The sequence below is a fragment of the Marmota flaviventris genome, chromosome 6 (assembly GCF_047511675.1).
Source record: "Marmota flaviventris isolate mMarFla1 chromosome 6, mMarFla1.hap1, whole genome shotgun sequence".
Lineage (NCBI taxonomy): Eukaryota > Metazoa > Chordata > Mammalia > Rodentia > Sciuridae > Marmota > Marmota flaviventris.
The window spans coordinates 19,937,123-20,081,301 of record NC_092503.1 but is presented as its reverse complement, the minus strand read 5'-3'; the positions used below and the strand labels follow the sequence as shown (position 1 = coordinate 20,081,301).

General features: G+C 35.2%; 2 protein-coding genes across 6 annotated transcripts in view; both read right to left on the bottom strand.

Annotated features, from left to right (window-relative positions):
- Fbxo30 (F-box protein 30) overlaps positions 1–5,058 on the bottom strand; it is a 15,320-nt gene extending 10,262 nt beyond the window's left edge. Inside the window, exon 1 of one of the 4 annotated variants that reach the window (XM_071612941.1) lies at positions 5,005–5,058. The gene's annotated coding sequence lies outside the window, so the exon portion shown is untranslated. The other 3 variants (XM_071612940.1, XM_027938536.2, XM_027938535.2) reach the window with 3 other exon arrangements.
- Positions 5,059–56,190: 51,132 nt separating this feature from the next.
- Positions 56,191–143,796, bottom strand: Shprh (SNF2 histone linker PHD RING helicase). Of its 2 annotated transcripts, XM_071612939.1 has the most exons (31): positions 143,619–143,796; positions 140,304–140,498; positions 133,630–134,300; positions 132,332–132,461; positions 130,081–130,303; positions 127,670–127,744; positions 126,564–126,714; positions 125,784–125,892; positions 124,913–125,169; positions 123,483–124,142; positions 121,978–122,229; positions 121,096–121,174; positions 115,912–116,075; positions 115,543–115,799; positions 114,202–114,323; positions 107,680–107,768; positions 105,710–105,802; positions 99,301–99,408; positions 98,204–98,346; positions 97,247–97,420; positions 96,891–96,953; positions 95,667–95,892; positions 93,783–93,926; positions 92,104–92,205; positions 89,701–89,772; positions 86,826–87,014; positions 69,379–69,471; positions 68,639–68,725; positions 67,685–67,863; positions 63,344–63,424; positions 56,191–62,234 (listed from the first exon to the last, which is right to left on the bottom strand). In XM_071612939.1, the coding sequence occupies exons 3-31, from the start codon at positions 134,266–134,268 to the stop codon at positions 62,138–62,140; spliced, it is 5,058 nt and encodes a 1,685-aa protein (XP_071469040.1). In that variant the 5' UTR covers positions 134,269–134,300; positions 140,304–140,498; positions 143,619–143,796; the 3' UTR covers positions 56,191–62,137. The 2 variants fall into 2 exon arrangements, with proteins under 2 accessions (XP_071469040.1, XP_071469038.1); XM_071612937.1 differs by lacking the exons at positions 127,670–127,744; positions 130,081–130,303; positions 132,332–132,461; ... (1 more) ...; positions 140,304–140,498; positions 143,619–143,796 and having other exon boundaries at positions 125,784–125,989; positions 126,564–126,650.
- Between the last annotated feature and the right edge of the window lie 383 nt (positions 143,797–144,179).

Below are 144,179 nucleotides of genomic sequence, written 5' to 3'. Positions count from 1 at the left end.
TCCTCTCTGAATAAGAATATAAACAATAAAAATAATGGAAAAAGAAAGAATCCATAGCTACAAGTCCATAATGCTTATTATGTATTGAAATAGACTTAGAAGAAAAAGAGAACACTATTTATTTTACTTTATCCTTCTTTGCATATATTAAGTCTCTAAATCCTCATAATGACCCAGAGAAAACAGGTTCAGAAGTGACTTGCCCAAGGACATTGACCTGGTTAAGTGGCAGAGACGGCAGCACTTAAATCTGTATCTGATCAATATACAAGGGCAATAAGACATGTTTCCTTATTAAAGTTTAAGAAAATAAGGCAGCTCTTCAGTAACTAGTTTCAATTTTAAGATGTTATTTGCGGAACGGAGATTACACAACTTTACTTGTGGTTTATTCCAACACTTAATCACCCTGTGGTCAAGAAAGTCTTTTTGGTCCTTTCTAATTATAAAAGCATATTACTTTGCTTTGAATGTATGTGTTTAAAATTATTTTTAAACTAATTTACATTGGTAAGGTTCAACATAAACATATGAAACATTATTAACTTAATAATTCTCAAAATAACTTTACAAAGGAGCAATCACATTAAATTTCATTTTACAATTAAATATATTAAGAATAAGAAAATATAACAGTCATGCTGGGGAGCATTCTGGGGCGAGAGCCCTCAGCTTCAAAATTTAAAGCTTTCCCAGATCCATCTTCTTTTTAATCAGGATTGCTGGCCATCAAATTAAAAACATCTTCATAAAATATTACACAACTACTCATAAATCCTGTGAAACAGGTTTAAAATCATCAATCCCTGATTTCTCAGTGGAACAGTGACAGAGCAGGTCCAATTGGAAAACATGTTGCTCAAATTAAAGGATTCAAGTTCAACATGAGTTTAATTTGAAACAATGTTTTTTTGAAAAATCTATTTCCAATCAGGATTTTTACCTGCCAAATCACATCTTTACTAATTTACACTTAAATATGAGTTAGTGGAAAGTTTTACTAGACTAAAAACTACTTGTAAACAATGAAATGCAACTATTTGTAAACAATAAAATGCTTTACAATATTTTTATTTATTTATTTATTTATTTTGTCTAACAGACATTCCTTGCCAACTCATACTCTGTGGCTGACAAGCAATCCTTAAAAATAGTTTTAAGACATGGCATTTTCCCATACAATAAAATGAGAGCTGGTCATTTAAAGCATAGAGATAGTGCCCCCCAATATTTTTTCAAATTCATCCAAATGCATATGGAAATAAGTAAATGAAAAATTGTAAACCTGCATGATTTTAAATTATGCTAATGTACTCAAAACAGATGACTACCTCAGGGCTGTTCTTATTGTCTGCTCATCTCCTAAACAGACACAGATACACAGGCTTCCCCTCCCCACATCATGCTAACTCAACTCTTTGGTCTCTGCTTTAATATTACCTTTCTATGTACCCCAAAGCAAGGTAGGATCCCTTACTATGTGTGTTCATTATACAGCTGCACTTTCCCTGATAATACTAATGACAACTCAAAGGAAATCATTATTCTGTTTACTATCTCTCTCCACAAGAAAACTATAAGGCCTTTGAAAGTCAGGACCATCTCTGTCTAATTCATTCTTGTTTTCTCTGCATTCAAAACTCTGCCTTGATTACAGATTTATGTAAACACGGGTATGAAAAATTATAATAAAAGAAAATAGTAAAATGGGGTTCCAAAACAAAGAAAAGGAAATATCTACCTCCCAGTTGTTCTATTATTTTAATTCCCTAATCAGCCTAGCAGGCTAGTTATTGGGACAATAAAAAGGCACCAGGTTCGAAAATAAAAATAAGTAAATGTCTGCATATGCTCAGATGCCATAGTAAGGTACAAGGTGAGGAAAAACTCAAAATAGGAAGAACATCAGCCTACTGTTTAATATTACAATTAACATGGTATTAGATAAAATAAAAATCTACTTAAACAATAACATGCTGTTCCAATGTAGGGCTGATGTGGAAACAGATGTGTTCCATTAATCAACCATTATTACAAGAAAGTTCATAATTGAAATTTCAAATTTAGCAATCAGTTCATCTTTGCATAGTCAGAGGTATTAATGTACAATAAGTACAAATACTTGCTGAATGACTTGCTTATCAGGTACACTCACAGTTTTAAAGATCAAAGTAAATCTACACCTTTGCAGGACATGGTATTCACTGTTTTAAAAAGCAGGCAGGGTGGGGGTTGTAGCTCAGTGGTAGTGTTTTTGCCCTGTTTTGCAGGGTCCTAGGTTCAATTCCTAGCACTGAAATTAATTAATTAAGTAATTTAAAAAGGGGGAAGTGGAGGTGGCTAACCAAGATAAGAAATATACTGTAGTTCAATTCTCACCTCAAAGCACATGCTCCCATTCCAAATTGGCTTACAGGTTACAAGGTATATTCTTTTATTAAACTTTGATCCTGGCTTTTTAAAATTTTTCTTCAAGTGTTTATCCTTCCAAATATGATATAATCAAAACATACGTCTTCCATTTCTAAATATGGTCATGGTCATGAACAGCTCATTCCAAAGTGAAAGTTCTAACTACTTACAATGTTCTCCACTAAATAAACAAATGAAATTATAATAGACTTACATCAGAAATTGAAATAATATTAGTAACTATTTAATACTCAGACGAGAGCCTAATTGAGTTGATACTTAGATAAAAATAATCCACCCAAATGCGAAAACTCAGTTTATTAAGATGGGTATCATGGTACAGGGAATGGGCTTACAAGGAATCTTAGTTTTTTGACCTTGAGGCAACTAATCTGCTCTGAAAATAATCTAGAACTCTGTGAAGTTTGGTTACAATTACATGTGTGTCCAACAGGATATAAACATGTAGGTCTCAGAAACAGATGCAATCCACTTTACAAAATAGCCACATTTAAATAAAGTTTTATGTATAATTATTTTTATGTGGTCGTTTAAACTTACAAAACTTACTAAATGCAGTTTGTGAGGAAGTACTATACTCCTGCAGGTCTGGAGTTAACATTACTCAGTGTTTAAAAAAAAAAAAAAAAAGATTTTTTTTGGTAAAAGACTTTTTTAATTGAGGTGTGCTTGTCTGTATCTAACATCCACCTACAGCTACCTACAATACAGAAGCAACTAGTCCAAAGTGAATCTCATCTATTTTATCTCAATGAACTTGAATTAAATATTTTATATAGGCTGACTCAAGACTTTATCATCAAAGTGTTGTACAACTACAATGCCATTCTACAGTAAAATGCTCAGCAAGTACTAACTCCTTTTATCAACATAAGCAGCCTGGGAAACTCATTTAAAGACTATCCAAAATGATATGGAATACCATAGTTTATCCTATGTGAAAAATTATATCTTAGAAACATGTTTTATCAAATAGTAAACACATGCCTATTTTAGTGACCTTAAGTTACTAAAGGCAGAATCTCAAAATGTTAACAATTATTTATATAGTATTGCTTTTTAATGCTATTTTATTTGGGCACAGCATTAGGGGGAAAAATAAAAAGTCCTCCAATGCTAAACCTATATAGAGAAGCAATGGCTTGAAATTAATACCCAGAACGATTAAGATACATAGGCAAACTTCAGTTTTCTTATTCACAAAATTCCACCCACTTCTACTAGAATCACACACACACACACACACACACACACACACACACAAATGGTTTATTTGACCACATTAAAGCCTCAGGTAAAAAAAAAAAAAAAAACTGGCAATTTAAGAAATTAGCAAAACAGCATGTTATCACCAATTAAATTTCTACAGTGAGAAACAGTGACTAAGCATAAATAAGAGTGATGCAGCGAAAACTGTACACTGAAATTTACCCCTTAAAAAAATCCTAAAAGTCTATTTTATGCTACTCTTCCTTTTGCCAAGTCGACAACTTCACTACTTTGGAAACCCTTACAGGAGGAGCAAAGGCAAAACATGTTAATATAATTTACTGGGTCTCTAAAGAGTACAACACAGTACTGAGATTTAGAAAGTTTTAAGTTTTTTATTAAGAGTTTTAAGTTAACCTACACTGATATCAGAATGCCCATAAATAACTTCATCTTGGATCACAGTCAATAAAGTAACCATGGAATAAAAGGTCAATTACTTCCCAAGCATCTTGACTTAACAACAGCGCTCAGAAAGAAAAACAAGAGAAAGGGAGAGAGGAATGGAGTACTGGAGCCGTGGTAAACACGGACAGCTCGGTCACGTTAAGGGACATTCACAGACTACTTAGAATCCACCACGCGTTCCGCGTCCCCCTTCCAAGCAAAGTACTTCCAAGGAGCAGGACACGGCACAAATAACCCCGCAGGTCTGGAAAACCAAGAAGTTCCCCTTTAATAAGGACCGACGCTAAGGCAGATCCTCCCGCTTCCAAGAATGGAAAAGTTACCAACTTCTTTCATCCCGCGGAGACAGTTGATGATGCCTCCCAGTCTCACTTAACCCGTTTGTCCCCAAAGAACACAAGTTTCTAGGAGACAAAAGGAAAGCTGCTGGGTTTTCGAGGTCCTCGGACTTCGCTAAGTTACACCCCCCGCTCGCCCTTCCTCTGCACGCAGACACCAACAGAGGTGCCCGGGGTCGGCGCCCGGGGCTCGGGTCGCCATTTGCCGACCGCCTCAACGGCCGGCCACGCAGGCGGCCCGGCGCGGACAGCGGCGCGGCGGACGCCCTCCGGGCCGACCCAGGACCCGCGCGGGCGGGCCACCGCCGCGTTACTGCCCCGCGGCGCGCCCGCGCGTCCACCCCGCCGCCGGCCTCGCTCGGCCCCGCCGCCGCCCCCGTCCCGCTCAGCGCGGGCCGCGCCGGCCACCCGCGGGCCTCCGACACTCACCGGCGCGCGCGGCCGAACCGCGGCCCAGACCCAGGCTGCCGTGGCCGCCGTGCCCGGCTGCTCCGCACTGTCCCGGCGCTGCCTGGAGCCCCACACCCCCGTCTGGCCCGCCTCCTCTGCGCCTCACCCCGCAGCCGGGCCGCCGCCTTTTCTCTTCTCCGGGCCTGCTCCAGCGGCAGCCGCCCTCCTCCCGCGCCCCGCCCCGCTCCGCCCCGCCCACCAGCCCCAGCCGGGCGGGGACGCGCACGCAGGGCCCAGCGGGAACGCGCACGCCGCCCTCTGACTCCGCCGCGGCGACGTGGCGCAGAGTGGGAGAGTCAGCTTGGAGAAGCGCTGCCCTGGAGCGTCTAGCCCGTGGGTTCCCGGCGCGCCTGTGTAGCTCCGGGTAGTACTACCAAGTCCTGTTCAATTTTAGAATCTTACGTTCTTGGAAGGACTCCTAGACCCCTATTTCACTGTTGAGAAAACAGGCCCACGTACAGTGACTCGTTCTCCTCGCTAGACGTAGGAATTGCAGCTCAGCTCCCCAGGAGCACAGCGTGGTGCTCTTCCCATCAGCTCAGATACGCAGGAAATGGGTCGGCACTCGCCAGGGCCCTTCTCGCTGGCTTACCTAACGTGTCCAAGCCTTGGGATTTAGTGTCACTTTTGTGCTGTGACTCGTTTTCCCCTGCAGGGTTCTGGCTGGATTCAGGCAGCAGAGTCATTCTGGAGCCCTAATGGGGAATACACAAATGTCTGCGTCCGTGAGGGAGTGAGACTTTCTCCTGCCAACTAATTTAACTGGGGAGAGAGCTTTTAAATGAGATAGGAATAGGGAATAAAAGGAGAGATACAGAATCTCAAAGGAAGTGCCCGAAATGCAGGAAAGCCCCAGGAACCATTGAAATGTAAGAAAGTTGCAACTCCCAGGAAGGAACCCTAGTCTGCAAAAGTAACTCAGGGCAATGCACAAGCTCAACGAAAACTGGGGTTGAAATTGGGTAGCTCCACCCTGGCTCCACCTTTAGATTAGCCCCTAGCAACTAAATATTAACACCCCACACCAACCAGTAGCTGTCTCTCCCTCTGTAGCTAGCCAGCATGCTCCTTTGAATGCATATTGCCTTGCTCTATCCTAAAGACATCTCTCTCTCCTGAGATTGCCCCCATTCTCCTTGACTATGTATCTCCTTTAATAAAGAAATCTTGGTCTATGCCTTTGGCTTGTGCTCAAATTATTTTCCATCAAGTATGCCAAGAACCCCACTGATCCTGAGTCAAATTTCGTTGTCGTCGTGCCCTCCCTCCTCCACCCCCCAGTCTCTGAGAACTCCTTAAACAATTCTTTGTAGTCATCTCTTCTCTTGTGACAATACCACTTGTGAAAGATACGTTACAAATGACTGAAGATTAATGAAATACCACATGTCTGTATCAAAGAATAGAGGTCCAAACCTCAGTCTAAGACCAAGGGCCAGAAGAGACAGTGATTCAGAGTGCTGTCTGATGGGAGTCCCTCAACCAACATCCATCCTGTGGACTCCTGTCCGCTCCTACCTCAAGAGAACTACAATAAAGAAATCGTAGTTGTAACTTGGCAGTATGAGTGGGGGCAGGGAAGGGAGAACACTGCTTTGTCATTTTTTTGTGGCTACATTTTTTTTTACCCCAAACTGATGTTCCTTGGAAAAGACAGTTCACACATAATTTGCAATCCTGCAGAAAAATGACTGACTCTCAGACTTTTGGATTTAAAAGGCCTGAAAATTAAAAACCAGTAATAACAAAAAAGACACCATCAAGGATCCCTATAAAACAGACCCCCTTACAACTAAGCAATGAATAGTTTCAGAAAAATAAGACAGCCAAGCTGGCTCTCAGTCACATGAGATTAACAGCCACACTAGAAAATTTGTAGTTAAAAAGTGAACTACTCTTCAAGGCTGTGGGAATAAGATAACATCCAGGTGATGGGAGGCTGGGAAAATCACTTCTGCCTTCTGCGATTATGTGGTCACAGTGATGCCAACTCTGAAAGTAATATTAGAGAATTTCCCAGATGATAAGGGCAACTCCAGGGGGTGAGGGCTTTAATAGTCACTAAAGTAACCCACAGTTACCTTTGCCTTATTAGCATAGTAAAACACACACCTGTAGGTGGAGGCTTGAGATGATAATGAGACAAGAATCATGATAAGGAAGAGGAAGGAAAAGACTGAAGTCCCATCTCTACATGTGGAGACACCAAGAGACCACATTCCTGCCTTCCCCCTAGATGCCATGAAAGCTATTCCCTTCTGTACTTTGCTTTAGTCTATCTGGGATCTCTGTTCCCGTGTGCTGTCTGCCTTCTACCTCTGGCATAAGCCCCCCACTCTTTGCTTTGCTAGAGCTAGCCTGGGGGTCACTTTCCCCAAAGTGCTGTCTCCCCTTCTGGCTCAAACAGAAGTCTTTAATAAAGCCTTACCCGTGTTTAAATTCTTTCTCATTTCACTGTTCCTTTCTATAACTCTGGATCCATGAACCCAAGGTCAGTAACAAGTTGAGTTAGCAACTTAGATTAATCACAAAGTAAAAGTTAGTTCTTTGAATAAATTTAGATTTTTTTAAAAAAATCAGTCTTGGGGGAGCATTTTATTTTATTATTTATTTATTTAGGGTCTGATATGTCTTCAGACAGGCCCTGGTCCTTCGTCCATAGTTTGAGAGCTATTGTCCAGAGAGCTAGATGGTAAAGCTGTGGAAGCAGGCAAGTGACTGGTGGGAGAAGACTGTGGTTCTGCTGTTGTTTTGCCCAATTCTCTATTCAACTGCCCTGATTGAGTCACATACCCTTCCTTTCCTTCACTCACCCTCCTATAAATAAAGGGGACAGAGTATATGGTGTCTAAGTCCCTTTCCATTTTATTTAAAATCCCAAGATTCTGTAATTGAAATTTGGAACTTTCCCCTTTACTAAGTCATCTCTCGGACATGATGTCACCCTCTCCCACCTCAGGCTGAGTCATTCAGGCTGGAAAAACCACAATCTTCTTTGCCCTTCCACCTTAATACTTTTCTATGTCCAGGAATTTTTTTTTAATCTCTTCTTTCTTCTTGTCTTTCACATTCATCCCTAGTTTCTATCCTAGGTAAAGTTGAATTTCTGCTGTTTTCTAACCAGTCCTTCTTCCTCTAGTTTTCCTACCTCAAACCTACTATCAACATAGTTATTAAGACACCCATTTCATCTTGGCATTTCTCCATTTAGACATCTGTAATAGCTATCTAGTGCCCATTGTTTACAATTTCAAATCCGGTCCTCAACTGTTCAAAGTGAATCTTTCATCTTATCCTGATTAATGTCCTTCTTTTTCCTATCAAACACTATGCATAGGCCACCTGAGCTCATAATAAAAGACCTGAAGTCCCTCCCTCTTAACTATTCAGCTCTCATCATCCTATGTCTTCCACAAAAGGCTTTTGTAGCATACACTGTTTTCAGCACTTCACAACAAAGGGTACCTGTTTCAAAAATCGATGTCAGTACCTACATGATCTCCTAACCCATAGAAGCAGATCATTACATAGTAGTTGCTTAGTGTATGTTTGGGGGAAAAAAATGTTTACCTTCCTCGTGTCTCCATTTGTATGTGTTATTCTGTATCCCAACTTCATAGAGAACCTTCTAAGGAGTGCCTCTTCAATAGAAGTTATTTAAAACTAAGTGGTGGCCAATGAGAATGCCAGGAATCACAAGTTTATTCAAACATGCATCCTTTCTTATATGCATGGATTTGGACATAGATTTCTTGAGAAAAGCTATCATCTGTGTGGCTTAGCCACCTAGAGAAGTGACAGGGGCTTTGGCAATACAAACAGGGGGAAAAAAAAGGAAATGTCAGAACTAGGTTTAACCTACTGACTCCCTTGAAGAGGAAGGCTTTTCAGGCTTCTCAAGCCACACGCTGCAGGTAGTCTCACAAGCTTCTGCAGGTGTATATCCTAGTGGCTATTTCTAGAGGTTATTTTCAAGTTGGACAAGGTATCAGAACCATAAACATAAAAATAACACCACAAGTGGAAAGCCCAGACACAAGACTAGACTGTATGAGCAGTTGTCAGAGAAAATAAATTTATTTGATAAAGAAAGTGAATTCAGCCACCAGATAAACTGCTCTTCCCTTTGTTCAATGTCAGGGCAAATAGAATCTATCTTCAAGAAGATTTTCTTTCCAGATTAGACCAGGCTGTACTTAGGTAGTCCAGGGGCCAAGCAACAGCTATGCCAGGCTTGAAGTTTAAGTCATATGCTAATTAAGGAAAGCATCATTGGCCAGGGACAAGTGTGAGCTGCTGGGGGCTGAATTGCAGCTGTGAAATCATGAGACAATTGGAATTACCAGCTGGGGCTGTGGTGGGAAATACCATTCCTCTTTTATGTCATACTCCAACAGAATTACAAAAGAGAAAGAACCAGTCTGAATCACCTAATAGCCAGAATCTAGAATCTAATAGCTACAATTATATTTCCTACAAAAGTTCATTGGAAGTACGAAGAATATGACAAATAACATATAATTACATGGTAATTGAGAAGGAGCCTCCCAATGATGTCTTCAACCCCAAATCTATGTTGCAGTTTTATATATATGACAAAGGAATTTGAACCAAGGCAGCCTGGAATGTTGGAAAAGTAGAAAACCCAGGTTTTATCCCTGAACACCACAGACTTGCTAAAGGATATTGTTGAAATTATCTATCATGTGAACTTTAGTGTTCCAAAATTTGAGTTATTATAATTAGACTTATTAACAAATTGCCCAGCATTCAGAATACACATTCATTTTACAAACGAAGAAACAACTGGATAATTCTATTCCCCCAAAAGGCTGTGCCATCAAGGTATGGCATTTACATTTCTGATAGCTACTACTAGTTACTACCAGTTTATGGATGAGCAGATAGGCTTCTTTCAGGTGGGGATAATAAAATTATCCTCTTAATCAGCTGTCTACAACTACATATGTAATTTTTTAAGCTAGTAGAAATTTTGGGGTGGAGTAACATTTAATTTCTCTGTGTAAATTTTCTCATTGTGCAAAGAAATTTAACATATGTTGAATATGTAGGCGAGACCACTTTTAATTTGCCCCGTAAATGGGCTTACTATTTAGTTCTCAGCCCTACTGGACTCTCATTGGTTGTGGTAACAAAGTTAAATGCCTTAGCCAACCCCATGTTGCAAGGGAGCTGTTGGCATCTGACAAGCACATTGTTGCTAAGCTGTTACTTCTTTCTAGTCACCAGCTGTTGCCACATGAAAATAGAGGGAATAGTAGCACCATATTTTTGATTATTTTTTCTTAAAGCTCCTGGAAATCCAGATAATTACTGAAAAGCCATATGTTGTTTTTAAAAATTATAAAACCCTGTGTGGGAAAAGAAATCAACCAATCAAAACACACACACACACACACACACACACACAGCCTGAAATCTTCAGCATCCCTTGTTTTAGTGACTCATCCAAAAGATGGTAAACTAGAAAAGTTCATACTTATTTCTAGGGGTTCTCAAACCATTTGAGTCTCACTTTCTTCTGGAAGTAGAGTTCCTGTGCTGAAATACTGGCTTAGTGGTTGATTAGCTCACCCTCTCTGTGTGGGGCAGAAGGACTCTAAGAGGGCCCTAACCACCCATTTCTCCTGGGATGAATGCATCTGTGTAATGGTCTCTGGTAGAAAGTGGACAAGAGCTGTAACTTGCTTCTAACCAATAGAAATGTCAAGGGTGTTGGTTATCACTGCCATAATTTCAAAAGAGTGTGACTTTTGTCTTGCTAGCAATTCTCCCCCTTGCTAGCCTTATTATGAAACAAGCTGCCATGTTGGGAAGGCATGTGTGGCATGGAACTAAGAGCATCTCCTGGGCATCAGCCAGCCATCTGGGAATCAAAACCCTCAATTCACTGTCCCCAGAGAACTGAATGCTGCCAACAATTCTTTGTATAAGTCTGGAAGCCCATTCCTTCCCGATTGAGCTTCCAGATGAGACCATAGTCCTGGATAACACCTTGAATTGCAGCCTCTGGAGACCATAAACTAGAGACCTCCACTAAGCTATGCCTTGCTCTACCACAAACAACATATTAAGTGTTCATGTTTTAAACCAATCAATTTGTGGTCATTTGTTGCATAGCAATAGATAACTAATACACTATGTCTTATTTTTCTTCATCTCTGAATAGAAAAGACCCTTCAGCTTGTGCTCTTTTAAGGTGAAATCAAGATAATACCTGTAAGGTGCTTAGAACAGTATCTGGCACATATGAGACTCCATAGTGCCAGGTGTCTGTTTCTCAGCCATACAGTGAGGTGCAGTCAGATATCTGAGCAAGGAAGGACGGTAGACAAGCAACAAGAAGGATATTCTAGTGCTGTGTCAAGACCAAGTGACAAACTGTGATATCATTTTGGGCAGAGAGCAGTTCTTTTCCATTCCTGCACTACCATGGGGCGAATTTGCTGCAAAAGCTGACAGAGCTGCAGAGCACCTTCAGTAGCTGGGGAGCCCTCTCCTCCTCAGGGGCAGTGCATGGCTTCCTTGATGGACTGAGAGACCGGGAAGAAATCATAGCACAAGATCATCAATAGGCTTATTTCTTTAAAACAAATTTGACATAGTTTATGGGAAAACCCACAAACAACTGAGTCAGTCTGTAACAGTGAGCCTCAGAGGGATAGTGAGATCTCCTGTTATGATTGGCAGCTGAAGCCCAGGTTGACCCCTGTAATACAAGCCTGGTAACCCAACAGACCAAGAGACAGTGTCTATTGTCTATCTACTTTGTTCCTGAGACAATAAAGGAAAGAGGATCCATAGTGACATTGGTCCAGAAATGCCACAGTCCAGCTGCAGCAAAATAACCGGGAGGTGACGAGCAACTTGTGTACATTGATACAGCAGGAGTGGGAGCCGTTTATTGTAGGACAGGAGGGGTATATATACATTCCACACAGCTTATCTTAATTAACATAAACTAGATACAGCAGTCAACCAATAAGGAATCTCCACACTTAATGGCTCGCTGGTGTTACTTCACAAACCACTCCCTCTGCCAAAATGTCAGGCGCCATCCTGACTTGTTTACAGACCCTAACATTTCCCCCTTTTGTTTAATTTAAATAACGACCATAGTGGTTTTTACACAAACACCATAAATAATCTGCTACAAGCAGAAGGGGAGGATACAAAATGCCACAATACCAAGCCAATTGATGGCTCCATGAAAGAAGCCCTTGGAAAAATTATACCAGCAATGACACCGTTAGCAAAGATACCGAGTTACAATTTGTTGTAGATTACAGTTTGTTGTCTCAGTCCAGGTAAACCAGTGTCTCAATAGATTAACTCACAGTCCAGGTAAATCACAGTCCAGGTAAGTTCTGCAGGCAGCTAGCTTAAATCACAGTCCAGGTAAGTTCTGCAGGCAGCTAGCTTGATCCGAAGTCTCGTCCGGTTCTCAGCAACACTGGAAATTCTTCCACCCTCGTCCTCACCGGCACTGGGACAAGGCAGGAACTCCGGATGGCTAAAGAAAATCCTGTAGCATTCCAGCAGGCGCTAAGAAAACAACCTTCTGAACAATTTAGTACATTATCTCAAGGTTTTTTACATTTGAAATAGGCCTTAATGGTGCTCATTACTCATTAGCTTCCAGGTGTGGGAGAACCATTGTAGTTACTGGCCTTGGAAATAATCAAACTTCAGGGACACGGCCCGGCTCGTCTTCCACCTGCAGCGTCCCAGGCAGCCCAGATGGCCCTGGGAGAGTCCGGGGAGTGTTCCGGACTCAAACTGCCACTGGGCACAGGGAGCAAGAGGCTGCGAGACTGTGCCTCTGGGTCAGGTCTGGGTTTGGGCTCTCGCAGTGGTGTCCTGCTCCCCAGGTGGGGTGCGGGGAAGATGTGGAAAGTCCTTGCTGTGCCATGACCGGCTTGCGCACGTGGCAGCCGCAGCATGGATTCACGCACCCTCTGGTAACGAAAAGTATTCAGTAATAGCCTTTTGCTGCAACTTTTTTCCTGATAATCCTTCCTCCTCTGAACTTTCTTCTTTCTGACTAGAGTTCCTGGGCTTCCATCAACACATGCCCTAACTATTCTTGGTTCCACTGGGGTGCCTTCTTCCCTTATCAATTTACCTAACACCCCTTCCATATTTTCATCACAAAGACAATACAATACACTGAGACAAAACAAGACACAAACATACTGTATCTATCCTCTCCATTTTTTCAAAATGGTCATTTTTCCTCTCGCCCTATCTGTCTAGGGACGAGCAGATTTTCTCCCGTCCTATCTATGGACGGGCAGCTTTTTTTTTTTTCGTCACTTACCCCCGAGTGTCCCGGGGCTCCTGGTACGGGCCACCATCTGCCACAGTCCAGCTGGCTGGGCAAACTAATCGGGGGTGATGAGCAACTTGTGTACATTGATACAGCAGGAGTGGGAGCCGTTTATTGTAGGACAGGAGGGGTATATATACATTCCACACAGCTTATCTTAATTAACATAAACTAGATACAGCAGTCAACCAATAAGGAATCTCCACACTTAATGGCTCACTGGCGTTACTTCACAAACCACTCCCTCTGCCAAAATGTCAGGCGCCATCCTGACTTGTTTACAGACCCTAACACAGAAACTCATCTGCCTATAGCTCCTGTGGTACATTTCTGGAATCAGGGGCAAACATATTCTCAGGATCCATGGATTATTTTCCATACCACTGAAATAACGAAGGTGACAAGCTAATTTGTCTTTCTAAACCAGAATATTGTCTAAATGAATAAATTAACCAGCATTACATTCATTGCTTTTTATTTATACAAATGATTCTGAATGCATTCAGAGTAGAGGTGATGGGCTGGACAAAAGAAATATGTGCAAGCAAAGCAATAATTATGGGTAGATATTAATGATCACTCACTATAGGTCAAGATATTGCAGTAAAAAAGATCATCACAGAAGACCAGAAAGTAAAAATATAGATGTGGAGGAGTTTTCCCATTAAAAAATAAAATTAGATGTCTTCCAGAGTGTGGAGGAAAGATTGGTAAGACCTAGAGCCTTTGTAGTTTGCTCCTTTAGTATGCAAAAGGGAGAGGGTGAGCAAGATTTCCATTCTGATCAGTCTATAAGCTGAAGCTAGTGTCTGGCCAATGGCCCCCTCATTCTTCTCTGGACTGACTTTCCCCTGAAAGTCAAAACAAAGAGAAAAACAAAGTCGGGAGGCAGATATTCATCTCCTTGTCCTTTTCCTGAGGTTGGGAAGTCTGGTGTCTGCCCACTGGTGTGGAAGTCAAATCTTCTTGGTGGGCTACAGAGTCATCCATTTGTTCCTTTGGTAGTTATGAGGTCTTCTGGAATCACTCACTAAAAGACAGATGACACTGGATAGGGCATTATTGTAGAAGGATCTGGACAGTTGGTGGCAGATAAAGATCTGACGCATGGGAATGGGAAGTTCCAGGGCCTCAGGATGCTGAAAGTTGAAAAGGAAGATGGAGGCCCCCAAAGTCTAGTTCTGAATGTTTAATTCCTGTTTGTTGTAAATACAGACTTGGTTGAGAATCTGTTCTCCACCTGACAATCCTGAGTCTATATTTGTTTTTTTTTCTTTTTAATTTTATAACTTGTACATTAAGATATGATATAATCAAACCTACATGACCACTCTCAACTTACTTTCACACCCTGGGGCAACTATTTCTCTGTGTAGAAATTTCATTGAGTTTCTGGGCTCAAAAGAAGAACTGAAGCATTTGCCTTTAGTAGACTTTTCTGCAAGTGCTGATTTCGACTTCCCAGGGATTTTATGCTCCTGAGGCATATGGCTTTCATATTACCTCATTTTGCAAAGAAGAAGGGCAATAAAATCCATTTCAGAGACAGGATCATCATCTAGGACCTCTCACTCCCACATAATATGATTTGCCAATGAGATATTGAAAACAAACATGCTCAAACCAAAACCAGATTAGCCCTAAATTGGGTTGCAGTTCGCTTATCAGATATTTAATTTCATTTCCAACCTGAAATGGAAAGAGTTAAAGCAAGCCCACATGAGTCACTCATTAAAGCTTATTCACTACAACCTAAATGCCCTGTCATCTTCCTTGGATGCTTAATCTGTCCTGAGCCACTCTTAGACATCCAGAGTTGAGTGAGGTGGTCCCACCCTAATTCTGCCCGCCCATTTCTCAGTATATCTTATAAAGAGGAATATAAACAACATGTGCTTCTATTTCTCCCCTTCCTTAGTGAGGTCACACAACTATGTTCCTTGGAAAACAGAATGAACGGATGCCTTCATGGAAGGATAGCTTCAATCTCTTCCCACGGTTGGTTAAATGCTTGTAATGTCTGTAAAAGAACATAAGCATTTGTGAAATGGGGAAAGAAGACTTCTGAAAGAAACAAAAGACACATAAAATGTAGCAGGGCTGGCCTGAGTGCAGAGTACATTCAATTATTTCAAATTGGTTTTAGCACCAGTTACTATTTCTGATCTAATTGCTATGGAAGAAAATGGTTCAGAGGACCCTGATTGACATAATATGAGATGATCAAAGATGTCTGAGAAGGTATGAGTCTTTGGATCAGGGATGAGGTGGGCAGTAAAGGAACCAGCTTGGGAGAGACCAAGAAAGTCCTCTTGATTAAAGTCTTAGGGCCCTGAGGCTTAAGCAAGGCTGGGAATAGCCACAACTTCCTGTCTCTGCCCCACATTTTTTTGTTGTGGTTTTTATTGTTGTTGTTGTTTATAGTAGAAGCAGGTACCCTGAAGCAGAAAGGCTGTAACTGGACCGCATACCACATTAGGAACAATTTTCCTACTTTTCACTTTCTGCTCATTTCTGCCCTTGAGGTCCTGGCTTAGACATCATGTTTTGCTTGCTTTGCTCTTTTCTTGAACAGAGGCAAATTCTTCCCCACCTCTCAAAGTCATGTAAATCCATTTTAATAAGTACAGATGAAACAAGCTAATTTAAGGGGTCCTTACATTGGTAGAACACATTTAAAATTATTTCATACTTTTTTGTAACCAATTACTGAAACTTCACTATCATTCTCCCCAGTTACTCCCTACTTAGTATTTAGAGAAACAGAAACAAAGTGAGATAGCCAAGGTCTCCCACAGAACTAGAATAGAGCTGGAATCTCCTAATTCTACATTTGCCCTCTTTCAGGAAGACCTGCGTTTTAACAAAATCAGCTGGACCTCAGAGATTATTAACCCCATCATTTTATAAACACAGACACCACATGCCTCTCTGAGGTCACGGTGTTAATCATTGGCAGCAACAGAACAGCTGGGACCAGGCAGACTGCTAGGCATCCATTCCACTTTGATGCAGCAGCACCAACCATACATTAAAAAGGGAAAAGTGTTGTGTGGCCAAGGTCACCTTCTTCAGAGAGTATAAACTGTTTTCCTTCTGGAATTGCATAGCTCATAATCCACAAATATCTGTACAGCTTACTTTTGCATTGTTGTTACAGTTAATATGGAAGCTGTTATATGATCAAGCTTCCCTGCAAGTTAGGAAAATCCTACCTTCCCAGGGTGGCAGTGAAATCATTTACAACCTTCTCTCTGTGTGTGGAGAGGAGAGGAAAGTGCATAGATAAAGAGGACTTTTGGTGATGAAAAGGTTAGGAAGTAGGTCCTGGACCCAACCTATGGGCATCTAGGATGTATGGGCCAAGAACACAGAGTTCATTTGGAATCAGAGAGGCACCTCTAATGACAGTGGGGACAAGGAGATCCTAGAAGGCAAAACAAACAAGCAAGGCCCTTTCTTCATATGTTTACCATGGTGCTCAGAGGGGTGGATTAGAAAGATAGATTCTAAGGGTGCATTGAAAGACATTTCCAAAGTCATCTCTGTGCTGATAGCATTTTTCTGTATTTATGACTTAGGGAGCAAAGACTTTACTTCATTTTATACACAAGTCCACTTAAGTAACAAACCATGCTACAATAGGATTCTGCCAAAAACCATAAGAAACATCACTTACTGTTTTCTTTTTTTAAACAATTTTTTTAAACACAATGCCTTTATTTTTATGTGGTGCTGAGGATCGAACCCGGGGTCCCGCCTGTGCTAGGTGAGCACTCTACTGCTGAGCCACAACCCCAGCCCTTACTTACTGTTTTCTAGCAGAGGAAGAAAAGTTTTCTAGATAGTATTTGGAAAAAAAAAAGTCATTTAAACTTTTAAAATAATCTTACCTCTCCTACAGGAGTCAGTCAGTCCAAGTTGTCTACTGATGTTGTTTTGGCAATTTTCTCTGATCAATACTCATTAATACTTGATCAATATTGATGATCAACATTAGATTGAAGAATGTGCTGTTGAAGAGACAAAAACTCAGGAATTTACAGTGATTCAGAAATACGGGGTGCTTTAAACAAAGAAACAGAAAACCCCAAAAAACAATGCAGTTGGAGTCAGTGCCTGAAATACAACCACTTTAAGAATGCACTGTCACAGGGGACGGCGGGCCAAGACTTCCTGTCCTGTGGACTCAAGAGCCATGATCTGCTTTGACCTCCGTCAACCTGTTTGCTTCTGGCTGTGTGACCCGTGCTCCCGTCCCAGCTCTTTTTGGCTTGGCTCCTGCCCTGGCCTGAGCCAGCCTGGCCCTGGTCCACTGTGTTAGCCCTGACCCTCTGCCTCCCAGCACTGGCTCGGAGGCTCAGCCTCTTATTTTTCCTGTCTTGGGCATGCAGAACAAAGACATGCTAAAAGACAGAAGACCCAATTTACTTAGAGAATGATTATTTTTTTAAAATTCATAAAAGTGATGACTGTAAGAGAAAGTTGCAGCATACAGTTATTAAGTACTCTGTATTAAGATCTTACATATGGGCCTATTATCTTCCTCTCTGAATATATTTGTATTTTCAAGAATCTGAAGCAAGACTACATGACACAAAACTCATGCAATAGCTATTGTTGTACTAAACACAAAAGGGGACTATCTAAAACCAGAAGGCAGTGAACATTAATGACAGACTGCAGGAAACGATAGAAATGAACAGAGATGTACTGTTTGTACCAAAGTTTCTACCAAACTTCAATGTTTCAGGCTAGTATAAGACTTGTTGGTGAAGATGTGCCAATAAGGGCTCAGGAACTCAGGAACCTGATGCCATAGTTTCAGGCTGGGACCAGCGTACTGGTGGAGCAAGTGTCTTCAAGTATGAGCTGACACCAGCCACGATGAATTTCCAGCCAAGATGTCAGAGGTTGGGCCTTGAATCCTCCTAGAGCTGAAAAAACAGGTTTTATACAGTTCATTTCCATATTTGCCTTGGCTCCTCTGATGCAGATTATTATTTTCTGTATATTTTCCTTTTTCATAGAATTAAGGAGTTCCATTTTTATAAAATTATTGCATATTTTAAAAAAAGTTTCATTAAAGAAAATTTCAATTCACACTTAAGAGTAGAGACTAGCATGCTAACCCTTCCCGTGTGAGGTTCTTGCAACCTTTCATCCGTGCCCCTTGGTCTAACCACCTATACTTCGTACACACCAACTCTATCATTTTCTTATGTAGCTCTAAAAGGTATAAATACCTGTAAATAGATTCATAATATTACTATCACAATTTTCCTTAAAATAATAACTCATTATCATAAAACATCAAGCCAGTGTTCATATACTCCCAATTGTCTTATAATTTTTTTTGAAAGCTTTTTTTAAAAAAAAAAAAAAATCAGAAACAAGGGCTGGAGTTGTGGCTCAGTGGCAGAGGGCTTGCCTTGTATGTGTGAAGCACTGGGTTTGATCCTCTGCACCATACATGAATAAATAAAATAAAGGTATTGTGTTTATCTACAACAAAAAAAATCAGAAACAAAACAAAATTGCCACATTGTAGATGGTCGATATGTGTCCTAAATTTCTGTTTTTGAAATGGAGCTATAATTTACGAAGAGCACAATCCATTCTTTTGAGTTCAAGGTTTCAAACAACACAGTCTTATAATCACTATCACAACCAAGATATAGAATATGTCTATCATAATCACCCCCAAAAATCTATCTTTGTGCCCTTTCATTGTGTACCCCTCTCCCCAGCCTCAGGCTCTGACAACTACTAAACTGGTTTGGGGGTTTTGTCCTTATTGGTTTGTCTTGTCCCAAATGTCATGTGAGTGAAATCTACCCTACAGCCAGTTGAGTCTGGTTTCTTTCATTTAGCAAAATGCCTATGAGATTAATCCATGTTGATATGTGTATTAGCATCTTGTCTATTCTTCTTTTTCTTTCTCTCTCCTTTATTTTCCTTTATCTTTGTTACTGGGGATTGAACCTAGGGTGCTTTACCACTGAGCTACTTCTCCTCTTTTTCCTTTTTTATTTTGAGACACGGTCTTGCTTACTTGCCCAGGCTAGCCTTGAACTTGCAATCCTCTCACCTCAGCCTCCTGAGTTGCAGGGATTACAGGCATATACCATGGCACCCAGCAATTTCTCCATTTTTTATTGCTGAGTAGTATTCCATTGTGTGGATATACCACAGTTTCACTTATCATCTACCTTTTTAAAGATTTTTTGGATGGTTTTATGTTTAGGTCAATTACGTATAATTGACTTTCTAAAACTTTATGTAGAGATTTTTGAATGCACATATGCATATGTGCTTTTAATTACAGAAATATATGACAATATGATTTCTGAGTCATAAGGGGAGTGCGTGATTAGCTTCATAAGAAATAGCTACAGTGACATTTTACAAAGTTCCATTTTATATTCTCACCAGCAAAATATGAGTTTCACCGTTCTGCACCACCAGTATTTGATATTGTCAGTTTTTCCCCCTTTTAGCTCTAAACATTGTAATGGATATGGAATAGATCTCTTGGTGGTTTTAATTCAAATTTCTATACAGAGTAATGATGTCGGACATCCTTTCATTTACTCATTTGCTGTTCATGGTGACGCGTTTGCTCTATTTGCTTGCCCACTTTTAAAAAAGATCAGTTTGTTTTCTCAATATGGAGTTTTGAGAGCTTTTTATGTATTATTACTAAAGTCCTTTATTAAATGTGCTTTGAAAATATATATTTCCAGTCTATAGCTGGTCTTTTCATTTTCTTAACAATGATTGTGGAGGAGTAAAAGTTTTTACTTTTGAAGAAGCCTGGGTTCTCCCTTTCTTTCTTTCTTTCTTCCTTTTTTTTTTTTTTTTTTAATTTCTAAAAATGTGTTTGTTGAAGGAAGCAAGTTGGATGCCACACATTCCAGTTGGTTGATGTGGCTCCAAAGTTTCTACAAACCTCCAGGCTCCTCCTCTTCAAACTCTCTCTTTTATTTCCTTTGAAGTCTGTTCATTAAAGAACCCAGGTTATTTGTCTAATATGCTTTCCCTTAGCCCAGAGCTCACTCATTGCCCATCACACCCACAGTTCCTTCAACTTGGGAGTTAGATCTAGAGGCTTGGTAAAAATTAAGTTCAGTTTTTTAGCAAGAATACTCCACAGATATAGTTGAGCCAGGAGGCACATAATGTCTCATGATCTGACTTTGGGAGATATTAGCAGCCATTGAGGTCAGGGCTATTAATTCTTTAAATCAAGCAGCAGAAGCTATAGTCTAATATTGTTCATTCTTGAAAATTTTAATTTTCAATTATTATAATTTAGGAAAAAACGATATTTTCATAACACCTTATAGTTTATCAAACACTCTCAATATACTATTTGAATAACTGTTGCAATAACTTTCTTGATAGATTACCTTATCTCATTTTTCACATGAGATCACTGGAGTTCTAAGACAGTAAGTGATTTGTTTCAAATCACATGAAGGCAGGAAGCAAGGGAGTCTTATGAGTCTGGACCCTGGTCCTTTAAATTGGGAAATAGTGCTTCCTTATCAATTATGTTTTACTTTGGTTGGATCATTTAAAAAATTTCATTGAGCACCTCTGTTAACAGACACTAAAAATTAGTGAAACTGATGTTGTTACTCTCTATACAGAGTTTGCAGGATAGTGGGAGAGATGGACATTAAGTAAATAATAACTAAAATACATAATCATCACCTCTTATGATAAATGCTTTCATAGGTTGTTTTTTTATTTTTTAAGATGTTAATGAACCTTTATTTTATTCATTTATTTATATGCAGAGCTGAGAATCGAACCCAGTGCCTCACACATGCTAGGCAAGTGCTCTACCACTGAGCAACAACCCCAACCCCTCATAGATTGTTTTATAACATTTTATGAAATAGTCTTAAATTGTTATTTAGTCTAATTCTCCATCTCACCACCACCATTTCAAGGGACTCAGATTACAACAAAAATAAATATATTCCTTGTCCTTTGAAATTGGAGGGAAATATTTCCCCCAACACATTGAAATGGTAGGGAAGTGTTTTCCCCAACACATATATAATCTCTACTCAACACTGAGAAAAAAGCAGGAACTCATGAAATATTTATTCATTGTTTAATTAATTATTAACTAGATACATTCATACTTAATCTCTGCAGAATTTTAAAACTGACCAAATCAGGAAAATAACAAATATCCCAGAAACCAAGAAGATATTCAAAGAACAGTTAAAATATGAAATTCTCAGAAACAAAACATTTTTCCCCCACAGAAGGTACCAAACAAACCATTTAAAACCTAAATTCTTTTACACACAGTACTTTTGAATATCACTTTCTAATATCTTGGTCTACCATACTTGAGCCTACAAATTGAAATATGATAATAGGATTGGAATAAGCACATACCCAAAGCAGGAAGTGTCTAGAGGAACAGGTAGGGAAAATTCAAATAGAAAAACTAAAACAAGCAAAAACCCAACGTCTAACTTGTGACTACATATTTCTATCAGTCCTGAGAGCCAGACTGTAAATAGATGTTTATAATAATATGCTTCAGAATGTTAAAAAAAAAAGTGGTATCATCATTAAATTCTGTTTAGGAAAATATGAAATAAGTATATTTATTAAAATTTTTATCTAAAATGGTTAAAACAAAACAAGAAATACAATGCAACCAATTTCGAGCTAAAAAGAATAACCCTTAGTTATCTACCTTACTAGGTGTTTTAGTATATTTAATTTCCAAGTGTTTCTGGATAGTCAGGTTTTCACTGGAAATTTGTATTTGAATCATCCCTAACTGAACAAAGAACACTTTGCACAACTCTGAGTAATTGATTTTTGTTGACACATCCCTGTGAAGTCAAAATCAGCTTTATGAACAGGGCTAGGTGGTGCACACCTATAATCCCAGTGGCTCTGGAGGCTGAGTCAGAAGGATCACAAGTTCAAACCTAGCCTCAGCAACTTAGTGAGGCCCCAAGCCTCTCTACTGAGAGAGGACCTATCTCAAAATAAAATATAAAAAGAGCTGGGGATGTGGCTCTTTGGCTCAGCACCCCTGGGTTTAATTGCTGGTACTCCCCCCCCCCCAAAAAAAAATCACCTTTATGAACTCATTTTTCTTTAGCAAGGACTCTAATGTGGTCTATTTACCAGAAGAAAACCCTTCACCTTCCTATTGAAGAGTCATGTGCTCAGTGTAGTCCATTTGACAGACATTTAGTGAGGGACTACTATGTGCCAGACGACTGTTCCTTTCTGAGGAGCAGACGAGCATTAGATAGAATTGGTTCACAACTGTGTTCTCTTTCACATGGTTGAGCAATGACAAAATCCAAAAAGGGTAGAAACAAGTTCAGAATTCTGGCATCATTCTGATTCTGTCTTCTTTTGATTTAATAAGGGTGCATGAGCCAAGCCTAATGCTTTATTTTTTTCTCTTTTAATATTTTTACCAATTTTTACATGTCAGTAGAGTATATTCTGAAATATTATACATATATAGAATAAGTGTAACTTGTTCCAATTAGGATACCATTATTGTGGTTATACATCATGTGGATTTGCATTGGTTGTGTATTTACATATGAAGATATGAAATTTATGTCCAAATAATCCTACTGTCTTTCCTATTACTATCTACCCCTCCCTTCCCTTCATTCCTCTTTGTCTAGTCCAATGAACTTCTAATTTTCCCCTCCCTTTTTGTGAATCAGCATCCACATATCAGAAAGAACATTCTGCTTTTGTTTTTTGGGGACTGGATTATTTCACTTAGCATGATATTTTCCAGTTCCATCCATTTACTAGAAAATGCCACAATTTAATTATTCTTTATGTCTGAGTAATATTCCATTGTGTATATATACCACATTTTCATTATACATTCATCTCTTGTAACGCACATAGGCTGGTTCCATAGCTTGGCTAAGGTGAACTGAGTGCTATAAACATTGAAGTAAATCAAATGATTTCAACATAGATACCAGACTTTCAAAGTGGGATTCAGAGACTTTATCATAAAATTACTGCCGACATAAGAGTGGATAAGAAATGATAAATTAATTTCCATTCCTAAATGGAATTAGCAAATCAGCACAGTGGATGTGTTACTTAGATACATGCTCTGTTACTGCAGCAAATAATAAGGCATGCATTCATACAGGAATGACAGAGTGGTTCCATAGGCCAGCTCAACCCATTAACTAGTGAGAGTAAAATAACAATAATGATGACAGTAATAATCCCTGATTAATATCAATGATACTCAAACTCATTTTGTTGTCCAGACATTGCTCTTCAGCCTCACTTTGATGGATGAATTAGTTAACTCTAACAACAAACACATGGAGTTATTTCTCTGGGATAGCTCTTTTGTGGTTACCTGACCCAGCAGCACCATCTGGATATACAGGCTGATCAAAAAGGAACTACATGCCGGGTGTAGTAGAGCACACCTGGCATCCCAGCAACTGGGGAGGCTGAGAGAGAGGATCGAGAGTTCAAAGCCAGACTCAGCAATGAGAGGTACTTAGCAACTCAGTACAAAATAGGGCTGGGGAAGTGACTCAGTTGTTGAGTACCCCTGAGTTCAATCCCTAGAACCCAAAGGGGAAAAAAAAGGAATACATATTCCACAACTACCATCAGTTTCTGGCAAGTAATTTTAAAGGTATACATGAAAATAAATCATAATATGGAAACTTTAATAGAAGATTGGTTATTGCTATAGTTTGGATGTGAGGCTTGGCTCATGTACCCTTATTAAACTAAAAAGCTCACATCTGAGGCAATGCAAGAACATTCAGAGGTGAATTGATTGGGTTATGAGAGTCTTAACTCAATTAGTGAATTAATTCCCTGAGAGGGATTAGCTGAGTGGTAACTGAAGGGGAGGGTGTGGCTGGAGGAGGTGGGGTTTTTATTTTGTGTGTTGAGCTTAAAGCTCTCCTCCATAACACATCCCCCCCTCTCTCATTTTTGGTCACTCACTATCAACCTTTACACAATTGTTAACAATCAGTGTATCATGTCACCTTGATCATTGACCTGATACACATTTGGCAAACAGTTCCTCTTGATGGCTATACCTGAAAGGAGTTGAAGACTGGATGTCCTCCGGTGTTTTGTAGGAATGCTATTATGTTGAGACAGACCTTCAGACACACTGCTTAATAATGTTTTGTCAACCAAAATTATTGCCAACTCATCCTACATTGAAATTAGGGGCATTTTAAAAATTTACTCTATTTAAGGAGGATCTTGATTCTGCCTATGGAAATCCCCTAACTTACCTCCATGAAGAAGCAAGATGGCTTCAGGAGAATATCTTCAAAGTTGTTTACTTTTCACAACGTCTCAGTTCTAACCCTAGCTCTTCCCTGAAGGGACCACGTAATTGTTTCCTTAATCAGCAACAGACAAATTGCTAGCTACCTGCCAATGAGTACATTCTTGAATTCTTTGTTGCTTAAGTAGTTATTAAAAGCTCAATTAAGGGAAATAATATCCATGCATGACTTCAGAAAAAAATATGCACATTTTATCCATTCTTTTATATTTTCTTGTGGTGTCTATCATGTAGAAGTTACCCTCCCCCATTTTTTTAATTTAATAAGTAAATGAGACTTTTTACTAGATTAAATCTCTTAAAAGCTAAAACATGTACATTTAGAATATATTGTTTTGGACCCCACCAAGTTGTTCCAGAACTGTGTTTGGTGTGATGGTCTGGGTGGTCCTGGTGTTTTTCTTCCTGTGGGACTCATGTTTCTATATTTCACTTTCTTTATGAAGTACCTCAACATTTCTTTTCTGATGTTAGTTTATAAGGAATAGCCTTGTTTATATGGAAAAATTGATTTCCTTTAATAATCTCAAAATCTCTTTTGCAATCAGATATTAATAAATAAAAATTTTGATCCATCAATTAAATAAAATATCTCTTGGATAGAATTTGACAGATGGTAATTTCTGCTTTTGAAGTCACTGAGCTGAGATAATATTGTGGAAGGTATTTATTGTTTGTTCTACCAATCACCTCCTGCCTTGTTCTGAAGAAAGCAACTCATTTTTCTGGAAACTGCTCCTTCATCTTCTACAATCTTGCTCCCAGATAGCATGGAGTGCTCAGGGATGGGTAGCCAAGCCATGCTGTCCTAATTAGAGGTGTTCCTTGAGTAGTTTGTTTGTTGATTGGAAAGGGTATAGTGTACATGAGGCAGTCTTGTCCTGTGATGGAACTGAGTTGTGAAATGCAGGAACTGTCAGCGATCATATTTCTGCCACACAGAGAAAGTCTGGCTCAGTGTGAGAAAAAGTTGGCACAGAGCAAAGAGACAGCAAGCATGGGGGTGGGGAGGGGGGGTAGTGGCGGGGAGCAAGTGAGAGAGAAAGACAGATTTGGCATCATTAGGGTTCTTGTTACTGTAGTCTCTTGAGATCCAACTTAATGTTTGTCTTTCACATGGATTGGATGTTCACCTCTTCTTTAGATTTTACAAGATAACAAATTCTTTTCCTTTTAGGTTCATTGAATGTCTTCCACCTTCAAAAGAGTCCTAACGGAGGCATTTTGCTGTTAAATAACACTTACTGTGTAGAACCCAGAGCCTCACCTGGCTTCCTTAGGAAAGCTCTGGCCTCAATCCTCATTGGCTCCACAGTCTATCTCTGTGCAAAGAAAGGATTTACTCATCAACTTGGAAAGTCTGTATCTGACTCTAGTTTTTATTGAAAAGAAAATCAGCTTTGCCTCTTACAGATCCAGCATATAAAACATTAGAATTTTCTTTTGTTAAAATACCAGTATTGCAGGCTAAGAAGTGAATTTGGGGATCTCAAACTCAAATTGTTTGATCTCCTCTTTGTGTCAAAAGTTGGGCTCAGATAATGGTAACTGGAGTTGTGGAACATGGTGACTGGCATTTTCCACATTGCTCTTTGTTCCTATATCAGTCAAATCAATAGAAAGCCTCCTGTCTGGGTGGCTAGAGGCGAAAGAATGTGATTTTAGGCCAGGCATCCCCAGATTCAATTCTTAGCTTTATCTTGACCAAGTTCTTCAATCTTTCATGATTCCCCGTAGATAGTTGGAATATGAACAATAATATTTATCTACCTTATAACATAGTTATAAGATAGAGAAAATATCTGTCAAGCCCCAAGACAATGTCAATATCAGCATATACACATTTTATGTCCCAAACCCCCAAATCCAAAATCCATACTGCTCCCAAATCCGAAATTTTGTGAGAGCAGACACCACGCCACAAGTAGAAAATTCTGCGTCTGACCTCACATGATGGTTTGCAGTCAAAACACAGGCATAATAAAAACATGTGAAAAATCACCTTCAGGCTATGTGTATAAGGTGTAGACAAAACACAGAGGAGTTTCATAGTTAAATTTGTTCCCATCTTATTACATATGTGCAAATATTCCAAAATCTGAAAAGAAATTATAAATCCAAACACATGTGGACCCAAGCATTTCAGATCAGGGATACTCAACCTGTATTAAGTGGGAGCTATTATCCCTAAATGGTTTCATATGGAAAGATCTTTTCAAAGCTGTAACAATTTGCCTTTAGCTTTTATTCAGAATCCATACCCCAAACACAACCCAATCCTCACAAGCTATATGTATCTGTATCCTTTGTACAACTATTCATTACCTAATCACTTTTAGAGAAATATTGTTACAATTTATCCCTCTTTGGACTTTGTCCTAGAAGAAGAACAAAGACATTTCTGAATTGCTAGTTTTCTTTTTTATCTGTTAAGTTTATATGAATTTATCCTGTTCACATGCTCCTTTATCTTCCTTCCCTCTCTCCTTCATTCCTTCCTTCCTTTCTTTTTTCTTTGACTATCAGTAGGAATAGAACTCCATTTAATGCTTAGGCTGAGGCTACAGCTCAGTGATCGGGTACTTGCTCTGGGTTCACTTCCCACCACAACAAACAAACAAATAAACAAAACCCACTAAACTTAATGCTGTTGAGTAAACCTAGGTTAAACTATCTACTCACTACCTACTTACTATGTTATTATTTCAAAGGTTACAGGGTAATATTGTATGTATGACTTTTATTCACATAAGCATTCCCAAATTATTTGTGGAAGCAAGCAGTGTGTAGGAATAATACATGCAATAAGGGCATTCATTACTATTTTATAGCTGTTGAATGGAGAATGGCTGAGCCAGGAGCACGAGGATGGTACCTGGTGTGATTGACAGTTGTTGGACAATGTGCTCCACTACCAGAAGATCACCCTTCAGTGATTCCATGTTGGTAGCCTCCTGGTCTCACTTCTGGTCAGGCTTGTGAGAGGCTGCCTTCTTTTTCAGACTCGATAGTTGATGAAGCCCAGGAGGAAGAGGAACCATGAAGTCTAATTTTCTTCAACTTGATTCAAGGTATCTAGTGCTGAGGGCAACACCAGATGTCGGGGAGGCTAAATCTATTGGACACGTAGGAGGTATCTGGAGACCTTACATTTTCCCTATTGACTGGGACTGTCATTAACTCCTCTATGAAGGAGTCTGGACCCTCTTTTGTGTCTTTGTCCCTTTATTTTCATGTCACCCACACTTCTTGTTTACCTACCAGTCTGAGTCTATTTGTAATGCTATAGCAAAACCACACACTGGGAAATTATTTTCAAAAACAGAAATTTGGGGCTGGGGTTGTGGCTCAGTGGTAACGCACTTGCCTAGCATGTGTGAGGCACTGGGTTCAATTCTAAGCATCATATATAAATAAATAAATAAAATAAAGGTCTATCAATAACTTAAAAAAACATAAAACAAACAAAAAAATCTTTCTCAGTTCTAAAGGCTAGGAAGTTCAAGGTCAAGGCACTGACAGGATTGGTGTGTGTTGAGGGATGCTTTTTGCTTCCAAGATGGGGTCTTGTTGCCTCATCCTCTGGATGGGATGGAAGTTGTATCTTTATGTGGTGGAAGGAATGGAAGGGACAAATATGAGTGAACTCCCTTGGTAAGACCTTTTACAAGGGCAGCTAATCTGGCTGATGAAGACTTACTCACCTCCTGAAGGCCACACCTCTTAAAAATGTGTACTGAGGATTACATTTCAACACAAATTTCAGAGGGGGCAAAACACTGAATCAAAGCACAACATCTTATTGTGTCTTACCCCACTCAGAATCTCCAGCATATTCTACAAACTAGTGCATAGTTTTAAAAATATGTTGAAGGAATAAAAGAATGACAGTAATCTTTATTGAGAACATTTTTTAATTACAGTCTACTTCTTATATTGCATTGATCCAAAACAGAGGTAAAAAATATGGAAATAATTATTTGACCCCAGGAATAAAATAGAAATAGAAATTATTCATCACAATGGTATTTTGTTTCTCATTTCCAGAAATCCGATTTATTTCTTTGGTTAAAAACATTTTATTGTGGGGTGAAATTTTGCATTTAAAAGGGAGCTCACGTATACAGGAATTACATTAACTTTGTAATGTCCTGGTAAACCTGGAAGTACCTCTGGTAGAAATATAGAAGCTGGGAAGTTTTTCCAGAACATTAGGTTTCAAGTTGCTACTTAAAATATTCTGTGTCCTTGTCAGACTATAGGCCACACCAAGAGTTTCTATTTGGGGTTCAGCTACTCCAGCCCCTAGAGAACCCTTTCAGACAGTTGCTGTCTGGTCACCATCCCACTCCCAGACCGCCCTTCAGGTTGCATACAGTAACGCCATTGAGCAGTAGTGAACTGTCCTTGTATAAAAATAGAAAGTACATTCTAGAGGTAGGACATATTTTCATATCCTTTCAAGTAAGGTCAAAAAAAATGTTTTACCTTTCCAGACTCCAAAAACTTTGCTGACAATTTTCCAAGATAAATAAACCAAGCACCCTCTTATTTAGGTCAGAAACTGCAAGTCTGAATTAGTCAATAGAATCTTCACCTGTGGGTTTTTTTTTGTTGTTGTTGTTTTTTTTATCTACAGCTCATCATGATCTAATATCTTAGTTGCAGAAAGTGAGGGCATGATTATTTATGTAGAAGTGCTATCCTCCAAAACATATGTCAAGCAACCTGAGTGAAAATGGAAGTGAGTTAATTTCTGTATTTTTTTTTTATTTATTTAAGGAGAGAACTTGGTTCTGTTTTACTAATTTCAAATTTACATCTGTTGGTGTTTTGTTTGACTTACCTTATAGAATATATTGACTTCAAATACTTCCTAGCTTCTCACTATTGTTAAATGGGTTTTGAAGGTGTAAACAAAAAGAAGTTCAAACAAGATATTACACTGGCAAGAGTTACTGTGATGTTAACATTATGTCACCTTGGCTAAGTCATGCTACCCATATATTTGGCCAAATGCTAGTCTAGTGTTTCTGAGAAGGTTTTTTTTTTTTTTTTATTTTTTCAGATGAGACTGATTTAAATCAGTAGACTTGAGTAAAGCAGACAGAGGGAATTCTGCCAGCGGGTGGACCTAAGACCCAAACTGCAATGTCAGCTCTTCCTGGGTCTCTAGCTGTTAGCCTGATCTACAGCTTGTATACTTATCAAGCCTTCACAGTCATCTAAGCCAATGTCTTATAATAATTCTGTATCTGTGTCTCTGTCATTACACACACACACACACACACACACACACACACACCATGTTGCTTCTGTCTTCTCCTGAGAACTGTTAATTAATACATCGGGCTTTAATCCTCCTTGGTCAGTGGAATTTGCATAGCCTCAGGGAGTGATGTGCCAGTTAACCTCTTCATTTTATGGATCTGCTATAGTAATGTGCTACGGTGTGTTAAACACTCAGGGAAGTACCTGTTGTCTTAGTCCATTTGTTGCTATGGCAAAATACCACAGGCTAGGTAATCTGTAAGTAATAGAAATTTATTTCTCACAGTTCTGGAGGCTGAGGAAGTCCAAGATCAAGGTGCTAGAGGATTCAGTGTCTGTTGGGGGCTGCTCACTACTTGAAGATGGTACCTCTTGCTATATCCTCACATGCAGAAAGGGGAACACTGTCCACACATGACTGAAGAGGTGAAAGGTTGTAAAGGCTCTAGCGTCCTCCCTATAGTCCTTTTCGTATCAGCATCAATCCATTCATGAGCGGGGTGACCCTGTTGGCCTAATCGACTCCTCAAAGCCCCACTTCCTAAGACCATCACTCAGGGGTTTAAGTTAATAATTTTGAAGGAGCACATACGTTAAACCATAACTTCCAGGAATAATTTCCAGTTTATTTATCCCAAAACTAAGGTATCCTTGTTACGGCTAGGCAATTGCATATTCACTAGCCAGTGTACATTTAAAAGTTTAACAAATGCATCTCTCCTCACTGACTTTTTTGTTTTTGAAGTTCCTATGGTTTGGGTTGTGGCTATTAGCACCTCCATTGCAATTTAGAAAATAGAAGAGATCCACCCATTTAGTTGTTGTTCAATCAGGAACCTGTTTCCTAAGACTCTCACCTACGTACAGGCGCCTACTCCTGGAAGTGGAGAAATGGAGGGAAAGCTGGTCTTGGACAGTTGGTCTAATGATGGGCAGCTTCTACTCTCAACTGACACAACCTGAGTGTTTTAACTTCCCCACCCACCACCACAGGAGGCAGCAAAACTGGCAGGACCAGAGTCAGGCAACTTGTTTTCTCTCACCTCTTCCCTACCCACTCTCTGCTCATCATTTCTTAAAGGAAGTTCTAAGACATGTCATTTGTCCATTGTAACGGGTCTAAGGAAATGGCTATGCAAGTTAATTGGAAAGTCAGATCAATTAAATGAGACCATGGATCAGCAATCATTTAACACAGGAGTTCAGGCTTTTTATAGCAATTCCACTAATCTTTCTTATCAATGAACTTCTGTGTATGTCACTGTATGTAACCATATCCAAATTCTTCAACAGTATCTGAGGAGATACAGGGTATTTGTAAGATGACACAATATTTCATGGTCCATACCAGGACTCCTTGGGGAGGAAAAAGAAGCACTATCACTGGTTACTTCAAGTAAACTAGCAAGTACAAACTACAGTATTAGGCTCTTACTTCTCCTTTCTCCTTCCATCCTCAGTGGCTCTGTGGGTAGGAGGGTATTGTGGTTCTTTACATCCAAGCATCCTATTGTCTTTCAGTAAAATCAAAGACAAAAATGTAACTATCAAAGCCTAAATACATAAAACACCCTCCCGAGGAAGCGCTGGTGTGTGCAGGATGTGCTTCTGATCCAGAAACCAGTCTTTAGGCAGCTCAGGTGGAGAGAAATAACACTTCAACGTAATTAGGACTGCGGAGTCGGGCTGGGGGGTGGCAACTCTACAACATCCAGCCCAGCAACTCACTTTCTGTGAGGAGAGAACCCGCGGTACAGCCCAATTAAGCCCAAATCACCAAATTGTGTTAAAAAGAAAATATCCTTTAATTGAATAAGAAATAGATGCTATACTACACTTCTAGAAGGGATGCCTGGGGAACGAGGTGGCAGGAGGATGCCAGGAAATCAGCTCTCAATGACAGACATTCACACTCCAACATACTGTGAGATTCTGTCTTACCCAGGAGAGAAAGAAGAGAGATTGTTTCCTTTTTTAGTCTTTGCTCTCTTTCACAACCATGACGACTAAGGGATTGTTTAACTTGTGAAATGCCTATTATACAATCTGCTCAGGAAGGCATTTTGTTTATGGTCTGATACTGTGCCAGCTTTCATGAATTCCTTTTCTTTTCTTTTCTTTTTTTAAGGCCTGTCTCCTTCTACACCATCCCTGTTTTTTTCTGACCTCTGCTCAGAAAGTAGGCTGAAAGGACAATCGATTAGACTAAGTGTCTACTTGCAATAAAGATTTTTATTCCCTAAATTAGGTAGAAAGAAAAGTTTGTTGACATTTTGATAAAACTATCTGATGTGCAGCAAGTTTTGAATGATACTAGGAATTTTCCACAATAAACTTGAGACTTTTGGGTCATGTAGTGTAAATTTCAGGAACAGGGATCTGCCTTTTAATTAAGTTAGTTCCCTAAATGTCATTCTTTTCTTGTTTGATTTATTGTCTTTGCTAGCTGTGTCAGTCATCTAACTTCCATTAAGATGCATTCTGAGAAAATTTTATTTTTTCTACAGGTAATAGTTTCACTCATAGTCATTTGAACTTAGAATGACTACGTCCATTATAATGTATTTTAATTCTTATGGTTATTGGAAAAACATTTTGTGATTTAAAAGCCTCTTTGTTGATAGAGAGACAATCTTTTCCTTCTAATAGCGTTATAACATTCTTCAAACATGTGTTCAGTGAAGACTGCTTTCTAAAAACGCTTATGTATTTTGGGGATCAACAGAGTTTTTTACTCCTAATTTGATTTACCTATAGAGAAGATATCTTCAACTGATTATTTACTTATTTTTACTCATTCTACAAGGTTTCCTTCTGGAGAACCACCCCATTGCCTATTCCCAGGGTAACCAAGTCCAGGGTGGTGAGTGTGTAGATAAGGCAGGTCTCTTACTCCCCTGCACAGAGTAATCAAAGATGAGCAGTAGCTTATGCCAGGATGTTGAATATCAATCTAATTTTCAGGAAGAGTGGAATCTGCAGCCATAAGGGTAATGGAGCGTATAGCATCCAGGCACTATCTTTGCCAGGACTTAGCCTAAGAATAAAGAATAAACAAAGGCAGGCACATCCAGAGATGGAAACGAGAACCATAACATTGCATGGTCTCCTCCATCTATTCATACTCGACTCATGATGGGCCATCCAGTTACTTCAGTTCCTGTTTATGTGGTTTTGGTTAAAATGATTTAAGATGGGTTTCTAGCCTAACTTTGAGAAAGTTTTAATGTGCCCATTATCTTTGATTAAAATGCACCATCACAGTCATATTTATTCTAAGATAGAATATGGTTCCATCTATTTTTGCATCCCTATCTACAAACTTTTTCTAGATGGGAAGCTTACCAGTTTGCGGATAGCAGAAGTGTCATATGGAACCATGCTGTGGAGGACAGATGATCATAGGAAATTTCAACATGGCTAAATATATAGGTTTTTTTTTCTCTAGATTTTATAAAGGTCATTATTTCCAATAGTGTTTATCTTTTCCAACTCAAAGGCACCTAGAAGGAATTGCAAAGACATAAAACCATTGATTTTTACCTGATGAAAAATCAGGAATACTCTCATCACCATATGACTTTCAGTTTCTTGGATATTATTTCATCCAGCTGCAAAAAAGATCCTTGGACAAATGAGCAATAAATTTAAAGACCCAGTCAGAGTTTAAGGGTTGATTTAATATTACTTAAAAGGCTCTTGTATACAAATTTAGCTTAGCATATGTTACACAAAGTGACTGGTCACTCATACGGAGAGAACAGCCGGGTCACCATCTTACACAACTGTTGTTCAAACTTTGCTCCTAATGTTGCCAAGTTTTTGTACAATTTATACCCCAGGGAAATTTTGGTTTGTCATTATTACTCAGTTAACTTACCCATGAAGTCTGTCAATAATAACTTGAATTCTCTGGATCTACTACCATTAAAAATAGAAGCAAGAATCCCGGATCCTAATTCTGTCAAATGAGTCACTTTTTATTTCTGTCAATGACCCCCCTAGGGAACCAGTGTAAAGCTTAAATCCTATAAGAGCCACAGATGAATTTCCTAATGGGTGATGCAGAAGGGTGTGGAGACCTGTGGCTTAGGAGCAGCTTGGGAGTTGCAGAACAAGAGGCAAGAGAACATCTGCTACTGGCATTCCTCCCCAACCACCTACCACTCCTTTAGTCCCAAGGAGACAACCTTTTGAACAGAAGACAGAACACAATTATTAACATCTGAAAGCAAATCCCTTTACTCTAAGCCTTTGTTACCTTTTTACAAAAGTGACAATATGATATCTAAGCATGTTGGTTATGAGATAAAATGAAGATTCAGTATAAATGTAGAAAGCACTTGGAAAATAAATCTCAGTGCATATGGTCTCTCCCTCACTATCTGGTCCCACTTGCTCCTCCAGTCTTACCTTTCTCCATTATCTTCTCCCATTCTCTCAACTCTACACTTAACCCTAAATATTATCTGATCCTTCTTGTCTCTGGAACTTCTTCAAAGTCTGTTTCTTTTGACCCAGTGTTCTCCCCTTGCCTCCAACTTCCTCCAAAATCTTGCTAATTTCCACCTATTGTACAGATTCCAGGGCATGTCCTGCTGTCTTATCTCCTTAAATGGAATCCAGGTATTTATTCTATTACAGCACATTATATATATATGTATATGTGTGAGTGTGTGTATGTGTGTGTGTGTGTATGTATGTATATCCCCCCTCCCCCACCTATTGAGTGGCTATTGAACTCAGGGGTGCTCTACCACTGAGCTACACCTTCAGCCTTCAAAAAAAATTTGTTTTTAATTTTTTTTTTTTTTGAAATTTTGGTCTTACTAGGCTGCCCAGTCTAGCCTCAAATTTGTGATCTTCCTGCTTCAGCCTCCTGAGTTGCTAGGATTATAGGCATGCACCATCTTGCCCAGCTGTATATTTTTTATATATATATATATATATATATATATATATATATATATATATATACACACACACATACATACATTTGTTATTGTCACTTTTCTTATTCTTTCTCTTTACTAGTATGGTTTTACACATGTTGTCAAACTTGGCATTACGAGGATACTGCAGTATTTTTCAGGTTGGATTATTCCAGGTTTACAATTTGACTGAAATGGAATGTTTTCCCTCAAATATAATAGTTTGTATCTTCAATAGTTCACATCTTCAACCCTTTCTTGTACAGTGATCTAAAACCAGATTTAGCTAGAAAATGAAAAATACAACTAGGAAGACGCAGTATTATCTGTGATAATGATGTTTCTTTCACACTAAAAAGAGAACACTATTTTATGTGGCTTTGGAAACTGAAAAGTTCCACCTTATGTTTTTAAAATAATGGTTCAGAAGATAAAAATTCTATTTAAGCTGAATGCACTAAATTTATTTGACCAGCATGTTCATAAAAGTATTGTGGGAAAAAATTTAAGAATCTTCATAGTAAAAACTTTGTTGTGATCCTCAAATCTTTGATGACCCTTTTGGTGGAAGCCCAGCAGCTGATATGTTAAAAGGCAGACTAAAGACTGAGATGCATCCTCAAATTCCATTTTTTGTTCAGTCTCTTGCTTCTGTGAACTGAAGCATTTAACTACACTTGCAGGTTTTGACAGGTTTTGATTTTTGCATTTTTGTTTGCTGTTGAATGTTAGTTTTCTCTAATCAATCTTCTATAAGAAGATGGAGGAAAAAACTTGTTGCGTTTCTCTTTATGCTCCAATTTTACACCCTGGAAATATTTACTGTCATCTCTGGCTTTTGCTGCATGAGTAAGGTAGCTTTGCTAATTCAGGAAAGAACTTTAGATATTCTCAGGGTGTGTCCTCCCACAACAGAGGTGGGAAAACTGAGGCTCAGAGAGATGAAGAACTCATTCAAGATGCAGAGGCAAGCTAACCACCTAGGTGTCCTGGGAGCTTTCTCCAGACCCTTACTTTGGCTCTTGGTCATTTACCACTTGATCTGGTCAGCTAGTGAAACACTATGTCCTCTGTGTCTGTCTTTGAGTTACCTGAGTCTAATTTGTCATTAACAAAGCTTATAACCTGAGTATTTATAGCTATTTAGGGGTGGTAAAGATAAATGTGATTGACATGTGTTATTGAAAAGGAATTTGGAGTTAATCTGTGTGCAGTATAAGTAATTTTTTCCAGTTTTTCCATTAAATGCTAAGAAATAGCTTTAAAGTAGTGAAGTAGGTGTTGCTGGTGGCTTAAAAACAATCTCTAAAGGTCCTTTGAAAAGAGGAGTTCCATAGAAGACCAACTTTCCTAGCAAAAATTAGATGAAAACTAGTACACAAAATATGTTTCTTTTGCTATTTCAACCTAGTGGTATACGGAGAAGCCATGGAGGTAAGTCCTGGGCTTACATGGCCTGATTCCTGTTTCTAAATTTGGCTGTAATTTTCAGTTCAGTTTCCCCAAGAGGAAGGCACCAAAATGTAGTTAGAAGTGCAAGACTTTTTCAGGAGTGATGTCTGTGAAAGACAAAGGCGAATGGAAGAGAGCAGGAACAGAGAAGGAAAGGCTCATACTGTGATGCAGGTCTGACTCGTGTGAAAGGAAAGTAGGAAGGAAGGAGGACTGGGTAGGAGCTGCCTCAGAGAGCTCTTAATAATGTTGGGATGATCTTGGCCAATCCAAAAGGGAGCTTAGGCATAAAGACTGTTAAAAGAGGGTCCTGTAATAGGGCGAGATGCCCAGGCCCCCGTAGGTGATGGTAGGCATTCGCTGGGAGATGTCCATGCTCCTGAAAGCACTAGAGCTGGAGGCTCTCAGCTACATTCTACTGCGGCTGAATGGCAAGTTCTTTATATTTGAGCAGCTCACACCAACTTTCCTATTAGTAGAGATATGGCAAGTTTTATGTTTAAATTCCTTCAAAAGTGTCCTTTGAGATGTCTTTTGTAGTCTGCATTATCTTTACAAATTATGGGGACACTCCAGGCGTGCTGAAGAGCATCACAGTAAAGACTGCTGGGTGCCTTGACTCAATTTAGACATGGAAGTCATATCCTGTGTGTTATGATTTTCTACTGAAAAGCTGTCAATGGGAAATTTTATGCTTTATGCAGGATGATAAAATGCATTTTTTTTTTTGATACTGGGGATTCAACCCAGAGGTGCTTTGCCATTGAGCCACAACCCCAAGTCCTTTTTCTTTTTTATTTTGGGTCTTGCCAAATTTCCCAGACAGACCTCAAACTTGAGATATACTCTTGCCTCAGTTTCCTGAGTAGTTGGGATTTCAGGAATGTGCCACTATGCTGGGAAAAAGAGCATTTATTCTTATTACTCAACTGAAGGAAGAATGTCAAAAACATCATCTTATGGATACCTAGGACAAAACTGAGATAGTTACCAAAAAATGGCTGAAGTATAATGAGGGACATTCATCCTCATCTGCAGTTCTGTGAAATCGTTTTGGATTCTGGCCTTCTAGACCCAGTTTCTTCTTTTTGCTACTCTCAATCCATCTCAGTGCACTACTTGATAAATATTCTGCTTACATCACAGAGGTCATTTATACCTACTGCATTAGTCAGGTTTCACCAAAGAACACACACACACACACACAAACTCTCTCTCTCTTTCTCACACACACACACACACACAAACTCTCTCTCTTTCTCTCTCTCTCTCTCTCACACACACACACACACACACACACACAAATAATTTGTACAATAAGAATACAGTTATGGAGGCTGCGAATCCCATGATCTTTAAGCTAGAGATCCAGGAAAGTCAGTGATACAATTCCAGCTCCACTCCAAAGACCTGGGAACTACTGGAGCCAGTGGTATAAATCTCAGGCCATGTGCAGGAAGACTGATGTCCCATCTCAAGCAAGCAGGCATGAAGCAAAGGGATACGTTTCTCCTTCCTCTGCATCTTTGTTCTATACAGACAGTCCCTCAAAGGATTGAAGGATGCCAACCTGTACTGGGGAGGGCCATCTAGTTTACTCAATCTCCTGATTCAAATTCCAGATGCACCCAGAAGTAATTTCAATCTGGCCACCCATGGCACAGAGTGGACATATAAAATTAACCCTCACAACTGAGAACACAAGAGAAATCAATTCTGTCCTGAGGATCCAGGGAGAGAAAGAAAGGGAAGATGACATTCTGAAAAGCAAGGAGGCATTTTCAAGGAAAGACAGGAGGGGACTTTCAGCAGCAAGTCCTGGGCAGCATGGAAGTCCAGGACACATTGAGGAAATAACCTTTGTCTAATGGGATAGAGAACATGTGCGTGTAATTGTATGTAGGTACATGTGTGCACACACATGCACACGTGTCTTGTCTGTAGGTTGGGGTGAGGAAGAGAGCAGATGGAATGAAAGCACAGAGTAGCTGGAAAAGCTTTCTTTTGGTTCTAATCAATTCAATTATCTTACAAAAGTTATTTCTTGCTGTTTCTTGTTATGACAAATGGACAGTTCATGATAGATGTGCTCTGCTCAACATAGTAGCTAGCCTCTAGCCATTTTTGGCTATTTTAGACTTAAATTAACTAAAATTAAAGTAATTCAAATTTTTTATTCCTCAGTCAAAAGTTGAATATCTACCACACAGATATAACCATTTAGGTTGTCACAGGTGATTCTGCTGGACAACACTGAATGGACCTCTGCAGTTCAGATTACTGCAGTATCACTTCTGCCCTCACAGAGCCCAAAAAACTTTGATAAAGGAACTTCATGAGAAAATACTGGGCTCTCTCTGGGTTGTAGGAGCACTGCTGCAAAAATAGTTCAGAGATTTGCACTGCATTTTCTAAATAAAATCAAACTCCTGTATGTAGTCCCTGGCTTTCATTTTGAACAGAAATTTAAAGGCTAATTGAGACATGTAGCCATATCACTATAATATGCTGATTTTAAGTCCTTTGTGTACAGTCAAATGGTGTTTTAAGGCCACAAATTCTTATCATGAGAGTTGAGGGTATAGCTCAACGGTAGGGTGCTTGATAAGCATGTGTAATGCCCTGGATTTGATACCCAGCACTTAAATAAACAAAAATGTGTGTGTGTGTGTGTGTGTGTGTATACAATTTCAATTCTTCCCAGTTCTTTTGTATATATTCAACACATTCCCAATCAAAAGTCTTGGAAAACTTTTCTTGTTGTTGAAATTGACAAATTGATCCTAAAATTCATATGGAAATACAAAGCGTCTAGAATAGCCCAAACAATTTAAAACAAAAGAATAAAGGTGGAGGACAAACACTGCAAGAAATGACACATTCCTATAAATCTGTAATTATCTTCATGGTGTTATGTTGGTAAAAAGACTGATAAGTAGATCAGTGAAACAGAGTTTAGAAATATACATATACGCCCAGCTGATTTATTTTTTTACAAAGATGGAAAGACAATGGCCAAAGTCTTTTAACAAGTGCTGTTGGAAAAACTAGATAGTCATATGCAAAATGAAATATTGATCCATATCTTGAAGCATTTGTCAAAATTAACTCAAAATGGATCACAGACCTAAATTCAAGCCTAGAACTTGTAGGAAAAAACATTAGAGAAAATCTTTGTAACTTAACTGCTAGTAAGATTTCTTAGGTATAACACCAAACAAGCAAGATTCATAAGAGAAAAAATGATAAATTTATCTTTACCAAAATTCAAAGCTGCTGTCCTCAAACAACACTGCTAAAATAATGAAAACATGTCAACAGACCAGGAGAAAATATTTGCAAAGCAAATGCCTGATAAAGGACACAGACTCAAACTACTTGTCGCTTGAGCTCAAAAATCCATAATAAGAAATCAGTCAACCAGTCCAATTAAAAAGTAGGCACAATATTTGAGCAAATATTTCCCAATATCATTAATCATGGGGCAGAAAATCAAAATCACAGTGAGATATCACTATATCCTTAGTAGAATGCCTAAAATTAAAAAGACTGAGCAACTTAAGAGTTGGCAAGGATGTGGAAGGACTAGAGCACTCATAAACTGCTTGGGGATGTAAAATGGTACGTCCTTTAGAAAACAATTTGCCAATTTCCTTACAAGGTAAACATGCCTGTCATTTAATTCAGTTACTCTCCTCCTATGTATTAACTTAAGAGAAATGAAAGCTTATATATAAAGAAAGACTTGTACATGGGTGCTCACAGACATTTTATTTTCAACAGTCAAAAGCTAACAAGAACATAAACATCAATATTTGAATGAATAAACACATATGGCATATCCAAAATGGAAAGCTACTCAGCAATAAAAATAAATACTTGATGACATTGTTTCTACGGGAAAATCAGAATAAAATTTTAAATTTCAACCTAATATGCTTTTTTTTCTAGATGGTTCTCTACTATGAATGTAGCATCAACTCATACATTGAACTGTACATTATCATATTCAGAATAACTTATCCATGTAGACAGAGTAGAGATATTAATACAAATTTAGGAAAAAATTACCTATTTTTCCAAAAGGTAATGTTGCAGTGGCTTCAATTTTAAATAATGAAAGAAATATGAGGTACAAAAACAAACAAACAAAAAAGACAAGCAAGAGTCACAGAAGCAGGACTTCAGTTAGAATAAGGACATGATGGTGAGAATTTACAGAATTTGCTTTTAACTGATGTTTCTAATTCCAACCCTATAGAAAAGTTGTGAAGGTGAAGTTGATGGCAATGGCCAAGCAACTTTTCTCCTTGTGGATATTATAATGGTACAGCATAGTTTGGAATGGCAAGAAGAGTAGGAACTGCTTTGGATCATTAACTGAATTCTATTTGTTCTTTCAGAGTGATAAATGAGTATATATTAGAGGCACATTAACAGTATCTAAGGTAGGTTTTTGTTTAACCATTATTAATCACTAACATTGGTTAAATTATCCTTCTATAATCTAAACCTAAACTGTATTTGGATATAACTGCCTAGACCGATAAAATTATTTATTTTGGAAACTGGCATTTAAAATTAGTGAATTAAAAGTGCCCTTCTCAATGTACTCATTGTACTCAACGGTGAAAAGCTTTTCCAGATCTGGAACAAGGCAGGGAAGCCCACACTCACCACTTCTATTCAACATAGTGCTGAAGTCCAGGCCAGAGATTAGGCAAGACAAAGAAATAAAAGTCATCATCCGAAGTGGGAGGGAAGAAATAAACCATATTTGTTTATAAGTGACACAATCTTACATTTAGAAAACCCTAAAGACTCAACACATACACATGCAAAACCACTAAAATCAGTAAGTGAACTTATTAAATTTTCAGGACACTAAATCAACACACAAAAAGTAAGTTGCATTTATTATAAACACAAACAACAACCTATTTGTTATGGTATGAATATAAAGGGTCCCCTGAAAGCTCATATGTGAGACAACACAGGAATGTTCATAGATGAAATGATCAGATTATGACAGCTATGACCTAATCAGTAGATTAATACACTTGTTGGATTCCTAATTTGAATGGATTACTGGGTAGTAACTACAGGCGGGGAGAGCATGAAGTAGGTCACTGGGGGCTGTGCCCTTGGGGATTATGTATCTTATCCCTGGCTCCTGTTTCTCTCTGCTTTTTGGCAGCCGTGTGATAAGCAGCTTTCCTCTTCCATGCCCTAATGCCATGATGCCATCTGCCTATCCTGGGCCCCAGAGCAATGGCGTCACCCAACCATGGACTGAACTTCTGAAACCAAGAGTTCAAGGTAAACTTTTCCTTTTTTAAGTTGTTCTTCTCAGGTATTTTGGTGATGAAAAGCTGATTAACACACTGTTCAAAAGGTAAACTAAGAAAAATCCAATCATAATGGCATGAAGAAGAATAAAGTGCTTAAGAATAAACTCAACCAAGGAGATGAAAGGCTTGTACACTGAAAACTATAAAACACTGATTGAAGAAATTTAAGACACAAATAAATAAAAGGACACCCCATGTTCATGAATTGAAAGAATCAAATTGTTAAAATGTTCATACTTACCAAAGGGACTTACAGATTTACTGCAATTCCCATCAAAATCCTAATAATATTTTTACAGAAATAGAAAAAAATTCCCAAATTACTAGAAACTACAAAAGATTTCAAATAGTTAAAGTGATGATTATTAGCAAGAAAAACAATGCTAGAGGTTATCACACTTCCCAATTTCAAAGTTTTTTGAAAAGCTACCATAATCAGAAGAATATGGTATTGGCATAAAAACAGATATATAGAGTGAAGGAACAGAATAGAAAGTTCAAAAATAAACCCACATACATATGATTCAGAGTTTTGACAAAGGTGAGAAAAACTTACAATAAGAATGAGATAGCCTCTTCAATAAATGGTGCTTGAAAACAGATTATCTAAATGCAAAAGAATAAAACTAGACTCTTCTACCACATACAAAATCCATCTCAAAATATATTAAACACTTAAATATAAACTCCGACAGTAAAAGTACTAGGAGAAAATAAAATAGAAAAGCTTCATGACACTGATCTAGACAATAATTTCTTAGCTATGACACCAAAACACAGGCCAATGACAGACCAAAATGAAAACAAAACAGAAACAACAAAAACAACAGATAAGGCTGGGATTGCAGCTCAGTGGTAGAGCGCTTGCCTAGCACATGTGAGGCACTGGGTTTGATTCTCAGCACCACATAAAAATAAATAAAGGTCCATTAACAACTAAAAAAAAAAATTAAAAAACCCAACAGATAAGTGGGATTACACACAATTTAAAAATCTTCTTCATAGCAAAAAAAAAAAAAAAAAAAAAAAAAAAAAAAAAAAAAACAATTAGAATGAAAAAGGAACTTATGAAATGGAAAAAAATATTTTAGACCATATATCTGATAAGCAGCTAATATCCAAAATACACAAGGAACACTTAAAACTACATAGCAACACACACACACACACACACAGAGACATCTAGTTAAAAAATGGGCAAAAAACCTCAAATAATATTTCTCCAAAGAAGACATAAAAATGGTGCTGAGGTATATGAAAAGGTGTGAACCATTCTTAGTCATTAAGAAAATATGTGTCAAAATTACAATGAGCTATCCCTTCATGTCTATTAGGATGATGATTAGAAAAAATGCAAAGGATAACAAGTGCTGAAGAGGATATGGAGAAAAGGGATCCTATGCACTGTTGAGGGAATATAAATTGGCATAGCCACTATGTAAAACCCATAGTTTCCTTAAAAAAAAAAAAAGCCCTAAAAACAGAATTACCACTTTGTCCAGAAATTTCACTTCTGTTATATACCCAAAGGCAATGAAATCAGTATCTTGAAGAGATACCTGCTTCCCCATGTTCACTACAACATTATTCTCAATAATCAAGATGTGAAAACAATCTATCAATGGATAAATGGATAAAGTAAATGTGGTTTTTATGTGTGTTTCCAAATCTACCCAAAGGAATATTGTTTGGGAATAAAAATGAAGGAAGCTGGAGGCCAAGTGAAATAAGCCAGACAGAAAGAAAAATACTGCATGATCTCACTTATGTTTTAAGTGCTGAGGTGCTAAGGATCGAACCCAGTGCCTCACACATGCCAGGCAAGGGCTCTACCACTGAGCCACAACTCCAGTACCTATGTGCAATTCTTTATGAAGCACTTTATTCTTACATTTTGTTGGCAAATGAGATCTTCTCTTCTACTCTCCTAGTTGTGTGACTCTAACTTAAGACAAATCTTTTAAAGGGCTATCATCTATAATCTAATCCCATTTCTTTCCTCTCTTCATTTGATTGAAACCTTAATTTGGAAGTCTTTGTATTTATTCCTTGTGGACATTTGTTATTGAATAAATTCTAAATTCTTTATTTGTACCAAACATCTTTAAACTCAAAAGAATTCTGAAAAATGAATGGAGGATTTTTAAAAAGCAAAAACAACAGCAAAAACAAGCCTTTTGTAAAGAGGCTGTATTTAGTAATGTGGTACAAAAATGAGAGTGTTTATTTTTTTTAAAGCTTATGAACAAAATATAGCTCATGAGCAAGATTTGAAAAGGTTTTAGAGAATAAAGACAAGTTAAAAAAAAAAAAGAGTGCATTCTTCCAAAGTGAAAAGCCCAAGGGAACCAAGGCTTGATGATGTCCTAGATTTCTGAGAGGTCTACACTGAAACAATTATTTGTTTCTTTTTGAGTTGTCACATTTTTTAGGTCATTAATGGTAGGCAAATTTGTCAATGCAGCTTTTTATTATTAATGTCCATTTTTAAATCCTAGTAAAATAAAAATTAAAACACATACATACATACATACAAGGTGAGATCATGGTACCTTTCTAGTTCTAGTATGGAATATTCAGAACCACAAGTTGCCACATTTTTGTAAACTGCTATAATCTTATTCTGCCCTGTTTTCTTCCCCATGGCTGTGGCCATTTCAGCCTTGGCTTAAACCTCTGTTGAAGTTCATATCCTGGTACTGCTGTGGACTGAACAGTGTACCTTCAAAATCATATACTGAATTATTTGGAGATGGGGTCTTTTGGGAAATAATTAGGTTTAGATGAGCATGAAGATAGTGTTCTCACAATGGGATTAGTATCCTTATAAGAAAAGACCCCAGAGGATACAGTGAGAAAGAAAGAAGGTGGTGGTCCAAGCCAGGAACAAGCTGTCACTAGATCTAACCACGATGGCGCTCTGATCTTGGACTTCTAGCTTCCAGAACTGTACGAAAATAAATTCCTGTTGCTGAAGCCCCTCAATCTATAGTATTTTGTTGTTGCAGCCAGAGCTAGGACTGGTGCCTTTGACCTCATTTATGTGACTCCTATAGAGATTTAGAAGCAGTTGGTCACTTTTCAACCTAATTCATGCTGCTACTGCAACCGCAGTGAAAAGCCAGATGTGGCTGAGCAAGTTCTGAGGTTGGCTCCCTTTCAGGAGTTGGGCCTCAACATGGAGAGGCCTGGGCCCACATACATCTTGGCTTACTGGCTGCCTCAGTGAGCATTTCAAGATGAGGCAGGGTTTACTGTGAACATCAATTTACTTTTTATGCCTTTGTTTTGATTTTCTTAACTCTATGTGACTTAAGATGACAAAATACTGTTCTCAGAAACTGGGACATTGAATGTTACCACATTCAGAGTGGGACGAACTCTGAATTTGATATCAGTCATAGATTCACAGCAGCCCCTATTTGGAAATCTAGGCTTATCTACCCTCCCTCCAGTTATCTGATTCCCTGAGTGCTATTTTACAACTCTCCCTCATATCTACCGGACTGTCCAGGTCACATTCTGTCCTCTTTGGTGTAAGTGCTGTTGACTTCTCTCCTCCTCACACCTTCCCGCACTTGGAGGCAGTTTTGACTTAATTTGTCATTAATTTCAACATTCCTTTACAGAGTATAACTTTGTGCTTTTTGACCTCTTTTTTGAAGCAGTTATAACCTCTGTCTGGTCCCCTCATTGAATGAGTCAAATAATCTTTATCATGTGGTTTTTATATTTGTATGAAAGTTACATTTTTATCTTTTTCTGAAAACTATCTTTTAACACACAACTTCCTCACTTGAAAATGGGGATAATAACGTACATTTTTCTCTCTTTAAATTTTTGGGATTAAATGAGTTATAATTAACCACTTTAATCCTGAAGGGATAAAAATGTCTTTTTTTTTTTATAAATTTTTTATTGTTGGTTGTTCAAAACATTACAAATTTCTTGACATATCATATTCCACACTTTGATTCAAGTGGGTTATGAACTCCCACCTTCACCCCATACACAGATTGCAGAATCACATCAGTTACACATCCATTGATTTACATATTGCCATACTAGTGTCTGTTGTGCTCTGCTGCCTTTCCCATCCTCCACCCTCCCCCCTCCCCACCTCTCCCCTCCCCTCCCCTCCTCTCTCTCTACCCCCTCCACTGAATAACCCTGAGGGTCTCCTTCCATTTCCATGCAATTTCCCTTCTCTCTCCCTTTCCCTCCCACCTCTCATCCCTGTTAAATGTTAATCTTCTTCTCATGCTCTTCATCCCTACTCTGTTCTTAGTTACTCTCCTTATATCAAAGAAGACATTTGGCATTTGTTTTTTAGGGATTGGCTAGCTTCACTTAGCATAATCTGCTCTAATGCCATCCATTTCCCTGCAAATTCTGATTTTGTCATTTTTTAATGCAGAGTAATACTCCATTGTGTATAAATGCCACATTTTTTTTATCCATTCGTCTATTGAAGGGCATCTAGATTGGTTCCACAGTCTTGCTATTGTGAATTGTGCTGCTATGAACATCGATGTAGCAGTGTCCCTGTAGCATGCTCTTTTTAGGTCTTTAGGGAATAGACCAAGAAGGGGAATAGCTGGGTCAAATGGTGGCTCCATTCCCAGCTTTCCAAGAAATCTCCATACTGCTTTCCAAATTGGCTGCACCAATTTGCAGTCCCACCAGCAATGTACAAGTGTACCCTTTTCCCCACATCCTCGCCAGCACTTGTTGTTGTTTGACTTCATAATGGCTGCCAATCTCACTGGAGTGAGATGGTATCTTAGGGTGGTTTTGATTTGCATTTCTCTGACAGCTAGAGATGGTGAGCATTTTTTCATGTACTTGTTGATTGACTGTATGTCCTCCTCTGAGAAGTGTCTGTTCAGGTCCTTGGCCCATTTGTTGATTGGGTTGTTTGTTCTCTTATTGTCTAATTTTTTGAGTGCTTTGTATACTCTGGATATTAGGGCTCTATCTGAAGTGTGAGGAGTAAAGATTTGTTCCCAGGGTGTAGGCTCCCTATTTACCTCTCTTATTGTTTCTTTTGCTGAGAAAAAACTTTTTAGTTTGAGTAAGTCCCATTTGTTGATTCTAGTTATTAACTTTTGTGCTATGGGTGTCCTATTGAGGAATTTGGAGCCCGACCCCACCGAATGTAGATCGTAGCCAACTTTTTCTTCTATCAGACGGCGTGTCTCTGATTTGATATCAAGCTCCTTGATCCATTTTGAATTCACTTTTGTGCATGGCGAGAGAAAGGGATTCAGTTTCATTTTGTTGCATATGGATTTCCAGTTTTCCCAGCACCATTTGTTGAAGATGCTATCCTTCCTCCATTGCATGCTTTTAGCCCCTTTATCAAATATAAGATAGTTGTAGTTTTGTGGATTGGTTTCTGTGTCCTCTATTCTGTACCATTGGTCCATCCGCCTGTTTTGGTACCAGTACCATGCTGTTTTTGTTACTATTGCTCTGTAGTATAGTTTGAAGTCTGGTATCGCTATACTGCCTGATTCACACTTCCTGCTTAGCATTGTTTTTGCTATTCTGGGTCTTTTATTTTTCCATATGAATTTCATGATTGCTTTCTCTATTTCTACAAGAAATGCCGTTGGGATTTTGATTGGCATTGCATTAAACCTATAGAGAACTTTTGGTAATATCGCCATTTTGATGATGTTAGTTCTGCCTATCCATGAACAGGGAATATTTTTCCATCTTCTAAGATCTTCTTCTATTTCTCTCTTTAGGGTTCTGTAGTTTTCATTGTATAAGTCTTTCACCTCTTTTGTTAGGTTGATTCCCAAGTATTTTATTTTTTTGGAAGATATTGTGAATGGAGTGGTTGTCCTCATTTCCATTTCAGAGGATTTGTCGCTGATATACAGGAATGCCTTTGATTTATGCGTGTTGATTTTATATCCTGCCACTTTGCTGAATTCATTTATTAGCTCTAATAGTTTCTTTGTAGAGCCTTTTGCGTCTGCTAGGTATAGAATCATATCATCTGCAAATAGTGATAATTTAAGTTCTTCTTTTCCTATTTTTATGCCTTTAATTTCTTTTGTCTAATTGCTCTGGCCAGTGTTTCGAGAACTATGTTGAACAGAAGTGGAGAGAGAGGGCATCCCTGTCTTGTTCCAGATTTTAGAGGGAATGCCTTCAGTTTTTCTCCATTCAGAATGATGCTAGCCTGAGGCTTAGCATAGATTGCTTTTACAATATTGAGGTATGTTCCTGTTATCCCTAGTTTTTCTAGAGTTTTGAACATAAAGGGATGCTGTACTTTGTCGAATGCTTTTTCCGCATCTATCGAGATGATCATATGGTTCTTATTTTTAAGTCTATTGATGTGGTGAATAACATTTATTGATTTCCATATATTGAACCAGCCTTGCATCCCAGGGATGAATCCTACTTGATCATGGTGCACAATTTTTTTGATATGTTTTTGTATCTGATTCGCCAGAATTTTATTGAGGATTTTTGCATCTAGGTTCATTAGAGATATTGGTCTGTAGTTTTCTTTCTTTGAAGTGTCTTTGTCTGGTTTAGGTATCAGGGTGATGTTGGCCTCATAGAATGAATTTGGAAGTTCTCCCTCTTTTTCTATTTCCTGAAGTAGCTTGAAAAGTATTGGTATTAGTTCTTCTTTAAAGGTTTTGTAAAACTCTGCTGTATAGCCATCCGGTAAATATTTATGCCCCAAACAATGGTGCAGCTATGTTCGTCAAACAAACTCTTCTCAAGTTCAAGAGTCTAATAGACCACCATACAATAATCATGGGAGACTTCAACACACCTCTCTCGCCACTGGACAGATCTTCCAAACAAAAGTTGAATAAGGAAACTATAGAACTCAATAACACAATTAATAACCTAGATTTAATTGACATATATAGAATATACCACCCAACATCAAGCAGTTACACTTTTTTCTCAGCAGCACATGGATCCTTCTCAAAAATAGATCATATATTATGTCACAGGGCAACTCTTAGACAATATAAAGGAGTAGAGATAATACCATGCATCTTATCTGATCATAATGGAATGAAACTGAAAATCAACGATAAAAGAAGGAAGGAAAAAGCATACATCACTTGGAGAATGAACAATAGGTTACTGAATGATCAATGGGTTATAGAAGACATCAAGGAGGAAATTAAAAAATTCTTAGAGATAAATGAAAACACAGACACAACATATCGGAATCTATGGGACACATTGAAAGCAGTTCTAAGAGGAAAATTCATTGCTTGGAGTTCATTCCTTAAAAAAAGAAAAAAACCAACAAATAAATGATCTCATACTTCATCTCAAAATCCTTGAAAAAGAAGAGCAAAACAACAGCAAAAGAAGTAGAAGGCAAGAAATAATTAAAATCAGAGCTGAAGTTAATGAAATCGAAACAAAAGAAACAATTGAAAAAATTGACAAAACTAAAAGTTGGTTCTTTGAAAAAATAAACAAAATCGACAGACCCTTAGCCATGCTAGCGAAGAGAAGAAGAGAGAGAACTCAAATTACTAGCATACGGGATGAAAAAGGCAATATCACAACAGACACTTCAGAAATACAGAAGATAATCAAAAACTATTTGGAATCCTTATACTCCAATAAATTAGAAGATAGTGAAGGCATAGATAAATTTCTTAAGTCATATGATCTGCCCAGATTGAGTCAGGAGGATATAGACAACCTAAACAGACCAATATCAATTGAGGAAATAGAAGAAACCATAAAAAGACTACCAAAAATATGTCTTATCTACTTTTGCTAATACACTGGAAGGAAAATCTGCATATCAGAGTGCTTATTATAAGGTACTAGATTAATAGGAGCCAACCCTATTACTATTAAACATTATTGGCAGCTCAGGAACCAGCAATCTCTGATCTCATTTTGAAAATGGACAGAGGGTTCACCTTAGGTAGCATTTGAGGAGCCAAAGGTGCAGAAGTCACTCTCTGGGCAAATGGGGACATGAACTCTCAACAGTGGTTTTCAATTCCACTGAGGAGGCCTTTTTAGAAGAAAAAGGTTAAAGGAGACTCCAAAAGTTACCTCTTCCTTTTGCCCCCAGGGATTCAGAGGTCAAAAGTGCTTTCTCCACACAAACATTAACTTGACTAATACACAATGACTCACACTTGTCCTGGCCTTTGTCTATGCTGACTAAAGTGGGAGGGCTTTTGTTGAATGTTCTTTCTTATTAGGAAGCTTTGATAATGTCACAGTCAGGCTAAGATAAGGTTATTAGTGTTAAGGTAGTATTCACAAAGACAGTCAAGGGAAATAAGCAGCCCCTCCTGGTATGTATTATGAAATTAAAGTAGAACACATGTGTGGACTTCTAATATTTGTACTTCAGAATATAAAAAACCCTAAAGTAAAGAATCAAAGGGAGATAGCCTAGCTCTCTTAGAATTGTCTCACCCTGGAGTTTCTTGTTCAGCAAATTCGATCTGATATTGAAGGAGGTACAGCCTTGGCCTTGGCAGTCAACACAGTCAACCTGACAACACAGAAAAACAAACCAAAACAAAAAACTAAAAGCAAACTTGTTCTACAACAATCATTCTTTGTGTGTGTGTGTGTGTGTGTGGTGAAAGGGATCCAACCCAGGACCTCACACATGCTAGTCAAATGCTCTGCCACTCAGGTATAACACCAGCCCAAAACAATGACTCTTACAGCTGACTTCTTGACATATCATTTTTTTTTTTGAAAAACAAACATACACAATGAATTATTATTTTCAGAGTAAATTTAAATATCTTGAATCATAATAATGTTTTGTAATAATGGCTCTCATTTCATGAGACTATCCTTTTTATTAATAAAAATTGTGGTCATGTTCTAAAATGTTGCTTTTTAATAACAAGACTTTCCAAACATGATTCACTCAATATATATTTGTTAAAGACATACTATCTGCCAAGTAATATTCTAAATGTTGGGAACAGAATATAAAACCCCTCCAAAACAAAAAAACACAAAAAAACTACACAGAAAAATACTGTTTTAGTCAGTTTTTTCACTGCTGTGACCAAAGAGAAATAGTTTATCTTGGGACTCACAGTTTCAGAGATCTGAGTCCACAGATAGCCAATTCCATTCTTGGGTGCTGAGGTGGGGCAGAACTAAATGGTAGAAGGGTGTGGAGGAGGGAAGCAACTGGGAACAGGGCATCAGGAAGTAGAGGGAGTGAGCTCTGCTCAACCAAAATAAACCCCTAAAATATGTCCCCCAAAACCCCCTCTCCTCCAGCCACACTATATGCTTACTGTTAACACCCAGTTAATCTCCACCAGGGGATTAATGTGCTGATTAGATTAAGGTTCTCATAACCTAAATCATTTCATCTCTAAACTTTCTTGCATTGTCTCACACATGAGTTTTGGGGGGACAGCTCATATCTCAACCATAACAAATACTACATTTTAGGAAGATAAGGCAGACAGTAAACAATTACATGTCCAAAATTAAGAAGAGTTCAAATCAGATGAGTTTTACGGTACCTGCACCTACACCTGGCAGAAGACCACAGCCTCCTGAAAGTCACTACCAAATTTCTGAACCACAAAAATTATGAGTTATACATAAATGATTATTGTTTTTTAAGGTCACTAAATTGGGGATAATTTATTATTTGGCTTTAGGTAACCTGTTGCTTATAATAATAGCTCAATTTAAATATATTCTTTGTACCTCTTGCATGATAGTATTGTGCTTTCAATTGATTGCACGATTATTTTATATTAAATGTTGTGATGCAATTATAACATAGAAATTGTCCTTAGGGAGTACTTTGAAAGTGATCATTGTTATACAGTCACTCTTAAGAGTCTGGCATTTCTGAAGAGCTACAGAGATCATGAAATGATCAGATTCTTTTAAAGGAATGTGATCTCCTATCCCAAGTTTTCTAGGTTACTTTATTATTTGAAAAGTCTTTCTGGTAATATTAATACCTAAAAGATGCTTGTCTTGACAGATATTAAAAAAAAGAGGATAATTTTCTTTGCCTTGCTTTCCTTATTTACTATAGATTATTAACTCTTATTTTTCAGACAAGGTTTTACTAAGTTGCTGATGCTGGCTTTGAATATAGATTATTAACTTTTAACCAATCAGACTAATGATCAATAGATTTATATAGAAACCATAAATGTGCCTGTTATCTGCTTCCCAAGCCATTAACTGATTTGAGACGTTTGTAAAAAATTATAGTGTATATAACTGGCCGAACATTAACAGTTTTGAACCTTTTTGAGATTGCCAAGGTGTCACCTGTTAAAAGACAATAGCTTCTGCCATCTCACAAGAAGGAGATATACTGCTATTTTAGTGCAGAATGTCTACATAGAAAAAATAAAATCACCCTTTGTTTATACATTATAAATTATTGGTTTCCATTCATAGCAGAAACTCTAGGGGCTAGGCCCAGCAATCTATTTTAGCAAGGCCCCTAGGCAACGTTGGGGGCTATTGTTTGTAAACCAGAGACATGGGACATTCCTATCCAGGGGATAAGACTCCTCAGAAGACGATTCCTTGCTAGGTCTGCTTCAAATGTGTGTTTGGGGAGGGGGGAGGCGAGTAAGATGTTATTGGCATTTGTATTTTCTTTCATCTTGATTACCTTCTTACTTTCTCTTTAGGAGGCAGGATCTATGAAAAATAAAATTTAGTAGCTTTAGGGTTGAAGAGATTTAAATAAGGACTTGAAATGAGACTGTCTGATAGGGGGAACACTTTTAGAAAAGTTCTTGAACAGGAATCAGGGAAAGATGTATTGTAAAAAGTCCTCACAGAATCTCAGAATTTTACCATTGAGAAAGACTGAAAGAAACTATCATATGTGCTTTTCAGATGAATTTAAGTGATATGCTATTATGTAACATAACCAGCGATCACAAACTGGAGTTAAATTAGTAAAGATTTAAATACTGCCATAATAAATATTTATTGAACTACGTTGAATTATTCACTGTGCAAAAAATCAGTGCTATTGCCTAGAGGATTGAAAATATTTATCTCTTAGGAGAAGTTGTATAAGCTAAACAATTTTAACATACAGCCCCATACAAAACGGAAAAAATAAAAATTAAAGTACATGGAAAAAACACTGAGGTAGCTATTAATTTTACCTGGGGTTGGGAAGAAGGAGTGACTTGTAGAGGGCTATAAAGAATGAAACAGAATTTGAGCTTGGCTTTGAAGTGTATGAAAATACACATATTTATAAATACCTTATGTTTCAGAGCAGTTTTAGCTACCTAGCAGAACTGAGTGGAAGACTCAAAAGAGTTTTTGTGCACCCCCTACTGCTGTTCTGTAGGTATCCCATGCCAGCATGCCACATTTGTGGAAATCAACAAACTTACACACTGACATGTCATTATCACCTGAAGTTCATAGTTCACGTTAATTAAGATTTACCCTGGGTATTTTACTTTATATGGGTTTGGATAATTCTTTTTTGGTAGATGGACAGAATACTTGTATTTATTTATTTTTATGTGATGCTGCTGAGGATGGAACCCAGTGCTTTCCATGTGCTAGGCAAGTGCTCTGCCACTGAGCTACAGCCCCAACTCCCTGCATTTGGATATATAAACACAGATCCATGTCACCAATGTCAATGTCTTGATTATTCTAGCTTCATAGTAACTTTTGAAGACATTTAGAACTTGAGAGTCAGTTTGTTGATGTTTATAATATAATTTGCTGAGATTGCACCGAGTCCATAGAACAAGTTGGGAAGAACTGATACCTTGATGATAGTGAAGCTTCCAATCATGAACATGAGATCTCTCTTCCTTTTATTGGTTCATCTTTGATTTCTTTCATCAGAGTTTTGTAATTTACCTCATAAAGATCTTATAAACATTTTATTTTTATACCTAAATGTTACATTTTTGTGTGCCTGTAAATGGTATTGCATTTATTTAAAATACTACTGGATCATTGTTGACATATAGGAAATAAATTGAATTTGATATATTAGTCTTGCATACTGAAACCTTGCTATATTTACTTTTTAGTTCAGTAGTTTTTGCTGTTGATTCCTTTGGAGTTTTATATACATGATGTTCATGATATATTCAAATAATGACATATTTATTTATCCCTTCTTGTCTTATTCTGTTTCCTGTTGCTTTAACAAAATACCTGAGACAAAGTAATCTATGTTAGAAAGAACAGAAATTTGGTTCCTTAGGGCAAAGAGGATGAAGAATTTGAAGATTTTGGAACAGAGAAATAATGGAATTTTAGTGCCCAGAATGGTTAGAGATAATCTAATCTACTCCTGTGAGTACCCTCTCCCCACTTGTGACAAATGTTTGCACTCAAATGTTAGCTTTGGACAGTCCAGAGTATGGAAAATAAAGGCTTTGGTTAGGCCATCCCACTCATTCTCTCAAGTGAAAGAGCAAGTTTGTTGAGGGCTTTTGATCTAACTTAACTCTTTATTTCACATGTGGGAAGGCTGTCACCTGTTCAAGAAGACCCAGCTTGTTAATGAGAAGATCAGATCAAGAAAGAGCCCAGATTTGAGGAAAACACTCTACCAACTGAGCTGTATCCCCAGATGGATTTACTCCAAACTTAGGTACTGGTAGACATAGTCAAAGGAGTGTTAGAATAAGGGCCCAACTTTGGGACTGGAAAGAGTTAAGGAATACAAATGAAAAATAAGTGGTCATTTATAAAAGTTATAGCTGAAGGTTTGATGAGTATACATCAAAGCCTTTATTAGAAGCAACTAGCTCCAGTAACTGGATTTCACAGGTATCTAAAAACTATCTCACAATCTACCTTATAGAAAAATGTAATGATAAGCTTTTAATATTAAGCATTTTTGAGCAACAATTTCTACAGGAAATCTTCAGAACATTACTAATTATCAGTCCATTTATAACATAGTCTTTTCAACATGTATCTATTGAGCTCCTACTCTGTACCAGGTGCTCAGCTAGAGCAGTAAAACAAAATTCTAGCTCTCATGGGATTTCTTAGTGGGGATGATTGAGAAAATTTATAAATTGAATATGTCAGATGGTATTAGGAACTTGGAGAAAAATAAATTAGTAAGTGGAATAGAATGACAGTGAAAGGAGCTAAGGGTTCTACGTGTAGGGTGTTTTAGGAGGGCTTACTGATAAACCGATGTTGGAGCAGAGGCCCAAAGGATGTTAGGTGGCAGAATGAACATAAATAAATATGGGGAAATAAGTTATGGGGAGAGGGAACAGTCATTTCAAAGACCCCAGGAGTACATTTGACACGTTGTAGGTAATAAGCACTTTATATGGGATGTGGAAGACATGATTATAGGTAGGTAATGGAGGTCTTTATCGCATAGGGCCTTCTAGCCTTGAGGTTTCTGTTGAGTGAGATGAATAATCACAAGAGGATTGTGAACAGAAGTGGAGCATTATCTGCCATCTATCTTAAAAGGATCACTCTGTGGCTGTACTGGCAGACTATATTGGCTGTCGCAATAACCAGTTAATAGTGATGATGTCAGGGACACATGGTAGGTGTGAAGATGAGGAAAACTGACTAGAATACAGATGTATTTTGAAGGCAAACTTGACTTGCTGATGGCTATATGTGAGGATGAGTGAAGAAAACAGTATGGGATGACTCCAGTTTTGGCTTGAGCAAGGGAAGGATGTCATGACATGACTGAGCTATAGAATATAGTAGGTTTATTCTTACACTATTAACAAAAGTCCAACAAACAAGTTCAGTTTATTTTTTAAAAGTTCTGGGAGAAAATGGAGCTTTACTGCTCATGACTTTATGATCTTTCAATCAGTCTCTGGCAGCCAATATCATAGACTTGAAATCTGGTGAGGCTTCTTGGTAAAACCTCCCATTCCTGCTAGTAGGACAGACTGGCATGTCCACGCTTCCCTGCAGTACAGTTGCAAAGGATGGGAAGCAATGTCAGCTTTAGAGTTTCAATAATACTTAATAAAGGATGGAGGAAGAAAGGAAAGAAGGGAAGAAATGAAAGAACAGAAGGAGGGAGGGAAATGGGAAAAAGAAAAGTCAGAAACAATTCAATCCAGCCTCTAGAAGGTAGAGAATGAGGACCACTTATGGTATTCTTGAGATAGGTGAAGAATGTCATAAAGTGGTATTGTATTAATGTTACAACAGATCAAAATATGGGCACATGCCATGTACACCATAGTTTCATATTGCAGAAAACTCACATTTAAAACCTTTGATGCACACTGCACCAAAACTTAACTCCATCCTTAATGCTAAGTGGAAGAGTTGACAGACAGGAAGGACAATGGTGAGTTCCATCATGTTGACTGACATCCTTAATGATAAAGACATTGAGTGTATATGAAAACTTTTAATGAGGGATGGTGCCACCTGTAATCCCAGCTACTTGGGAGGCTGAGGTGGGAGCGCTGCTTGAACTCAGAAGTTTGTAAATTGCTTGGGCAAAACAGTGAGACCCCATCTCAAAAAACCAAACCAAACCAACAAGCAAAGAAAAAGAAAGAAAGAAAGCCGTCAATAAACAGCAAAATGTTTTCCCTCTCATACTTTATTGAGGTACAACTGACATATAAAAATAGTATATATTTTACTCAGCCATAAATAAGGACTTCAAAACATTTGCCAGTAAATGGATGGATTTGGAGACTATCATACTAAGTGATATAAGCCAGACCCCAAAAGCCAAAGGTCAAATATTTTTGTTGATATGTGAAAGCTAACCTCCGATAATGGGGGCGAGGGGAAGAACAGAATTTCAGTAGATTAGTCAAAGGGAAATGAAGGGAAGGGAGGGGGGATAGGAATAAGAAAGACAGTGAAGTGAGTCTGACATAACTTTTCTATGTACACATATGAATAAACCATAGTGAATCCCACCATTGTGTATATCCATAACTATGGGGTTTTAATTAGAATAAGATATATTCCATGCTTGTATAATTATATTCAAATGAATTCTACTGTCATGAATAACTAAAAAGAACCAATAAAATAGTACATATTTAAGATATACAATGTAATGTTTTGATGTATGCATATATTCTGAAGTAATCACAATCAAGCTCATTAACACATTCATCACTTCACAGTTTCAATTTTAGCAAAATTTTAATAGGTGGCAAATCTGATTATAAAATTTCATTTTATTCATTTAAAAATGCAATGAACTGTTCAAGGGCAAGTGATTCCTGTGGCTCCAAGATGGAATTTCAGCATTATGTTAAAAATTTAGAACAAAAAATGAGAATCTTCCAAATAAACTCATCAAGGAATATTGTCATCTAAAGTTATTACATGATAAATCGTTTTTCAGATGACATTCTGAATACTTCAAGTGAACAGAATTTGTATAAGTGAAGGAGAAATTAAACATGGATTTTTTCTTATTGTATACGGTCTGCTATTACCATGAAAAAACTATTAATTTTCCTTAAGTTGATGGTTCTCCATCTTGTCCCCACAGAGAAAATTTGGGAATGTTTTTATTTGTCACAACTTGGGGTGGGATACACTGTGATCTAGTGGGAACAGGCCATGGATATTGCTCAGCATTTCACAATACATAGGACAGTCTCCACAAGAAAAAAATATCTGGTCCAAAATGTCAACATGCTGTGGTTGAGAATTCTCGACTATGTCAGAGCCTATAGTTCATTCCACAGCTCAAGCCACAACTGTATTTTTTTAATGGAAATTTTAAGCACAACTATTTAATTTAATAAGAAAGACTGGCACTACAGAGTTATATTTCTGGGATGGGGAGAATACCCTACTTGAGGTTACATGTTTTATAGTCAGCCATTACTAGAAACTGGCAAGTGTGTCAGATGAAGGCTTTGCCTAAGAATAGAGAGGGTTAATGAGAGAGTTAAAACCTAACAGCTTCGTTTCATGTTTAAGAACTTCATCTATGCACTGGTCATTTCAGTTCTACTGCAAGCTCTTCAGTTGCATGTCAATTACTGCTACCAAGTCCAGATGCTACATTTTAACCTCGTTGCCAGAAATTAATAAGATTCACAGACCCTGAGTACAATATTGTCTACAATATGTGCCTCATATTTTGAAGACCATCTGTTTCATATTTGTCTAAGAGGCTCTGCCAAAGAATTTGCATGCTTCAAGACTTTTTAAGTAAAAGTTCTTATATTAAAAAACATTTGAGGAATACCTATATTGAGATATAATATACACACCATAAAATGAAGCCATTTAAAGTGCGCATGTCAATGATTTTTAGTATACTCAAAGTGTGTAACTATCATTACAATTTAAGGTTGGAAAATTTTCATTACCCCATAAGAAGCCCCATATCCATTAGCAGTCATCACAGCTCCTCTAACATACTTTCTATTGCTAAAGATTTTATTATCCTAGTCTTTTCATATAAATGGAAACATAAACGTATTTTGTGGCTGGTGTTTTTAGCTAGCATGCTTTCAAGGTTCATCTGGTGGTAACATGTATCAGTACTTCATTTCATGTTCAAATAAATTTCATTAGAAATATATATCACATTTAAATAAATATATACTATTTTTATGTGTCAGTTGTATACCATTTGATGAACAGTTGGTTGTTTTTCACTTACATATTATTAACATTGCTACTATAAATATTTATGTACAAGTTCTTATGTGGATGCATGTTTTCATTTCTCTCAAGTATCATGAGCTGAACTGTGCTCCCAGACCCCCAATTCATGTGCTAAAATTCCAACCCCTAGTATCTCAGAATGTAATTATATTTAGAAAGAAGGCTCCTAAAGAAAGTGATTAAGTTAAAATGACATTGCTAGCATGGGGCCATAATCCAGTATGACTGGTGTCCTTATAAAAGAGACAGCAGGGGTATGTATGCACCGAGAGATTGTGTGAGAACACACAGAAGACACCGACTACCTCCCTGTTATTAGGTAATCAGCTACTGATAATAAAATCAAAGGATGAGAATCAAATAGTTTTTCTTACACCTACTTTGTCTGACACACAGCAGGAAGAAAATGAGCAGAAAAATAATGGAAGGCAGAAGACTAAACATAGATATTTGCTGAAAATATTAATTTTACCAATGTTTAAAAGTTCTAAAAACAGAGTATTTATTATTCCTCATGTTACTTCCAGAAACATCAGAAATTTCATGAGAATAAACCATCTATTATTAAGCATAAAATGGATGCTCCAAGTATTTTTTTGACTGAAAAGAATTAGAATACATGTATTATTTAATAGTACATGTAATAAATTATTTAATATAATTTATTTCACATCTTTCCTTCACAATTTTTGGACCATGAATGAAAATTATAAGACTAATTAAAAATATAAAACATTTCAGAAAGCATACATACTCTATAGAGCAAAGCCTGGTTTTAAGTGATATAATCAAAAGAGAAAAATATCATTTTATGGTTAGAAAACAAAACAAAATGTCATCAAGTTATGAAAATTTGAATAATTTCTAAACTGGTCTTAAAAGCAATTTTAAGAGTCCAAATAGATGGGTTGTAGAGGAAGACTATTAAGATAAGGTGGTAGGGATGGATCACTTGATAGGAGGACAGAGTTAACTGATTTTAATAACAACAGTTTTCCATATAAAGGATCATTATACAGATAATGGAGATTATTTACATTGTATTTATATTTTGCAAGAAAAGAAGCATTCATTGCAATATGAAGGATTTAGTTTCAATATAACAAAGAAGGTTTCAACAAACAAAATCAGTCAAGTCAAGGGCAGTAAACAATGAAATAAGACTAAAGTTATGTCTGGGACCACTGCCTTTAGAGTTACATGTGCTCCTGAAAGGCTGCCTGAAAGCAGAGTGAGGCTAGAGACTGCAACTTTGGTTCCTGCTAAGCTCTTGTGCTATGTTCTGTGATACTATTTGTTTTATTACTCAGAGGCAACACCACATACTTTGGTCATTTAGCAAGGTGATTTCTGCATTTATAAAAAGATTATCCTGTAGTTTAATACAGAGAACTCAAGCACACTAAGTCATGGGAGGGTTAGTGAGAGCGGCATATGAAAAAGACATTATTTCTTTTTTTGCCCTCTTGAAAACATAGTTTGAGTTGATGCTTAATCCTGCATGGCTAAATTAAATTTCTAAACGTTTTGATAATAGTTGATTTTATAACCAATTACTATTATTTGTAAAATATTAGTAGCTACATGTTGACTTATGACGAAGATATTCAGTTTGTTGTATTAATGAATTGAAAGGGACTGTTATCTAAAACTAAATGCATAACCTTTTTTTTTGCTAAGAGTTATATACAATGAGAAAAGTTGAAGCTGTTATAAACATAGTAAAGCTATCTGGGTTTGAAGAAACAGGCTAAGGAACTAGGTCTATATAGTTTACACTGTATAACAATAGATTTCTTTTGGTCTTAGTAAACTCATCTGGAATCATTCTGAAGAACACACAAACACATTTAAAGATTTGGGCTATACTATGGTTTGGGGTATCCAGTTTTTTTTCTCAGTGGTTCCTTAGTACAACAGTGATATTTCAGAGAATATAAAATCATAGAGGAAGGCAACTTAAAAATTCTTTGCTGTAGCCAAGATGTGGGGACATGTATTTGTTTTGAATAAGTGGAAGAACTGTCACAATTATTTTGAAAAAAAAAATGTATATAATACATGGGATTCTGTAGTAGCAGTAATTTTATCATCTTTTGTTGAGAAAAAACAAAGAAAATCCATATGTTCTATGATTTAGAAATTAAGTGATTCTAGTTTCAATTTCCACTAAAATATTTATTTAATTAAAGATATTTTACAGAAATAAATAAGAGTAGTATTTTCTAATACAGATAAGTGTGTGTGTGTAAATATATATATATATTTTCTTTTTTTACAAAATTGAAGCATATCAAATAGTTTTCCCTAAAACACCAGGAAACAAAAAGAAATGCTGAAATAGTCTCACTATTAAATTATAGCCAGGGGCCTTCTGAACCTCAGTATGATATATGATTTCGTGGAAGAACATTAGATTTGGAGTCAGGGAGCCTGGCCTCCACCGTTTATTTGCTATGTGTCATAGGCAAGTTTCTCAATTTCTGAATCTTAGTTCTCTATCTTTAAAACAGGAGTATTAATAACATCCATTTCACAGGACTGCTAGGAAAATTAAACACACGAGCATAAAGAAAAGCTCTTTATTATGTACAAAGAGCTACAAAGTAATAATTCTGTTCAATTTCATATAAAAGAACCAATGCATATCTCTCTTCAACTGAAGAATAAGCACCAAAAATGTGTGTTTTCTTCAGCTGCATTATGTCACCCTATAAACCTAGAGTAAGAAAATGCACCTTAGCTAAGCACCAAAGCCTCCTGGATGAATAAGATCCTGGGGATATTTCTATTACAGTTTTCTGGGCAGGTAAGTAGGAGCTAATGAGTCCTGAGGGTCGTTTAAAACTCGGAAGGCTTGAAGAAAACAAATAAGTACATTTATATTATGTCTAATAGCTACAACATGCTATTCCTTAATTTAGTGATTTCAAAGTCCATTAATTCTTCATAAAAGAAGAAATGCTTAGTTTTTATCACTTGCAATTATTTGTTAATGTGAAAATGGATTCTCTTATTCAAAAGATCAAATACTAGTCCTTAAGGAAGAATGACTAAAATGAAATAACAAAGTCTATCATAAATTTAGGTATCAGTGCTAAAATGGCTAGTTACACAAGAACACAGGAAAGGAGAACAATCTAAGACATCAGTATAACAATGATTAAAAAAAAAACCCTGCGATATTTCTATATAAAGAACAAAAATTATAAAAAGTGCAATATTTATAGATATATCAATCTTAAGACATATAAAAACTTAATGAAAAGCTTACAGTGTTTTGATTTTAGTAGCAAGATGCAGTGAAAACAAATAATTGCCTAAGATTAACTTACTGTTAGGGGTTGTATTACTGTAAAGTTATCATGGTGTTATAATTTAAAGTTATTCAAATAACTAGGAGTTCTTATAGTTAAGCATTTACTTAAAATATTACTGACACGATATTGGTGAATCACGTGCTTAAGATATTAAAGGCCTTTCAAAAAGGAGATATATGTTGGTTGAATATATCAGGTTATATAAAACTAGACTAGTTTACTTCTCTCTTATTCCAACTCTTTTTACAATTAATCATATCAAAAAGTACACATTACCTCTCTTAATTCTCATGCCTCATCAGATACAGATATAGTCTTTGGAACAAAAATAAATGTTTTATCAGGAGTGTAAAATTAAGAATCTTTATAGACCATTTGAAAACAGTATATTGCAAAGGGCTCAGTAAGTACTTGGCCAATGTAAAATCAAAAAAGGAAACAAATTCATTCAAATAGGAACAGTGTTTACTGACATCTACTGGACTGTTTAAACTTATAACTTTGCTCTACAGCTGTAAAAGTTCATTAATACATTAGTCTGTGGAATGAATCAGATGTAGTTCATTCAAGCTCTTCCGTTTCTTTGGTGAACAGGTCTGCCAGATCAGCCACAGTCAAGACAGAGGCCTCGGAATGCTTTCCTGATGAGTTCGTGTGACTGCAGTTTTCCAAGTGGGCACAACCAGGAGGAAATCCCAAAGAATCAGTGATTACATTTATAGTAACAAAAGACCAAACATATATTTGTTTCTAAATTGTTAGAATTTGGCCATAAGAAACTTCTAGAAGAAAGTAGGAGATGAGATTTATTATTATAATGTGTCAAAAATTAATAAAGACTTGTATATATTATTTTTAGGTTTTGACATAAAGTATTTTTTTTCTCTAAACAATTAATAAGAAAGAAGGTCCTCTGAGAGCAGCTGCTATAGCTTTAACCTTACAAATTACATTCTTATCATCTAAAGCTAATTTGTTTAAAGAAAATTTCAACAGTTCTTCCAACTACTATTTTATTTAGGCAGCTTATATGGAAATCACTGAATTCTGTCACACATGGAATACATGGAAACAACAAAAACCATTTGTGTTTTAGGTATAAAACCTTTAGGGTAGCTAGTCTCCTCCCTTTTCAAACACCACTGATTGAAGAATTTTTCTGGTTCAAGCAGTTTATTTGCTATGCAAAGTACCTTTAGGGAAACAATCCCTTCTAAAAAGTAATACTTCTTCTTGGGTGTGTTTCAATCCTACCTACTTCACAGGAATTAAAAAGGTATTGGTTTGTTTTAGAATGGCTTAAAAGAAAAATTATGGTATAAATATTAGGAAGTTTAATGCTTTCAAAACATTATCAGTAGCCAAGTTTTTGAATTCAGATATTCCTATCTGCATGTGATCAACAAGTGTGAGATAGTATCTTACAAGTATCTGTGTAAGTATCTGTGTAAAACAAATTTAGTTTTACACAGATCAGATTAAGTCTTGCTTAAACAAGGCATAATGATTATTTCATTTAAAAAGTAATCCAATGTGGCAAACAAAAGTCACATGGTTTAAATATTTTTAGAAATGACAACCTATTAATAAAATGAACCAAATACAAAATGTCCAAAAGAATTGATTGGGGAATACTGAAGGTAAACTGTTATTTCTTGCTCTAAAAATAATATGTTTATATCTTTTATTGTCATCTAAGTGAAGACATTCCAAACACATACTCAATAAACAGGAAAATTTCCCCCATCTACTTAAATTGTTACTTACCTTCTTTCAGCAGTTTTCAGCATTGCCTGCATTCTTTCTTCTATTGTTGCTTTAATTAAGAATCTGTGTACAATAGTAGGTCTAGAAGGTACATAACAATCGTAAGTTTAAAAACATCTTAAAAATAATCAGTAGAAACTGACTTTATATATCACATGCTATATTCGCTGGTCAATCAGTTGGTGCCCACTTGTGGCAGGTACTCATCAATGTGCTGGGTATGTGTGGGTGGGTAGGGAGCAGTTCAGCAATGAATATACCAACTATTGATCTCCATGACTTAATGTTCTAATGAAGGAAGATGGAAAAACACTTGAAGAAATCAGATAGCTTGATGTACATATAATACCATGAAAAAATATGAGAGATGGGAATGAGGCCAGTAAGCAAAGGAGGAACAGGAAGAGAATAGAAGAAATGACGTATACATGCTTAGTCCTAGGGAAGAGAATGTTTGGAAAAATCTTAAAATACTCAAGGGGCCAAGAGAAGCCTAGCATGGCCGAAATATATTATAAATGGGGGGCAGAGGTGGAAATGAGGTTGAAGAAGCAGGTAAGAGGCCAGAGCATACTGGGTCTCGCAGATATTACCAGGAACTAGATTTTATTGTGTGTATGATGGGAAGTGCTCAGAGGGTTTAATGTATGCTTTGATTTACATTAGACTGTACTTTAGAAATCCCTTTGGCTGCTATGGAGGCAGAGAAGCCAGTTAAGAAGTTCTGTAGTCTTTCAGATAGGATGGATGGTAAGAGAGGGTGGCTGTACTATGGTTTTATCAGTGGAGATAGTAAATAGTCAGTAGACTTAGAATATCCTTTGATAAAGTTGACAAGACTTAAATCATAATTTGCATGAAATATGAAGAGAGAAATACATAAGAGACCTAGAGTTTTTTGTCCAAATAAGTGGATTATAGTACCACGTTACAAGAAGAGGAAGGCTGGTGGATGGGAGTGCATTTTGTTTTGTCATTGTTAATCTTGAGAGACCTATTAGACAGGGATCCTAGGGGAGGTATAGAGTACATAGGGACATGTACTGAGAACTAAATATATAAAGTTGAACCACAAGCTAAAAGGGGCATTTCTGGGTTGAAGACTATAAGTTTAAAAGTCATTCATCTACAAATAAATGCTACCGAAAGCCCCAGGACTAGAAGAATTCATCTCAGAGCAAGAAGGAGGTTGTCAATAATGTTATGAGCCTCATTTCAGTAATAGTAGGGACAAAAAGTTAAATAGGGTTAAAAAAAAAAAAAAAGGAGATTAAAGAGGTAGAGGTAGAATGTAGAGGACAGTTTTTTATTTTTTAAAAGATGAATAATATTATGACATATTTAGATGGTGATACATTACAAGAAAAAAATCCTTAAAAATATGAAAAGGAATGGGATCCAGAATGAGGGCCTGGCTTTTGGAAGAAAAGGGACACTTCTTCCCTATAATTAAAGGACAGGCATACCCTGCACCTTCCTGTCTATTGTTAGAGATGACTATCCATGCTTCTATGTAAGACCCTTGTCCAGCCTTCAGTGTTTGCTCCTGTTATCCTCTTGTCTACTTACGGACATTGATCCAACATTCTTTTCTATCTCTTGCTTGCCTAGTTTTTCTATCCCTAGTAAAAGTATTCTATTATTCCTCTCATTCAAAAGGAAAAGAAAAAAAATCCCTTGTTTTCATTCTCTTCCTTTTCTCTGCTCTTTACTGTAGCAAAACTCTTCAAAATCATAGTCCTACAAGATACATAGAAGCAGCATTGTTGTGGTGAAAGCATGATCTGTGGGAGAAGCATGATCTGAGGCAGAAGTGCTGTGCCTACATCTGCCACCATTTTTTCCAAGCTATGTGACCATGGGCAAGATATACAAGTGCTTGTCAAATTAAAATAACACAAAAATCCCATTCTTCTTTATAGGCAGTCACCTATACTACCACACTGAAACTTTTGATCTCCATCTTGCTAAAACTAATGATCAAACCCCAATGACAAGATTCCTTATCTTACTTGACATTTTGAAAACCTATGAGAGTTGATCTTGTTCTTTTCCTAGGTTTGATTTTTACCTGTTGTCTTTGCTGGTCCCTTTCCTTCTACTAGAGCCTTTTAACTTTGGTTTACCAAAGTTCGTGGTCCTCTTCTCTATATTCACTCCCTAGGTACTTCTAATCAGTCTCATGTCTTAAAAATACCACTATATACTGTTGATTTCCAAATATGTATCTCTAGTCCAGACCTGTCTTTCAAATTCTGGACCTGTATATCCAAGAATAGAATAGAAATCTCCACTTGGATGTTTAATAAAAATCACAAACTTAAATCTAAAGTAGACTTCTCTTCTTCCCCTATCAAACCTGCTCTACCCCAATAGTCTTCCCAATCTTAGCAGAAGGCTTTTCATCCTTCTGATTGTCTAGGCCAAAGTCCATGGTGTTACACTTGACTTTCTCACATCCCACCTACAGCATGTCCACAAATACCATCAGTTCTACTTTCAAAATATAACCAAAGCCTGACCACATGCACTGCTGCCACCATGGTCAGGACACCTTTGACTGTCACCAGGATTACTGCAATGATCTCCACTGCTTTCCCTACTTCTCCCCTGGTCTGAATACAGCACTTGGAATTTCTTTCAAATCTTAAGTTAGATCATGTCACTCTTCTGTTCAAAGCCATCCAATAGCTCTCTATCTAACAAAGGGTAAAAGTAAGGTCCTTATAGTGGCCTCCTGGGCCCAATATTCTCCCCATAAGCCTTCTAACTTCACCTCCTACTTCTCTCTGCCTGGCTACTTCAGCAACTTTGACTCCTTGATCTTGGCCCCAAGCATATAAGGCACACTCCTGACACAGTCTTCACAGAGTGTGCTTTCTGCCTGAAAATTCTTCCTAAATATATCTGCATAATGAACTTTCTCATTTCTTTTAAGTCTTTACTCAAATGCTATCTTCTAATGAAGCACTTAATCTTCCTTACCCTGCTCTACTTTTCTTGGTCCTAACACAGTATATCGTTTACTTATTATGCTTATTGTTTACCAGTTGTCTCTCAACCAACTCCTAACCCCTTTACAGCTAGAATATAAGTTTCATTAGGGCATCTCAAGTGTTAGAACAGTGCTTGGCAAATAGAAAGTGCTCAATAAAAATCTAATAAATAGCTGGGTTTGATGGTGTATGCTTGCAATCCCAGGGACTTGGAAGTTTGTATCTTCATGGTAAAGTGCCCTGAGTTTAAGTTCACTACCAAAAAATAAAAAATTTAAAGTCTATTGAATGAAGTATGTGGGGATTGATGTAGGTAGATTGTTCTAGCTGATGACGGACTTCTAATCTGACTAAGATCATCATCAGCACAGAGGAGGAAGTTATAGAAGACTGAAGACAGACTCCTCAGGAGTCTGATGTAACATTAGTTACTCTGTATATACTTATTATTCAATGAGTTCTTGGTAAGGCTATGTATTTTTTTAAACATTCAATACATGTAATATCCAGAAGTTTATCTAGGAGGCCTTATCAAACATAAACATTCATTCTGATATTTGAGAAGAGGTAATACATACCAACCACATGATATTTCCTATTAGATTTGTTTTGGGTCTGAAACTAAATGTAATTATCTTTGAGTTGAACCAGGGTGATGTCTTTTCTTAGGGTAAGAATTTAAAAAGGAGCCATCTGTTTTCAGTCATGCAGGCTAATTTAGACAATCAAAGATCAATCCATCTCAAAGTCAAGATGGATACCTTCAACACTGCAGCTGTTATTATGTATTCCTAATAAGCTTTTTAAATGAAATGACCAGGTTTCTGTTGGAGGGATGAAAGAAATCTAGAATTCAGGGGTTGCTGCTTGAAGGAAGAATGGTTGGAAATTTCATATCCTTTGGTCACACAGTAATGCTTAATAATCTAATAAGTAAATACAGGCTGAGCAATCCTAATCTAAAAATCCAAAACTTCTTACACAGACATGGTACTTTAAGTGTAAATTTCTACACCTGACCTCAGTGATGGATTGTAGTTAAAACCCAGGCATACTATACATAGCATATAAAATTACCTTTATACTATGTATATGAGGTGAAATATAAATGAATTTCATGTTTAGACTTAGGTCCTATCCCTAAGAAATCTCATTATGTATATGCAAATATTCCTAAATCTTAAAAAAATCTGAAATACTTGTGGTATCATACATTTTCAAATAAGGGATACTCAACCTGTGATTAAAAATAATTAGGCTATAATGAACATAAATGAAGAATTTAAATGCCGCTTTGGTATCTGAGACTTGAGGCAAAGTGATTAAAACTAATTTTAGTTCTTACTTTGTCTGTCCAATTCGGTGCACCCTCCCTATGGCCTGAAGCTCATGGGCAGGGTTCAATATGGGCTCCACCAAAAGAACATGAGTTGCTTCAATGATAGTTAATCCATTAGAACCTGTATGCAGGGGCAGCAGCAAAATATTGATTTGGGGATCACGTTTAAATGCTGAAAGGTTCTCCTAAAAAAGAAAGGTACATTTTAATTGTAGCTGGATCAGGTAAAATAAGAGCACTATGTTATAGCTCAGTTAAAAATGCTAATGGTATCCATTAGGTCACTGTGACACTTAAGAACTAAGAAATTTAAATGTAAAATCACCAATTTTAGGAAATAGAAACTTGTTGCTTATCTACTTATAAGGAAAAGCATCATGTAACCTTTCTTGTTCTTTACAAAATATAGTGGAATCACAAGATAAAGAATGTAATGTATGTAAATTAAACTGTATGAGTTTATAGGAAAAAGAGAGAAGGAAAGTAAAAACTATGCTAGAGTGAATGTGAAACAGAGGCATGAATCTAATAAATTTTCATTTGGTTTTGTGTATGTGTGTATCTCGAGGTATGTCATTGTGCTAAGTGTGATATCAGGACAATGTTAACCATATGTAGTTTTGCCTGATATAGAATCTGCAAAAATTAATTCCAGGGCATAAGGCCCCATTCAAAAGGCATATCATAGGCAATCTTTTCCCATATTAAAGAAAGGACTTCAAGTAAGAAGATCTATACAGAGATCCTTTGAGGAGTATAACTGAAAATAGACAGTGAAGAGACATAAAATACCTTTATTTTCTCTACTTTGCTTTAAAATTCTAATTCATAATTAATCAAACCTCAAATCTGCTTATGAAACTTATATGACATATGACAAAAAAATGTTAGTAATTTAATAGCAGTTTTAGTTTACAACTGAATGTACTTTTAAAAAGCAGGAGTAACATCTTGACATACCTGAAATGTTTTCACGCGACTGATTTGTGCAAATTCCATGTTGTTGTCAGTGAGAGCTTTTGAAATAATATCTAATACATCTTGCCACTGAAACACATGAAACGTATGAAAATTGGTATTTACACGGAGCTTTCAAAGAGGATCTGAGAGAGGATTAAAGCACAGTAACTTTTATACCTCAAAGTGATCAAAAACAAAACCTTCAAGTGCACTATCATTAATATTATTTAGCTCTATCATGAAATTAAATTATATATATGTTATATATATATGTACAAACACACTTTTTTGTATAAAATGCTGGCTGAAAGGATAAAAACACAAGGGTCTTTAAAAATTAATTAAGATAATAACAGAAAATAAATATGGAATGTTTAATGGATGTAATTACTTATCTCCTCAAAATGAAAATTTCCCAAAAATAAAAACTAGAACTTTACAGTCTGTAGATTACTTTAATTTGCTTTTTCTTAATTTGTGAAATAAGATTTTCAAGATTATGGGTTTCAATTTTTAAAATGTTCAAATAAGAAAATGTTATTATAAGAATGGCACTGTAAAGAAGCATCAGATTTCTCTAGAAACAATTCTACCTTAAGGATATGGGAAAAAAAGTCTAACAATAAAACTAAATCTTAACGAAATTATATTAGACATTACACATTAGTTCTCAGATATAAATGGATCAGAAACAGAAAACCAGTCTGAGTTAATATTGAGGGTGAAAATGTTGATTATACCGTGGAGAAAACAAGTGCTTTAGCTCCTGGGTCTCTAAGCTGTATTTTCATCAGAGTTCTGACCACAGCTTCCACTTTTGTAGAATGGCTGCCCTTTGAATAAAAATAGGAAAACACATCACAATCAAATAAAATCTAGTTAAGAATAGAAAGGAAAATCATAAAAAAATACTGTTTATTTGCAAAACAATGTATGAATCAAAACCAAAACAGGTACATATGTTTACTATTTTTTATTTTGTGTTTGCTGGAAATTTTCTTTAGTTTCAAATTGTAGAAGTCATGGAATTTACATCCAGAGAGAACTGAATATAAAGGCACAGCAGAGAGTCATGCAGTGATATGACACCAAAGATATTTTAGTAAGATTTTTAGTTAGGCAATTTGGTTTTAGAATTATAAAATTCTGCCACATTAGATAAACAATTTATATTAAAAATGTCCTTCACTTAAGTCTCTTATTCCAGATATTATGGATTAGAAATGTTATAAATATAAGAAATCAAAATACTAATGCTAGCTAGCAAACAGGGAAGAAGCCAACAAAGGAAGAATATTTTCTTGCATGAACAAGCATAAAAAGAGAGGTACAAATTATGTTTACTTAAACTGAAGCAAATTCATACAAAGTTAACCATGTAAAAGTGCTTTTTTGCATCTTTCATAATCATTCTACCATAAAAAGATGAAAGTGAGAAAAAATGATTAAAAGTAGATAAATAAGAATAGGATGAAACTACAAGTGTTTCTATAGTTCTGAGAAAGTTTTCCTCCTAGAGTTTGACAAAGATTAAAGGCATGGGGTTTCAAATTAGGCAAATCTAAGTTTCAACCCACAAGTTATATGGGTTCTAACCTTCCTAAACCTTCTTTTCCTTACCTGACAAACAAGGATGATAATTTTATCTATTTCCAAAACTGGTTTGACAATTCCATGAAAAAACACACACAGTTTTCAGCCTAACACCTGGCAAAGAGTAAACACTCAATAATTTTTATCTTTTTGAGATCATAATACGAGGACTATGACCTAGAATATACTATAGGGGGGCAGATGTAACCCAAAAGAAGCAAACATATTTCCATAGCAACATTAGCCCTCTCCTAAATACCTTCAATTTTTTTTTTTTTTTTTTTTTTGAGTACAGGGGATTGAACCCAGGGGCACTTGGCTACTGAGTCACATCCCTAGCCCTATTTTGTATTTTATTTAGAGACAGGATCTCACTGAGTTGCTTAGTGCCTCACTTTTGCTGAGGTTGGCTTTGAATTCATGATCCTCCTGCCTCAACCTCCTGAGCTGCTGAGATTACAGTTGAGTGCCATTGAACCAGGCCTCAATGTTTTCGCATGGAAAAATACTTAAAGGCCAATAAATAAATAAATAAATGTATGTATATATATGTGTGTGTGTATATATATATACACACACACACACATGTTGAAAAAATTTGTGTGTGTGTGTGTGTGTGTATGTTTAAAGTTCTAAAGTTCTACTAATTTTAAGTTGGCAAGATCGAATCATGGAAAACGTTTTAAAATCCTCATGCTAAAATCACAATTTTACATTTATTTCTCTAGATATACATCGAATAATTTTTTATAAGCAACATTCCAAACTGGTGTGTTAAATCCTTGTAGGATTTATGGAAGTTTACTGGGTTCAGTGGTAGCTCTCAGTAATCCCTTCCAAGTGCAATAGTTCTCAATCACTTGGGCCCAGGCTAGTTACTTCTCACTATAAAAGAATGATAAGAAAGCTTAGAAATTAAAAGTTCTGCTTGGCAGAGAGCTACACAAGAAGTGAAATGAACTTATACTCTCTTCTTTCCAAATGGACAAAAAGTGGTCACTGAAAGAGAGAACAATAAAGAAAGAAGCTGTGGCCTGTATGTATCTATGACTCTTGGTTTGATTATGCACACCCTGTACAACTTTTGAAAACAAAGCCGGCAAAATGCACAGTCTTTATGCTAGGCCAATGTGTTCCGTTAACTCCTCTCAAGGTGAAAGATTTCATATTTTAGACTACTTGACATTTACATTATAAATTATCATAAAAATGTTGGTTCAAATTTTAAGATGTTACATTAAAAAAATCACTGCCTATTTTTTTAAATATGAACTCATAATTTGTTGTTAAATGAAAATGCTGTTGACAACACAGAAACAATATGGGACACATACCATAGTAACAAAACTGAATAGCAGTTAAGATAAAAACCTGATTTCTGTCTGTTTTGCTAAATATATTACAAGCACTTTTTGAATCATTTTTTATAAGTTACAATAAAGCAATATGTATTTATTGGGCAAATAAGCAAACAGAAATTTACAGGATAAAATATTTTTTTATGTGTAACTTTCTCTAAACACTATTACGGATCTGACAATTATCTTTCTAGATTCTATGCATTTAAAATGCACTACACTCTATAATATTTTTAAATATATTTTGCAACATGGTCCTTTTATTTAACATTGTATCTAGCAACTGTGTTATACAGGACCCATATATTTACCTTACTTTGACAGCTGCATAATATTCCAGTGTACAAAATTTATAAATATTTGCTCACTGACACATAATTACATTGATTATATTGTGCTTTGCTATTACAAACAACACTTTAGTGGCTATGCTTTTATTTACAGCTTTAGGTGCATGTATGAAAATTCTTGTAGGAAAACGAAATTGCTGGTCAAAAGATAAAGAACTTTTTAGATATTTGGATTCTAAAAGATTCCCTATCAATCTGCCCTCTGAAAATAGTAAAACTTTTTATTTTTTTTTTAATTGGTACCAGGACTGAACACAGGACCCTCAACCAGTGAGCCACATTGGCAGCCCTTTTTAATATTTTTTATTTTGAGACAGGGTCTAAGTTGCTTAGTGCCTCACTTTTGCTGAGACTGGCTTTGAACTTGCAATCCTTTTGCCTCGGTCTCCGGAGCTGCTAGGCTTACAGATGTGCACTACCATGCCTAGCTGAAAATACTACAATTTTAAGCTATCAATAGTTCAATGTGCTTGCTTCTTCCAATACTTATTAAAGTTTAATTTTTTTGCCAATCTGATAGGTGAAATGAGGAAGCAAATTTGTATTTAGTCTGCATTTCCCTGAGAGTAAGTATGAATATCATCTGCTGGGCAGTTAGAATTCCTTCTCTATAAATTGTATATTCATATACTTTAACTAATTTTAAAAATTGCATTATCTTTTGCTACTGATATTCAGATCTTCTTCATATAATGTAGATGTTAAACTTAGACTGTACATGTTTTCCTACTACTTAATTCACCCACAGTTCACATTTATCTGTGTTAAAAGCAATGATATAAGTAAAAGTGTTAAACTGATACATTATTCAAGCTATGGTAACTCACAAAATGCTCGATGAATGACATCTGAATTTAACACTATTATTCCTTAAGTATTTTATTGACTTTTTTTTTTTTTTGGCTAGACTTCCAAATTAGTCTTTTTTTTTGCGGGGGGGGGGGGGGGGTACTGGTGTGCTTAACCACTGAGCTACTTCCCCAGCCCTTTTTATTATTTTTTAAATTTTGAGATAGGGTCTCACCAAGTTGCTTAGGGCCTTGATAAGTTACTGAGACTGGCTCTAAACTTTCAATCCTCCTACCTCAGTTTCCCAAGCCACTGGGATTACAGGTGTATGCCACTGCACCTAGCTGAATTATTCTTTCATAAGGGAAAGGAGAGGGATTTTATTTGGAGAAGAATAGCATTTTTCTCAATTAATTGTTTTACCATGGTTCTACATAATATATAATTTATTATTCATATCTCAAAGTATGAAAAAAAATCAAATGGCATTTACTTTTATATCACTCAGAGCTTAACCTGGAACTTTGTAAACAGTATACAATCAGTTCATTTAATGCAAAAACCCCTAATATTTATATTTAGATTTTTAAATTCCAAATATGTTAAGTAAAACACATTTAAAAACAAAATAAAAGGGGATCAGAATACAATTTGAAACTTCTAACATATTTTTCATTTTTTAAACAATATGCAAATCAAACCTTGCAATTAGTCTCAATAGATTAGGTAGACAATAAACTGTACCTCAAAACTATATAGGCAATTTATGACAAACTCACAGTTAACATCACATTCAATGGTGAAAAATTGAAAGCTTTTTTTCTAAGATCAAATCTTGCTTTCCCACTCATAAAAGCTGACAAGAGCAGCCATGAAAGAAAACCATTTGACTTAACACAAAGCAGGCTCTATGGAGGTTTTTGTTAGATATTTTTATTAAAACCACTGGAACTAGTATTAAAAGAGGCCAACAATTGGAGAGGTAGTAACCATCTCACTCACATTTATCAATGCTGACTTTTTTTCACCTATCAGCAGCTATAGTAGAGGTCAACAAAGTCAGCAAACTTGTGGCTTTTATTTCTAATCTTTAGAATCATAAATCCTTATCCATAACCAATATTGAAAGGACAATGTTTGGTCTACAAGCAGAGTCAATGAAAGTGGACAAACAGGGAAGACTTTTTTCTATATTCATACCCATTCCCACATCACACAAGTCCCGTCTTCAAAATTTCAAGTAAGTTAGTTTGATTATTCAAATAGTCAATTCATTCAATAAAAACATTAAAAGGATCATTCACTATGATCAGATGGGATTTATCCCTGGTATCCAATGATGATTCAACACAACACAAATCAATAAATATGATATACCATATTAACAGAATAAAGAATTAAAAGCATATGATCACCTCAAGAGATGCAGGAAAAGCATGTGACAAAACTTAATGTCCTTTTATGACAAAACTCAACAAATTAGGTAGACAATAAACTGTACCTCAACACTATACAGGTCATATATGACAAACCTATAGATAACATCATATTCAATGGTGAAAAATTGAAAGCTTTTTTTCTAAGATCAAGAACAAGACAAGGATTCCCATTCTTATAATTTCTTTAAACATAATACTAGAAGTCGTAGGAAGGGCAATTGGGTTAGTGCTATGGTTTAGATATGAGGTGTCCCCCGAAAGCTCATGTGTTAGAAAATGCAAGAAAATTCAAATTGAATAACATAAAATGATTGCATTATAAGAGCTTTAACCTAATTGGTGCATTAATCTGCTGATAGGGATTAACTGGGTAGTAACTGTAGGCAGCTAAGGTGTGGCTAGAGAAGGTGGGTCATTGCGGGCAACCCTCTGGGATATATATTATGTTCCTAGTGAGTGAGGCTCTTTCTCTGCTTCCTGATTGCCACGTCCTATTTGCTTTCCTCCACCCTGCCCTTCTGCCCTGATATTCTGCCTCATCTTGGGCATAGAGCAGTGTACATAGCTGGCTGTCTATGGACTGGAATCTCAGGAACTGTGAGCACCAAATAAAAATTTCCTCCTCTAAAATTGTTCTCATCAGGTCTTTTGGTGACAGTGGTGAAAAAGCTGACTAAAACAGTGACAGTGAGGTAAGAGAAAGAAATAAATGACATCTTAATAGGAAAGGATGAAGTGAAACTATCTAACTATCTTTGCTAATAAAGCAATTTTACCCATAGAAAACGCTAAAGACTGTACTATAAAAACTGACAAATGAATTCAGTAATGTTGCAGGATATAAAAACAACACAAAAATCAGTAGTGTTTCTATATGTAAACAATAAACTATCTGAAGAAAATCTCATTTATAATTTCACAAAAATTAAAATATATAGGGATAAATTTTTATCAAGGAGGTGAAAATCTGTACATTGAAAACTAAAACAATGATGAAACCACAAAAGATCTGAACAGCCAACACAATTATGGGTAAAAAGAACAAAGCTAGAGGTATCACATTCCCTCATTTTAAAACACATTACAAAGCTAGAGTAATCAAAACAGTAAGGTATTGACATTAAAAATAGCCACAATGACCAATGGAATAGGAAAACCTAGAAATAACCCCCACCCCCAAACACACACAGTCAGTTGATCTTTAACAAGGACAATCCGTTCACTTACAGTTCTGGGAAAACTCATTATTCACATGCAAAAAAATGGGCCTTTATCTCACCCCATTCTCAAGAATCAACTCAGAATGGATTAAACAACTTAAATGTAAGATCTGAAACTGCAAAGCTACTAGAAAAAAAAATTGCAGGGAAAAGCTTTATTAACACTGATCATAGCAAAGTCGTTTTGATATGATCTGAAAAGCACAGGCAACAAAACAAACATAGATCAATGGGAATTCATTACATGAAAAAGATTCTGCACAATAAAGAAAATAAATTAACAGGGTAATGAGACAATCTGTGAAACAGGAGAAAATGTTTGCTAACCATATACCTGATAAGGGGTTAATATCCAAAATATATAAGGAACTCAAATTACTAAATAACAAGAAAGAATACAATTTAAAAGAACCAAGAAACTGAAAAGACATTTTTAAAAAGAAGACATACAAATGGGTAGCAGATTATGAAAAGGGCTCACTAACACTAACCATCAGGGAAATGGAAGTTAAAATCATAATGAGTATCACCTCAAGGATGGCTATCATCAATAAACAACAGAAAACTAGTGGGGTTGAGAATGTAGAGAAAAAAGGCCCTTGTACAACATTGGTGAGATTGTAAATTAGTATAGCCATTAACAAAAAATGAGATGAATGTCCCTAAAAAAAGATTAATAACAGAACTACTAAGTGATCTAGAAATTCCACTTCTGGGTATATATCCAAAGGAAATGAAATCAGTATGTCAACGAGATACTGTACTCCTATGTTCACTGCAGTGTTAGTCACAATGTTGCAGGATTATTCAGAATAGCCAAGAAATGGAATCAATTTAAATGTTTATCAACTGGTAGAAAGAAAAATGTGATATCTACACAGAATGGAATACTACTTAGCCTTAATAAAGAAGGAAATTCTGTCATGCGCATCAACGTGGATGAACCAGGGAGAGTGGGAATCATTGGAAAAATGTTAAGTAAAGGATATAAGGATTTTAAGCAGAATGAATCTGTTCTGGAGATAATATTACACAACATGGTGAATAAAGTAAGTAAAAATGTATTATTGAAAACTGCTAAGAGGATAGATTTTAAGTGTTCTCCCTACAAAACAAAAGTATGAGAGGTGATATTATATGATAAGCTTAACTTAATCATTCTACAATGTCTACATATATGAAAACATCATTGTATACCATAAGGTTTTCACTTGTCAGTTAAAAAAAGAACTACATCATACAGTACATATGATGAAAAAATAACTTTCTTATCTGCAAATACATGCAGTCTACTGCTTGTTATAGAATATGAGGAAAACCCAAAAAGGATTATATTGCTGCTTTGACCTGAAAGCATTTAAATGGATGCTTTATTAAATGTCTTAATGAATAATATACACATTCTACTACTCTTTTTAATATTTCCATCTCAAATATGTAAATGAACTTGGACTCAAATCTTCCAGTTTCAGAGATTATTAAATGTGGTCACTGCTATGGATTATTTGTTTTGTTAAAAAATGTTAAAATAGGAAAAAGTAGATGGGTTATATGTAGATAAGCTGGATAGAAAAAGAGATTAGGATGAATAAACATGCAAGGTGTTAAGAGAGTTTGATATTATCAAGACAGGTAAATTAGTAGCTTCAGTCCAACTGAGCTTATTTTTTAGAAATAGCAGTAAACATACAGGTGCAAAGTTAGTCTGGAATGATATGTATTAGGAGTAGTGAGCATGGGAATAAAAATCCCATGAAACTGCCAGATCAGTTTTAAACATACTAGGTGGATAAAGCTGCATTTAATTATAAGTACCTCTGTCCTCTTCTGAAGCTCTTGTTCCTTTCCTCATTCTGCCCCTTTTTCATCAATCTCTTCAGTTTTCCCAGGTATATACGAAACAACCTAAATTTGTTCAACTCTTGGTTCTTTTTCATGTTTCTGAAACATTAATGGCCAAGGCCCAGCTCTGGAAAGAAGATATAACATCTGTTTCCAGCCTTTAGTTGACTGTCATTTTTCTCTCTGGTGCATTAAGGTCAACTACAGAACTGGATAACAAAGCACGACCACTCAGCTCAAGCCTGTTGTTTCTACTGTTTTCCCAACCAAGAGAAAAAGCCAGCACCCAAAACATTAATTCAACAATGAAGAAGTGAACTGCAGTCTTTAACTTTCTGGAAAATAAAGTACAAAGTTAAAAACTCTAGACTTTGAGGTAGCAAGTTAAGGCACTTAAAATATGGGTGATACTATTACCACTAAAGGTCAATAAACAATATTTCTTATGAAGTTCAGACTAGAAGTCATCTAGTAGCATAGATAAAGGTCCAGAAATGCTGTGAAACTTCCTAGCTATTCTAGGAACTAACTTAATTTTATTACAGAGTTAAATCTGATTGGAAAAGTGTGCTGGGTAATCAGTTATAGGATCCAGCTGCAAAATTCTGAGAATTAAATGGTATAAGAAAATGGAAAGAAAACTCAGTTTTATTTCTTTGCCTTGTATTTAGTAGAGTTAAATAATTTTAGTAATAAAGCAATCAAAAACAGTATGCAATTTAGAATTTGATCATTTTCTCCCCTTCAGGATAAGACTATTTACCAGTGGAATATTAGAGTAAGCGGTGCCTTTCATTTCCTGAAGTCTTAATACTGGAAGAAAGGGAGGAAACAATACTATTAAAAATATTTCAGTACAGTGTAGAAAGATACACTATTGTTGGCTTCATTCTATTTCCTTCACATCCATGTCCTATCTGCTGAGATCCATTACTTAAGGGAAGAAAACAAAAGAGGACAGATAGATCTCCCTGCTGCAGCATTAACAGTTACTTGCATTTAACTTATATAACAAATAAACTGTGCTCTGTGACAGGAAGGCTTTGTATTTTTCTTTAATGACTTTACAATAAAAGTGAGTATTTACGGCACAATTTAAAACAAGCCATGCCAATCCATAACCCTGAATCAGGAAGTTGTTGCCAATATATTTCTTTGTCTATCACCAGTATAGTCCTCCTTCTTCCTATGTCACCTTCTATTTTTTTCTATTTACCTAATCTGTTCACATCTTTCTGTCACTCCTTTTTCTGTGCAGTGTGTCTGTGGATTCCCATGGTCTTGCTAAGTTCTATTTGAAGAGTTAAGGACTAAGGTGGCTGCTGAATACTGAAGAACATTAAGAAAAGTCAACATAATGGAGATGACGAATGTACTTAGTCCTATTTTTTTATCAAACAGAAGAACATTTATGTTTAGAGACTATGTCAACAGTCAAGCCATATCTTTGGAGCTTTTATATATATTATATATCCATAGATTTATATTTCCTATATATGAAATAAACACACTAAAACATGAAACACTTCTAGTGAAGTCTTACAGTAGGGGGGCTGTCAGTCACTTAGTACCGTAAAGTGAAAGCCAAATGAATTCATTTTCAGAAGTGTTAAGAACTTGAAAATTTGTCCTTCACATGCTCATTATGGTAAATTTCTTGATGCAGTATAGCATAATGAAAAAGGGAATTATAGAAAATTTCATGGGTAATAGTGTCAAATAAAGTCAACAGAGAAATGAAGGAAGCTAGTTAGAAAAATAATTAGAAGTTACAATGAGATTCTTTTTTGAAAGGCAAAGTTTAAATAATGTAAAATTTGTATTACATTATTTTCTGCATGATTTCTTTCATTTTACTTGGTTCTATTATAAGTAGTATTTATACAGTAATATTGTACACACTGTTTACCATTTCTTTCCAAATGGAAAACACATGTGTAGTTAAAGTGTGACTATTTATATGCATTATAATGTAAAAGTGATACTATAAAAATTAAGATGTAGTGAAGAGAAGGATTGAAGAAGAAACATATATACTAATTTCTTCATATTTTAAAGTGAAAAGTCCACAGATTATACCTAAAGCTAGTACTTCAAGAAAAAATTTACATAAATCACTAAAAGTGATATAAATGGTCCCTAGAATTCAAAACAGAAACTGTTCACAGTGGTAAGGTAAAAAAGGGAGAATGGAGAGCATTATCTTCCATAGTGTGACATTCTGTAATATTCTGAAGTAATTTATTTTTTCTTTTTGGTGAAATTATTTCTACTAAAAAATAAATAACAACCTTTTCTTCTACTTTTATTTCTAACAGTTAAATAAGGATTTTAGGGAGATGAAAGGAAGGACTGTAATTCTGGGACTTTTAACTTAAACTTCAAGGATACCAACAGGATATTATCACAAGTGTACTAGTCCTGCAAATCATGTCGTCACTCAGTGCTGTACCTGTAATGCCTCTTACTGCCCTAGGGTCAAGTGCATGCCTAATCTATACAACCTGCCACAGATGAGGAGTTTCAGCTTTGTCAGAGGTGGGGCAATCACATCTGAAACAGAGCACAGATAATGACCTTCCAGTTACTAGTTGGAATAACTTTTACACTATTTTAATTATTTTTATTACAAAAATCAAAGGTCTGGAGACTAGAGACTTCGAAGATTTCACGAAAGTGAGAAACATCACTTTAACGAAGACAGATTCACACAATTTCCCTTCCCTACCTCCCCAGTAAAGAGAATGACATTCTCTAATAGGTAATATGAGCACCATAGGATTGTACTGGTGAAAGGTAATAGATTTTTCTTTTGTTTTCCTTAGTGGTTTTAAATTTGCAAATAACTTGGATGTTACTATTATTGTTCAGAATAGAGTGTTCCTATTTTGATTATTTTCCGACTTTCATTCTGGACTTTTCTTTTTGAAATAAAGCTAACTCCTTCAAAGTACCTGTATATTCCATAGTAGTTTTAGCTAAGTAAGACCAGTCAACATTATTTTATTTCTGTCTTCATCTGTTCATGGTAAACACTCATGCTGTAGTGGCATATGCAACTTAGGGCAGTTATGAGGTTTGTCTGATTGGTTCCACAGAATAGGAATACTTTTCAAGCACATGCCTGGGGCAATTGCTGGGTTCTGCATCCATTGTCCAGTCACATCTTACTTGAAAGAAACAAAATGGAAACTCCACCTAGGCCGAGAGAAATCTTACACAAGTGCAGTGCACTCAGTAACAAAAATAGTATCATTTTAAACATTTTGCAAAATTGTTTTGAACTCAGAGTTAGCAAATAAAAATTTAATTTGGATTCAAATGCTCTTATGGATTTACATGTAAATACTGTTGAATTGTTTATCCATTCAGCATCTATCCAAATACTTACTGGTGCCCATTATACGCCAGGAATTGTTTTGTACTTAGGATATAGCAGTGAATAAAACAAAGTCCCCAATGTTTCCACATTATAAAGAAGCTTACACTATACAATTAAATTTTTCCCAAAAGTACTTTATAATTTATGTCTTCAAAGTCTTTACTGTATGTTTAAATTACTGCAAGCTATGACCAATTTCCACAGAAGACTTACCAACAGTTCAGTATTTCAAGTGGTTAAGTTGGCCAGTATATAGAAATTGTTTTCTTGTAAACATATTTAGTCATGTTGTACTCTAACAGAAACACACAATTGCATTCTGAATTTACCAGTTAATGTTTATGTATAGATTATTTAGATTTAAATAAATTATTTAGGAATTACATTTACTTAATTATTTTATATCTAAACTCAGTAAGATTTCATAATTGTTTTTTCTACCCAGATGTTTAATTATATTTCAAGAAATATGAGATACATGTCATGAGTTAACTGAAAAAGCATCAATTTAAAAAAAAAAGGGGGGGAATAGGATTCTACACATAGTGGAATACTATACACAGTATTGCTAAGCTTTCCTGGGAGTTTGAATGTAGATACAATATTTTCTCTACAAACAGACTTTAAGATATCTCTTTTTCAACAGATTTCTTATTAAAAGCAGATTCCTGGATCATATCCTACACGTAATGAGTCAAAATTTATCAATGTGGGGCCTGAAAAAACTATTTTCAAGAGCAAGCTGGTTGATTATCATACTCTAATGTTTAAGAAGATAAAGTAATTGTGCATGTGTGAGGTGCATGTGTGTTGGGGGGAAAGCTGTGTATTGTTGTGGCTATATCTATTTTCTCCTGGATGAAACTTCTTATGCCGTAAGAATCATATCCATTATGGAGTCAGGTTTTTCACTGGCAAAATTATTTGTATGAAACCTAGCCAAACACAGGACACAGAGAACATGCCACGTGGGGTATATGTTCTGCCAAGAGACCTACTTCAGCATCCAAAATGCCTGGCAGTTGTCAGAACTTGCAAGGGGAATTTTGTTTACTTTGTGAAATGCCCAGTAGGTTCCAAAGGTCACTTAGGAATATTGTTATACTAACGGTTAGGAAAGACAGTTTCTTTAAGTTAAATGTATTCACCAAAGGGACATTTTTGATCTCAATATTTATTTCTGGTCAATCAATAAAATTCCTTACATTGTGAAATCTCTAATTTCCAAAAATACCATTAGGAAAAAAAGGAGAATACTACTTAATATTATTTTTTAAAAATATTTTTTTTTTAGTTGTCAATGGACCTTTATTTTATTTTATTTATCTATATGTGGTGCTGAGAATTGAACCCAGTGCCTCACACATGCTAGGCAAGCGCTCTACCACTGAGCTATGACCCTAGCCCTAATACTGTTTATAGTTCCAAATATCTTTTACCTGATGTCATCTATATGATTATGCACTGTATGTGATATCATATTGTTTGTTATGTCCAAGAATCTTGACAGGAATACTTATTGTAAAATAAACATTTCAAATAAAACAGAATTTTCAATGAAATAAAAAAATTACTTCTTAGTTTATTGAATTACAGGAATATGGTAATTAACAATAGTATAAAGGAAAAATACCCTTATTTAGGTTTAGGAAGAGTCTGAACCAATAGTTCTAAAATGTGAAAATACTGCCTTAATTATTTATATAGATTCGTGTTTATTTTACATACATAATCACTTCTTCCTCAACTTTAAGTTAAGAGTGATGACCATTTAATGAAGAAGTTTCAGAAAATCAGAAGAGTGAGGCGAAGTCTGAAAATACAATAAACAGATGCTTCAAGGAGAAAGTGACAGACAGTAGGGCAGAAATGTGACAGAAGTCAGAGGAGGTGACAGCAGATGGCAAAAGTGGCAGACATGAATGGTGATAGAACAGGCAACAAGCAGCAAACACAAATGTGGTGAGAAGCAATGTGAAAAAGTGGAGGAGGGATAAAACTTGTTTGCATAATGGTACAACATTCAGTGATGCATTAATAAAAAGGAAATGCAAGTACATATCCATCTATGACAAGAGGGAAATTATTAAATCTAGTATAAACTCTAAATCTTCTATTTTTTTTTTAGTAAGATGCTTCTATTAATTCATGTATTCACTAATACCCAGAAAAGACAGGAAGAAGTGAGAGCACAAGAAGTAGATTTCAACACTCATATCCCTGTCCCAACAGGACAACAAATATAACTATCCTGATCTCTTCTGGGTGTCTAGGAAACCTGCCACAAGTGAACAGGTGTTTGGGTTTGATGGGCTCAGTGACTCAGTTCAGAGGCTGTGATGTTTACTGGTAGATATAGAAATTACTTCCTCAAATTCAGTGAATCCTGACACAGCAGTTCTGCTTCATGCTAGTTCCCTGAACTGTGATGAAAGCTTTCACCATCTAAAGGTGAACTGCTGCTTCTTAGCCATGAAAGCCATCTGAGGCCCTTGGGATGCCTGCAGCCAGCTGAAGAGACAGAAAAGACAGATAGAGCTGAGACAGACTATCTTTAGGGGAAGGAAAGAAAAGAAAACTATAGGAGTGGGAAGAAAGTGGTAGGGGGGACTGGGCAGGAGAGTAGTTCTATGTATGGTGAATGGGACAAACGCACCACCAAAGGCCCAAGGGCTGATCTGTGGATTCTTCGCTCTGAAACTCTTTGTCATGTGCCTTAAAAATACACACTTATTTAGGTGGTTCACAGAGAACAGGACTAGATGATCCTGAAGTCATAATCCTCTCATTTAAATATAAAACTTGCCCATGCAGTTTTTCCCTTATTGTTCTCCAGTTCCCCCTGCTTATTTACCTCTTTTACACCCTGTTCTGTTTCCATCCCTGAACCTTTTGTTGGTGCCCCATGGAACCTGTGCTTTAAGATCAACAAACTTTCTCATCTTTGATGCCATTTACTACTGAACACTACCTTTCATTCGCTGAAGAACTCTGGTGCCTAGCTTATAATCTTCAGCTCTCTGAACTCTAGATATTATATACTATATACTTGGGTTGTAACCCATCCAACATCCAAGACTCACCACTTTATTTTCTAGCTCCCCGCCCCCTTTTCCCTTTACCTCACTTGGGTCACTTACTTCCACTATCACATTCATGGTACTTAATACCTGTTCTCTCTGAAATGACTAATTCAACTCTCCCCTCCTCAGATAAGGACTCCTACCCTAGTAGTTTTTTTACTCAACAGCTTAACCTATGGCTGTTACCTGACTTCAATGAGATCTCTGCCTTCTCTCTTATATATCAACACACTCCCTATCTTTTTTTCTTTTTCTGGGGTACCAGGGATAGAACCCAGGGGCATTCAACCACTGAGCCACATCCCCAACCCTATTTTATTTATTTAAAGATAAAATCTCACTGAGTTGCTTAGTGTTTCACTTTTGCTGAGGCTGGCTTTGAACTTGCAGTTCTCCTGCCTCAGCCTCCTAACCCACTGGAATTACAGGTATGTGCCACGGTGCCTGGTCACTCCCTATCTTTTCACAAAACTTATACTACACATTATTCTTTTTCTATCTTCAGCCTTCTTCTTTTTTTTTTTTTAAACTGAAGATTAAACATGCTGAAAAATATTTAACAAAACAAAAGAAATATCTTTGCTTACAATTCTTACAGCTAAATGTATAAAATAGTGGGCATTTTCTCTTTCCATTTATTTACCTCCTGTTCACTCGTCAATCTCTCTCCATCTGCCCCTCACCATATTGAGTTCTTTTAGAAATCACCAATGACCTCCACTAGCTTTTAAAATCCATATTATAAGCAGATGATCCATTTTCATTACCATTGGACACAGGTGATGTCTTTACTGAAGCAGTGTGTTCCTGAGGTCTCTGTAAACAGCACACACACTGGGATTGCCTGTGTCTCTATTTCTTGCTCAGGCTTTTTTTCAGATTTTCATCTCTTTATTCATATTTTATTTATTTGTTTTTGGTATTAGGTATTGAACCCAGGGATGCTTCCCCACTGAGCCACATTCCTAGACCTTTTTGAGATAAGAAGTATCTTGCTAAATTGCTTAGAGCCTCACTAAATTGCTGAGACTGGCCTTGAACTTGCAATCCTCTAGCCTCAGCCTCCCAAGCCTCTGGGATTAGAGGTATGTGCCACCATGTCCCATTCAAACTTCAGCTTCAACATTAGAAACCTCAAATATAATGTGTCTAAATACCTTATCAGAAACTATAACTTTAGTCACCTATTTTTCACATGAGCAATTTTTCACATGAGCAAATTTCTTTCTTTACCAATGCCTACAACATTCTATTTTACTAACTAACTTTAAATATCTCTTGAATATACTTATTTTTCTCTATGTCCACTACCATCAACCCATTGAAATCACCAATATGACTACTGTGACCTCATAAACTGGTGTCCCCCAATTTTTCCTACTCTATTCTTTTCTATTCCTGATAGTCTATTTTCCATATTCAGCAAGAAGGATCCTTTAAAAATCTAAATCCAATCATTATACTTTCTTGCTTGTAACATTTAATGGCTTTATATGGAAATCAAATTCTCAAACCTTCAAATGACCTTTCAATGCCTCGCCCTGCTTGGGCCATTCAAATTTTCATTCTTGTTTTCTGCAAGTTTATTTTAGAGTCATTCTTTCCTCAGGTCTTTTCATATATATCTTGTGTGTGTGTGTGTGTGTGTGTGTGTGCACACACATGCACACTTTTTTTTTTCTATTTGGGAGTCTCCTTCCCCATAAGATCACTCCCTACCTCTTCCAATGTTAGCTAATCCATTTATACTGTATCATTTATCATTTATTATTTGCTTAAGTTATTCCCCCAGAAAAGCCAGATTTGCTTTTCTTTTTTAGTGTTTATCATAAGTGTAATACATGAATAATCTGTTTTAATGTCAGTGCTTCTTGCCCCAACTCAAACCTTCCCCCATACTGCCAAACTGTTAAATCCATGAGAGCAGCAACACCATCTGTTTTATTCATGCATCTAATACTGCATCTGTGAGGTCCAGCACACTGCTTGGCATGCAATATGTATCTAATAAATATGTGTAGAAGGAATAAATAAATGAAGGAATAAAAATTTTATTCCAACCCTGGGATTCTGTTTATTCTAACACAGTAAAGAGCATTGTTAATGATAGTTTCAGGTTTTACACAAATAGAAGTAGGGAAAAAATAACAACAAAAACAACAAAAAAGAAACCCCAGCAATTCAAAATTGTTTAATTCAAATGTAGTTTTCTTAGGAGGGAGCACTCTTAAGAACTGGCTAACTCCTGGCAGTAAAGTTCAATTTGTAATTAACTATTCACAAAACACATCCTCAAAAATCAGTGAGAAGAGAGTATCAAGAACCTTGAAGGAGAAGGAATTAATGAACAAAATTTAACTTCTTGCTAGAGTTAGTTCCGGCATTCTCTAAACTAATCCTTGAGGCTCATATTCCTCGGTTTATTTACAAATTGATTTGCCCTTTGTCCAAGTTAGAAAAAACTGAAAAAGTATACTTTACAAAAACAAGGAACAAAAATGTCTAGTAAAGGTTTTTCATTAAATAAGCATTCTACAAAGAAAGTTCAATTACAGATTCTGTTTGAATCTCAAATTAGTAATTTATAAAAAAATATTCTGAATGAAGAATGAGAAAAAATTAGGAAAATAAAGTCAAATTTTGGTTGTACTCTGAAATATCCATCCATGATGTTTAAAAACATACTATATCTTTCCCATAGCAACAATTACCATCAATAACAAATCTATTTTTTCCTTCAATGTGGTTGAGCACATGCTTTTTTTCCCCTGGTATCCACAGTTAAACAAAAGAATGAAGAAAAAAACCTTCTTTGAATAAACTTCAAATCTAACCAGAGTTCTATCTCATATGTAGTGAATAGAAATAGTGTAGATAAAATAGGGAACTGGAATTCTTGTCTGCCATAGTGGGTGTGACGACTACTGCTAACCATGTTTTAATAAGTATTGTTGTGTTCCTTCCACAACAAAAATGTAGGTGGCAAAGCTGAAGTTTTAGGCAGTAGATTTATGGACAAGAGTGGTTTCTACATATCCACCACACTCTGATTCTAATGCTCACCTTGATCAGATACTGATTCATATTCTATTGCTCTAACTATGCTTCCACATGCTCTTGACCTACGTTACCTTCACAGGGATGTCCTCTTCTTGGCTTGCTTGCTCAGAGGTAAAGACATAGGAAATTTCTTTGTGAGATGTGTTCTGGCGGCAGATGGCACATTTAATGGAGCTTCTGTGAGACCCCACACTGTATTGTTCAATAATAATAGAAATGCATTCATTACAGAAACAGTGTCCACAAGTTAGTACTGCCCACTAAAACAGAAAACACACAAAAAAGCCTTTGTAAGATGCTATTAAAGATGTTTTCATTCTATAAATACAACAAATGAAGTGACTCATGATTTCGCTTTGTAAATATTCTACAATATTAACATTCTATAAATATAAAATTCAAGTTGTACTTTTAAATTAATTATTTTTTTGTCACAAGGAAGTAAGCTTTCAGTGTTTAGTTCTACTGACCCTAGTCAATTACCATTATTTTGTAATAAACTGGTACTCGTTTCAGATTTAGAAAAAATGCAAATTATTCTTACCAATCTAACAGCAGATATTACAGCAGAACAATATTAATTAGGAGACAATGTACTTAATATATCCTTTTCAATTGATTAATAAGATTTATAGTTTTGTATATTAAAGAATTTATATAGAAAATGAGATTAACATCTCAGATTAATTTTGAAAGTGGTTCTGGATACATTAAAAAAAAGATCCAAACAAAAAAAAAATATTTTTCAGAAATTCCTTGTCCAATTTAAAGAAAAGAAAAATAATACTCTCTGAATCTCTGGAGAATGCCATAAAGTATATGTACCTCTTTGGTAATAGTGGTGTAGAAGAGAATAGTGGTGTAGGTGTCAACTCCAGAAGCTACAGTATTTTATGCAATTTATTTAACATCTTTTTTCACCAAGTAAAAACAAAAACAACAAAAATGGGGTTCATGAGTACAAGGCTCCTTAGTTGTTTTTTTCTAAGATATAGATATGTATGAATCTGCATAGAAAGAAAATACGTGGCTAGGTTCCCACAACATACTTTGTAGAAGGTCTAAGAAGCTTCTTGGAAAAGAGTCACACCAAGGAAAGAAAAAATTGAGGGAGATAAGCCTGGTTTTTAAAACAATAATAGAAAAGGAAAGGGATTATTTTGTGTTTGGTTGGCTGATACTGTTCTCATTGCTCTTCAGCTGTACCTCTGCTCTCAAGGGGTTGTGTCAGACTCCTCAGGAGGCTGGGACAAAATTAAGGAGCTATCTCACTACCACTTCTGCTTGATACACAGCAGCACTATCCAGTACCTTATGTATCTGTAGTGCCACTGGCAAGAAAGGATGCTTGAGAGAACTTTTGTGACTCTGAGAGCTCAGAATAAATAAATAACAGAGCAATCAAAGAGACACCCACATTAGGAGTCATGAGACTGACTGAAGTGTCTGAAACATAAGAACAGATGAATGGCAATACTTCCTGAATCAGCAGATACAGATGAGCTATCTCGGATAGATTCTAATTGAATAGACCTAAATTACAGAGGGAGGAGAACTGGGAAACTAAGAGGAAAGGATATAGTTCCCACAGATTGTGGATATGAACAGAGTTCGAAATGTAACAGTTTTGCAATCCAATATGTTCTTCTAGGTGTAGGAGGCCTGACTTTCACAGGAAGTGAATGGAATAATGAATATGAAAGAATTTAAAAAGTGAAAATGTTAAAGATTAAAAAGGAAATAATTTTTTGTAGATAATACAATTGCATGAATATCATCAAACACTAAAAACAAAAAAGACTGCTCTATGTTATGTTCCCTGTCATTCCCTGTTTCTTTCTTGGGTGTTGGGGATTGAACCTAGGGCCTTGCACATGCTAGGCATATCCTCTACCACTACCCTGTACCCCATCCCTATATTCCCCCCATCTTTTTTTTGGTACTGGGGATGGAACTGAGGGTACTTTACCACTGAGCTACATTCCCAAACTTTTTATTATTTATCTTGACACAAGGTACCGCTACATTGCTGAAACTGGCCTTGAACTTGCAATCCTCCTGCCTCTGCCCCCAAAGTTGCTGGGATTATAGAAGTGTGTCACTTTGCTCAGCCTCTTTCACTTTTACTCATAGTATTTTTATCACTGATTTTTGTCAGAAGTCATCAATATCTGTATAGTATTACGAGTTTCCAATGTTATACCTATCCTATTAAGATTTATAATTAAAGTTTCCTTTGAGAGTTTAGCTTCTACTTAAATCTTGAAAACTAAAAGGTCCTTTCTTCCTGATTATTCCTGCTTAGAACATGGAATTTATATATTTAATTTCAGTTCCAAAGTTCCATAAAGGGGAGGACAGTGGAGGATACTTTTATTTGTTAAAGGTAACAGGCTTATGTTTAAAATGTTGAAAAGTAATGAACTTTCTGATATTGTATACAGTGATTTATCCTACTTAGGATAAAAATTTGAGCCTCCTAGAGAATAATTATATGGTGCCATCACGTGTATACATATTTGTATGTAACAGTCACAAAGAAGTGTACTTAATTACTATGGGTGCTTTCTAAAAAGCACATCTAAATTCCTGTAGAAGTGATGTTATTTGCACTTTAAAGCCTGGATTATAAGATACTAACAATATTAAGTAACAGCTATGTTACTAAACCTCGGTACTACCTTCATAAGTAAATTTATCTGCAATGCATTATATTTCTGTACAATTACGAAATAACTATAGTCATCCAGCAAAATTAAATGACTTGGAAACAATTTCGTGTTTGGCAATATGTTCAAAATCATGAAACTTTAATACCCTAACCTTAAAGAGATGGGTAATACTTGTCTTTCACACAGTAATCATGAAAGAAAGACTGATTGACTGATTGTATATAGAAACCATTGAAAATCATAATCATTTTTATAAATGTATGTGACATTTCACCTGTTTTCCCAGCTGTCGAGCACAGATTGGACAAGGTTCTGGATTAACACCTCCTGATGTTTTGTCTTGAGACTATGCAAGAGAAGAATCCAAAAATACATTAGTGACATTTTTAGACTTAAAACCTACCTGATAGATGCTTTTCAATTCATTTCTGGAAGTAAATGCTGGCAAATGCAATTAAAATAATCTAATGATTGAGATTATCTAATAATTTATATATTACCTAACACCATCATTCCTAGGATTTACCAAAAGAATTTATTTAAGGTATGAACAAAAAAAGAAACAATTTTTTATTACAGTTGAAGAAATGTTACTATATTTGTGATTATGGTAGAACATAAAGGCAAAATATGATGTAACTAAATTTTCAAAACTTTAGTTTTAGATTTTGTTATAAATAAATATGAATTATTTAAAAATATATAATTTAGATTTTTGAAATAAATCCTCTTTAAAAATTATGAAGAAAATGTGCACTTGTAATGCATATCCACTTGGCATAGGATCAGAGACATGGGAAGAAGCAGTACATAGTTATGTATGTAACATAACCCCTTACTAATACTACATGTTTCTCAGCATCCTTTTTCTAGTTGCCTTAACCCATTATGTTCTGGCAGCCCATATATAGGACACTTATATGTTGTGAAAAACAGAAATATTAATGATGTGAGATCTCTATGCTTGGAAATTATATCAAAATATAATAGCTTTTCAAAAATTTCTTAAAATTATTATAAAAATTGAAAAAATTTCAAAAAGTTACAAAATGGACAAATTATAAAACTGAGAAAAACATAAAAGAAAAGTAAATTAGAAAGATCACCAGTTTTCATATGTGGTTTCAAAAACCACATAGTTAAATGTTTATAATAATTATCCTTTGGCTTACAAGTAGTGAAGCAATAACAACAACAAAAAGCTAAATTGTGTAGATTCAGTACCTCTAAGGATTCAAAATAACTCCACTAAATAAAATGAGAGTATACATGCATTTATCAAAGGTGAAGAGCTGAATAATTACCTGATAATTATTGATCTCTGTGTCACATAACATGTAACAAATCACCTGAGAATGCAGAGGCTTAAAATAAACATGTAATTCTTATGACTCCACAGGCCACCTGGGTACTTTGGGGATGTGGTAGCTTGGCTTGTGCTGAATAGTCCTGGATGGCCTCATCCTCATTTCTGGCAGCTGGTGGATTAGCTGCCTGGGGGAACGCAGAACTGTGGGCTCAGCTCCTCAAGGAAGTTAACCTGGGCTTCTTCACATGGTCTCCGTGTTGCAAAGAGCAAGAAGATTGGGGAACCCTGATGTGCATGGAATTTTTAAGTCTCTGCTTATGTCACAGGTCAAAAGTAAGATGACTAATCTAGAGTCAATATGGGAAGGGATTGCTTAAGGGCATATATAATGTAGAACATTTTACTGTAGCAATTTGTAAGCCATCTACCATAACTCATGTCACTTCTTTTCTAATATATTTGAAGAAAGAGTTGGCATAATTTTGTGTAAGGAGCTGGACTGTAAATATTTTTGGCTTTGTAGGCCATATGGTCTGTATTGCAATTGCTCAACACTGCTACTACAGTGTGAAATACAGCCATAGACAATGGGCAAAACTGTGGCTGTGTTCCAGTAAAACTTTACTTATAAAAATAAGTACTGGTTTGGATTTGGCGTATGTGTGGTAGTTTGCAGATCTCTGATTTAAAGTTGTAAGTTTCCCTTTTATTTATCAATTAAAATAAAAAAAACAAATAATTAAAAATTTTCCTCTAAGAACACCTTAGGTGCATATTGTCACATATTTTCACCTTCAATTAGTTCAGAATAATTTTTAATTTCCATTGAACTTTTTTAAGCCATGAGTTATGACCTATCAAGTCATCAATGTTTGATATAATACTTGGACTACAATTCATAAAATGCTATGACATACATCAAATAATTGAACTTTACCAGTATTACCATGTCTTATGATATTAGCTTTTTAAACTTATTTCATAGTTTCAAATAAACTAAAAATATATATTAAGTATCAATGAATGGATATAAATGTTATATGATAAAATTTTCATTGAGAGGTTATGTTGTAACACTTCTATTCAAGGCTTTGAACCATAGTCTCTGTACATTGCTTTTCACCACATAGTGTATTTCAAATCCCCTGTGTTAATTATAATTCCCATAGATATAATCTTCTTTGATGATCTGTGAAGCTACTGCCAAGATAGCTAGTGTTTCAACTCATAAGTAACATAAACAAAAGACCAATTTTAGAAAAGCTGTACTATTAATTAACAGGACTAATATTTTAAATGGAAAGAGTCACTAAAATAATTTATAATAATATAGTATGAGGAAAAAGTAGAATCTTTTAAAAACAATACCTTCTCCAAATTAGTTAGGTAAAGAAGCTGACCAAGTTTTTTCTGAAGTTGTGATGTAGCAACGGCTTTATCATTTAGTAGTTTAATGCGATTTTGTTCTACCTGAAAACAAATAACAGAAAAGCTGCTTTGTTCTCTCTCAAAAAGTTAATTAAACTATTAAACATGATGTACAAATCTTCTCAATAATATAAACATATCCTGTTTTAGAAAACCCATTTATGTATTTAAACTCAAATATACAAAAAGTATACTAGATAATGTATTTTGAAAGGACTTCATTTTTGCTACATAAAACAAAATTACTGGGACTGGGGTTGTGGCTCAGCAGTAGAGTGTGTACCTAGCACGTGTGAGGCCCTGGATTTTCCTCAGCACCACATAAAATAAAGGTATTGTGTCCAACCACAACTAAAAAATAAATATTAAAAAACAAACAAACAAATCACAAAATTACTGACAAGATACTGAAGTTAGATGGAAACCAACCCAAATTTTATTTAGGTGTATTTTTTAAGTAATATGTTCATGGAATGAAAAAAAATTAAATGATAAATTGCTTTACATGGAGGGATATGCAGGGAAAAATCTCCTACTCCTGCCTCCAAATAAAATATAATAGACAGAAAGGAGAATTCAAATAACAGGGAATTTGTTTCTAAACAAAATCTTACTGAGAATTCATATTTAAAGGAGAGATTATTATAATGATTATTTTAAAGGTTTACTAAGTTAGAATCTCCAAGTTTTATAGAAACACATACAAGGGATAAAAATAAATTATATAGAAAAGAATATTTTTAATGGGAAATAGAAAAGACTAGTGGAGTTATGAGAATCCTGAGATATAAGGAGGGACTTATTAGAGAATAAGTTGTAAATATCCATCTATTATTAGTAAAAGAAAGCACTGCAAAAGAAAGTTTTAAGTTATTGTTGAGTTTTATGATTTGTATATAAGGTAATCCACCAAAGCTCCTGTATTAAGGAAGGAATATTCAGAGGTGAAGTAATTAGATTATGAGAGCTATAACCTAATTAGTCTATGCTAGTTTGAAGGTGCTAACTGGGGGCATATGATGAGAGGGTTCACATTCCCGGCAGCCCCTTCCTCTCTCTGCTTCTGGGCTGCCATGAACAAAAAGTAGTGAGTGCTCTTCCACCACACCTTCTGTCATAATGTTCTGCCTCCATTGAGCCCAGAGCAATGCAATGGAGTCAGCCCATCATGGACTAACCTCTGAAAATGTGAGCAAAAATAAACTTTATTTTTTGAAGTTGTTTTTGTCAGGTATTTTGGCCACAACAAAGTCAGGAGGACTAAAACACTAAGGAAGATTTTTCTAGTTCTAATAAAACTGAGGTAGTATAAAACATAGAAAAAGTGAGCAAGAATACCCACAGGATATGGCACAGAGCAAGTGCTCAAAAAGAGATGAATGCACAACTTTGAGAGAAATAAAATGCCCCAAAATAGTGACTATTAAACATGTATCAAATGTAAAATTGCTAATGTTTGATCAGTTTGACCTACAAAGCAACTTCATATTGAATAAACTGAATACAGATTAAATATATACACAGAGATCACTGCTCTGATTTATATCTCTTCTGTGGGTCTTAAGACTATTATGACATCAATTTGTTGTACCCTTTTCTGGGATTTACTCGCTCTTTACCTCATGTGGTTCAATGATATGATGAACTGGTGGGTTTGGTTTTGGCTCCCTAGGATCTCGAACTCTTAGTCTTTCTGTAGCCATTGCAAGTTCATCAACAGCGGATACACGATTCCTTAGAGTCATCCAATATTCATGAAGCAACTGAAAGAAAAAAAAAGACGAAGATAGTGCTAAATCATATAATAAGATTGGTTAAAAATATCAAGATGTGCCTTGAGTAGAAAGCCCTCAATGAGACCTTAAGACATCATCATTGTTTCCTTAAGTGTCTAAGGATCAAGAAATTCTTTTAGTTATCTAGAATAAGAAAGGATGACTGAATAATCTCTGTGACACTGTTTCTTCAAATTCTTAGGAACAGAATATTCAGATTTCTTGGTAAGACCAAAGGTCTTTATAGATCAAAGTTAGACTGATAAAATCTACCTTTTTTTAAATTAAAAAATATTTTCATTATATTCACATATTCAAAATAATATCTATATATGGTAATAAGAAAAATAAATATACAATTGAGTACCTCCCATTCAATTTAACAAAAAAAAAAAAATAATACAAGTTCCTTGGAAAGCCTTAAATGTATCACTTTTCCCTTATATATTCCTCCTTCAATACCAAACAATGGAATAATCACTCTTCATTAAGAAGATTATTATTCCTGACTTTCCACTAAAATAATACTATAAATATGTATTCCTGAAATCTGGTTATATACATTTCTCAAATTAATAGAAATGACATCAATCAGTATAAAAATTTTGACATGCTTTTTTAGTAACATTTTGAGGTAAGATCCTGTTTGATGTGTTTAGCAGTAGTTCATCCATTTACTTTTTTGTGAAACGGTTTATTCTACAAACTTATGAAGGAAATTGTGATGCACAAAGATCTGGAGATATGCATGATAATCAGTCCTCTAGACACAGAACATGAGGCCAAACTGGGCCCAAAGGAAGAGTACAGCAAGTTGTCAGACACTGAATAATTATGTCTTCTTCCATAGCTTACCATAATTAGCCATTAATGTGCTTTGCATTTATAGTAATAATGTGTGAGGAAAATTATTAAACTGATAATTGTTAAAAAAAAACAAACACAATCATTCCCCAACTTTTCAAATGCATGAACAGATATTTCAAACAACATTCTTCTCTTTCTGTATAAAACTTTTCATTCTGCTTTAAAAATCAAGAACTTTAGATTAAATAAATAGATAACATGGAAATATAACATTATAAATAAACGAAACACTTTTCCTTTCCTTACTTAGATCACCTGCAAAGTAAGATAATGAGTAACAAATTCAATATAAAGAATAATTCAAAATTAATGAACTCTAGAATATCAAGTATGGAGTTTTAATATAATGAAATTATTAAAATATGTACACAAAAGACATATTTATACTCTATCCATTAGAATGGTTTCCAACCTTGTAGCTTGAAACACATCTACTATGTTTCCTAATATTCAAGGTTGATGCTGCTGCTAGTTATTCAGAGCAAAGCAAAAACAAAACAAAATGAAACAAAACAAAAACCATAAATCCCACTACTCTAGTTTCATAGAGTAGCAGAAGAAGATCAAGCCAGAAATAGAATGAAATACTTTTACAGCTAAATAAAAGGTTTCATACAAGTTTTAGTTTAATAATCTAGTAAGAAGAATTTAAGAGTTATTAATTATTTTATATTATAATAATTATATCTTAGGGAAAGAGAAATTATGATTAACCTTCAGTCTCTAAAGCAAATTCAGAAAAACTGAGGAGAAGGAAAAAGAAAAGTAGCACATACTATTATTGTAGAGAAGAATTTTTAAGTTGGGAGCAAGTTTTAGGGTCTAGTTTAAAAGTTATAGGTATAGTTTTAAATACTGTACCTTATATTCCTTCTTCCATGCTTCAAAGAGATCCATTGAAGTACTTCCTTCATCAATGAATTCAACATCAAATCTATGTGATTTTGCAAAGGATAGTATTGCTTTCATAGAACGTTCTGTCTCACTTATTGCCCAAAGACCTCTGGTGGTGGTAGGTACTCGATCATCCACAAGTCCTTCTTCATCTTCTATCATCTCCTCAAATATTGCAGTCTGACCTTTGACTCTGAAAATATATATAACAAAAACAACAGCAACTATTGTCAATGGGTTGTAAGCATTATAGATCAGTAAAATTGGCAGAACGAATAGGGAAGCAAGGTCTGTAATTTTTCTATAACTCTCAATATCATATCTACAAGATCATGCTTGAATGTCTCTGGAAAAATAACAGCAACTCTAAAAATCCTGGAAGAATCAAGTTTGTCCAATGTTTCTTGAGAATAACCTAGAATAATAAAAAATGTCTCTAAATTCCAGGCTATAAGCTTCCCTCTGAGAATTAAAACATAAACTGACCTACCACTAATGACACAGAAAAAGAAGACACAAAACAAACCAATATGATCTAAAAATATATTGTCAATCACTTTTTTTTTGGGGGGGGGCAATCAGAACTTATCCTTTCCTTAATTTTCCTGTTTAAAAAGGATAGATGGTTAAATTTGCTAATGCCAGGGTTAGATGTACTAAGGAGCTTAATCCCCAATACAAGAATAAAGGCTCTGCTGAAGAAAGGGTATTAATAATGAAAGTTAACATTTTAATAAGATACTTCCTAACGTATAAAAATGTACTAAGCACTTTGCTAAACAGTTATGTTCATTATATTTAATATTCATAAAATGCAATGAAGGAAGAGTTGTGGGTATTTTCATTTCATGAATGAGTATACTGAGGCCTAGAGAAATAATTTACTCATAATAGTGGGCAGGAATTTGAGTTCAAATTCATTATACTCCACAGTCTGGAATCTTACCACCCCCCTCATCTGCCCCTCTATTACATTGCTACATGACATGAATACTAAGAAGTAACACCTACCTAGGTAAAACTGAGCATCAGCATGCTCAAAGGATCAAATGCTAAAGGTTTACTACATTGATTAAATAAAAGAAAAAAATATAAGAAAAGTCATAGTAGAAATATAGCCTTATAACCAAATACTAAATCTCATAAAATGTTTCAATTTTCTGATGGGTAATAATCAAACAGAAAACTTACGTGTTAGAAAACAGCTTCGATTCATACTCTGTGAACAATTCATCAGCCTTACAAAAGACACAACTGAAAAACAGATTATCAGAAAAATATTCAAAAACATAATAGGCGATCAGATAATTTCTAAAAGAAGCTTGGTATTTGTACTTCAATTTTTCTTTATAATCATTTTGTGCTATTTTAGAAAAAAATTACACGGCTTTTAGTGTATAGTCCTTATTTTTCCTAATAACACATCTCCTTCTACTTTTGTCTGAATTAAAATGAACAATCTGTATTTTTATGATTCATTATTGTCTTAATAAACTCTAGCTTCATGGAACAATGTCATTTACTGTATGATTTCTTTAATTACTTACCAGTTCAGAGGAAGTCTGGTTGGTCGGAGGTGGCAGATTGTTGCAGACTCAATGACATTTCGAGATGGAGGTTTCTCCAGGTTTTTTACAGCTTCTCTTACAAGTTTCTGGAATTTATTCAGCTCTTCCATTTGGGTTGTAAGTAAGAACTGAAGACCTCTGCAGTCATGGAATCTGATTCCCATCACCAGCACCACATCAAACACAAAAAAAGAATGAAAGGTCAATTTTCTTAAATTCAGAAAACAGTTGCCAGCAAAGTATTAAGAAAATTGTGTGTAACATTTATCCATCACACTTGGTTGAGATTTCTGTAGGAATATACTTAATGGTATCTACTAATACTCAAGATATAAGAATGTTAGGTTGTCTATATAAAAGGTGCCAGAAAGGTTCTGCCCACACAAACACTTTTCCCACATTAGAGGGACACATTTTTTGGATTAAAACCACTGAAGGTATTTTTGATAAAGAGCAACTTTCGAAAGAATCATTAGACTAATAGGCCAACTTATCTCTGAAGACCTTAAAGAATAGTACATGTTGACAGGAAGAAAGGGAGGAACAAGTCATTCCACAATATAAAACCGGGGCCACCATGGCACTTAATGCACCGTGAATCACACAGGGAAATCATGACATCAAGGATGAAATTTTCCAAAACAAAATTCTATTTCAGAATTTTGCTTGAATCTGGCTTTGGGTATATCCAAAGAAAATATTTTAAGAAAATTTTTAAAACACTATAAAAAGAGAGCATTTAAAAATGACTAAGATATGGGAAAAAAAGGTCTCTATTTTAGACATAACTAATTTTTGTTTAAAATGTACTCCTAACAAAATGTAAAACCAGATGCTATAACCACAATATGTTCTGATATTTAAATGCATCTCCTAACACCAAATGATCTGAACAGCTGGGGTGATTACTCATATAATTTTATACCATTTTCTTACTTTTCTGACATAGAAAGTTTTCCAGTTTGTTGTTTGTAGTTGCTGTTTATTTCATTTCGTACTCGCTGAGCAAGTTCCTCGTCAATAGAAAATTCTATTGCTCTGTGGATTACATTCAGCCACCAAGGAGAATTAGAATGAATCTGTAAAAATCATAATATTGATCAATTAATTTTTAAAAAAATATTCATTATGTTTCCATCCCTGGAAAGGCTGATGTGAAAAATTCAAAGGAAGCAATAATAAATGCTATTTTCAAAGGAATTACAAAAGGGGAGACAAATATGCATAATCTATACACATTGGGTAAATGCCTCTTTTGAATATAGAAAAATAACAACTGTTCCTTGACTACCCTGGATGAATGAGAATTTATACAATATACTTGTATAACAAAACTGAGTTAAAAAAAAATACTTTACCAAAATGAAAATCAAATATGTATTCTATATAAATGAAAAGGTCAGGGGTCTCTTTCTTAGCATAACAAAGAAAACCTTCATTCTACTCTTTGACCAATTGAACTAGATTCTGCTGAATAAATAATCTACAATGACTGTAGCTAACAAAATTATATGCCTGAATATCAAATAATTAATAGGAAAAATAAAATGTGGAATAACTGATTAAAGAATTGATAAGTAAAAATATATCTGTGTAGTCTTCTCTTCTGACTTTGCTACTGATTTTATAATAGTGAAACTTTAGAAAGGACAAATGGCACATAGTGAGAAAAATATCTGTGATCCTAATACTCTAACATCTTAAAAGATTTTGAAAATACACATCTAAGATCAAAATGGGGTTATAGAATTCCTTACTTTCCCTAAAAGATAACTTCTTAGATACCAAGGTAAGAGAAAACCCACTAGAGATTAAAAGAAACAAAACAGAACCTCAAAATAATCGATTTATCTATGTATCAGTTCATTCAACAAAGACATACTAACTATAAAATAAGGTATATGGAACAGTCATTGTACAAAGTGCTAGGAGTTCCAAAGTGAATAAGAAAGTTTCTCCCTAAACAAAACATAAACCCAAATGATATCTGGAGACAAACACAAGCAAGAAACACTGCATTTTTGTAAGTGTACTTTTCTTTGGAGCTCTCTTATGGTCTGCTGCACAGGTTGTAAAGCTTGTTGGGCTTCAGCAACTTCTGTATTACACTTGCTCATATAATGCTCTCGTAGCTGTTTGGCCTGTGTTAAAAAAGAAAATAGATAAAAACTAGGTCTCAAAAAAATAATAACTTACTATGGTGAATTTAAGAAATCCCAAAAGACTTTTCCCTCAAAAAAAATTTTTTTTAATTAGAAAAAAAGGAGAGGGTATTAATATTTCAAAGTATGAGGCAAAGGACACCTTTCAGAATTATTTATCTGTTTTAATATTAAAGTTTCTTAGCTTCTACAGTTTAAAAATAAAACTTGAAAATATACAGTAGCAAAGGTATTATGGAACTGAACTGTGTTACTCTCACATTCAAATGTTGAAGGACTAACTCTCAATGTGGTTGCATTTGGAGGAAGGCAAGGAAGGTTAAATAAGGCCATAAGGCTGGGACCCTAATTCATTATGACCAGTGGTGCGCCTATGTCAAAAGAGAGATATACGAAGGATTTATAAGCAAGAAGAAAAGGTCATGCAAGGATGTAGTGAGAAGGGAGCCTCCTGAAAGCCAAAGAAAGGAGCATCAGGAAAAAAGAAACCCGCCAATATCTTGTTTTTTAACTTCCAATCTTCAGAACTAAGAAAAATAAAATTATGCTGTTCAAGTTTTCCAATATGTGGTATTCTGTAATGGAAGTCTCAGCAGACTAACACACAAGGGATTAAAACTTCTTACCTTTTCAAGAGAATAATTCATAAGTAATCAACATATTTTGTTCTTATAAATAGAAAAGTTCTATTCTTATAAACTCAACATGAGAAAACTTGTGAAAATTTTTCATTTTCTTGTATTCAAATACTATCAAAGGATAGTATAAGGGGTAGTGGTAGGAAAACTGAAAAGATGACTAAATTGAAATCCTAATGCTTCACTCAGTAAAGGGTTGAGCCACATGAAATTACCAATACTTGACCATTTTTAAAACAAAATGGCAATTTCATATGGCTCAACTGAATAATCTTTTCGGATTAGCCATTTCACTTCTCTAGTTTCAGTTACTTCATTTGCACAACAGGTGCTAAAGCAGATGAATTTCTAAAATCTTGTCCAGCTTTGAAATACTATGGCTTCATATTCAATAAGAGTAAGACAGAGTAATAATGTAGCTTCCTTAGAAATACAGTTAAAGTAAGAATGCTCCTCCTTATGCATTTTTTCCTTTCCCTGTCAAAACCCTTTGATTAATTTTTATTATAATTCCTTGGCTATAATTATTTGGCCATTAGAGCTGCCTACTAACAGAATGGGCTTTCTCCCTGTAATAGCTTCCTGTCACTGAAGGCATTTAGATGAAGAGTGACTAATTATGTGCAAGGATTAGATGTTTGTGCTGCAAATGATATTTCATTTGAAAATTTTCAACACTTAGACTACCATCAAACATTAAAACAGAATAGTCAAAAATATAGCAAAGGAAACAATGTGAAGACACACTCTATAGATTGGGAGAAAATATGTGCTAAATGTACAACTGATAGGGTGTTAATATCCAAAATATGAGAAAGGCAAACAACTCAACAGCAAGAAGAAAAAAAAATTTAAAAATAGGGCTGGGGATGTGGCTCAAGCAGTAGCGCGCTCGCCTGGCATGCGTGTGGCCTGGGTTCGATCCTCTGTCCACCAAAAACTAAAAAATAAATATTAAAATTCTCTCTCTCTCTCTCTCTAAAAAAAAAATAGCTACGAACCTTCTCAAAAAAAGACAAACAAATGGCTAACAGGTCTATGAAAATGGTGTTTAATTTTACTAATCACCTGGGAAATACAAATTAAAAACATTTAATGAGATATTATCTCATTTCTGTTAGGATGGCTATTATCAATAAGTTAAGAGAATAAATATTACTGAGGATATGCAGAAAAGGGAACCCTTGCACACTGTTGGGAGGAATAAAAATTAGTATAGCCATAACAGAAAACAGGAAGAAGATTCCTAAAAAAATTAAAAACAGAACTCCATGTGACCTAGAAATTCTACTTTTGGGTATGCATTCAAAGGAGAAGAAATGAGTAGGTCAAAGAGATGTGCACTTTCATGTTCACAGTAAGCATTATTCAGAACATTTAAGACATGGAATCAATTAAATGTCTATTTACCAATGAATGGATGAAGAAAATATGATGCATATATATACACCCAATGGAATATTATTCAGAACTTCAAAAAGAGGGAATTCCTGTTATTTACAACACAGATGAACCTGGAGGACATGATATTAAAGAACCTGGCTTATTAAATGAAATAAGCCAGACACAGAAAGTGCCATGATATCACATGTGGAATCTAAAAAATCAAATTCACAGAAGAGAGAATAGGATGGTGTTTGCTGGGACTGGAGACAAAAGTCAAAAGTCTCTGGAAGAATTAGCATAATAAGCTATTAATGATCTACCATGGAATAATCTATAATATCACTGCTTTGAATGAAAGGCAACAGTTGTTGCGGTGGAACTTCAGAGAAAACACCATTGAAAATTTTGAGTTTAATTACTACCTTAAATAAAATATAAAGCAGATTGATTCCTAAGTGTTTTTTTAAGGCTATTGTGAATGGGGTAGTTTTCCTAATTTCTCTTTCAGTGGATTCATCGCTGAGGCATAGGAACATGTTTGATTTTATATCATGCTACTTTGCTAAATTCATTTACTACTTCTAGAAGTTTTCTGGTGGAACTTTTTGGATCTTCTAAATATAGAATCATGTCATTGGCAAACAGTGATAGTTTGAGTTCTTCTTTACCTATTTGCATCCCTTTAATTTCTTTCTTTTGTCTAATTGCTTTGGTTACAATTTCAAGGATGATGGTGAATAAAAGTGGTAAAAGAGGGCATCCTTGTCTTGTTCATTTTTAGAGGGAATGTTTTCAATTTTTCTCCATTTAGAATGCTGTTGGTCTTGGGTTTAGCATATATAGCTTTTACGATGTTGAGGTACATTCCTATTATCCCTAGTTTTTCTAGTGTTTTGAACATGAAGGGGTGCTGTATTTTGGCAGATGCTTTTTCTGCATCTATTGAGAGATTATATGATTCTTAAGTCTATTGATATGATGAATTATGTTTATTGATTTCTGTATATTGGACCAATCTTGTATCCCTGGGATGAACCCCACTTTATTATGGTGCACTATCTTTTTAATATGTTTTTATATGTGATTTGCCAGAATTTTATTGAGAATTTTTGCATCTATATTCATCAGGGGTACTGGTCTGAAGTTTTCTTTCATTGATGTGTCTTTGTCTGGTTTTGGTATCAGGGTGATATTAGCCTCAGAATGAGTTTGAAGGATTCCCTCCTTTTCTATATCATGGAATACTTTGAGGAGTACTGGTGTTAATTTTTTTTTGAAGGTCTTTAGAACTCCGCTGAGAATCTGTCTGGTCCTGAGCTTTTCTTGATTAGTAGGTTTTGATGGCGTTTTCTATTTCATTACTTGATAGTGATCTGTTTAAATCATGTATGATCTCTTCATTCAGTTTGGGTACACCATATGTCTCTAGAAATTTGTCAATGTCTTTGATGTTTTCTACATTATTGGAGAATTAATTTTTAAGATAGTTTTTAATTATCTTCTTATTTCAGACATGTCTGTGTGATATTTCCTTTTTTATCAAGTATTTTAGTAATTTGAGTTTTCTCTCTTTTTCTCTTTGTTAGCCTGGCTATCGGTTTATCTATTTTATTTATTTTTTTCAAAGAACTAATTTTTTAAAAATATTTTTTTTAGTTGTAGATGGACTCAATACCTTTATTTTATTTACTTATTTATTTTATGTGGTGCCGAGAATCAAAGCCAGTGCCTCACACGTGCTGGGCAAGCACTCTACCACTGAGCCCCAGCCTTTGCCCAAGAACCATTTTTTTGTTTTGTCAATTTTTTCCATTTCAGCTCTGATTTTAATTATTTCCTACCTTCTGCTTTTGATGTTGATTTGTTGTTCTTTTTCTAGGGCTTTGAGATGTAATGTTAGGTCATTTACTTGTTGACTTTTTATTATTTTAATAAATGAGCTCAATGCATAAACTTTTCTTTTAGTACTGGCTTCATAGTGTCACAGAGGTTTTTATATATTCTATTGGTATTTTCATTTACCTAAGATTTTTAAATTTCATCCTTGATTTCTTCTACTATCCATTCATCATTCAATAGTGTATTATTTAGTCCCCGTTTGTTAGAATAGCTTCTATTTTTTATTTTACCATTGATTTCTAACAACTTAACAAAAAAGATGAATGACCTCTACAATGAAAACTACAGAACACTACAGAAAAAAAAAAAAATAGAAGAAGATCTTAGAAGACAGAAAGATCTCCCATGCTCTTGGATAGGCAGAATCAACACTGTTAAAGTAGCCATGCCATACTACCAAAATGATATACGGATTCAATGCAATTCCTATTAAAATCACAATAACATTCTTCATAGAAATAGAAAAAGCAATCATGAAATTCATTTGGAAAAATAAGGGGCCCAGAATAGCCAAAGCAATCCTCAGTAAGAAAAGTGAAGCAGAAGGCATCACAATACCAGAGCCTAAACTATATTACAGAGCTACAGTAGCAAAAACAGCATGGTATTGGCATCAAAACAGACACATAAACCAATGGTTAGGGTTAGGGTTTGTCTTCTGTTTTATAACAGAAGACAAAGAGACAAACTCACACAAATACAATTACCTCATACTAGACAAAGGTACCACAAACATTCACTGAAGAAAAGATAGCCTATAAAACAAATGGTGCTAGGAAAAATGGAAAGCGATATGTAACAAAATGAAATTAAACTTAAATTTCCCACTCTAAATGAAACTCAACTCAAAGTGGATCAAAGACAGAGGCACTAGAAGAGAGACCCTACATCTAACAGGAGAAAAACTAGGCCCAAATCTTCATCATGTTGGCTTAGGATCTGACTTCCTTAACAAGAACCCTAAAGCACAAGTAGAAAAATTAAGAATCAATAAATGGGATGGATTCAAACTAAAAAGTGTCTTCTCAGAAAAAGAAACAATAATGTGAAGAGAGAGCCGACAGAATGGGAGAAAATCTTTACCACATGCACCTCAGATAAAGCATTAATCTCTAGGATATATAAAGAATCAAAAAACTTAACACCAAAAAACCAAATAACCCAATCAATAATGGGTTAAGGAACTGAACAGACACTTCATAGAAGAAATGAACAAATATCGATGAAAAAATGTTCAACATCTCTAGCAATTAGAGAAATGCAAATCAAAACTACACTAAGATTTTACTTCACTCCAGTCAGAATGGCAATCATTAAGATACAGGCAACCATAAGGATGTGGGGAAAAATGTACACTCATACATTGCTGATGGGACTGCAAATTGATGCAACTACACTCTGCAAAGCAGTATGGAGATTCCTCAGAAAACCTGGAATGGAACCACCATTTGACCCAGTTATCCAACTTCTTGGTTTATACCCAAAGAACTTAGAATTAGCATACTATAGTGATGTGGCTATGTCAAGTGTTTACAGCAGCTCAGTTCACAATAGCTAAACTATGGAACCAACCTAGATGCCCTTCAATAGATGAATGAATAAAGAAAACGTGATATTCATATATATTTGTGTGTGTGTGTATGAATGAAATCATAGCATTTGCCAGTAAATGGATGGTGTTGGAGAATATCATACTAAGTGAAATGAGCCAATCAGAAAAAACCATATGCAGATACTAATTCACAATACAGGAGTGGGGATGGTAGGGAAGAATAGAGTTACTTTAGATTAGGTAGAGGGGAGTGAAGGGAGGGAAGGGTATATGAGAATAGGAAGGTTAGTAGAATGAAACAGACACTATTACCTTACATGTGCATGACCACTGTGATTTTACAACATGAACAGTCAGAAAAATGAGAAATTATACCAGATTTATGTATGATATATCAAAGTCCATACATGCATTCTACTGTCATTTATAACTAATTAAAATAAATTAAAAAATTACAAGTAAAAATAAAAAATGATAATATACAAAGTAGAGAAAGAACAAAATTTTTTATATATACTATACTGTACATGTCATGAGATCAAGTGTTCTTTATTTTTTGTCAATGCTCTTTCTATGACAAGCTTGTAAGAAAGTTACCTTGTTACATAATCTGCAAGCAGATAAAGCAGAGAAGAAAAATAATTTGAAATATTGCCATTCTCTGCCACATGCAATCACTGTCATAAAATTTGTAACACTGAAGCAAAGGAAAAATGATTTCATTTATTTAAATGTTGCATGTCCTAGGAGTATCAACCAGATAGAGCAGAAAGTTTGAAGGAAAAAAACTCAGAATACTAATTACCTCTTCCTCAAGCCTTCCATCTCGCAAGGTAGGAGGTATTCCTGGGTGCTTAGCTACCAACAATTCCATCAAGTTATGGGTAGCATGAAGTCTCTATAACACACAACAACACATAATGCAGTGGACCTACTATTTATATGGTAAACAGGTACTAATACCACATTAAGATCACATCATCTACTTTCCTTCTAAAAACAATCTGAGTACAATTTTTTTTCTGAGAAATATAATATCAGTTTTAAATAATAATGTCATTAATTTTATTTAATTAAAAAAAGTCTCAGCTGGGTGAGGTGGCGTATGCCTGAAGCTGAGGCAAGAGGATCACAAGTTCAAAGCCAGCCTCAGCAACTTAGTGAGGCCCTAAGCAATTCAGTGAGACCCTGTCTCTAAATAAAATTTAAAAAAGGGCTGTGGATGTGGCTCAGTGGTTAAACTCCCCCCACCCCTGGATTTAATTCCAGGTACCAGAAAAAAAAAAAAAGTTTCATGCAGTATAGCTATACATGTAGTAGACTATGTATTGCAGGTATTTTTTTTTTCCTATTATACATGCATTTGTCTATACAGGGAAGTGTAAAATGTTCAGGAGAATAAAAAAGTCAACTGTACTAACTTGGTTCCTTTTCTCCTGAAAAATCATTCTGAATGAGTCTTGCAATTATAGTATGATAAAAATAAGGATAATGAGACACATAAGAAAACAGGGTTGTGACCTGGACATTTTGAGCTTAAGGGCTAAGAAGGAGAAGAGCTGGAAGTGAAGATGTTACAAAGAAGAAAACTATATTATATGTTATACACTTCCCATGATTATATGGAGTCTAGGGCTAATTAGACAAAGGCTCTGAGAAGAAATAAAAGTGAAGGCAGCTTCAAGCCGCTAAGTTCTCATTTCACTTGGGATGATAGCTAAAGGAAAACTGATTTGGTGCTGGTAATTGGAGACTTTAAAAAGGTTCATTCTGTCTGGCTCAGATTATAGGTGATGGTACAAATTTTTGTTGACTTCTTGCTCACTCTTTTATTTTATTTTTAAATTTTTTTTGTATATATATTTTTTAGTTGTCAATGGATCTTTATTTTATTTATTGATTCGTGGTGCTGAGAATCGAGCCCAGTGACTCACATATGCTAGGCAAGTGCTCTGCCACTGAGCCACAATCCCAGCCCTACTTTTATTTTCTTTATTCAAGAGGAGAATATGTTTATATTTTCTCCTTCTCCCAAGAGGTAAACACACATGCTCAAGGCCCAGGTCCTGCTTTCTGTAATCTTATCCATGTGGAATATAAGAAGACTTTAATTTTTTCTTTCCCCCCTATACTCCACACATTTCTCCAAATGCCTCTCAGTGCATGGAATGTGAACATGTAAGTCCCAAGGTCTTTATTCTGTATGACAAAGAAGTCAATATGCCTAGGACTCAAGCCCAAATTTGTCATGATTAATAAAAGAGGTTTTTATTTCCCAGTTAACTAGATAAACTTGTCTAAGATTTACTGGACAGAACCAATAAAGAGAAATAAATATAATAATTGAAATATCCAAATCCCCCTAAAAGGCCTCAAAAAATTAAAAGATTACTGGATAAGTTTTTATTATTGTCAGTTCCACTGATGAGTGTAACTCCTTTTCTTTCTTTTTTATTCACAAGAGCCTGTGAATAAATATGTTGATGCTGATATGTGAAAATGATAAATCTGACCTACTCAGATTTATAATTTGAGCTATTTTTCTGATAGAAATTATAGATTTTTCTAGTCAGATTTCAGTCAAAAATTGGCCCAAGCAGATGGCATAGTAGTGATTCTCAAGCTTTCATATAAACAGAAATCACCTTGGTGCTCATTAAATGAAATGAATTGTGAGCTTCACCTATAATGATTATGACTAAAACATTCAGAAACTTATTCTGTATAATAAATAAATACATAGAATATATGTTTGAAACCTTTAATTTTACTCACTTGGAGTGAATCTGTTTTGAGTTTTCCTTTGTGTTCCTCGGACGAACGCAACACTTCTCTGTATAGTTCTGCTGCCAAGGCATACTCACCTAAAGAATTAAAATGTATTTAAAACAACAAAGTCACATATTTAATTCCCAGTGTCATCTGGTTATCTATCATCTAAAAACATCTATTTTAAAATATATAGTTTAATAATTATAATTTTGTGTGTGTGTTCTGGGGATTGAACCCAGAACCTTGAGCATGCTAGGCAAGTGCTTTCCCACTAAGCCACATAACGGTCCTATAACACATTTTTTTAACTAAAGGAAACTGGCATGAATGATAGTCCCAGTATTAAAAAAGAAAGAAAAACAAATGTATTCACAATGTTTTTAAAAATTATACTGATAAAAAAACTCTGGATTAACATTTAATTTAGACAAATAATATTCTTCTTCTTGAAGTTAGGGATGCCAATTAAAAGTCAATATTATTTGAAATTGAGGACAAATTTCTAGTAACAATGCCTTTTTATAAACAAACATATCAAATACTATGATCAATCCACACATAATTTTCAGGAAAAACTATCCTCCTCTCGATACTGTTGTTCTCAGTATTAGGTCAAAATAATCTGCAATTAAACTTAAAAATCTTTCCAATTCTGGTCACTTAAGTCTGACATATATGTTAGCTTTCTTTTGTTTATAATCAGCAGCTCATTCAAATAATGAAATTCAAAAAGTATCTATAGAAGGATAGGACGGCAAAATATAGTCCATGGTTATATTTAACCTTCTGCATTTTTATAGGATCTATTAGGTAAGAATAATTTTTACACTTAAATTTTTAAAAAATATTTTACGGTGAGGGGATCAAACCTTGTGCATGCTAGGCAGTTACTCTACCACTAAGCTACATCCCAGACTGATCTTCACAGTTTTAAGCAGTTAAAAAAAAAATCAAATTGTTAATATTTTGTGATGCATGAAAATTAAGTGCAATTAAATTTCAGGGTCCATGAATAAAGTTTTATTGAAACCCCACTATACTCACTCACGTACTGTCCAAGGCTGCTTTTGCACTATAATAGTAAAGCTGAGTTCTCAAAGCCTACAATATTCAAAGTCTGGCTCTTTACAGAAAAACTGTTGACATTAAAAGGAAAGATAAAATATTTCTGGTAGCTTGAATAAAAAAATATAACTTATTTGCTGCTTGGGGGAACATTTAGAACTGGTGAATTAAATACAATTAAAATTAAAATCTAAGTGGCAAAATGATAAAATAGAAAAAAAGGTAGAATCTCTCCACCTGTTTCAGTTGTTTGCCAAGAATGTTTTTTCTCCTGATTATGACATATACTAGCATTTTTTGCCTAAAACTTTGAACTATTTTTATGTATATCATATATTTAGGATGTCTTCGTAGCCACAAGCTTTTCTTTTTTTTTTCTTAGGCTTTTTAAAAAAGATTTTTTGTTTTTGTTCTTTTTAGTTACATATGACAATAGACAGTATTTTGACATATTACATATACATGGAGTATAACTTCCCATTCTGTGGTTGTACATGATGTGGAGTTACACTGGTCATGTATTCATATATGAACATAGGCTAGCCACAAGCTTCCTATAGAGATATATATACACTTCAATGATTTTTTATGTGATTCTTTTTTTGTTGTTGTTAAAGCTGATAAATGTTTTAATTGTCGTAAAATATACATTATATTAATATAAAGTTTATCATTTTAACAAGTTTTAAGTGAATAATTCAGTGTTATTATTTACATACACAGTGCTAAGCAAAACATTTGCTTTTAAGCTGTTGCTTTATATCTAGTTCTTGCAGTTAAACTTAACATAAAGCTTTCCAAAACATTATTTTCATAGTACTGCAGAGTCTACCAATTTCTATTCCCTTCAATGAGCAAGACTACTTTTATAATAGTAAAGTCATATAGTGTAGGAGTAATCATTCTTTCAGTGAGGTTTTAATTTTAATTTTTTATTTTTTAAGAGTCAATGGGTATACAGATTCAATTAGTATTGATAATATCATTTATGGTATTCTTCCTTCATAATTCTTTCTTCATAATTATACTTTTTAAAGAAGGTATAGTGACTAGATTATAATATAATCTGCTAAATTTGAACTATTCACTATAATACCTTTTGTTTGTTTATTAAAATGATATACTTTCTTTACGAAGAACATACATGTCATACTCAATATATTATACAAATTTAAGTTGATTTTGAAAATATTCATAGCCACATGATGGCACTAACATTTCTTAGTAAACACACTAGAAGATTTCAAACTGGTCAAGTTCATTTTCTCCAAAAAATATTTGTAGAAAGCACATTATGGGAATAATATCTGATGTTAAATACAATAGTCAATGAGAACCTAAGAAAATGCATTATATATTATTATGTATGACTGCATATAATACATGCAAATCTTTCTAGAATTTGAAATTAATTTTACATTTTTTTCACATTTTAAAAAGTGAAATCTTCGCTGACGTCTCTATATTAGAAAAGTCTAAATCATGTCAGTTAAATATTTAATGCTCTTTTAAAAAAGGATATTGTTTACAACATACTATTAAGTAACACAAACTAAAAGCAGAAAATTTGTTATAATTCAGTTTATCATAATAAATTCAATAGATATATCCTACGTTAATGAACTTTCTGATAGGGATTTCTCTTAATAATTAGCATTAATATGTTATAATTTCATACAAAGAAACACAAGGAACTCCAGAGAGAATGCAGTAAAAACTGAAAGGAGTAGTAGTGTCATTTCTGTCTAGCAACAGTACTGTATTTCGCGGAGCAGGATACAACTACATACTGATCTTGCTAAATCCTGACTGTTTGAAATCATCAGATGAAGAACCTTTTTTTTTCTTTTTATAGCTCTAAGTTCGCAGCAGGGAAAGGCAATAATAATATCTGAGAGGGAGCCAAGCAAAAAGGCAAAGAGAGGAAATTCATTCACTAAGTTTTTTAATTATAATAACACAGAATAAGGAAAGTAATTTTAAAATGAAGATGGGAAAGCTGAAATTTATTTTTACTATTGTAATAATCTGTAAGTACTATATAACTGCATTTTAAAAAATTTGGCTGTGAGTTTCAACCTACTATAGACAGCATAATATTGAAATTTATAAACATTCACTTTATAAGGAAGGCGAGATGTTAGCATAATAATAAATTATTACTTGGTTTGAAATAAAAAGTCCAGGGCCCACTCTGTGAGTGATTAACTATAATGTTGAGAAAGCAACTAAGGTTATCTGAATGTTTTCTTAAGTAAAATGAAGATAATACTCCAATCATTGAGCAATTATAAGAATCAAATAGCATATATGTGTGTGTGTGTGTATTAATTAATTGGCATATATAATGTGTAATATGATTTGCGTGTAGAAAAACAATCACTTCTCAGATGTGATGCCAGATTTTGATGATCTAAAAATATTTTAAACAGTACATTGATTATTCATATATTTTCAATGATGAGCACACATAACTCCTCATCTGTGATAGTCATGAAATTTGAAAGTTTTAATTATAATTATTCAGGTAACTTGGCACTGGGAAAAGCCAGTATTAGATATAACACATATTTTCCCTATTTTTGACTATTTATTTCGAAGTTGATGTAAAGCAAAGTTTATTGTTTTTCAAAACAATTCTTTTTAAATAATGAATTGCCTTATTTACTCTTTCCCCATGAATTTTAAGGCAGAGATGATTTCAGATAGATGGCTGAAATACCAAATAGTACAGGACAAATTTAGCAATTGAGCTGGCAGTAATGATGATGATAATGATTAAGAATTACTAGAGAAAATACAAACTTGCAATCACTTGATAAATTTAAGATTTTCTAGTCAATGTCCAAGAAGGAAGATTTGCTATGAAGGTGTATGTGTTAACCTATTAGGTCCAAAGTTTTTAATTCTGCAAATATCTCAATGAAATCAACATAAGTGCTTTCAATTAGGTTGGAAGTCATAATGTAGAGCTTATAGATCCTTTATAATTTTATTATTAATTTTACATTTTTTTCACATTTTAAAAAGTGAAATCTTCGCTGACATCTCTATATTAGAAGAGTCTAAATCATGTCAGTTAAATATGAAATGCTCTTTTAAAAAAGGATATTGTTTACAACATACTATTAAGTAATACAAACTAACAGCAGAAACTTTATTATAATTCAGTTTATCATAATAAATTCAATGGATATATCCTACGTTAATGAACTTCACACATATGTATATATTGAGGTGAACGCTCTAATCGTTCACCTATCACTTTTCTCAAAAGAATATAACTCTAAAATCATTTACTTCAAAAGTTACCATAATGGAATATTCGTTGCTCAATTTAAGTTTTTAGGGGTGTCCCACATCTGGACAATGGGACTTAATGGGTTGAGAACAATACTTTCTGAGAGGGGCAATGTAGATCATACTATTTATGTTTTACTATATTATCTATATTTTACTGAGTAAACTAAGGTTCAGAAATTTTGAAAAATATGCCCAAGTTCACAGATTACAACTGCAGCAGATAAGAAGCCACATCTTTTTCAATTCTTGTCTAGAGCTGTTTCTATCCAGCTTTGGAGAGTCCTTCTAATTCTACCCAAGAATGCAAGATAACAAGAAACATTTATTCAGGTGTGGTGGCACATGCAGCAGCTTGGAAGGCTGAGGCAGGAGGATCACAAATTAGAGGCCAGCCTCAATAATTTAGTAGTGAGGCTCTAGGCAACTTAGGGAGACCCTGTCTCCAAAAAAAAAAAAAAAAAAAAAGAGGGCAGGAGATGTAGCTCAGTGGTAAAATGCCCCTGGGATAAATCCCTAGGACCAAAAGAAGAAAAATAAAGGTAATAATAGACGCTTTCACAGCTCTGTTTCCATTATGCAGAAGAACTAATATCTAAGGACAGGCTAATCAAAGAGGGTTAGAACATTACCTGTATTCTATAGAAATTATAAATTTCTCTGCATGATTTATTTCTTACTGGGTAAATGAGAGTAATGGTAAATTTTCTCTATGACTGTGTACTCAATAGACTAGGGTATGAGAACCCACACAATTAACACAAAAGGTTACTGGTGGAAAGTTGAATGAACTAACATTAACCATGAAATATCTTAAAACAAACTTTAAAACTATGCTGAAGTTGTCCTCCATTCATCAGCTGGCGATAAGTCCAAGACACCTGGCCCCTCACTTCTAGTGCCTAGTGGAAATGGCATACAGCACTGAGCCCTAAGAATACTACATACACACACGTACGGTATACATATATGTATGTGTATATGTATATACGTTGTACGTTTATGATACATATATACCTATGGTAAAGTTTAATTTATAAATTAGGAAACATAAAAGATTAATAATTAATAAAAAACAGAACTATAACAATATACAACAAGAATAAATTTTTTTAACGTTTAGTACTACAAATTTCCATTTAATTACTTGTTTGTTACATCTCACAAACCTTGATATTTTATTTTCATTCACTTCAAAAAACATCCTAGTCTAGCTTTTGATTTATCTTTACTCTAAGGGTTATTCAGAAGTTGTTATTTAGTTTCCGAAAATTTAAAGACTTTCTAGTTATTTTTCTCTTACTGATAACTAATTTAATTCCACTGTGGTCATAGAGTATGCACGAAAGATTTTGAATCCTTGGCTTATTTACTTGTTTTACAGCCCAGAAAATGGCTGACCTTGGTAAGCATTCTATGTATACCCAAAAAGAATATGTGCAACTCTTTGGTTGGGTAAAGTGTTAGATAAGTCTTCATTAGGTCAACTGAATAACAGTTTTGTCTATGTACTTATTTTTTATCTATACTCTGGTAAACGTTTAGAGAAAGATGCTGAAATCCTTAACTACAATTATGGATTTGTCTATTTCTCATTGCAGTTCTATTATATGCATTGTGTCAGTGTGTGCGCATGCGCACATACTGGTCACCTTCTGAACGAATTTAAGATCTAAAACATCTGACACTTTATATACCACCATCATTCCTTGAAGGGATATATTTATGGGAAAAACAAATTTATAAATAAATTTTGAATTTATTTATAAATTTTAAAATCAATAAACAATACTCCTATGAATGTGTCAAAATTTAACCAGTCTTCTATTTCTAGACATTTTGATTGTTTTTAATTGTTCACTATAAAAGACTAAGATTATCAACTTATGGCCATATCTTTTTTCATATCTTAATTTCTGTAAAAAAAAAAAAAAAAAAAAAACAAGAAAAAACTTGCAAAAGTGGAATTGTTCAGACAAAACACATGTAAATGTTTAAAGTTTATGAACCATCCTGCATAACTGCTCTCTGTAACTTAAATGAGAGCATTTAAATTACAATCAGCAGTGTGTATTTTTTTGGGGGGGTGGGTTCTGCTATAATTAAACTTCCTCAGAAGGTATCTGAAAAATCAGAAATAACAAAGCAATCACCTTCTACCTTTAATAATGTGGATGCCCGCTAAGCCATTGAGGGCGCAAACTAGTTGCCGATGTGCTTCTTCACACTCAGTTCCACATTTCTTCTGCAAAGATGTCAGTAGCTCTTCCATTGTCATTGTGCTTAAAGAAAAGGCAGATTGTTAAAAGCTAGAAATGAAATCCCAACTATTAATTCAGTGGGAGAGTTACATCATGCAAGATGAATATCACAGGACTCTTACAAAGAGTCTATATGATACCATTACAGCATTTTTCTCTTTAGCTCCATTTTACCATTATAGCTTGTTAATTTACTTATTTTGTACTCTAAAAGCAGACTTTCTTCTATCTGATCCCATCATTCTTTAAAATTTACCCTATTTAGTCAAGGGAGAAAGGAACTAGAAAAATATTCCTCAAATACAAAATAGAATATGATATATTTGAATGCTAGGTGCTGTGGCATACGTCTGTATCCCAGTGGCTCAGAAGTCTGAGACAGGAGGATCATGAGTTGAAAGCCAGCCTCAGCAATTTAGCAAGGCCCTAGGCAATTCAGTGACACCCTATCTCTAAAATTAATTAATCTCCTTGAGCCTTATATCTTTTAGTATGTAATTAAAAAAAATCCTTCAAGAATAAGGTCAAATGTCACTTCCACCAGAAAGCTATTGAATTTTCACCATGCAATAAAATTGTTTCCATAGGACTTTGTATGTATCTTTTATGATACTTATCATATATGCCTTATATTGAAGATTCTATAATCTTTGATACTTTCCCTATTTGTCTATAATTTACTTAAAGGCAAGAACAAAATCTCATCCTCTTTATATCTCTATGACACCTAAAAGAGTTTCTTTATTATGCCAGTGCTAAAAATAGGCCATTTCTGAAGTACAGTCTGATTTGCAAAAATATTTCTGGGGTGACAGAGTATTATGGACACAAATTCCTTAATGATTTTGGAAGGAAAAAAAAAATCAAAGAGCTAGCACAATTATAAAGAAACTATTCAATGGCAATGTAATTCCGTGATGTGGGGAAACTAAGAAATATCATTAGAACAAAAGCCTTTTAAATCTGGAGTATTGCCAAAAGAACTCCAATTAAAAAAACAACAACAACTAAAAAAATCCCAACAATGGTCCTAATTCTAAAATAAATTTTTAAAAAACATAAAATCATTTTTATTAGATTCTCGTTCACAAATAAGACTTCATACAGAGAAAAACCACTATATGACTAAAAATAACTGACAACTCAATTTTAAGTCCCTGAATAAAACTGTGGTAACTGCTTAAATATTGTCTATTTTACAATCTCATAAACCACAGGATAAGGAAATTGATAATAAAACCTTTTTTGAAGTGGCAAGAACTCTCCACGAACAGCTTGTGGATGGCAGCAGGCCTGTCTGAGTCTCAGCAATGGATACAAAATGGAGGTGACAGTCCTTCTGTCCAGGCTGCTGAGCTTTAGGGCCCAGTCGGAAATCTTCCTGAGTTTTACCACTGCATCCTGGCAGCACACTTCATGCTGGCGGTGGTAGAAATGTCTTTCCACTGGAGAAAAGTGGAGCCAGTGTATTTCTTCAGTCTGAGGTGGTATCTGGATCTGTAATGAGGAGTTAAAAATAAAAAGACTTTACCTGATAATTAAACTTTTCATCCCAACTCCATTTTTTTTTTTTTTAAAAAACTAATACCCTCAACGGATGAAAACATACTTGGTCAATCACATCTTTCTTTGCAGACCTCCACAGTATCTTGGCAATAAAGCTGTAGAGGAGCTGAGGATTCTTCTTGCAGTAAGGGCGATAGAGGAGGCGAATCCACCAGTGTTTGACACAGTAAGGTTCAATACCAAGAAAGACCACTAAACCAAAAAGGTCTAAAAAGAAAAAAGCCAAAAGCACACTAAGAATAACTTTTTTAATACTTTTTTGTTACTATTTTGAATAAGTACTTTCATAGACATTACAAAGCTCAAATATTTTCTATGAATTAAAACACATAGGTGACATAGAGAATACTCTTATCTAAAATTCTTCCTAATCTCAGAGAAAAGCCTAAGACAACAATAAAAAATATAGATGAGACTTACTCAGTAATTCATAGCAACATCTATAGAATAAAAATGTAAAATAAAGAAAAATAAGTAAACCATATTACCCTCATAAAACAACTATTTTTCTTTTCTGATCTAGCAGGCCTTCCATTCATGAGCTTTAGTGCATGGTCATTCTTATATATCTCCTGACTGGGCACATTCAATATTGTATTGTATTTTCCCCTACTTAACATATCCTAATAAGCAGTTTTCCACTTATCTATTTGTGATGAATATTTTAACATATAAAAACTGCTTAGGATAAAATATCAGGTGTGTGGCAGGGGAACTAACATAAAAATTATGCAATCAATGAGTGCAAATATAAAAATATTTATACAGAAAATACTAAATGTGGTTTTGTCTTCAAATGAAGATTATGAGTGAGTGTAATTTGCTTTATGCTTTTCTGTTCTGTTTTATATATATGGATAGATAGATACATATATACATACACACATATATATGTATATACATGCACATACATATATTTTTAACAAGGAGCATGTACTCTCTTCAAAGGACATTAAAATTATCTTAAAAAATGCTATAACCCTTCCTATAATATCTTTTTGAAGATAAGCAACAAATATTTTAGTTGAATCAAGTTACTTTCATGGTTTTGGGGAATGAGTAACATCTGAAAGAATTGATACATCACTGTCTATATGCAGAAATCCAAATTTATATTTTAGCTCAAATCAATCCCATTACCCATGTGCTACTCCTTCTTTTTTACTTATTTATTCTAATTTGTTATATATGACAGCAGAATGCATTTCAATTCAGAGTACACATATAGAGTACAATTTTTCATGGCTCTGGTTGTACACAAAGTAGAGTCACACCATTCATGTCTTCACACATGTACTTGGGGGTAATGATGTCCATCTCATTCCACTGTCTTTCCTACCTCTGTCCCACCTCCCTTTCCCTCCTTCCACCCCTTTTCCCTATCTAAAGTTCCTCCATTCCTCCCATGCACCCCCACCATACCCATTATAGATCAGCATCCTCATATCATAGAAAACATTTGGCATTTGGTTTTTTGGGATTGGCTAACTTCACTTAGCATTATATCCTCCAATTCCATCCATTTAGCTGCAAATGCCATGATTTTATTCTTTTTTAATGCTGAGTAATTTTCCATTGTGTATATATACCACAGTTTATTTATCCATTCATCTACTGAAGGGGTCTGGGTTGGTTCCACAATTTAGCTATTGTGAATTGTGCTGCTATAAACATTGATGTGGCTGCATTACTACTGTATACTATTTTTGAGTCCTTTGGGTATAGACCGAGGAGTAGGATAGCTGGGTCAAACTGTGGTTCCATTTCAAATTTTCCAAGGAATCACCATACTGCTTTCCATATTGGTTGCACCAATTTGCAATCCCACCAGCAATATATGAGTGTGCTTTTCTCCCTACATCCTTACCAACACTTATTGCTGTTTGTATTCTTAATAGCTGCCATTCTGACTGAAACGAGATGAAATCTTAGAGTAGTTTTGGTTTACATTTCTCTAATTGCTAGAGATGTTGCTACTCCTTCTTTGTGGTCTCAAAAAGTGTCTCAGATTCTACTTGCCACGATCAAATTTGCAATCTATTACCCAAATATGCCTTTCTTCTAGTATTATTCAGAAGTAAATATTGTCTCTCTATATCTGTGGATTTACACGTCAGAAATCTCAGCATCTCCTTATCTATCATCAAGTCTTGTTTGTTTCCTTATCTACTGTTCATTATTTCTTCAGAACAACCCTAGTCTAAATCCAAAGTGCTAGCATAACTTGTCTAGGTTATTTATTATAGCCAATCAACTGACATCCTAATATTCATTCTGCCAGTCTTCTAAACCATTCTCCACATTGCAACTAGTGTTCTTTTGAAATACAAACTAGCCACAAAAGACCCTAAACCACTGTGTTGAATTCTTTCAATAGCTCCTCTTTTTCTTAAGAAAAATAAATGAGTAAAGTTCTTTATTATGGCTTACAAGGTTTTCTACCATTCCATCTATACCCACCTACTCAGCATCTTAATACATGTTTCCCCCTGTTTGTATTCTAGCCACATTGATCCTCTTTTGGTCTCCTGCTACCTTATGATGTTCATATTTTTTTTTTTTCCCTGTTCCTCTACAACAGAGAATTCTTCCTTTGCCTCTAAACCTAGCTTATGTTTTGGATCTCAGATCAGTTGTTACTCCCTTCTGCATCCTTAGCATGTGATATCTTCTTTATAAAACCTGTGTTAGTTAGAATTTTGTAATTTTCTCATTGGTGAAAGTTATCTTGATTACAGTTTAATTTTTGTGTAAGTATTTAATAAACATATCTTCCCATATAAGGTATAAGCTCAATAATATGGGGGACTTTGCCTGTTTATGTTCACCATGATACGTCACAGAAACTAAATGAAATGATAAATGCACTACAAAGAACTTATTCAAAAGTCAACAGTTTCAAAGAAATTAAAATAAATAAATGACTACATAAGTCAAAAATAAAAACAAAAGCAAAAGTGGAAGTAGCTATCATTCACTGAATATTTAACATCTGCCAGGTACTACGTACTAAGTGCTTTGTATTCTTTATTATAATTCGTATGGAAAACACATTATTTTACAAATGAGGACAATAAAGATTTGACTGTTTAATCAATTTGTTTATAAACATATAATTAATAAGTCAAGATGTGAACCTAGGTTTAGATATTTCCAAAGCTTTGAAGTGTAGGCAGTTTTCTTGCCTACTTGACTTTGCAAGTAGATTGACAGTATTTCAGCTGGCTATTAGCCACACAGTAAAGGCCTGGCAAATTATGGAATGAAAATACTTTACCTTCATTTCCTTGTTCAATAAGTGGCCAATTTGAGATTTGTAAGATTTCTTAGTTATTGCTAATTAATAGATCATTAAGTATAATTTATCTCTATGAGTTTAGGTTTTCAACTGAGGCAGACGTGAAAGGGTGCAATTTTGCTCCCCAAGGGATAGTTGGCAACATCTGAAGACATTTGTTATGATTAGATGTAAGGTGTCCCCCAAAAGCTCATGTGTGAGTCAATGCAAAAGGGTTTAGAGGTAGAATGACTGGGTTATGAGAGCCTTAACCCAATCAGTATGCAAATACTACTCTAAGCAGGAAGTGGTTGGAGGAGATGGATTCCTAGGGATGTGTCTTTGGGGTTTATGTTCTATTGAGCACAGTTCTATATTCCTCTCTCTCTGATACAACATGGTAAGTCACGGGCAAGCTAACAATCTCAATATAACGACTAAAAGACTAAAAAAAAATACGATTTTTAGAATATATCAAGTTAAAGAAGCTACAGAGTATGAAAGCAAAGAGGAAAGACAAGCAAAATTCCAGAAAGTTTCAAAAAGCTGCTTTTTTTAGGTGACTTGGGGCATGAGGATATTTTGGGTATAATTATTTTATTGTGGAAATAAGAGAGTCATGGGTATGTACATAAGCAAAAACTTTCCAAATTTTACATTTTAAGCAGTTTTATTATATGTCATTTATACCTCAATAAAATTCAAAATACTCAAAAAAAAAAAAAAAAAAAAAACAAAAACCACTTTTTTTTCCCAGGTCATAGTAATAGAAGTTTTTTTTAGGTTTATTTTTTTTTTAAGCACAATAAAAAGTTATACAGTTCAAATCAAATGCAACATATGAAACCCCAAATTTTCAGAAAGATAAGTTTGTTTTAGTCAGCCTTTTTGCTGCTGTGACTAAAAGTCCTGACAAGAACAACTTTAGAGGAGGAAAGGTTAATTTGAGGGCTCACTGTTTTAGAGGTCTAAGTCCATAGGTGGAAGACTGTGGCAGAGGGAAGCAGGTCACATGATGACCGGGAAGCATAGAGAGGCTCTGTTTGCCAGATACAAAATATATACCCCAAAGGCACTCCCACAATGATCCACCTCCTTTAGCCACCTCCTACCTGCTTTCAATTACCACTCAGTTAATTCCATCCTGGGATTAATCCACTGACTGGGTTAAGGCTCTTATAACCCCATCATTTCCTCTAAACCTTTTTGCATAGTTTCACACATGAGATTTTGGGGAAGACCAAAATCAAAACACTAAACCATAACAAAGATGAAAAAATATTACTGGACTCTAGGTATATTTAAATTTTATGTTTTTACTACATTTTAATGATAACTTTTAGGAAATTTCTTATATAAAATAACATTCACTTAAAATTCAAATTTAAATATTCACAACTTGAATAAAGACTTCAATAATGTGGTGGTTTTCTATGAACAAACAGGAGTGAGATTACAATGTGGGTGTGGAAGGGAAGAAACAGAAGAATGGTTGAGGGGATAATAGTATATGAATGTACCATGGCAGTATAAAGCTATTAGTATTTTGTAACTTTTACAATTAGTATAACTATAATCTCACTACTTATGAATTCAGACAATGAACATTATGGTTCCTATTTTAATAAGGCAGCCAAATGCAATTAATTTTTAACCCTGCTTTCTTTTTGGTCAGATCCTTTCTATTTTCTACCTACCACTATGGAACTCATTTCAGACCAGTATCTATAATATTTGTAATATAAGTACAATAGTTGCAATAAAGCAATTTCTTTAAAAACAGAAAAATAACCCAAGTTCTATTTGAAAGATATATGCTTGAAGCTCTCAGGAGTGAACTCTAAGTACACATTCACTTAAAGTATAGATTTTAACAAAACTTAAGCATGATAATATTTCCCCCCTCAAAAACAGTTTTCAAATACACGTAAAATGTGTGATATACACTACCCTCCAATCCTCTCTGCACCGGAGTGCCACTGATGCACCACCGATTAATTCCACTCAAACGCTGGGCCATTTCTGCAGCCTGGTGAGAGAGAAATAGGAAAGAAAAAGAAAGGAAAAAAGTCACAGGAACAACGCAGAAGTCAGGCATACATTTACTCATGAACATAGTAAAGCTATACTTCAGGTGGGACACACTGGCTTTTATTTAACAATTATGCTCAATGTCGAATGTCATCAATGGGTCATCTTCCAATACAATTGTTGTCTTGAATGGAAGGTTGCCAGGTGCCACCCTAAACTGCAGGGATAGTTTAAGTATGCAGAGAATAAAAAATCTTAAGACTAATACATCTCTTACACTACACTCCAAATGTAAACCTCTGTGGTAGGGTAATATGATACATAAATTCAGCTCAGGTTAAAGACTGGTCAAAGGAAGCAGACAGAATAAAGATAAATGATAAAGGTGGAATCAAAACTCTGACCTCTGAAGTAGAATATTTTTGTAAATATCTGATCTCTTGACAAGTGAAACCAAACTGCCAAAGTCAACTTTGGCTTATCAGAACCAGTATGGTAGACTTTCTTGTCAGCAGAAATTCTTTAAAAAGTCCTTAAATACAGTTTAGTTGATTTGCATCAGATTGACATCTTATCCAAATATTTATGAATATTTTCATATAAAGCAATGACTCATGGAGTATCAAAATAATCCCAAAGGTTTCTAGCACATAAGAAAAAGAAATGTAGGATGTTTAACAGCAAACTCTCAACTAATATCAATACTGTGGGTTAACTACACATTAGGATTTAAACTTTTAAGTACACCTAATTCCGTTTCCCTTTCTTCCCCAGTCCTCAAATGATTTTGCAGACTCTTACTTTTACTGCAGGACATTCAACCATCTGGGCTTCATCAAGACAGATCCTCCACCACTCCACAGCTACTAGGGGGCTGGGAATGGCCATATAGCGCTTCTGGTTCCGTAGGCGACGCCCATCCTCACTATTGCTATGTGGGATATCAACATAGTTTAGTTCTGAACGAAGAACATCATAGGTAATGATAACTATATCCTGCTCTGCCAAAAAATGAGGTTGTAAAAAGCCATGTTTCTTCACTCCTTGATATACCTAAAGAAACAATCAGCACCAACACAGTTATTGTAAAAAAACTTGAAGACAAATGAAATGTTCATTTATTCATATCCTTACCAAGCCCTTTCTATTTGCCAAAGATCATACATGCTATGAGACAGATTTGAATACCTGCCTAAAGAAGGACACATTTCAATGTAGTGGAAGACAAATAACATAAGCAATGTAAAAGGACCTATAATAAAAGTAAATGGGTTAGCATCACAGTGTAAAGAACTATTCTGTGGCTGAGAAGTTAAAGTCGGAGAAATTAAAATTTGAGGTATACTTTGAAGAATATTTAGGAGTTCTTGCAGGTGGAAAAAGAAAAAGGAATAAGATGATAGGTAGGAAGCAGGAAACAAGAGTTGTGTGAGAACATAATGGTATGAAAAAGTAAGAGCTATTATTTACAAAATACCTTTAATGTTTCAGACACTATGCTAAGCATTATCTTCAAACTTCAATAACAATTCCATTAGTTGTTGTTCTTTCTCCCATCCCACACATAGAAACATCAAGTGGTTTACTCAAAACTAAAAGAGGTAAGACTCAAACCAAAGTTTTCCCTATCCACATAGAACAGAGCTTCTCAATGGCAAAAACTGTGCTTTCTTTATTACAGTATTTTCTTCTATGCCTAGATAGTGACTGAAATATAAAAAAGCTACAATATTTGCATGGAAAGAACAAAGGTAGAGAAGAGTACCTATTTTTAGTAAACAAAATGACTATTCACTATTTGTCTGTACTTTATCATATCATTTAATCTTCATATCAGGTCTGTGGCATACCATTTCAGAACTTAGTACAATTTTTGACATATAATAGATCCTCAATAAATATTTTCTGCATAGGTAAAAAAATCTTCAGAGAATGATTCCAGAGCTAAAAAGTCACAGATCAGACAGATAGCTGCAATTACATAATGCTGCCTCTGGGTTGTATTTCTCTCTGAAAGTATAAATGCTTAAACCAAATCTTTTTCATTTATATGGTCAAAAATTTTTTAAAAAGCTTTCACATTTTCATTCTCAAAGTGCTTCTGACTCTGGAGATTCTTAGGTCAGAAAGATAGTCCCCTGTTCTATATTTTATTTTCAGTTTCCTTTTAAAGCTTTGATTTAATATCACTATTATATACCAATAAGTTAATTTGAGGGATAAATAATAAAAAAAAGATTACAAAAACTGTTACAAAGAACAAAAGTTTACATCTTTCTATCCCTCTTTAGCCCACACTGCCTCACCAAGACTCGAAGAGATGATGACCTCACATGCCGGTTTATCTCTTCCACCCACTGGTGACAGATGGAACTTGGAGAAATGATCAGAGTTGCCCTTGTTGATACTGGATCCATTGCAACAAGGCAGTGGGGGCAGTAAAACGGCTTAATATTTACATTCTTCTCTTCATAATTCACACATTTTGCATGTTGCCACAGGTGGCATTTCAGGCACTGCACACGAGGTTTACGGTCTACCTGGTCAAGTTCACCACAGATGCACTCAAAGCGATAATCAGAGGTATTATAGGGAATCACAATATTAGAATGTGGCATCTCATTATCAGTAAGGTTCAGAGATTGAACATGGTCCTCTGTTTCTTGTTCTTGCTTGACTTCGGATACACATGTACTTTCAGACATGGTAATATCAGTAATTCCAGATTCACTAGAGGCTGGACGGTGACTTTGTGAATCAGGATTAACGTTAAGCTGACTTTTTTCTTTTTTTGATGGAATAGGCTTTTTCCTCAATTTAGTACGATTTTTCCTGGTTTTATAATAATAATAGTAAGGATCATCATCATCATCATCAGAGGTGTTAGATGGCAAGTATTCAGAATCTGTGTCCTTGTTTCCTGATTTCCTGGATTCTTTCTGAAGTTTTCTTGGACTTCCTACTGTCTGTGAATAAAATATAATTTAATTACCTTATTTGAACACAGCTATATTTTTGAAATTAAACTCACAACTTCATGTACATTATTTACAAAAAAATTCAGTGGCTAGTCTTTTTTCCTGAGGAGAAATCATTCCTGATAAATGGCTTTCTAATCTACTTTTCAGTAGTCTGCAGGGAACCAAGAAGAGGATCTACTCCTGTACAGTATAATTTGCAAGGAATAAAGATCAGAAGAATAAAGAGAGCTAGTGACTTTTTGATATTAATCTCTTATAATATGTGTATATTTAAGTCGACAAAATGTACATATCCAAACTCAGGCAATTACAAAAGAACCAAGTTCTAAAAAAAGTAAGTTAATCTCCTAAACACTACAATTAACAAATAAATTCCTTCTACCTTTCCATTTTCTGCCTGTGTCATCTTGCAATTATTTGGTCCCTGGTCTTAACAGGTCTCAGGATAGTTAAAAAAAAAATGATGCAATAACAATGCCTTATAAGGGTGTATAATACATGGGAGGGGGAGTGTGACAAACAGGTAGGTGACAAGACAGCTTCCTCCAAGCGGTGTCAGAACTAAGATCAAAGGATACTTAATACAGAATCAATGGTAACCAAAACCAAGTTTCTACTTTTTTTTTAACTAGCTTTTTTTTTTTTTTAAATCTTTAGACTATGAGAGCTTCTTTGTCATTGTCAAGATGAGATTTGGCAACTTATTCTATAAGACATCACACAGACATATATGTATTTAATAAATGCTCTGGTACCTGTTTTTTTGTTTTATCACATATGTCCTCTTCCTTGTAATTCTTTCCCAATGTAAAAGTCCCAGAGAAACCATGGCCTTTAATCTGTTTCACAAGACCTTCAAAAATTAAACACTTCAGCATCCGTTTTAGAAGACTTCTGTTTCGCTGAACATCATATCTATATATAGAACTGACATACTTGTAGATGGAAAGGATTGAAACTCCTTTTTTCCCATTCATTTCTTTCACAGCTGTCAGGATCATTACCCGCGTAGCTAAATGCAAAAGAAATCCTAACTCAGTCAAAATAAATAAAAGTGAAATGGAAAATAAAACTCAGTTCAGCTTGATCTACATTAAGGACTGTTAAGAAAAATATAAATCAAAGATTTATTACTGTACAGTAACACTCTGAAGAATATATAATAAAAAATTTATCTCAATATACTAAGAAAAAAATCACTGCAACAGAAATAATTTAGGGAAGAATTACTAAGGTTAATTTATTAGTCTTAAAATCAATTCAAAATTATAAAAGAACAGAAAGAGTTGACTTTCTCACAATTACTTAGTATATGCTATCATTAGTTAGGGAAACACTCATTTGCTAACAAAAACCCAATATAGCTATCCTTGTGAATAAACAAAGCTGGGTTCAAATTGTATGCTAAAGAAATTTAAGCAAAAGAGACTAAGCAAGAACTACCTGGATCAAGTCAAACAAATTAATATTTTAAAATTTTTTCTTAAGATACTGACTTGTAATTAAGCCCATTTATACAATGTATAAACAACTATAGAAACAATTATTCATAACAATTACAAGATATCTCTAAGGACTATAATGAAAATCACTTTAAGAAGGCATTTTAAGAACTATCATACTTACGGGGGCAATGAACTTTTTCTTTTGGTTCAAATTCCATATTCTGGGTTTCCATGGTTTTTACTTTTCCTCCAAAACAATGTGATGGGATGAAATAATTCACCACTTTTCCCTGATACAAACAACATTCAGTAGTCACATATTTGCTTCCAGTATTCTGAAGTGTTTATTAAAATTAATACTCCTTCCATTAAGAAAATGCAAAACAGCTGAAAATAATTATGAAAGAAAGGGCTAAATACACTATTCATACATATAAACCTTATCTTTTTATTTCAGAACCTACAATTAGCCATTATTTTTAAAAATATGTACATATTTCGGGACAAGGACTTAAGAGTTTATTTCATCTAACAATCTATTTACTAAGCTACCTATATCTTTTAACGAAGTTCTAATTATTAAATTCTAAAATTTACATATCTGAGATTTGATTAACTTTTTAAAATAGCAATTTTAAGATATTTAATGTTAATGTGGATCTTTGTAGTAGCAACAAAATATTTAAGAAGTCAGTAGTAGTTTCCTTGCCAACTGCTTGGATGCTTGGTAAGTGATCACATATCCTCTTCCTAGTTGGCCAACATCACTTGAGAAAACCCTGCCAGGTCACAAACATCCCATTCTCTGTGCCCACTTGAAGTTAACTAACCACTAATATAAATCGTTAGCCACAGAGCGAACAGAAAGTGTTGATTTGAGTGCCAAGCATATGTTCAACAAATGATGCCTTTTGAGAACATATGTCCCTCACTTTCCCAAGCACTACAGTACTCCTCCTACCTCAGGAAGAGTGAGAGCATCTTGTTTGACATCTTGTCTAGTATGCGTCAGAATAAGAGCCAAAACCTCCACTGTCTTTCCAAGACCCATCTCATCTGCTAAGATTCCACCAAGCAACTGTGGCCCAGAATGTGGGTACTCACGGATGATGCTAAGGAGAAAAAAAAAAAAAAAAAATCAAGCAAAATATATCATAGTAATGTACATAAAATTACACTTTCCTAATTAGTGTTCCTAATGAGAACTGCGAGATGCATAAAAGCCTAAGTTTATTGAAGCTGTATTTGAGCATGTAACAATTCAAATTCATAGATCATAAATGTAAGAACTGTAAATAAATAAAAAATAATAATAATAGTAAATGTAAGAACTGTAAATAAATAAATAAAAATAATAATAGTAATAAAAACTGCCTGGGCTAACAAATAAGTTCACAGAAACAAAAGTGGTATTGGTAAATACTCATCATTTTTTTTTTTTATAATTAAAAGGAAAACATGTCTTTTTGTGACCCTTATGAATCTGTGAAGAAAAATAAATAAAGGGCAATATCTACTGACTAATTATGTTAATGATTCCTAAAACTCTTATAAATTGATATATCTCATGACAAATCTAAAAAACTGGCCCATAGTAAACAAAATAACTTTTATTAAAATAAAAATGTCTCTTTAAATCTTGATAACTAAGTTCCTTATTCTATTATGTTGTATTCATTTACTGAAAAATGACAAGTACTATTAATTCTACATATATCCTATCTATAAAAATGTCTAATAAGACCTTTTGGGTACTGCCAAAACTGAGAACATATGTTACTATTTCATATAGTTTTACATTTAAGTATTTTTATTTTTATATTTAATTATCAAGGATTGAACTCAGGGGCACTTGGCCAGTGAGCCATATCCTGGGCCCTATTTTGTATTTTATTTAGAAAAAGTGTCTCACTGAGATGTTTAGCACCTCACTTTTGCTGAAGCTATCTTTGAACTTGCAATCTTCCTGCTTCAGGCTCCTGAGCCACAGGGATTACAGGTGTGTGTCACCATGCCAAGCTAGTTTTACATTTATTTTTAAATCAAGCACACAAAATTTTGCCTTACCAGCCTGTGTAGGGATTATAGAAGAGTTTCAAAGCATCAGATGTAACAATCTCTCGCCACAAGTAGTGCAGGGAACTATCTAAATTAAATAAATAAATAACCATAAGAATGAATCTGTTTCTCTTTCTGTTAGTAAGAAGTCCAGATACCCTAGGATACTCATTTTGGAAACCCATGGTGAGAAATCTCAATCAGGAAAAACTACATAATTAACACATGGGTGAAAAAGGATCCCTCCAAGTCTTTTTTTCTAATAGTATTCTTTAATTTCTTTGTTTTGAGCACAAATCCATATAAGCAAGTAATAAAATTAAAGAGTTAACTGTAGCAAATTACACAAGGTTAACAGGAAAAAAAACCCTAATATATATAACCAATTCCTATCTTGTATATAACCAATTCCTTATCTTATAAATAATTCAAGAAGTTCCATTGTTTTAAAATAACTCAGCAGACATATGCTAGTACACTAGTACATTTATCTGAATCCTACCTGACCTCTTACATGGATCAGAGAGTCAGAAAAGGATTATTTAAGTAAAAAATATCTAAAACTATAATACATAAAAGTACTCAAGTTTGTTTTCATCAGAATCTTCCACCATCTTTCTTCTTAATATTTTAACTTGTTAAAGCCAACTTTCAAGGAGGGAGTGTGCCTCTACCCATTAGTAAAATTCAAGCAATCTTTTGTTGCATTCCTAAGGGATTAACAGATGAAGTAGGAACACAGATGAACAAGTGTTTATACAATGAAAAGATTAAAAGATGAAAAGTTTCAATGAGAATAAGAGACAGAAGAGCTGCTAAATGGTACACACGGATTTAATCAACAAAATGCGGTCTATGGTAAAAAAGAATGAATTATTCATTCACACAGAATGGATATATCTCAACATTATGCCAAAAGAAGCGTATTTCTCCCCAAAATGTATGTTTATTATAATTTCATTCATTGTTTCAAAAAATAAGCAGAACTGTGGTCACATTGGTTGCCTCCTGATGGGGTTGAAGTAGGAAAAATGACTGGGGTTTGAGGAAACTTTCCAGAATGATGGCAATACTTTATATCGGGACCGTCTGATAGAGGTACAATGGGAACTGCATATGTAATTTTTAATTTGTAATTTTATTAATAAATAAAAAGAAGAAACAGGTGGAATAGTTTTTAACAGCGTATTTTATTTACCCCAATATAACTAAAAAATGTTTTAACATGTAATCAATATAAAAATTAAGATATTTTACATTCTTCCTATTTGAAATCTGGTATGAATTTAAACTCAGTACATCTAAACCTGAACAATCATATTTCAACTCTCAAGAGCCATTTGTGGCTTGTGGCTACTTTGGGGACACTTTAGTTCTTTATTTTAATTGGGTTGTTGGCTATACAGATGTATAGATTTATTAAAACTCATCAAACTATGCCCTTAAGATCAGTACAATTTAACGTATAAAAATGATACCTTAATAAAACTAATTAAAGAAAAAATATTTTAGAGAAAAAGTAATATGGTACGTGGGAAACTTTATAGAACTATTATTTCTTCAACAAATAATTAAAAGAAAAAAAAAACAGTGGGGAGACAAAACCCACATATTAGGAATCTTAATAGAAACCAATTCCAATGTCAGATGTTATTTTTTTTCAGATTTGAAAGGGTGGGTGGAAGGCAGAGGACAAGAGAATGGGACCAGAGTAGTGGGAATGAATTGCTATTTGTTGTTCAAAATGAAAAGTTAAAAAAAAAAATGAAGTTTGTTAAAAAGTATAAATTTAAATACTGGAAGAAATTACAGCTGTTTGTCATTAAGTAAAATAAATCTATATATAGGAAGAATTCTAAATAGTTAATACACTTCCTATAATCAAGTAAAAATCTCATCTTGAGGTAGTGATAAAGTTTGTCTCCCATAAACCTATGACTTTCATGAAAATACTTAATAGGTGAAATTTTATTTCTTTCTTTATTTTGTGGGGCAAAGAATAAAATGCAAACCTAAGAAAATATAGTCATGTATCTCTCACGTCTATAAATTTGTTTTCTGTCCTAATATTTAACATCAAATTACGAAGTTTCCTGTAGAGGAATAGCAAAATTCTCATCTAATCAGATTTTAAAAGCAACTATTAGTTGACAGATCATGTAAATAAATTTCTTGGTTTTTAAAAATTCCAATCAAGATTGTGTTCATTTTGGGAAGAAAAAACTTCTTCAAACTTTTCTGAATGAGGAAAGCCACAAATTAATTTTTGTAGATTTCTATTTTGAAGGATTTCTTAAGAAATTATTTTGTTCATAATAATACCCATTCTATCCTATCTTTTCAATATTCTTTGCTTAATGATTACTGCCAACCCCCACCAATCCCTCTAACCAAGGTGCCTTTTGTTAAGCATCTTATACTTGCCACCAGTAGGAGTGCTTCTGAAATGCTCTTGTTGTAGCATCCAGTTGACAGCCTCTCTCTGGTAGGGTCTCAACACAGGGATTAATGCAGGATGCTGGACATCCACTTGTACAGACAGTGCTTCTTGCTGATGTGCTTGCTTCACAAAGTGATAGAGCTCATCAATGTCCTGTCCCTCTGGCTCACTCTCTGAATCTTCATCATCTTCTTCTAACACATCTGTATATTCAAAAACAATGTAGTCACAACTTGATTTACCTTTTATAACTATACACAATTTTTATCCTAAAAATATACTATGCACTCACTCAATTCAGGTCTTGTTCAGTGTGTTTTACAACTGGAAATCCCTATTAGTTCTTCATTCATCAAAAATCTATCCACTTTTCCCATGGCACTTTCTTTTGTTTCCTCTGGCTGGAATTAAAGTCCTCTGCCCACACAAGATTTTGGATATAACAGTATATTGCAATATTTATGTGTATCTGTCCCTTCACCACTGAGGAAAAAAGGTGGTCTTGTTTTCATAACTCTTCAGAGAAGCTGACATATTGGCCCATTATGGGTATGTAATAACCATCTCAGGAACTGATTGTGAATATCTTCTGAAGTTTACAAAATGATAACTTATTTCACTTTTACATCATTTTAGATTTGAACTGGGTTGGTGGGAGGTAGAGGGGAAGAGAATGGGACAGGCCAGGCATGGGGCCTCACACCTTAACCCAGGGACTTGGGAGACTAAGGCAAGTGGTCACAAGTTTGAAGCCAGTTTAGAAAACTTAGAAAGACCCTGTCTCAAAATAAAAAATAAATCAAAGAACTGGGGATGTAGCTCAGTGGTAGAGAACCCTGAATTCAATCTCCATTATTGTTAAAAAATAATAATAATAAAATAAAAAAAATATATATATTATATTTCCATATGTAAATATCAATTTTTTTACGTATATTAAGTTAAGACAAGAGTTCTCATTCTATTTCTCATGCTAAAAAAGGACAAGCTTTTGGTAGAAGCAGTTGCTAATTAGGAAACAAGTGCTTAAATGTCAATTTGGGAGGAATATCTGATTCATTTGATTCACTCAGTTGGCACAACTGTCCTATTCAAGAACTAGTGCTTACTCTAACATGAATAATTCGATTAAAAAACTGTTAATAAATTTGTAACTTCTTTCAGCTGATTCCTTATTAAAAATATCATTCTTTCAAGGTAAAGTGAACCGTTTATGTATGAATTAGTTTCAAGGAGGTCTATATAATTCATATGCTCTAGAACTAAAAGATTATACCAAAAATATACAGCTCACTTTTGTTTTCAGTAAAAAGAACACACTGTATTGGATTTTCAATTATTGTATAATTAGGTAGTTCTACAATTTAGTACTAATATCTAAATTTGAACTGTTCTTAGAAACCATGTTTCTAAAAATTCAAAATCCATTATTTTTATAAGAATTATAGATTTTTATCGTAACTTTAAAGAATCTACATGCACTTGAAAGCATTCCTGTTAATTCTGAAACCAGAGATTTTTCTCCACTAAATCTCTAACTTGCAAAATAATTTACTAGTAGCAGTATTATGAAATAATATGCTATAGAATCAACTCACTGACTAAGCTTAGAAACTGATTTCTAAAATACTCCAGTATGAAAATGTTCTAAAATTTCCAACTGAAATAATGTTGCCCTACCAATTCTTCAAAGAGAAATTTGAGCAGTTTTTGCAGTAGTGCTGTTGGATGCACCAAATCATTCACACTCTCCCCTGGCCACCAATGGCAGATAATTCTGAAACTGCAATTCTGACCAAGGATACAATGTTCTGCCAAGAAACAGAGTGAAGTCATCTGGTCTTTATGAGAACCAAGCTCTTGACAACTGCAAAGGAGAGGTGGAACAAAGGCTGGCCAAGAATCTCTGGCTGTGATAAAATTCTGCACAAGAAAACAAAAAATCCAACTACCTCAGATCCATTTAGACTACCTTTCAACTTGCATATTACCTTGGCAAACACTTCTTGAATGCTTACTATAAACTAAGCACAGAGCTAAGCAAACACAGTAAAATAAATTATATCAGCAAGGGCATTTCGAATAAGTAAAATTTTGCCACACAGTGTTTTATATAGGTCATACAAATTTTTAAAATCATTTTCATTACCTGATTTTCTGGTTGTAATGTATAGGAGCTGAAAGAAAAATCCACAATTCAAAAGCAATATAAAATTTACTTTAAAAATTACCTGGAATAATAAAATTGTATAACTTTTCCATCACTCTCTTCATGAGTTGATTAAATTTTTTCATTCTTGAATTTGCATCACTCAAAAAGTCTAATTTTGCTAGGCCAGCTTCCAGAATATAAATTCCAACCTACAAAGAATTGTTAATAAAAAAATAGTTTTACTTGGAATATACCATTCTTTATGAGGACATAAGAAAAAAAACCTTTTTTTAGTTTCATCATTTTTAAAGGTATTCACAGTATTTGCCCCACACAAGTACTAGTTAAATATCTACCAGATCTCCTCTGGATATTTTCATTTTCAATAATGCAAGTGTCTATTATGCTAGATACACCAGTCTAGCTTTTAGAAAAAAAAATACTTCCTTAACTGAAACCAAACCTGGGAGAATGTGATGAGAACATCCAATTCTACCTGCCAAGTCATTAATTCCTTTACTTGATGAGCATCAGAATAATCACTGAAGTTTATTAAAAACGCAGACTTCCTTAGAAGGTTCTAACACACATGCTAGAATTCTTATGAAGTTAGGTTTAGAAATCCTTATTACTGGATCAAACACTAAAATGTATCTAATATGGGCAGGTGGGGGTGGTGAACCAAAATGTAAATATACTACAATGACCTAAGCAAAAATCAAAATAAAAATTGATTCTGGGAGGGGGGTTTTTCTTAAAACCCACTAATGGATTAAATAAACTCTGAACAGAATATTAACAAATGACCAAGAGTTACTAGGGAAAGGAAAGGAAACAATCCGGGTAGAAGGAATTATGAGAGCAAATGGAAAGATTCAGAAAGACAGCAGAGTGTTTGTCGGAAGCAAATCAATTTGGAGTTTCTGGAACAAAAAAAGAGTGATGGAGTATGAGGCTCAAAGACATATCAAAGGAGGGACTAGTATAGCAGATTAGAAAAATTATACTTAGTTCTTCAGACAGGAAAGAACTGCATGCATGGTACACACGTACAGAAACTAGATAAAGGATCTGAAAAGGTACAACAGGAAACAGAAATGGTTAAATGATTGTTATAGTAAGGAAGAGATGATAAGGACCAAAAGAAGACATTGATAAGACAGATGGAAAGAAGAATCAGGAGGATCTCCTTGAAAAAAGTGGTCCAGAAAGGATTAGCTATAATACATTTTCTGTAGTTACTGAAAGCCCCAAATAAAGTGTATTTGAAACTTGATAATGAGAGACTTATTGCTGGTTTTTCAGACTTTCCAAGTTAACTTTAAAATGAACTGCTAATGTAGAAGAACTTTAAAAGACACCACAGAAACTGAATACCTTGATAATGTGATTTCCTTCTGGTCTTTGGTAAAGTTTTATTCTTCTCTTCTTTTGCAGCCATCCCAAATCTTCTAACAGTTCACCAGTGAAGGATGATTCTACTCGAATACTTTTGTCACAAATGCTGATTGATTCTTTGAGGCCTTCTTCTTGTTTCTTTACCTCCTCACATTCTGAATGAACATAGATCAGGAACTCATTGCTTAACTCTGAACTCATCAATGTAAAACTCCTTTCAGAAAAATTTTCAATTAAATTTTGTTCAGGAAGAAGCTTAAGAGTTACTTCTCCCAGAAATGCTTTCCAAGAATTATCAAAATGATAGGGAGAAATCACAATACTCAACTTTACAGAAGAGGAGGAAAAAATACCAATGGTTTCTTCTTTTTTAGTCAGTTTCAAGACACTCCCAGACTGTGAACACCTCTTCTTGTCTCTGTAAACCACTTCTTCCTGTGGGCTGTCATCCAGAATGATGCAATCAGCAAAAGAGGATTCTGCACCTGGGCAGGGCTGCTCATCATCAGTCAAGGTGAGTGGTTCATTCCTTCTGTCCTCATGCATGTTCCAACGAAGCTGCTGCTGCTTTTCTTCATCTACCTTCACTGGAAAAGCGCGTTTCCGTCGGTTGCTCATTTTCACCTTCTCGTGGTTGGTAAATGTGAACTCTAGAAGACAAATGAAACCAGTAGACGATTTTAGTATGTAAGTATTCCCTGATGAGAAATTCAACATAAACTCAAAGACCACAAATTTAACATGAAATCTTCAGAGAGAAACAAACAAAAATATTATTTTTGAATTGCTATATGCATGCACAAATAAGCCAAAGTAAAATCCATTATTCTGTATAGTTGATATGCACCAATTAAAAAAGTTAAATAAAATATCCTATCAGGTATTTGCTGAGTCTCCACTAAATACTCAGCACTGTGCTATATTTCAGGGGAAGATATAAAATAAGCACAAATCAAATTATGGACTAATGTGGAACAGAAAAGAAACTGTGTTTTGATTTCTTGATGAACTGAGCACACAAAGCAGCCTACCGTCCTCTACTCCTACTAACTCCCATCCCTAACTATGTGCTCCAAATCCCAGAAAGAATGAAAAATGTATTTTAAAGAAACAATTCAAGAACACATAGCCCTGTTTAAAATAAGACAAAACAAAGTGACTGGGGAAATCTTAGCTGACCAGAAACTTTGAGAAGTTTCTAAAAAATAATATAGAAGGAATAAGACTGAAAAACTAAGTGACAGCAGGAATGTATTAGGGAGCATCGTCCAGAGGATTCCCAGGCCCAAGTGGTGGACCTATTAGTGGAACCCAAGTGAATACAGGGTCACAGACACAGACAATCATGGAATATCAACCTTCTCTCTTGTTAAAGTAATGCAGCTGTAATGGGGACATTTATTTTCCAGTGAGAGTATTGCCTAAACTGAAGAGATGTCCTTTTGTTACTGATTATAGGAAAAAAAGGTCGATGGCAATGGACTCTACCTATGGACGGGTTTCATCAGTCCTCACTCTCATTGAACACAGTAGAAAACAAGTTGAAGCAGCTATGTTGGATTCTCCCTTAAAGCAAGCTACAGAAGCAATTAAAGGTGAAGGAGGGAATTTGAAGTGCAAAGACAAGCTCACAAGGAACAATCAAACATTTAGAGACCACCAACAGGAGAAGAAAAAAAACTAAAAAAGACAAATTTTTACCTAAGAAATAGATGGAACAATGTGAGTCACTTTACAATCTAGATGGTCAATAACATCACATTCTTAGGGAGAAAACATACTGTTTTCATGAAACAGAAGCAGTAAGTAATAACACCAAAAAGATATGGTTATAAAAAAGGTGTTAAAAATTTTTGGAAAAGCAAATTAAATTGCTAAAATTCGAGAGAAGGAAAAAAAATAAGGGAAAGAGAGGAGGTCAATGATTCAGTAATAGCAGAATGAATATAATTACAGAACAAATGTCAAAATGATCCCTGAAACAAGTAAATTATCTCATAGCGCCTAACTGACTCTTCCTGGTTTACCTGGAAATTTTGCCATTCAATCTCTGGAAGTAATCAATCCCAGGAAACCCCTCTATCCCAGGCGAAGTAGGATTCTTGATGGCCCTTCTCCCAGCTTATTACAAGGAGACAGTTTCCAGGAACAATAGGAGGAAACCAGAGTCCAGTGGTCTCTTCTGAATTAAGGAAACATTTTAGAATTTGTAAGACAAAATGACGGAGACCAACCTTGCACATGACTGAGTCACACTCCCCAGTTAGGTGCTGAGGCACTGAGTCACAGAAATGTGGCAGAGCTTTCCGCACCCTTCTTGGGTTTGAGGGTTGGTGTCTCGTGCATGGGTGTGTCTTGCTACAGCCCCATGGGTGAAGCTATGCTCACCTGTTCTTTTGTAATATAACCCCTTGCCCAGTTTAGGATAGAATCTTCCATGGAAGTGCCTTGTATGTGTGTCCCTTCTCTTACTGTGCCCTTGGGTGTGGCCTACCCAAATGTCAGTCAACCTGCTGACAGTGGACATCACGAAGATAGACTCAGTCCCCTGAAACCTGACCCCTTGCCTCATTTGAATAGCTTTTCCTCAATAAAAGGGGTTAGCATATGCTCTCGCTGTCTCTCTTTCTGCAGACCCTTAAGGTCAGAGGAGCCGTCACAGCGACTCCAAAGAAAAAGGTATTTGTGTCTCTTGTGCGGTTATTTTGTGCAGCCCAGTTAGCCCAGTTCAACTGGAGTAACCCCTGAGCCTTTTAGTCACCCGAACAGAAACCCGTCAACAAAATATCAAATAGGAGGTGCACACACAGAGGGCTCTAAAGATACACAGAGGAACCACTTGAGTATGTATGATAATGATTTAATGATTTATATTTGTGGATGAGGGAAACAAAGATGGAGAAAGGACCACCAGAAATAGGTGGAACAGGGGCTGGGGTTGTGGCTCAGTTCAATCCTCAGGACCACATAAAAAATAAATAAATAAAATAAAGGTATGTGTCTACCTACAACTGAAAAGTATTCAGAGAAAAAAAGAAATAGGTGGAACAATCCCTGCAGCTCATACATAACTGGGGATAGTTTACAGAAATACCCTTTTCATACAGGAGGTAACATGCAGAATTTTCAGAAGAATTGCCTTATAAGTGGTCCCAAGTTAGCTTTAGACTAACACCCAGAAACAAAACAAAACAAAAATGAGTTCATTCTGAATCTAGTCTAACAAACTTTAAAAACAACAAACATAAAATTGAACAAAATGTCAAAAAAAAAAAATCACCAGGCATAAAACAAAACAAAACAAACAGTAAAGAACCATGACAAGAAAGAAAAAAAGATCTAGAAATTACACAGATGATACAATTACCAGATATAAACATTCAGTTATTCTAAATATTCTGAATATGTTCAAGAAAGTAGAAGAAAACATGACAATAATGAGGAGAAATGGAAGGTATGTAGATGGAAAAATTACATCTGAAATGAAAAGAGGCCAATAGCAGAAAGACATGGGGGAAAAAGCAGAGTGGATTCAAACACAGTAACAGCAGCAAGTAGTGAAAATGAATTAAAGGGATAAACAAACACTAAAAACAACAAACAGCACCTGGACCTACTAGAAAATGTTAAAACTATCTAACACTGATGCAATTGGAATCTAACAGGAAAGGGAGTGAAGGTAAGAAAAATAGTTGAAAAAAACCATGCAAGAAAATTTTCAAAATCTGATAAGAACACAATCAACCCAGAAAACCAAAAGGCTTAATGAAAACCAGTAAGGGCAAATTACAAGAACCTTAAAAACAACAAACACAAACTACAATAGCAGCAGGGTATACCATAATTAAATTGCTGAAAAGCATCATCTCTCCAGATTAGTCTTATCTCTGCTTTTGATATTTCTCCTAGCCTAGAATTCTAAACCCAGCAAAATATATTTCAAAAATGAAGATGAAAAAAGACAAAACCCAAAAGGATTGATTACCTACAGACCTATACTATAAGAAATGTCAGAAGTTGTTTTCAGGCAGAAGAAAAATGATATTAGACAGAAATGTAGGTCTACATAATAAAACAAAAAGCAGAAATAAAAAGCTTCTGTAACTATAATTTTTGTTTCCAAATTTAAGATATAACTGACTTTTTAATCTAAAAAATTATTCTAAAAACTTTCCAGCAAACGTAAAAATAGATAAAAGAGTACAGTAATATAATTATCATATGACATATTATGTTCATGGACTGAAGGACTCAAAATAATCAATATTATCAATTCCTTAATATTAATCTATTGAATTGGAGTAATACCATTCAGAATGCCAATAAGTTTCTTTGAAAAAAACTGACAAACTGGTTCTACAAATTATACTGAAATGCCCAGCATCTAGAAGAACCAAAAAAATTTGGAAAAGAAGAATAAAGTTGAATGAATTACACTTATTTCAAGACTTATATCAACAATAAGTCTTGTGGTAATAGTGTAAAGACAGACATAATGCCCATGAATAAAGATAAAATGTTTAGTAACTGACCCACACATGTATGGTCAATTGATTTTTGAGAGAAGTTCAAAGGCAATCAACAGGGAAGGTATATCCCTTTCAATAAATGAGTATCCATATGAAAAAAAAAAGTGAACCTAGAGGCTTACTACATAACATATGTAACAGTTAAGTCAAAATAGATAATAAACTAGAATAAATAGCTAAAACTAGAAAACTCCTAGTAGAAAATCAAGTAACATTGAGTCAGGTAAAAATAATAATAATAAAAAAGACACAATATTTTAAAGAGGACACACACAAAAAAAGAATCTGAGAGTATTAAAAAATGATAAATTAAGCTTCATTACAATTAAATACTTTGGCTTTTCGTAAGATACTGTTATGGAAATAAGACAAGCCATAGATGGGAGATGATATTAGCAAAACAATATCTGATGAAGGATTTATTTACAGAATATATAAGAACTCCTGCAAATAAACAATAAGACAAATTGGAGTAATACCATTTTATCTTAAAAAAGTGGGCAAAAATTTTGAACAGACACTTCACCAAAGATGATCTAGAAGTAGCAAATAAGCACATGAAACTGTTTTCACCATCTTCAGTCATTACAACAATATAAAGTCAATACAAAATCACAATGAGATGCCACTATATATACTAGAATGTTCAAATTTAAAAGACTGAAGATGTGAGAAACTGAATTCTCAAATATTTTAATATAACATAGTCACTTTGGAAAAGTTTGTCAGAATCTAATAATGTTAGATGAGCTAAAAAATTTGAAATGATCCAAAGATCCATCAACTGCTGAAGAGATAACAAACTGTGGCATATTCATTCAATGGAATGCTATTCTATGATAAAAATAAACAAATTGGGATGGGATAAGACTAGTGGTAGAGCCCTTATCTAGCTAGCACATATAAGACTCTAGAGTCAATCTTCAGTAGCCTTAAAGATAACTATGATGTATATAACAGTATTGGTAAAATTTCAAAGCATTAAAGAAGGTAAAGGAAGCTAGTTGTCAAAGACTACATACTGCATGATTCCACTTATATGAAAGTCAAGAAAAGTTAAAATGTAGTGATATAAAGCAGATTAGTGATTACTAGGAGCCAGAAATTGGAAAGAAGTAACTGAGAGCAAAGGAGCAGGAGGGAAAGATTTGGGATAACAGAAATGTTTTATGAATGGTGGTTATATAAATAGCATATATTTATCAAAACTCATCAAATTGTAGTCTTAAAATAAAATTTTATAATATGTAAATTATATCTTAATAAAGTTGATTTAAAAAGCAAAAAAAAAAAGATGCAGGAATTAAAAATCATCAGAGAATATTAAGAGCAGCTTTTTCCTAATAAACTTAAAAAATCTAGATAAAACAGATAATTTCCTAACAATCTACAATGAACAAATCGGCCCAAGAAATAGAAAATCTGAATAGACCAATAACCATAAAAGAATCAGAAGTAATTATCTACCTCATCTATCCCCACTTCCTTGCTGACAGAACATTTATTTAGGAACACAGTGGCTCTGTAACTCAAAGAAGGATGGTATCCACAGCAGCTCCAAGGAAGTAGTTTTTGTCTATTATTGGCTAAACCAAGCCCAGCTAAGTAACACAAGCTATGTGTAGAATTCAACTTAAAATAAATAAAAGTATTATTAAAAACTCAGCTCCTCAGTCTCACCAGTCGCACTTCAAGTACCCGGTAGCCATATGTAACTACTGGCATAAAACATTCAAATAGCAAAAAGTTTATCAAACAGTGCTAATCTAAGTCAATCATGAAAATGTCATTCACATTAGACAATGCTTAGTTTATGAATGCACAAGTGATGGATTATAATCAGTCTCTGACAATGGTTAATGACTTTTTTACCATCTTCTTTTATCTTGGAGAAATAATACATAGAAAGCCCCTAATTTCCTAAGCATTAATTGTTGTCACAGTCTCCTCAGAACACATACTGAAAATGTGAAACTGAGTCACTCAACTGGAACCCTAGTAAGTTCGGTTATACCAGCTTATCAGTTAATTACTGCCACCACACACATGCAATATAACATAACACCCCAAAGTTCAATGCCTTGAAACAGCAAATCATTTTTTTCTCACAGATCAATAGGTTACCTGAGGGTGGCTCATGTAAGATAGGTTTCTAGGAGGAGTCTGGCTCTGCTTACGTAGTTTTTATTCTCCTCCTGAGATAGAAGAAGTGCCTCAGGAACAATTATATGGCAATGGTTGAGGTGTAAGAACACAAATCCAGTCACACAAGTACTTTTCAAAGTGCTTCATACATCAAAATCACTAAGGTTCCATGACCTAAAACAAATCACATTGATGGATACAAAATTAAGATGTAGAGAAATCTATTGCACTTCTTTACTGGGTGGAATTGTATATGGCAAAGAGCATGGATATGGGTTGAAGGAAACTGGGCCAAAAATGTATCACACACAATAAAGTTAATCAACTTTAGGTATGATTTTCATATAAAATTTTAAAAGTACAATTTGAAGAGTTTTGATAAATGGGTGGCATACAGTTATGTAACCACCATTCACAGAACATATCACACACTATGAAACCAAACTATGAAGGTCCAAAAAACAATGACATCTGCAAAGCTCACAGAAAAAAATGTGAGTTTTGAAATCTTAGATTCTAATTCCAGCTTTGGTATTTACCAACTATGTGTCACTGAAATAGTAAACTAACCTTTCTATGACAGTTTCTCATTTCTAAAATGGGGATGACAGCAAGATTGTAGTTATAAATAACTGAAGTACAACAGAACAGTAACAGAAGTTTAGCATGTATTCACAATGTGGTAGATGTTATCATTATCATGCTCAGAGTCTTCTAAACTACACTTTACTTAACTGAATTTGGATGGGGACCATAAATCAGTGCTTCTTAAATTTAGCCGCACATTTAGAACACTTAAAAAATCCTAGGTTGTAGCCCAATCAATTAAATCAGAATGTCTGGGGATAAGACACAGGCACAATCCTCATTACTGTTTTAGGCTTCCTATTCCACTGAGTTGCCAAAATGGAGAAACCTTATTCTGTATAACTAGTTGCCTGCTGAAATCCATTTCTTTCCTTCCAAAGTATAGACTAGTTGGGATATGGCTGCCCAGTTTAGTAAGGTACCATGACTAGTTCCAGCCAATGGAATATGAATAGAAGCAATGTGTCATTTTTAAAATTTTTGTCTTTTGTGTGCACACATTTCTTAAAATAAACTCGTATACCAAGAACACATTCTTTCAACTACTAATTCATTCTCTGGTAAGACCCATTCAGTGTCTTTGAAATCATGTATGCCAATATAATCTGTACATTCCTTTACAGGTTTGATTTCAACCTGATTTTCCTAACATTAGAGACTCAGTTATTTATCAACGATAATAATTAAATTGGAGAAAAGTAAATACGAGGCATTCTTGCATGTTCTCCCTTTGTTCAGTTCTCAATGGAGCAAAATTCATGATTAAAAAATATATATATATATATCTGGTTGACTCTTTCCCTAAGGAATCCAGAGATAATGTCTTAAACCAAAGATATTTTTTGGTCAAAGATAATCATCAGCTAATAAGTACTGGTGAAATTCTATACATCTGTAAGCCAATCCCATTTCCTTTTCCATGCATGTGTCTTCATACCTTTTGAATCAGACCTTTGATTGTTCTACTGCTTCATCCTCCATAAATATTAGTATTTGGGTAAAGTGTAATTATGTGAAGTTTTCTGTATGGGTCACACTTTTACTGTCCTGCATTTAAATGCAAAAAGCCTTTTGATGTAAACACCCTCTCACACTTTCCTCCCAGTGGCTGTCCTATATTCCCCAGAAAGCCTTCCTGACATGTATGACTGAGGAAATTGACTTAAGGGTCTCTCATGCTTGATTCCAATTGCTCCAGGGTTCACTATGAATTTCTTGAAAGTTGACTAAGAATAGTATCTTATTCAATATTTTACCTCCAAAGCCAGGTCAGTGCCAGGATGAAAATGATATACAAAAACAAGGTGAAACAAAGATCTCTTAACTTCCTATCTTCCTTCATTATAAGGATCTACAGTACTTTATTCACATTTCTTTTTTGAGAAGTCTCTTTAATTCACATTCTATCAGACTTCAGATAATAGAAAAAATATTCTTTGCTGTCTCTGGCCCAGAATGAGGCAGGAAAAGTTAAAAGAACTGAACAAATTGTACCTTTTAACGAAAATAAGAGGGAGTGCTAAAAAAGTAAATAAACTGTTATTAAGAGAACATAACAAATGAGTATTAAATTTAAAAAATTCCCCTCCAAATGATTTATTCCTTCATTCAATGATAAACAAATCCTGAATTACAACAAATCCATAACGGACCATGATTCAGGCTATCAAGGGCAACTAGAAATATACATTTGCCATTTCACTGCCCAAGGTGTTGGTTTAGGCAAACAAAGTCCAGTTGTTACAAAGGACTTGAAATCTCTTGATAATCCAGTATTACCACAATTTGACAGTACAGATATTATGGATCACTTCTACTCAAGGGAGTGTCATCATTCCTGCTATCGCCCACTGGAAAAACTAAAAATAGCAGTAACAACTTCAAAATTATGTTATTTTATTCAGTGACAGTCTCAAGTTAATTTAAGTAGGAAAACATCAAACATCTAGGGTTTCTACCTCATGCAAATGCCGAGCTGCTTGAGAAAAGAGCTCACGTTTACTTGCCACAATTTAATAATAATGTATATCTGACAGGGATCGTCAATCATCAGATACAATCACACCTTCCTTCATGGACCCAGCTAACACAAATGCACAATGTGTAAGAGCGATTTTGAATGCAATGTAATTAATCTAACTCCAAAGGTAACAGAACTTTCAGTCAGACGAACTTGGAAGTCCCTGCCTTCCCTTTAACTCTACACAATCCCGCACACCAAGAAGCCGGGAGGCTGCCCAGTGCCAGCCTCCAGGGGGCATAGGTAAGTATACGAAGATACCCAGTTATCCTCCCAAAAGAAGCAAAAGAGGTTACAGGAATCGGAGCGGGGCTGGAAGCAGCCGACTATTCCTAGCAAGCTGGGCAAACAAGCCACCCCAAGGCCGCCGACCGCGACTACCGCCCCTCTGGCAGTGAAGCGTGGTCTCGACCCCACACCGCACACCGCAGGCCCCAATCCACGGCGAGAAGAATGGCCACCTTTCCCATGCCCCGCGCCAGCCCCCGAGAAAGCTGCTGCGGTCCGGAGGCCCGAAAGTCTGGGAAGAGGATGGGGTCCGGGAGGCTCGCGCTGCCGTTCCCCTTCAGCCCTTGCGCTTCCCGAGGTCCGGGACACCCAAGTCCTCTCTTCGTGGCCCTGGGAGGCCAGAGACGTCTTCCCTCCGCAACCTCTGACCCCTGACCCACCATAACCCAAGCACCTACCTCGGCTGGTTATCCAAGCCTCTCGAGTCTCTCTGCGCTAGACCCGGGTCCCTCAAATGCCCTTGCAGACCCCCAGCAGGCATTCGCCGCCCACCGAACATCCGCCTAAGGTGGGCACGCGCGCGGTATGCTGGGTAGCGTCGGCTTTCAGGGGGGCCCAGAAACCACAGCGCCCGGCTGCCGGGTGCGCGCTGGAGCGTGGGGTCAAAGTGAACGCGCACGTCGGAGCGCCCCGCCCCCTGTGTCCCGCTCTGGCTTCATGCGTCTCTTCTGCGCAAGTCCACTCAGTTAAAGCCCATCTAAGGCTACCGCGAGAGTCTCGCGATAGCTCTGCTCAAGGATGTTATGAAATACAGGATTGGCTGGAATCCCGAAGCAGAAGGCGGGGCTTATTAGCAGATGTGGGCGGGGCAAACCGGGGATAGGTGTAATTCGTTTACCTTAATTAATACATATAAATATGGTAATCATGGGCAATATGTTAAACTAGAGATCCAGTTGTAAATTGTGTAGAGATGTGATTTTAACTATAAAGGTGAATTCAGTATACTACCATTCAAT

Bases quoted from the DNA above. Each gene is read 5' to 3' on its own strand.
- Shprh (XM_071612939.1), bottom strand. From the start codon at position 134,268: ATGAGCAACCGACGGAAACGCGCTTTTCCAGTGAAGGTAGATGAAGAA. The intron at 122,230-123,482 runs GTGAGGCAGTGT...TTGTTTCTTTAG, and splicing joins CATCATCTCTTCGAGTCTTG to GTATATCAAGGAGTGAAGAA. The intron at 105,803-107,679 runs GTGAGTAAAATT...TGTGTGTTATAG, and splicing joins TCAAAACAGATTCACTCCAA to AGACTTCATGCTACCCATAA.